The following is a 118284-nucleotide window of genomic DNA, read 5'->3' as shown; positions in this document are numbered from 1 at the left end:
GAGGTCCACTGTCCCTACAGGAAATTCTGTTGTCTGCCTGGGGTTTTGAGGTTTGAAAGCTGGATGGCAGAGTTGCTGATTCTGATAATAACTCAGATCTTCTCTTGTGATTGTGAGGCTGCCTAAGTACTCTTATTTCTGGTGTAGTGGATGTGCTCAGTAACAGCTGGTGTTTCTAAGAGTTACTATTTTATTGATTTGGTTTTGAGGATTGCTTACTCCATCTATATGGCCGGGAATTTGTCACAGGATTCAACGTTATGATCCCCACTGCAGCTATGATTTTCTCCCACATATGTACTTTCTCTGACTATATAACGACTCTTCAGCTTTAACAGAGTTTTATCAGGTAAGTCCAAGGTTGTGCAAGGAATGTTGGGAATTGGTAGGTTCTAGTGGACCAAAGTCCCACATCCTTTGCAGCAGTGTTTTAACTTCGGCAGCAAAGCTCTGAGCATGATAAAGATCTTCAACTCTGTGCCTGTGTGGCTTGCGGGTTGTTCAAGGGTGATTCCTGTGCTGAAACTGTGCCATATGACTGGTGAGGAGGCTGTTGGTACCTGGCCAAGTGAAGCAGAACCAGGAGGGGCTGCTGAGGCTGGTGTTTGCTGGAACTTGGATTCACTGTCAACGGACCCAAATGACTTCTGGATCTGACAGCTGGGAATAAGAGATTACTGTTATCTCCTGCTTGTATAATGCCCAGGATCACCTGCACCCTTCAGCTCTCTGTGGTATGTGCTGCGTACAGATGTTTGGGTATTAGCTTTTGCAGCTGTGGAAGTTGGCCTCCTGGCATGTGCATTCTGCCTCTGTTCATATATTTTCAAAAGCAGCTTCATCAAAAAAAACTGAAGGCTTTAAAGACAAAGTGCAAAAAAATGAAGTATAGGATTGACACTGTGACGTGATTGAGACATATTCTGCTGTTCTCATTCTTTTACCATCATGGCTCCTTTAAGATGTTGTACTGTGAATTTGTAACTGAGTCACATGTTATAAAGAGAGAAACTTTTCCCAGGTTTGGCATCTAGAAAAATGTGAAGAGTCTTTAGCAAGATGGCATGAGATTGTGAACAATGATGAGATTGTAATGATCATCTTTTTGTTTTGCATTTAAAATGATCCACACCTTTTGCAGGTATTGGGTTTTCAGGGTTTTTCCTTTCTGTGGTAGTGTATTTTGAATACCTTCTTCACTTCTGTCTTGATAAGTCATACTTATTTTAATCCCTTTGGTGCTTTTGACTTGTTAGTTTGTTTTTGGGAAGAGTTTCTGAAACTGCTCCTACAATACAGCTGGATACAACTGACATTTCACAGGTAGCTAAGTAGTAAAGCTGGTGGTGTTTGATGAAGAACCTGTTGCTACCTCATTCCAGGTATCATTTTGTTTCAGCAGTTTCTGCATGTGTAGGGTGAAAGAATTAATAAAAAACACACTTTGGCTACTATTCAAACATTATTCAAAACTTTTTTTTCCTCTCAGTAGAGTGGGTTAGCCTGTTGAAAGACACATTCTTTTCACTCCCTTGTGCCAGCCATCGGTGTTGGAAGGAGGGGAGATGAAGAGCTATCTCCATGAGACTTCAGCTTTTGGGAACTAGCATTTGGAATATAGGAACGGCTGCTGTAACATGGAGTGGTCCTTGCAGAAAGCCAAGAGCTTTCTGGGGAAACCTGTTCCTTGCAAATGCTGTACCATCCCTAGCTTTGGTTTCTAGGCATTTGTTTTGGTGTCTTCTGACCTGGCATGACTTGTTCCCTGTGATGACCTTGTTATCCTGCCTGTGGATGTAGGAATTTACCCCAGCTTTACTAAATTGGTGTAGGGCAAGAGTGATACCTCAAGTTTAATGACTGTACCAGGGTTTGACCTCCAGGCAGCATGGCCTGTCCTGTCACTACTCTTCTGAATCCCAACCTGGTTAATACTTTTAGCGTTGCCGCTCTTAAGCTGAGGTGCTTGTGATACAACTGTAGTGGATCACCTTGAGAGAGTCAGTTTTAACTTGTCAACATAATTGCAAGACAGTGAAGTTTGAGAGCCTTTTCCTAAGCTCCAGGTACTGCTCAATCCTCCTGCTCAGACCAGCAGAACATCAACTCTAAGAGCCGGACAGCCCGACCTGGCAGGAGGGGTAGGCTTAGCAAGTGGTCCCAGTTCTGCATACGGTACAGGACGCCTTCCAAGTTTATTTCCTACAGTTCCTACAGTCAAAGGGAAAGCATCAGGTAGCAGTGCCTCCGTCTAACCTAGAGCCTGTGCCTCAGGGGGCGGCCGAGGGGCAGCGGCGGCAGAGGGCTCGCCCCGACACCAGCCCCGGGGGCGGGGGAGGTGGAGGAACGGGGCGAGAAGTCCCAGCCCGGCTTCGCCGCTCAGGGAGGGCCCGGGAGGGCAGGGGAAGGTACGGGAGGGCAGGGCCGGTCCCCGGCGCGCTGAGGGGCCCCTCGCCTGTGGGTGGCCGCGGGGTCACGAGGCGCCGCCCCTTCCCGCTGACGGCAGAAGCAGAAGTGGAGCCCCGAGAGGAGCCGCGGGACCAGCGGGACCAGCGGCGGCACCGGCAGCCGCCGGCACGGCCCCGCCGCCGCACGGAGCTGCCGCCGCCGCGCAGGTGAGCGCGGCCCCGGGGGATGCCGCCGGAGGGGCGCTCCCCACCGCGCAGAGCGGCGGCCGCGGCCCCGACGGCAGCAGGTGCCGCGGGGCTGGGGCGGGGCGGCGAGCCCGGGCGTGAGGGAGGGTCTGGCGGGGGGAGGCGGAGGCGCTGCGAGCGAGTGCGGGCTCGGGGAGAGCGAGAGGCAGCCCGCGAGGGGTGAGGGAGGGACGTGCCGGGGGGAGAAGGGACAGGGAGGGTCGTCCCGCGGGGCGGAGGGTGCCTGGGCTGGAGGGGACGGGGCAGTGCGGGCGCTTCCTGAGGGGGCTCGGAGGGGACACTGCCTGGCGCCTCGCGTGTGGCCGCTCTCCGCCGCAGCCCAGCCCGGGGGAGAAGAAGGAAGGAAACCTTCAGAGTGTGGCGTGTCCCTGACAGCAGCCCAGCCATGCACAGCCCTGCCGGGGCGAGGGCCCAGCCGGGCCGGGGCAGGTGGGCACCGTCTTGCTGCGGTTCCCCTCCCCTGCTCATCGCCAGACCGCAGTTCTCCCAGGGCAGCAGCTGCATCGCAAGAGCAGCACGCTGATTATTATTAATTATCAGTGCTGTGGGACTGCACTGGTGTTGCTGGTGGATATCCATACTGGTAGTGTTGTCTGCTCAGGTTAGGAGGTGTCCTAAACGCATCCAAAGGTGGAGCTCGGATGCAACAACCCTTTTGCAGTTCCCAGAGCACATGGGAGAACTTAGGAATTGACCTGGAGTCAAACTTTGGATGACCTTGTGTGCCTGGAAAGCACCTGCTTTGTCATACTGGTGAAATTACAACAGAGTATGGATTCATTAATGCTTATCTGAGATGTTCTTTTCTAGCTTGTACATTTATAGTTTGCCTTTACTACAGTTATTCCTTGCTTTCTGTTATCATGAAGAAAGTTAGGAGCTGTAGACTAATCTTCAGATAAGAAGGGTTTATTTCTGAAATTCTGAAGTGCTGTAATGAAGTAAAACTAAATATACAGGGTTTTGGATAGATTAAGTAGTTTGTTTTTTTCATGTTCACTTGGTTACTTGCAGTGAGTCTTTTAGACTTTTTAGTCTTTTCAACTAAAAAGTGTCAAAACAGCTCTTACACAAACAATAACAAGTGGTCCCAGTTCTGCATATAGTACAGGACACCTTCAAAATTTAACTCCTGTAGGTCCTACGGTCAAAGGGAAAGAGTCATGGATTGGTGTCTGTGTCTAGAGCTTATGGCTTGGTTCTGTGATTATTAACTCACTTGTTGAATCCTGTAAGTGATGCTGGACCTTTCTACTTTAGGCTTCAGTAACTTTGCAGTAGAAGAGCAGTAAAGCTTCTGTTGCACACAGCATCTTGTAGTTCACACTCTGCTGGGCTAGAGGCATCCAGGTGATGAGGGTCATTATGAAATTCTGCTGCATGAATGGGTAGAAATATTGTTAATTCAAATAGTTGTGCAGTCATGGGTGTAGGGAGGTGAGGGGCACCTGTTGGTGAGTGTAAGACATGTTTTAAAGGTTAGGTCTAAAACCAAGGGCTTATGTTAGTTCCTTTACTCTTAGGCAGCACTCTGGGATGTTATCCTTAAACTGGAGCAGGTAACCAGAACAGTCTAGTAGTGGTCACTTAGGTTGGTCAAATATTGCAATATTCCTTCCATCTTTTCTGACAAAGTGGGTATCCTCAGCTACAATATTGTTTCACAGTAAGTTAAAAACTTGGCCTATGACTTAGGATTCAAGTTAGACTAAAACCACCGTTCTCTCTGGTTTTGGAAGAAAGAGCTACTTTAAAAGAGGAAGTCCAGTATATTCTATTCAGCGGAAACTGTTTAAGAAGCCACCTCGGAAAGGCAGTTCCTTTGTACTAAAGGACTTATCTCTCAAAAAACCTGCTGCATTGCCTTTTATTAAATAGTTGTACTTAGAAACTCCTTTTCTTATTGTTCTAAGTCATGTTTCGTTTTACAGCTACACCTTGTAGTGTAAAAGGCAGAGCTGATGTATATTTCTCTACAGTCTCCTAAAAAACTGTGCTGTGCTAAGTTAAAAGTTCAGGTATTTGTTATTGCATCGAAGTGTTGGTAAAATGGTTAAACCTTGTTCCAAATTGCAGCATATTTGTTTTATTACAATTCTTAATGAAAAGAGCAAAGTGAGAAGACGGATTTTCTTTTATTTGTCAGAAAAACAGACACTGTACAAAGATTTTAATTTAATTTTTTGTTTTCCCCTCCTTTCATTTCTTGTTAATACCGGTCATTGTAGCAAGACAAGATGACTACGGCTGTCTTGTTAGGTGCAAACCTGTGATAATTCAGATGATTCTCTGATTAGCTCCAGGGAGTCTGAAAGGATCAGTTACATTATGGCTAAACCAAAAAAATCTGCTGTTGCTTATTATACTTTATATTGTTCACTCCCTCTGAGTCGTAGGATTGGAGTATATATATATTTTCAGTATTATAAGGAAAGAATAGTCCATTTTTTTATTACCGTAACAACATTATTGATATAAAACCCCACATAATATGTATAATCTTTTGCAAAACATGGTGTGAGATGATTCCTTCTGTGGAACACTTCAGGTTCATGGTGGGCAGTGCAGAAGAGGTCGCCCGGCAGCTAAAAAGGGACCATTGTGGCTTCTCTCTTAGTTTACAAAAAAAAAAGAAAATATATATATATTTTTTTGAAGTGGTCGAATTTAAAAAGGGATTGGAAAGATTGCCCAGACAGCTTCGAAGTCAGATTGCACTGAAAGCAGCTGGTGACGCGATGTTGAAAGGCAGATTAGTGGCTTTAATGAGAGGGAGCAGAAAAGGGCGCTCCGTAGCGAGGGGCAGGTCAGGAGACAGTGCACGGGGTGAGGGGGAGGAGGGCTGGAAGAAGTTACGAAAGGGAAGCGAAAAGTGCCATGGTCGAATTAGCCATCAACACGGAAACTGAAACTGCCTGTGAGGGAGAGGAGTGGACTGAGGAGAGGGGGAGAGAACCGCAAGAGATGCTGTGCCTGGTGGCTGCATGTGCACAGAGCTCTTTAGACCTGCCCTGCTCAGGGGTGAGCTTAAGGAGGATGGCTGGGAACTGTGTGGCAGCAGCCCCTGCAACTTGTGTGAAAATGATATTTATGGATGAAAGAGCAAGTTCCAGAGCACCCTGTTTGTAAATAATCTCACTGAGGGGTAATCAGGCTTGTAATTAGCTGTTTGAGGCAATGATGTGAGGGAAACCAGAGCACAGAAACTTGGTAATATTTGCAAGAGCTGCTGTGTACACATCTGTCTTTTGGCTGTTTGGTGTCCCAAGTGTGTGCACACAAATATCACGTGAGTAAGAAAAAGAAGACTGTGTAGGAGAAACACAGCCATGAAGTTTTAGAAGTGCATAAACTGAGACTTTTCAGATGTAGCCAACATTTGTTTCAGTGTTGGTATTTACTCATGTTTTCCCCTCACTACAGCTCTCAAAAGGACAGTTACCTGGTTTAAATTCTCGTATAGCTCTCATACAGGTTTAAAATCTAATATAGTGCAAGAGTTTATGGTAGCTGATATAATTATTTCTTGTGCTGTCTTGTCATTGGATTGCCAGGCTTCAATCATCAGCACTTCCTTGCTCTTCCTGATGTAATATCAAGAAGACAGTAACACTGACAGCAGAACCTGTGAGGCTTCTCAGATTTTAAAGGTCTCTTTGGGCAGCAAACTGATGCAAGAAGAGCAAACCTGCTGCAGTTCACCTGGGGACAGCATTTTGGTTATTGGAAGATAGCACTGGGAATATAAAAAAAAGTAATCCTGGAAAAGTTGAAAGAGTATGATTCAAATCTGTTGAATGTATCTCCTTTTCTCATGTTAATATCTAGGTTGTCAATACGTAGGACAAGATGGATTTCCAGGTATTTCTTGCAGTAGTATCAGTTTCAAGAATGAGAAGTTTTAAATTCCACCCTGCATAGAACTAATGAGGTTTTTATGAAACATAATTCTACAAATGCCCTAAAACAATAAGGAAATTCCTATAGGAATGGTGATTTCTGTTAAGAGTTTCTTTTGTCTCTATGTCAATTAGAGAGTCTGTGAACAAAGGTATCTCACTGTATAGAACAAATAAAACAGATCTGATGCTTGGAAGGAGTTTGGTAGAATCAAAGTAGGATCAAAGAGCACATTTTTTTGATGTCTTCAGAAACTCTTGAAGTCATCAAATCAAGATAAATATAGTCAAGGTTGGAACTTTGTTTGAGGAAGTATCTCTTTGGACCTACCAGTGACACTTGCCATTTTCTGGGGAAAACCCAGTATTGCTACTTGAAGGCTTCAGAGGTGCATTCTTGCTGCTTAGTGCTTTGAGGGGGTAAAAGTACATTTGGACAGAATATGTGGTGTGTAATGCTTACATTTTTTATTTGATGTGCATGTATAATTTGTAAGTGATACATGGAAACCCTGCTAGGTATTATGAAAAAGGATTCTATTCATGCTTGCACTAGGTACTGTTTTTGCTTGTCTAATCAGGAGTTACTTGTATAACCATCCCAGAAAGTAATCCTTCCTTGGCCATCAGTCATACTGTCAAAAAAAAGTTGGAGGTTTGGTAAGTGAAATAAACTGCCATAGCAATTTGTGCAGCATAATTGTATTTACATTATTTTTTGGGTAGGAGAAGGTCTAGGAAATGTGGCAGAAAATGTTAGAGAAACCAAATGTTGCTCCTTTAAGAGAGGTTCTTAGCATAGTTCTGCTCTACTTTGAACAATTTTTTTTTCATGTTTCTGATGTGTTCTTTAGTTTTATTTAGGCTTTATTTGTTATAATCCAGGTACTGGTTTTTTTTCTTTTCAATAGTTTGTGTTCGTTGTGTTTTGTTTTTTGTTCATTTGTCCATAATACTTAGTTATTCATAAATTTGGTATTTCCTGCAGGTTTTCTTTCTTTTTCTTTGTTTGTTGGTTTGGTTTGGTTAGGGGTTTTTTGTTGTTGTTTTTGTTTTTCTGCTTTTTTCCTGTCCTGATGTGGAGACTTTAGAGATGTAAAGCTGTGTTAGTAGTGAGGGTTTGTACTTCCTTTCAGGAGAGAACAGCAAGGATGCTGTTAATGTTGGCCATGTACCTGTCTTGCATTTGCATGGGCAGGAGTCTCCATTAGGTATCTAACTTACACAAATGTGATTTTTAAAGAAATGAAAATGTTGTTTTAAATATTGAATTTTCTCCCTTTTTTTTTTTTCTTTTCAGGACACTGAAAACCATAAAAGTTTGATTAAAAAGAAAAAATGCCCAGAAAGAGTATAAACTATGGAGTGCTGCCGGAATATGAGAAAAGCCAGATCAAAAGGACTTTGGAGCTGGGAACTGTTATGACAATATTCAGTCTTAAAAAGAGTAGCCCAGAAAGAAGGACTATTCAAGTCATAATGGAAACCAGGCAGGTTGCATGGAGCAAGACAGCTGACAAGATTGAAGGTGTCTGTGAGTATTTGCAAAGTGTACCTGAACTTGGAGTTAATAGTGAATGGATGTTCTTGTCAAATATTAATTTAATGAGCCTGTGGTAGCATAATGAAGCTTTTGGCTGAAAAGAGTTTGGTAATTTGCTGAGAATATTCTGAATTGTTGCCAAGTAGATGAAGAATTTTCTGCAGCTCATTATTTAGGTATCTAACACTGCTTAAATATGATTAACATGCTTTTATCCTGAGCCTTGTTCTCAAAGTTTTCATCTTTGAATATGATGGTGCTTGTGTTCTCTGCATTAAGTTACTGAGTGACAACTGTTTTGGGTCATTATGTCTTATAAATTCAAGTGAGTAATTCTTTACCCCTTCTCACTCCAAAAAGAGAAAAACCACCTTGAAATACAAGGAAACTGAATTCATATTTCTATTTTCTCAGGCAATTTGCTGCTTCAGAATAGAAATCATTATTTAGGACCTTTTTTGGGAAAGTCAAGTGACTTCTTGGATGGCATTTCAGTTCTCCTGAGGTCAAGCTCACTCTTGAGCTTGTCCAAGCTAGTGAGACTTGCTGAAGGCAGTAGTTGCTGTTTGTAAGGAAACTCTGATCCTGTTGTACAATCTGCACTTTTTTTTGATTTAATGTGACTCTGCTGTTGTAAAATGTAATGCTTTGTAGGCCCAAAGAAAGTTTGAGTGACTGAGAGGTGTCTTCCTTTCTTGTTAGCCAACAAAGTTAGGAGAGACTGGCAAATGAGCACCTTTCAAGGAAAGTTAAATAAAATTTGCCCATGTTATCCATTTTATGAGTGTATCAAGTGATGAGAGGGAAAAGATTAGCGACAGAAAGAGGGGAGCTGCCTCTCCTGGAGTATTTTTTGGGTGTAGTGGAGGCCAGGAAAGTTTTTAGTGCTTCTGCTAAGACTCCAGAGCACCTCACCTGTACCTTTCCTACATTTTTGGTTCCAACACAACCCATCACCAAACCCGAATGGACAGGAGGGAGCAGTGCACCTTAGAAAAACGTTTTCATCGTGGGTGTTTGAAATGCAGGGTCTCAGCAGTGTATTAAAATGAATGCCAGCACCATGTGCTTCCTTAGGGAGGCCTGCAGAGAGCTATGCAAATAGCTGAAGGAAGCAGCTCTGAGCTAGATGTGCCTGTGCTCACCCATGCTTGGGCTTCTTTTAGTCATCTCGCTGTTGTTCTCTGCATGGAGACATTTTAGATGCCCTTGTAGCTCTTAAGGTCACTGAGGGAAATCCTGGTAGATGCTGGCTACAAAATGTCGGAGCGTTTTCTTCTGCCTTTTACTTATTAATGGCATTTCTTTGTGTCCTGCATTGTCCTTATTTTAAACTGTTAAAGATACCCTAAAGTTTACTATGGGATTGCTTGTGGAATCTCAGGACTGTTGATCCTAAGTTGCCTAAGTCATGAGCGCCAAAAGATTGGTTTAACTTCTGATGACAGATGTCTTTCCCTTGAGGAGCTGTGTGGGGTTTGTTTGTTGTTTTTAAAATTTTTTTTCCTATTGTTTTGTATGTTCTAGTGTGTTATTAATATTTTATAAGGTCACCTGTGCTTTGAAGCCATTGTGTTTTGGGTTTTTTTCCCTCATTTATATTTCTTGCTATGCACACTGACTCTGGTTTCAGTGGAGCCCCTGTCAGTGATTGCAGTAGGAGAAATTTTCTCTGTTTCTTGAATGAGAAGGAAGTTTTGGTGAGTGTTGCAAACACTCACTTGACCTGGTGAATGGTTCATGACTCTGATGCAGAGTGCACGGGGTCTTGGGGACTGAGGGTTATAAACAGGATTGGGATTTCTGTGTGTGAAATAAGTTTGAGGAGATGTTTTCACAGCCTACTATTAAGCAGTTAAATTCCAAGATTAGTCTCATCTGTCTGCCTAGATAGTCATTTGAGAGAATGAAAGGCTCCTCCAGAGGAAAGTTTAGTTCCTGCTCTGAATTACTGTCTGCTGGAGTCTCTTACCCTGGCCATTGAATGTATAAAAAGTGTGTGGATCACTTACCCACAGGTTTTATTGACCATTGCACGTTCATGGGTAAGCAATTGTAAGAATTACAGATCTTGCTAACGATATTAAAGCTGAACTAATTTTGACTTGAGAGAAGGAAAGTTTAGTTCCCTTGAACGGAGGGATTTGATTTGTTTGTTTAATGTGTAATGGGCCCTTTCCTTGCAGAAACTAATTGATGCACAGGATAGATGCCTGACCAGCAGGATCTATTGCAGTGGGTTGCTCAGCGTGTTGCTTCCTTGTGGTTCTGCTGGGTACTTTTATTGTGTGTTTAACATTTACAGCTGAGCGTGGGTCTGGGTGGGGGCCCTGAGGTCAGACACACCCTGGGTGGGTTGTCCCCATGTCAGGCTGTCCCAGGCTGACCACACAGTGGGGGTGTGTTCTACACCCCATAGTGTCTGGGGGTCACTTCTGCCTCCACGTCAGCTACTCTGCTGGGCTGTTTCTTTGCTTGGATACCAAATGTCCCACAAACAAGTGGGGACACGCTGTCACAGCGGGGATGGCAGTGGAGGGAACTGCTGGACAGCAGTGAAAGGCAAAGGGGAAGGAAAAGGTGGCCAAGGGTGAGAAGAGCTGGCCAGGACTCTGCTAAGAGTCTGTGTGACTGGCACCTGGGGCTTGGTGACCAGGAGGACATTCCAGTAGTACCAAATAAGGGCTCCCAAATTTCCTTGTGTCGTGGTATATGCATTTATATGGACGTGAATAAAGTAGGGCATAAGAGGTTACGGTATTTAAGCTTGTAGAGCAAATAGGTGACAAGGTATAAATCTCCAGGAAGCTGATCTGTAATGGATATTTCCTTCTTTATCAGATGCAAAGTGCTTTAAGGACAATTATTAAGGGAAAGTTCGTGGTGAGTAGAATTTGATTAGTCACTGGAAAATATGCGAGTTTCTGCATATTCTTCCATGAATCTATGAGTGAAGGGATGATTCACAGCCAGGAGAATTTATACTCTGAGAAATCTGTGGTGCCTTCCATGAACGGGCAAGTGTGTGATTTCTCTGCAATACAAGCACGCTCATTTCAAGGAAGATTCTGTTTGAGGACATAAGATGATTTCTCCTGTTTTGATGACCTAGGAATTTCTTTTTCTTTTTTCCCCCACACAAAGGGGAGACCTGCTTTTGTAAAATGATATAATAAATCATATTTTATTCCCTTAATATTTAGAAAAGAAAGATCACCTATTTTTTTATGTTCTTTATTTATTGCAAAAGACTCAAGAATAAAAATATCTAGTGACGATTTAGTTGTGCAAGCACAAAACAAGAAGTAGGTTTAAAGCATCGGAGGGCCATGTTTAGCAAAAGTTATATAATACATGAGCTGTTAAACTGCTTTTTCTGTATGTAGACCAAGTGTTCAGGTTACAGGTAATGTTGAAAGAGAAGAGGTAGGTTGGTAAGTGCACTTGAGATTTTCTTCCTGCTGAGAAGTGGAGATTGTACAGAATTTGTCCTCTAGAACATGATATTGAAAAAAACCTTATAAAACCGAATTGAATTTTCGTGTTTCACAGGTATGTTAAAAAAGAGAGTGAATGGAAGCAAAGAACTAACTTAGTAAATTCACATTATAAGTAGAATCAGTACCTGTGGGAGTTGCTCGTTTTTTTTCTCGATCTGCAAGATTGCCCCGTGTTTTCAGGTTGTGTTACATTGCCAACCAGAAATTGCTGGTTTCTGCCAAATGTTGCACCTGGATATTTAATGATCAAAGCTCATTATAGAAACAGTGCATCTATAGTATAATCATGTAAATAACAAGACCAGATCAGGCCACATTCAACTGACAGGGTGAGGTGAAATGCAGGGATCTATAATTACTGTAATAGCAGTCTTATGTATGTTGCCACAGGCAGTGCTGTTCTTCCTAACAAGAGTTGGATTTTTTTTAATCTTTGTTGTTGTGTTTTGTGTTTTATCCTGCAGCATCTTTTGCATGAAATTAAAGTTTGATAATTTTGCTTTTAAAATCTTTGCTAAAATGACCTGCCAAGGAGAGCAGGTTTTGGTTCCATGCATCCTTTTGGCTGTCAGATGCATTGGGAAACTTAAAAAACTAACGCCTAAGAGACTTTTGGCTTACATTCTCAAGCACAGATCTTTTTCCCCCATACATTAACAGCTAATCCTTTAATCAGTCAAATTGTTAATGCCAATTTAAATTTCCTCTGTGGTGGAAAACTGAATTTTTTCCCATTGGAGAAGATGGTATAAACATTTACAGGTCAGTACCTCTCTGGGAGAAGTGATGAGTACCTACGTATTCAGCTGAGGAGTGAGAAATGAGAGCTTCATTTGGCTTGAATATTAGACTTGATCTTGCTGCTTTCTAGTAGTGACTTTTGTTTTTCCTTACTGCTTCCAGAATTTCTGTCTGAATTTCCTTACTGTATCAGACTTAGAGTAATAAATTGAAAAACCTGAGTCTCTATTCTGTCATTTGCTTTCTGTCTTCTGAATACTATTAAAGAACAGTATGTCATTGGGAAAAGTGAATCCACTTCTTGCTCTTTGTGGAGTATCTTCACAAAGGAACGTTAAAATTCACCTTTTTCCCCCTGTTTTGAAATTGCTGTGTTTCAGTTGTTACCCAGGGAATCATTGTAAGTCTTCAGATGAATATTTACAGCTTGGTTTCTGTGGTCAAATGAAAAAATGAGTGTGTGTAGCTTGTAGCTCTTTTTCAAACAATTCGTTCCCTTTAGCAGTTCTGCAATGTCTAATGCTCACTTACAACAACCAGACTTCCTGTCATGGCCAACCAGCAAAATGGGGATGGAATGAACCTCACAGGCCTGACACCCCTGCAGTGGCTGGTCAAAGTGAGTGTGAGATGGAGGTACTCCAGTACACTTTCCCCAAAGTCAGGTTGACACAGCAGCAGTTTGGTTTGGTTTTGTTGCATAGAGCAGAATGTGAATTTTTATGGGCATATATGTAAATGGTACCTTATTCTTATGTCATTTGTGGAGGTGCCTTTTAATTTTCAATATGAAGCCACTAGCCATTTGAGATGTATGGCCTCTTGAATTCAGAGCTCAAACTGGGAAGGACTGTAACACATTGCTCTGCTGAGCAGTCCAGTGAGAAGTTATAAATTTAATGGTAATTTGTTGTTGCTGTACATGACAGCTCTGTGTGACCTGATTACATAAAACCCTGGGGGTTTAAAAGGTGCACTTCTCTAAAGCTAAATCCCCAGAGGACCCTTGGAAAGGTACTCACGGGTACTTTCTCAAGGTGCACCACACTGTTTCATCCTTGTGACTGTGTTTTCAGATCATTTTGTGGCTTATCTGTAATGACTTCTTGAGCCACTGAATGTCTCAGTAAACATCTCTGTTTGTATGAGCTGAATTACTTTCCCTATCACATCTATACTGCAGTGCTGCTTTCTGCTTTCTTGTGACTTTGTCCTCTGAGAGAAGCCTCACCTTGTTCCTCTAGAGCCACACAAGATTCGTGTTCTATTGCTGCTCTGAATAAAAGAGGCTGTTAAAACACACCTTGTGCAGTTAATATTTAATTCTGCAGAAGTGAGAGCAGAGCCATTGTCCTCACTAACCACCGTGAAGTACATTTGCCAAAGGATACCAGAGGCGTTTTTCATTCACTGGGTGCTCATTTGCACATAGCCTGTGTTGAAGAGGGCAGTTTCTGAAGTGAAATCTTCTTTGGAATATTTTGTAATGCAAATTGTTGGGAAAAAGAAAAGTATTCTGAAATCTGGTTCTTCAGTGTGGAATGTTGCTATGCATACATACACATGAAAATGCAAATATATTCATAGAGAGAAGGCCCATCCCATGTCTCAGTGCACAGCACCTCGGTGATCACAGTCCCTTATTTTCTTCTCTGAAACATTGCCAGTAATTTCTCTTTAGCCTTTTGAGACTTACTGAAATAATGGTCATAGAATGATTTCTGAGTCCATAAGCCTCCTCTGAATCTTTCTGTAGGCTTTTTCTTCTCCTTCATTAAGTGCATTACTCAGCTCTGATCCAAGCATCATTTGTGGCCACAGACACTGAAGGATTCCTGGAGAATTTAGGCTTTGAATCAGGAGTGTTATCTTAGAGGACTCTGTAGTCCATAATGGTAGACTTGGGTGAACTTCTACACTGTTAATCAAGACTTTGCTATCAAGGATACCTTGCTAGGTTGACAGTCTCTAAGGTTTTTTGACTTACTCGTTTATAAACAGTCTGCCTGTCTTTCCACCCTAAAATTATCCAACTCGACCAAAGGTGATCTGTGCAAATTTGCCTTCCTGCAGTGAATTTACACGGGCACTTGCAGCTCAGAGAAGGTGCTCTGCTGTTGGCACTGACTGGTTTTCAGCAGCGGCTGTTCCCTAATCTGGGTGCTGATCTGGTTGGTTCTCCCAACCAGAGGTGGGTAGTGGGTGACCACACAGCAGACAGAGGCAGAACTTCTCCCTTTAAACAGCAGTGCTGGTTTGTTCTCTCCATCTGGGATGAGCACAGTGTACAATAGCATAATGTTTTTTTCAGTTCTCCTCTTCACATGGTTTTCTGCCTGTGCTTACCTTATGTCTTGTCTTCTGCTCAGCTTGCACAGCACCTGCTGGAGTGAAATCCAAGTTGTGTTTTACCCTCTACCTCTAAGTGTGACTGAAGGAAATGTAACAGGAATTCCTACCTCCGAGCATGTGACTGAACGTGATCACTGCTGCCAGGTTATTGGAGTGGAGATCAGTGGAGATGTGGAAGATCAAAAGTTTATTGTGAAATTCATGGCAGTAAAAGAGCTCCAGCAGGTGCCCTGGAAGGCATTGAGCAATTAATCTGTGCAGTCTTTGGAAAGTAGCTATGTAGTAGGGTAATGATCCATTGAATTAACTGATTTGCCAAACAACACACAACAGCAGGAGCTGAAGTTCAGCAGCTTCAGGCTCTGAACTGTCAGGAATACTGGACATCCAGATCAGAGCCTGAGACAGGATGGTAATTGAAGGTGCCTTGGAGTCCAGTCTCATTAAAGAGCCGCTTGAGGGAGTTGTCAGAATAAATCGGTGACTGATGAGGCTGCCAAGGAGATCCTCTCACCTGGGGAAATAACCACATGAAGGAATGGATGAAATGTAAACTAGTGTTGTGGGTTTTAGAGTGGCACTAGACTTCTTCAAACTGTTTGGCTGGGGACTGAATATGTTGGGAGTGTCCATGTCTGACTGGGTGTGAGTCAACTTCTCCACAGGGCAAACTTTGGTTTGTGTTTCCTTGGGAAATGCATTCATCTTCTTTCACTTTTTTGTGGAAGTTGCACCTGCAAGTGTATCGGATTTGATCTGACACTGCAAACTGCATATGTTCAGGTCTATGCTTTTTTTGGGTGTATCAGGCCCCAGGAATATGTCTGTGAAGCCAGGCCAGGGTATGTCTGCAATTTGCACGTGGCATTGAGGAGGAGGAAGGCTCAGTGCTTGAAGGCAGCACAAGATAAGAGTGTCTGAAGTGCTGTGCTTGTAGTTCTGGCACAGGCATGAAGTTACATTTTACTTGTTCAGTGACAGATTGTGCTATAAAAAGTTCACAGTAAGTGTGTAACAGCTAAGTTGGTACAGTTGATTTACTAATCTGAGTCTGAAACATGTTGTAGCTTTTCCTGGCCCATTCCTTTCTCGGTTCAGTTGGGATCAGCCATTCTGGAGTTCATGGGCATCATGTGGAAGGGGCCAGGTAACTCCAGACTATCTGGGAAGACCACGGAGCTTAGTGTGAGACCAAAATTTATGCTTGATGTGCATGTTTCTCTTTTCTCTCTCTGGTTTTCTGCCTTGGCTTTTCTTTCAATAAGATAGAATAATACATGCTAAATGGCACTATAAAATGTAATTAAGGTTATACAGGTAGTTTCTATTCATTTTCTGCAAGTGTAATATGTATTATATCTTTGTTTCATTTATTATTTAAGCAAATGTAGTGCTATCTTGCCAGACTTTTGTAGGATGTATTTAATATGTTGCCAGAAAAGTAGAGGAATGTAAAATTTTGAATTTGAGTGGGTTTTATGTAAATATTTCTCTCTCCTCCTCTTCTCCTTGTTTTGTTCTCTTGCTGAACCGTTCCTCTACCTTCTGAATGTTTAGCAACTAGGGCATAGTGATCTCTTTTTCAGAGACCAGTTGGAGAAGCAATAATGTGCCTGTGCACACAAAAATCCTTGTGCCTCAACGTATATACACACACGTTCATGCAGGAGAATGGCATGGTAGGGTTGAAAGGCCTTAAGGCAAGGAGAACTGTAGTGAGTGTGTGTAACTGAGGGGAGGCATTGAGTAAGTTTTGTATTATTTCAGAGGTCAGTGTGAGGTAACAGCCCCTGGAAATGACAACAGCAGTGCAGGTTGTGAAATCTGCTTTATCGCTGCTCATAGTTCGTACTTCGAGGGGGGCTTTGTGGTGTGGTCTTCATGTGGGGGGGTTTATAGGAGTCTGAAAGGAGTCAATTTGAAGTTAAGTGTGTTCTCTGCTGATATTAATGTGAGTTGGTGGACTAAGATCAACTTTTTCAGATGGTGGCATTTAGGATGGTAATTTGGATACCTCACCAGGGGTCTAAGAGAGCCTCTGGATGGTACGGGGATCAGTCAGCGTTAGGAGCTTTTGGTTCTTGGTCATTTATAGCTGCAGCATGAATTTATTTTAGAAGTTTGCCTCTAAATTTAAGGCCGTTGGCCAATATGCAGATCTTAGGAGATGTTTACATGCTTTGAGACACAAAGGTTGAGACACTGAAAACTCTACCTTGAGGCTGAAGACGCTTGGAGAAAAGAGTTTAAGAAAGATGCTTGTGTCCTCTGATTAGTTCATGTTAACCTTTGAGATCTCATTTTCCCAACAGAAGTTGTTTAATGACTGAGAGAAAGGAGTATGGTGGAAAGTTTGGCCTGGGATACTTTGCTTCCAAGATGAGTTAATGTTTCATTATCAGGATTTTGTTGATGAATTTGCTTGCTTGTCTCTCCTTCCCATGTTGGCATCATAGAAACACAGCATTACAACAGGCTGAAGCTTTACCCATTGTTCAGCTCACCCTGTGTTGGCAGCAGTTGCTGTTTCATTGTGTTATTAAATGTCTTCTGTTACTGATGAGGTGCTCATTTAAAACAGGGTTTTTATACTGTGGTATTCTTAATTGCATGGACAGAAACCCTCAGCTGTTTTCCTTGGATCTTGCTAAGTCTGATAAACACATTTCAAGAGCAGCCATGAAATGTTTTTCTTCCCACTTCATCCTGTAGCTCATAAGACAAGACTGTCCACAAGTGGGAAGAGCTGTTTATTTGTCTGGTCCACAGGCAGAACAAAACCACTTCCTCAGTTTTCTAATAAGTAGCTTATCTTGAGAGTGCACATATTTCTATTTCAGTGCTGTCTTGCTCCTGTTGTGCAGGCCGTGTAACAAGGGTTTGACAAAAAGGGAGCTGACTTGGGAAAGTGTGTGCCTGTGCAGTGTTCCTGTTCTGCTGTGCTCTGATGTGTACCTGTTTCTCTAGAGAGCAGCAAGCTGAAAGTGATACAGCAGTTTATGTTAAATAACAGAGAGAGACCTCTTTGGAATTGACCATTAGAAAACTCACAAACTTTTTAATTATTAAGCTCAATTTTCTCTTTATGTTCCTACTTTAAATGTTTTTCTTACAAGTGCCAGTGACTGCTCTAGGTGACAAGGTTAGCTGACTGTTTAAGGTATGATTTGTAACTTTTAGGTGGGTAGATTAGAAGCTGTATCCTTTCTTCTTTGAACAGTTGTCATGGCAATTGGAAATGTCTTGCTTAGAGTTAATGCTGTTTGTGAAATCATATCTTCTGTAACCCAAAGGACCATATGTGTGTGCACATTGTCCATGGACAATCAGTGATAGTGAAATAATAAAAATATGACAAGTTATTTTTCTTCTTCTTCTAATCCTTCCCTACCATTGTCTATTAGTCAGTAATATATTTACTTGTGGATTCTTGGATTGCAAGCTGGTGCAATTTGCATTTCTTGTGCAATACAAACCTGTAAGTTTATACATATAGCTATTTTATATGTGTGGGCATGCTTTGAGTTATTCATCTTACTGTTTCAGGCTCTGCAGTTGTACTGACTGATTGTTGTTTCCTTTCAGTGGATCTGATGGAAATAAAAGAAATTCGCCCAGGGAAGAATTCAAAGGACTTTGAACGTTGCAGAGCAAGGCACAGAGAAGAACACTGCTTTACTATATTTTATGGCACCCAGTTTGTCCTCAACACCTTAAGTTTAGCAGGTACTTTTCTTTGTTTCTTCTTTAAAGCTACCACTGAACAAATCAAACACTTTGATGGAACAGTAATGCAAAGAATACTGTGGTTTTAACTTCAGGAGTTCAGGAGTGCAGCAGATGCTTAAAATCTGGAGACAGATCTTTTACTTGGCCCTCCTTGTCTGTGAACTGCTGCATTTTAATGTTTCACTTTCAAATAGTGCATTGTGCAAGTGTTACTTCTGATTTGCTCAATCATTTCTAGCAAGTAGACTTTTGCTGGTTAAATATCTCCAGTAAGGTTTTCTACACTGAAGAGCAGAGATAACATTGTCCTCTTCAAAGTCAGCTTGTCAGTGTAGCCAGAATATTGTCCTGGCATTTTAAGTCTGGCCAAAATGATTCTGGAAAAAATAGCCATAAAGGGTTAGACTACAGCTGTGTCACAGAAACTTTCCTATCACCTCTGGGCAATTGCAGATTAATCTGGGAAAATGGAGTTCTAGTTTAGGTTATGTGTGTGCATGTCACCTGATAATACTAAGCATTTTCTAAAGAACTGCTAGGGCACCATAAATAAATTTCTAAGGTGATAAATTGAAAAGGAAGAGATCTGTGTGAAACAGGGGGACGTTGTATCCTGTATCTGTGGAAAGGGTTGGGGCACTTCTTATTTCAGGTGAGATTATCCAGGGTCACAAAAACCAAAGACTTTGAAATGAAAAGGGATATGAATTCTTACAGTGCAGGCTGAATACAGTTTCTAACTAGCAGAGTTTGCCAAGAGATTTCTCTTCTAAAAAGTTTGTAATGGATCCTTGGGTTAGAATCATACAGACAATTTATTTGGAGTAGTAGCTCTCTCTGTCCTGAGCAAGAACACGCTTACTCATTTAAATCATTAAATTCATTGCAAAATCTTGATGTGAGGAAAGGGGAGTGCTTTGTAAGTGCTTTAATGCTGCCAGCTCTTTTTTTTTTTAATGGAATGAATTGCTTATAGATTGCAGTACTAGAAGACAAGTTTTTTGCAGTCTGGCACTCTCGAAATGAAAGATTGCTTGTGACTAATCCATTGTTAGAGGCTTTTAACTTTAAATAAGTTTTACTGTTGTTGACTGAAGTCTGTGAAAATTCTGAGTAAGTGGCTGTGCTTACGTGCAGCTGTGCCAGGTACTTAAGATTGATTTCCTCTAACAGCCCCCCCAGTCCCTCCTCCATGGCAGTTCCCAAAACAGGGCTCTGCCAAGACTTGGAAAACACTTGGTACCATGAGATATGTTGCTGTAAGGCTGAACTGCAGAACAACATGACATAACTTTCAATTAAGGGGGAAATCCTTTTCCTTGTTAAAGTCCTTTGTCGTGGTTTCTTAAAACAATATAAAATAACTGTTACTTAAAGGGAATGGTAGCTGTCATAAAGGGCAGAATTGTCTTGGGAGGAGAATTGCTTTGGCAGTGGTAGTGGGTGTTCTTTCCAAAATTGTAACTAATTGAAAAACATTTCCATGGGGAGCTGAGGCTGGGCTCTAGCTTCATCCTTGGGGGATAAAGCATTGTTTGAAAGTATGCTTAAATAAAATATAATCTTCATCTTTTGAGAAACTGGTTTGCTTTGAAGGCCATTAAAAGAATTTGCACAGATTACAGCTCCTGTGTGAAAATAAATTTTCAGAACTGGTTTAATTGAAGAAATTGAAGAAATTTCAGAGCCTGGATGCTAAATCAAATGGGCTTTGCCCAGCTGAGGGCTGTGATGTTCACATCTCATCCAAGGCCCAGAAAATTGGTTTCAGCTTAGCCAGTATTTTCTAGGGAAGGCTGTACCCAGCAGGCAGTTCATCATCTTGCTTCTGTTGGGTTGAAGAATTACCAAATGCAATCATGATGAACGATGTGGAGGACTCTTCTGGTTTGGGAAATGGAAAGGTGAACTAAATTTAAAACAAAACAAGACAGTGATATACTAATTTTCAGGGCTGGGAGGAAGATGTACTTGTCTTCTAGTATTAGGCCGTGTAAGGAATTTTAGACCTTTTTTTTAACTTGTATTAAAATATGTTCTAAATAAGCTACACCAGTTTTGTACATTGCTCCTGTTCTGTTCCTCTTGCCTAAATTTATTCTGGAATAATCTGTGTTTAGAGGCATGGTTAGGACAGACAGGAGGTGGTTATGTCCATCGAAAACCAGTATATTGCAATTTTGTTGAAAGTTGCTCGAAATATAAGCAGCTTTATGCTGTAGCACTGAGTTCTTTTGCCTGTGCACTTCAAGTTACTCTGATCTAGGTCCTGGGATTTTGCCCCTTTGGAGACAAAAGATAAGAAAATTAATTTTGATTGTGTTGCTACAGGATCTCAGCAGTAGTTTCATAGTGTTTCTGCTGAGATATTGAAACTTTCCTACTCTGATAAGCAGACTTCCAAAAGGAGGGAATTTTTGTCAGAGCTTCCTTACTCCCAAGTTTATGCTGTTTCTTATTAGTTTTATTATTGGAAACATTAAGCTATGCAATGAGATTTATCAAACAGAAAGGTTAGTCAGCAGCTTTGTATACTAGGGTTTATCTAAACATCACAAGTTATATCTTGGTTTTGTAACGATTTTGTTTTGATGTTTCTCATAGTGTATTACTTTTTTCAGCTGACTCTAAGGATGATACTGATAAATGGTTGTGTGGCTTGAATATCTTGTATCAAGAGGTCATGAGTGCTCCCACACCTGCGATCACAGAGAGGTATGTGGACATACTTTCACTTTGTGAGGCTGGATGCTGCTCTGGAATTGAAAGAAATTTTTAAGTGGTGCTTGGCTGTTACCCTGAGAACAGCTATTCTCCAGTTAGTGTGTGATACTGAAAGCTCATATGGAAATTCTCAGTGTTTGTTTTGCTACATACACGCTCTGGAATCGTGCTCTGCTTCATCCACTAATGCAAGGTTGCAGTTTACCTTCTTCTTCATATCCAAACCAAAATCTCTTCATGAGATCACAAGAACACCTGGTGTACGTGTCTGTTGGCTTCTTGGGAAATTCAAATGTCTTATGCAGCCACAGTAGGATTGTTCTAGTAGACGTCCATGTGTTCTGTGTCCTGGTAATTCCGAGGTACATTTTTGCAGTTTTTACTTTCTGCTGGGCCCATTGTGTTGTGTGGCAATGTGATCAGCTGACTTGGAGGCTCAGGCTGAAAATGAACATTTTTAAGAATTATTTCTTTAGCAGCCACGTGACGGTGAACCTGCGCCCTTAATCTTCTGAGGATGTTGCACATGAAACTGCTCATTCTCAGATTGTCAGTTCTGCTGACAAGCTTTCAGTGTTGTCTCCATACCTGATTACTTTTTGTCACTGCTGGCATTGTTGTTTGTGGTCACTTCTGTTACCTCTTTCAGGGTATGCTCTGCCCTCTCTTGCTCCCTGACCAAACTGTGGCCTTGACATTGATGTCAAACAAGTAATTCCTGTTGAGTCTGAGGATCACCTTAGCAGTGCATTTATCCTTTAGATCAAAATTGTGTGTGTGAATATATATTTATTGTTAATGCTGCTAACAGTATTTTACTGTGCACCTAAAACTGATATGCACTTATGCATCTAACAGATCTTTGAGCCAGAAGCCTCAGCTGGCATAAATCATTGATTTTATGGAGTTACTTCAGTTTTAGATTAGCTGAAGTTTTGGCTTGCTTTATCCACTTATGTTTTCACAGCTTCTGGTTGCTCATTCTTTTCAGTCCTGCCCACCCTTCCCCTTCCTGTGTTGTTTATATGACTTTTGTTGTTTTATTGACTTGAAAATGCAGTATTAAGCAGCAAAAAAAGCACATGTTTACAAATGCACTTATAAAACTGAATCTTTAGATGTATCTAAAGACTTTTAAGTATTTCTGTTGAGTTTTGTCTATGGATTTTAATATTTCATTGGCTGTATTTTCTTTATAATTAACCTGGGTTTTTTTCCATTTTTCCCCTCTTTTCCACAAGCTGGCTGAGAAAGCAGATCTATTCTGTGGATCAAACTAGAAGAAATAGGTAAGAAGCTCTGTCTTTGTTCAGTTGTTTTTAGTGAACTTCTGTTGCAGATTCTAACATGGAATAAAAATAAATAAATAATTCTTTGTCCAAGATGTGAAATACGAGGCCCCTGAAAATGGTATTTGCTCTTGATCTAACAACTTGAATTTTACCATTTGCTAAAAACAAATGTGTTTGTAGCACTCACTCATGTTCATGTACATGGTATAATGAAGAAACAAATGATGAAAAATAAGTAGATTAACTTTTAGCTTAGAATTACTCTGCCAGAATGAGGAAAAGTAGCTATCATCTTCCAGTCTTACTGCAGAGATTGAGCTCAGCAGTGCAGGTAGTTGGGTTGCCTGCTTTATAGAGGTCTTTGCCCCTTCATGGCCAAGTTGGAGCCCAGATGCTTGGACTGGATAACCTGCTGTGAGCTTTCCTGTGTAACTGTGCCACCAGGTCTTCCTTCGTTGCTGACCACGTTTGCATTGCAGTGACCAGGCTCTAACACAGACAGACCAAACCAGCAGCTGGCCTGGCAGCCTGGGCTTGTCTCTGCCACATATTTGAACAGACCAAAGCAGAAGAATCACCTCCAACCTGATGCTTCTCATGTGAAAGAAGTCTTGTGGGTTATAGTTCCCAGTGTGCTGTGTAGTGCATGTGTTTTAGTTTTAGTAGTTGACTTCAGGTCCATGTTGATGTGCCTTTGTAGCTTTTGCACAGCAAAGGAGACTTCTTTTTTTTTTTTAAATCAATTCAGGTGCAAACCTCTCCTCAAAGTTGCCAGAAATCATGTGACACTGAGAAGAATGTTAATCCTTCCTTCCCTGTGTGTTATTACTTTACCATGATTTTTCTCTTTGTCTGGAACATGCATTTTATTCTAAAGTGTAATTCAGTGTATAGAAAAGTATGTGCTTTTCCTCTCATTTACACCTTTTCCTACAAGCAAACTGCAGTGTGGTGTGTCATTGTGTGAATGAGGCTGAGGTACTGCAGGAAATCACACCCTCGTGCACACAGCCTGTGGCACCGGGCAGGGCGAGCTGAGAACCATTTCAGAGCCATGTTTCCTAAACTGGCCACAGTGGGGACGGGAACAGTACCATCCTTTACTGGATATCAACTTGTTCCTCCTGAGGTACTTTGAAAACTAACCTGCAATGGGAATGTGTTGTTGGGGACCGTGAAACACAAGCCAATGTTAGGATAGAGCAGCTCTGGCTGACAGTAGGTGTCTGCTGAAGAGGTTTCATTTGTTGCTTTAGGGTTGTTTCATCACTACAAGGCAGCTTGGTTGGGATCAAGGGGACTTGCTCTTTGGAGAGGGCAGTTTTTGTTCTCTTCCTAGATGATTCATGCTTTTATTAAAATTCAGGAAAGGAGTTTGGACTGAGTTCCATTGTGTTTAGAGCTGCAGTTTCTAGGGAGGTTAATTGTAAAGGTTAGGCTTCCAGGCAAGTCCTGTTTCACAGGTGGAGTTGTTTCCAGTGGTAATGAAGTCCCAGCTCTTTGTTTTCACTTGCACTTGTCTGGCCAGAGGAAATGGCTTGGTGTTTAGGGTACAAATGGAGTGCTCATTCTTGCTCCTAATAGTGGTTTTTTTCCAGAGGTCTGGCGACAAGGCGGAAAGCCAGGAATTTCCTGAGTTCTAATCTGGCTTCGGCATGGACTTTGACTAAGTTCCTTCTTGCTTTGCCTCTTTCCCTCACTACACAATGGAGATGAGAGGATCTCATGGGGTTGCTGCTTGTATGGACAGTGTAGAATAGAATGTTACTTTCATCTAAGTGCTAATTGTTTTTGTTGCTTTTCAAGCTACTCTGCTCTGACCCTGTGTTTGCAGGGAGTTAATGGCTTATGAATTGCACTGTAGGTCAAGGCAGGGGACCTCAGTCTTATTTTGTTGGGTACTCTTGGTAATGCATTAATGTTTTGTGGGCAGTAGGACCCACAGATCTTGTGCTTGTGTTCTCTTCACCTGCTGTCTTGCTGTCATCTAGAAAACTTGGGGTTTTAACTGCTGCTGATATATCACTGGACATTCTGAAGCTCTGTAAAAAGGGTCAGAGGCCTGTGTAAATGAAACTGGAAGGCAATTCTTTCTGGAAAGACTTGGTTGGGAAGGGAATATGAGGTCATGTTCAGATGTTGCAGAAGGGAAGAGCCTTGCTCTACAAATCATTGTTACCATCTAAGTGAATAACAGTTGTAGAAAATGGTACAAAAAACGGAAGCTTTTTATTTTCTGTTTCAACTCTGTTTGGTATATCCTTTGTGTGATGTTTTCTGTGTCTGTAATCCAGTTTCAGTGGGACTAGAACAGTGGAAGAAAGGCTGCAGTTCATTTGACCATGTACAAACATCTACATTTGAGCTGATCATCTAGATCTGATTAATTGTTGATGGAGAGAAATAGGTGTCTCTTCAGCATGGTTCTTTTCATCCTGTTATGGGTGTTCACATGAATTGAAGTGCCTGTTTCTCTGTGTCTAGCTTGTTTCCTTGTAGGTGTTACATTTATAGAACTTCACAGGTATGTGAGATGAGCCTAACCCAAAATGTTTCAATAGCCATATTTTTGTGTTGACAGAAAATGTATGAGTAGCTGATACAACTAGATGTAACAGAACTGTGGTGGTTTTACTGTCTTTTTTTTAACTCTTCTTTTTTTCCCCCCCAGTATCAGTCTTAGAGAGCTGAAAACTGTCCTCCCCCAAGTGAACTTCAAAGTGAGCAGCATGAAGTTCTTAAAGGATAAATTTGCGGTAATTACCTGATTACTTAAATCTATTTGGAATTATCTGATAGGTGTTGACACTTCTTTTTAGGACACCGTCTATATTTTTGATTCTTACCATGTACAGTTAAATAAATTATGTTGATTAATTTCTCAGCTTGGCTTTGCCTGTAGCTAAGGCTCTAAGAAAATATGACATACATGTTCCTTCCTACATAAATTGTATGGTTGACCAGAGCAAATATTGGATTTTGAGCTTCAGTACAGTGCAAGTGCATAGGAAATTATTTTATCTTTAAGATAAAGACTTTTTTTTTTTGCATTATGATCAATAATAACCTCTTTGCTCAAACTTATGCTAATATTCATAACTTTTGAAAGTTCTTTCCATTCCTACAGGAACTTTAAATATCCCCACCTCTTCCTGCTTTCCAACTCTCCACCCTTAAAGCAGACATTTGTGCTTCTGCTACTCTCAATGAGTAAATGCTCTCAATACTCTTGGTGCTTGCAACCATGAGTAAATGAGGCATTATTTATCTCTCAGTAGTGGGAATGGAGTTAGAGTGCAAAATGTAAGGCCAAAGATGGGTTCTAGGAGCACTATGTCATAAAGCAACATCTATTTACTTGTTTGCATTATTAAAAAAATAAATAAATTAAAAAATCCAATGTGGTTAAAACAAATGAAGTTGGAGTAGACCAGGATGTGTGAGAGGGCGGCAACCGGAGTAAGAGTAACTTGTTCACTGTGCAGGTGCAGTTCAGGAAATTCTAAATTCACTGTGTGCTGCTTTCCATTGTAGGAAATAGGTGCTCAAAAGGAAGAGCTTACTTTTGAACAATTTCATTTGTTCTACAAGAAAGTCATGTTTGAACAACAGAAATCGGTAAGCTTTTTCATAAATAATCTTCATAATGTTCAACGGCTTGATTGGAATAAAGGGTGAGAGCTGAGGATCTTTTTGTTTCTGTTTGTTACTGGTTTACTTTTCCCCTCATTCTTGTACCAGAAGAAGGGTGTTTTACTGTACTAGATGTGTAAATAGCAGTCACCATCAACAATTGGCATAAGAAGATGAATAAGTCATTCATGTTGCTTCTTATGTGTTGGTAGTAGAGGTGTGCACAGATAGAATGGGGGTTTTTGGAATAAATTTTCTTGTGAGTTTGTTCAGGATGTGCAGTGCCTTTTCATGAAGCTTGGCTGATCTTTTTATTGATAGAGGCAGTTCCATATTCCAGATTACCAGTGGTGAGTCCGTTACAGGACACACATCAGACAGTCCTTGGAAGGAATAAATGCAGTGGAGTTACATTTTAGCTAATTTAGGTGGGCAACTGCCTAACTACTGTTTCCATGCATTCACTGTACAGATTCTTGAGGCTGGTGTAAACTGCATACATTTAGTGACTCTGAAAGATAGGAACCCTTTTAAACTGTGTGAAAGCACATAATTTGAAATTACTTGCATGAATGTCTTTGACTACGTGCTTCTTGTCAATTCAACTTGCATATACTGAAATAGAAGCTTTGATAGTTGAAGTTAGTGCTAGTTTTTTGGCAGTAGAGCTTGTGCTGTTTAAAAGTGATGCTGAAATCATGGTGAAGTGATAAAGAACCTAAATTTACTGGCAGGGTTTTAGTTTTGGTCATGAAAGTCTTGTTAATTAGCTTAAGCAGAAAGCTGAAGAGTAAAATACACAGCAAGGAGACTCTCTGACTTCCTTAAGCTCTCGTTATTGCCCCTTGTGAATCATTTCAAAGAAACTTCTCAGTTTGCTTAACAAGTGCTTTGGATCAGTAGATAAGTTTCCTGCAATCTGTAACGATGCTGTGCCAAACTGGAAGCAATTTAGGGTTTATATTCACATGAATAAATGTGATGGATGACACTTAATTCCAGTTTTTCTGGGATATCAAACAATAAAAGCTCTCCAAAACCTTGACTGTGTGTTTTTTTTCTCATGCATTCAATTAAAAATGTGTCTTGCCAACTTGTATGCAACTTCTCTAGAGCAGACAGGCATTTATTTCCCCTTCTCAAACCAATGGACATTATTAGATGGACTTAGATAGAAAGTTGCATATTCTCTTATTATTTTTATTTTCCTCATTTTTTGTTTGTTTTGTTTTTTTGTTTGTTTGTGTTAAGATTCTTGATGAATTCAAAAAGGATTCCTCTGTGTTCATTCTTGGGTGAGACTCTTCATTTGTATTATTTTTCCACATTTCCATATGATTGTAATGCTGCAGGATTGCTTTTTAATTACATCACTGTTTTGTTGTTGTTGTTCTGATGCTTTAGTAAGTGAAAAGAAATTATACACATTTTTGCATTCAGAAAGGTGAACTTACATTGGAAGTAAGTCTTGAACATAATTTGATGGACGATTTTTAGTTTCTGACTACAAAAATGGCATGGACTTGAACAACTGAAGCTGCCTATTCTCTGATTTTATAAAGAGCTGAGCAGAACTATGGAAGGACCATTTGATGCAGAAATTTTAACTTCAGTCTGGAGAGTGGTGTGGTGCACAGGCTTTGCCTAGACTTGAGCAGAATGCTGATAGTAACAGCTTCTGCACCTTTCTCTTGAACTTGAACATTTAAGTAAGATGTGTACAGCATCAGAAATAGGTCACAGGCATTGCCAACCCTTTGACTGTGAACTACAACAGTTTATCCTGGTTTTGAATATTACACTAACAGATTAAGAAAGTAACTTAAGTTTGCTCTGAGTGTACCAAGTATTTCCTTAGCCCTTGGTTATGTCATATGAATTGAACTTTGTGAGACTGTTTAAATGCACAGATTTATCAAGGGTGGGTAGGTTATGATTACCTTATTGGTACCACATGCTGCTGCATTTGTGGCCTACAAAAGGGAAATCAGTTATATCACTTTTCCTTGGTGCAGCTTGGTGCCTCCTTTTTCAGAAGGTTTTGCTCTATCACAGTGGATCATCTAAACATTCCACAGAAGAAGTTATTTGTGGAAGTGTGGCTCTGTGATATTTTAAAAGAACAGTGTCCCCATTTGCCTCAACTGAACTTACCAACACCCCTGTCAAGTGAATGCTGCTCATTTGCTACATGGCAATGAGCACAGATTTTTACTTTTTCCCAGTGAATTACTGTTAAAATACATTCAGGAGTCCTGGAGGCTCAAAATGCAGTAACTGGATAATAGAATGCTATAAGCTTACTCTAAATTCCATTGAAATTATATAAAGTTTCTTGGTGGTGGCAGCACATTCATACTGTAAATCCAAGACACAAATCCATATCATCTTCTGCTGTAAAATCTGAACACACTTGCTTTCTTATTTCTTTAGCCTCACTTTCCCTTTCTTTTTTTAAAGAAACACTGACCGTCCAGATGCTTCAGCAGTTCACCTCCATGACTTTCAGAGATTCCTGCTACACGAGCAGCAGGTGGGAAGGTTGCAGGAATACTGAGTTCATTTTCCTTGAGATTGTCTCACAGAATTCTGGGCTATTAAAAAGAAATGTGATGTGTCCTAGAATATGATTGATTTCACTGTAATACTGGGCCTTGGAAAGATTTCTCATTTGTTGCCACTGAAGTTCACAAGAACTATTATTTTTCATCTATGTAAAGCCTCTGAAGGTGCACCAGAGGACAAGAAGGAGGACAAAGTAAATAAGGTTTTAACAGGCCTCCACTTAGTCATGTAGATAAACAGACAAGGTTAGAAATAAATGCTGGGTGTGTGTCAGAGGTGGTTGCCTGGCCTGGTTACAGCTGTCAGCAGAGGGGCACCGTGGTAATGCCTTGGCCATGGCCCCATTTTAGCAGCTCTCACAAAGCTGCCTGCCTGCATTCCACTCAAAGGAAATTTTCTATTGAATACAACCAGTTAGATATCCCGTGCCAGCAAAGCAGGTAAGGATGGAGGCAGGGACTGGAACTGTCTTCATGGTTTTTTATAATGTTACTTAGCGCAGACTCCATGGGAAAAAGTTGTGTGAGATTTGCTCAGCACTGCTGAGCTCCAGGTTTGCAAATATGGTTGAAAAGCGAGACTTGCACTTCCTGTATAAGCTTGCTACTTTCTTTTTCTCTCAATTGCACTGTGCTCAAAGGACATTCAGATTGCACTTAGAAATGAGAGAGATTATTGTGAAGCAATGTCCAAGGAGGCCAGCTTTTTTCTGTGTGTCAGTGCATATATGTACTTATGTAGTGTATATCTTCTGGACCTCCAGTCCGTAAATGTACTTACATGGAGATCTTATTTTTCCCCCCTTTGACATCATAAGGGAAACCCTTAAGATATGTGATTACAATAAAATATATTGACAGTAAATGAGGCAGATGAGAAAGAAGTAAATCACATCTGTAGGTCTCTCTGTTCCTTGTTTGATTTTTATGTTGAATAACATCACTTGTAAAGTTTCTTTTCTACTGTATTTTTATTATCTGAAGGAATCTTGGGCACAAGATCTCAGTAAAGTCCGAGAACGAATGACAAAGTTTATTGACGACACTATGAGAGAAACTGCTGAACCTTTCCTCTTTGTTGATGAGGTGAGATAATGGTACTTTGTAGTACTTCTCATGGACTTCTTCTCTTTCACAATATTTTCACTGGGTGGCAGGTCCTGTAGGCCTCTCTTGCTACATTGCTGGCCTTCTTTCAGTCTTGTATGGTATAAACATTTAAATTCTCTCTCTTTGTATTGTAGTTCCTTGCTTACCTTTTTGCAAAAGAAAACAGTATTTGGGATGAGAAATATGATTCAATAGATGTGCAGGATATGAATAATCCTTTGTCCCACTACTGGATTTCTTCCTCTCATAACACGTAAGTTACCAGAAGTCCCGCTGTCTATCCCTGTTCAAACAAGCCTAACATCTGTTAGGAGACAGTAAATTATGCCAGAAGTGTACAGTGTGGATGTGTGAAACCTTCCTAAAGTGTGATGTAAATGTGGTAAATAGAGTTTGTGGGACTCCTTTTTCCCCTTCTCAGAAGAGCTTTGAAGTTTCGAGATATAACTGAGCTCAGCTGCCAGAAAACCCAAACCCTGAATTCTGTTACAAAAATAAAAAAGTATTGAGTTGAAACTGTTCCAGCCTCTCTGCCTTCAGAAATTTAAGTTACTAAAGGAGCTTCCCTTTTTTTCCAAGCACCAACAGCCTTGCTAAGCTCCTGTCAGCATTAGTTGTACAAAGGATGTGATGATGAGTTTGAACTGTCTTCAGATGAAAGGGATTTGCTCATCTAGCAAAAATGAATAATCAAAAAAAAGAAGATGTAAAGAGAGAGAAGGGAGATGAACAAATAAAGTATTGCAGGGAATGCAATAAAGTGGATATGGATATAGCTTACAGGTGTATTTTGAAGTATGAGGTGTGGTATCACTCTAAATACCCTCCACATCCCTCCAACATGATCATACCTGAGCATGATGTGGTTGAGGTGTGATTCAAAGCTCGTGATTTGCTCTCTAGAAGCATGTCAGTTAGAACCGGTTGATGTTTATATTGAGGCTTTAATCTCCTAGAATTCTGTCCATTCAAAAATCTGATAACATCAGGTTCAGCAGAGTTTGGTTCTTCCATCACAATTTAAAAAAAAAAATTTAAAAAATCAACATATATTCTCCATTACAGGAGACAGAATATCACGCAGTGAGTGAGTGAGAACTGGGTGAAATGGACTCCCTGTCTTTTACTATTTCCATTTACTCCTTAGATACCTGACAGGAGACCAGCTTCGAAGTGAATCCTCCACAGAAGCCTACATCAGGTGTCTTAGAATGGGATGTCGATGTATTGAGTGTGAGTAAAGAGCTTGTGGAGTAGTTTGTCACATGCTGTCTGTACAAGTAATGTCCTCTGTTTACCAAGAAAGAAAAAAGAACTGAAATCAAGAACTAGTTTGTTTTCTGAATTTAAAGTTAGTCACATAAAGAACACTGATTCCCTGAATTGTTTTTCTTATGTCCCACTGTTGCCCCATTCACTTCCTCTGATTCTTGTTCCCTTGCAGTTTTCAGAAAGTCTTCCTAAATCTCCTCTCACTGTACACCAAAATTTCAATCTCGAATCTATATGAAAGCTTAGGATTTAAACTGGAGCACTTGTGTAGCATAGATACATAGTTTATTTGCCTTTACTGTAATACAGACAAGCCTAAGACACAGAGATTTTTGTGATTTGGTGCCATGTCATCCTGTTTAACTTGCTTGTAAATCAGTTGATGTCTTTTGTGCATTTGTTCTCCATCAATTGTGAATGCATCTTATCTGTGTGCTTGTGTTCCTTATTGAAAAGTTTAACTTTATTTCATGTTATTTCACCAGTTACTTCGTAAAACTAGGTGCTATTGCTTCTTCAATTTGGATGATGCAAAATGTATCTCAAAGTAGAGTTTCAGGGTTAAAATCAACAGAAGACATAAGCTCTCAACTTGCCACTTGTTGAAATTGTATTTTTCCTTGGAAAATTATTCTAACCTAGTAGACTGACACGTAGTTGCCAGAATTTCTTGTTCCAGATTCCCACATAATAATGCTTTGGGAAGATTTTATATTGTATCATATTTGTCTTGCTCTTACTTAAATGAGCTCAGTTTCCTCTGTGAGAGATATAAATTCATGTAATGGAATATTTTATTAGAACATTTAGGTCTACGAATCAGTATGTAGAACACTGAAGTTTTGGATGTATTCTTTCTACTAGAGTGATTTAAGGAACTGTTTGGTCTTTTCCTTCTTCCACTGTTTGTCTTCCCTAGTGGATTGCTGGGATGGTCCTGATGGGAAACCCATCATTTACCATGGATGGACACGGACAACAAAGATCAAGTTTGATGACGTAGTACAGGCAATCAAAGATCATGCCTTTGTTACATCTGAGTAAGCTTTGTTTGATTTTCCTTCAGCATTTTTTCATAGCCCTTTCTGAACTTATTTTCTCTGTAATCTAGAGCAAAAATGATATTCCAGTAGTCTTCATTATTGCCAAATGTGGGTCTTCCCAAAGAAGGGGTTTGGGCTAGATAGCTCCACAGGTCCCTTCTGACTTTAGTGATTCTGTGATTGCACATCTCTTATTATTTGTTGAGGTCTGTCTCTTCCTTTTGTCATCTTGTTTGCTTCAGATATTTTCTTTCATCTGGGGGGTGAGGGAGGGTGTTTTTTCTTGGCCTTGCCAGCTGTAATAATAAGAAATTGTCTTCATTCACCTTGTTTTTCTGCATCAAAGATACCCAGTCATTCTGTCAATCGAGGAGCACTGTAGTGTGGAGCAGCAGCGACACATGGCCAAAGTGTTCAAGGAGGTATTTGGGGATCATCTTTTAGTGAAGCCTGTTGAAGCCAGTGCAGATCAGCTCCCATCACCAACCCAGCTGAAAGAGAAAATCATCATCAAGGTAGGCTTGCTTTGTGTGCTGGGAGATAAAATAGGAAAACAAGAGCAGGAGCCAGAAATACTACTTCTCAGACTGAAACTGCAGTAGAACCTTTTTGAAAGGCAATATTAGGTAAATAATCTGAGGGCTGCTCATAATTTCTTTGGTAAAACAATAATCACTTTTGTCCATGCTTCAGTTTTCTGGCTAACAGTACTGTATCCTCTGTATTAAACTTCTGAACAGAAGAAATAAGGGTAGAAAGGTATAAGCATCCAGCTTATGTCAGTCTGGAAATAGTAGCACGCCATTATAAGGTGCAAAAATTCTGTGCTAAAGTTTTTGGGTTTTTTTTGTTCCCTCCAGACTGTTTGTTGTTACCTTGCAGAGCACAGAGGGGACTTGCACAGGCACATGATTAATAACATGACAAATCTGATTTAAAGGGAATTGCAAACTCCTATGAGTGTGCACAAGAGAACATCCATAACACTCAGTGCTGTCTAAAAGAGCACTGAAGAGTCTTTAAATAGATCAGCACCTGCCAGTGAGCTGGTTGTGTTGTTTGGCTTTTGTTTGGAAAATGTTGTCAGTAAACAGTCAGAGGCAACTCCTGCTTTACTGGCCTGTGAGGTTTTTCAGATAAGCCTGTCAAATTGAAATCTGCCAGCAGTAGACTATGCAGAACTGAATGTGGTTGAGAACCAGATATGAGACAATTAATCTCATCATTAACTGCAGTTAAGTAATTGATATTACCTGTGGCCCCCTGAGATCCTCAAGTAGAGCTTGACCCCTTTTTCTCGTGAAAGATTTCCCTTGTGCTCATTTTTCTTGTAAAAGAGTGAAATCCCCATTCATTTTAATTCCTTGTCTTTTCATTTTGTTTTGACTTTTTGTTCCTTATGTCCTGCTCTCTGCAGAAGGATTCTTGTTTTATCCTTATTTCTTGGTATGTGTCACTTCATGTTTTCTGTTCTCTAAAAAAATCTTATAAAACTAGTTGTTTCTTTATTGCTTGAATGATACCTCTACTAGTTTCTTAATCTTTGTTATGAGATCTGAATTTTAAAGAAAGAAGTTACATCCCTGGTGTTCCTTGTAGGACAGCTGCTGTTATGGTTATTACAGAAGATGGCTGTGCAATTACTTCCAGTAATACTGGAAAAAATTTTATGTGTGATTCTCTGCAAGTGTATGAATGTGGTGGGGCTTTTTGTTTTTCTATTTTTTAGCACAAAAAACTGGGACCAAAGGGAGACATTGATGTGAACCTGGAAGACAAGAAAGAAGAAAAGAAGCAGCAAGGAGAACTTTACATGTGGGACACAATAGAACAGGTATTATTTCTGACATTTGCTGGTTTGTTACTCAGTTCTGTAATACTAGAAATTTGCATGAATTTCCTTAATATTTGTGTAAGTAATATTGCCAGTTGAACAGGTGTGGATGAGGGGAAGAAGGTATTTTGTTTATTGTTACACCTTGTTTTGAGATTGTGGTTTCCCTCTTTCTTGTTAATGGTGTCAATGTCTCCCAACTTTCAGAAATGGACTCGTCACTACTGTGCTATTGCTGATGAAAAGCTTTCATTCAGTGATGATATAGAACAGAATGCTGATGAAGATTCATCAAAGGTGATGGCTGTGTTTTATTGCTTAAGCATGTTCTTTTTATTCTCTCAGATTGTTTCAGTGTCTGCACATGCAGATTTTTTTAACCCAATGTTGAAATTGTAGAGGAGCCATGTCAGAGAAAAAGTGTGGAGATAAAACATTTATAAAAGGGTCTTTGCCAAGGTTAACTCCAGTTAACCCTATTTCTAATAAAATAACTTTTTCCCTTAGTTAAATGAGAACTTTCAAAGATGAGTACAAAGACAATGAAATGCAATTTTGGTACTTATCTGCTAAGGATGATGTGTGCACTGACAAAGTCTTTGGAGTATTATTGCTATTCTCAAACTAAACAGCATGAACTAATGTTTGTTGTGTTACTAACCCAAGGGCTTCATTTCCCTTTTGCAAAGTGTTTGTCACAGTTGAGCACGTGGTGCTTGGTAAAGCAGGGTGACTATAAAGGTGATTGGCTGGAGAGCTCAGGCCTAGGAAGAGCTGAAATCCTGAAATAGGAAATTGTTTTGTCAAGAGCAAGTACTTTGTTTCAAAACCATAAAATTAGAAGCGTGTTATAAAAATTCTTATTTTTTGGTCTAGGAGGTGAAACGTACTGAGCTGCACTTAAAAGAGAAATGGTTCCATGGGAAAATGAAAGGGGGGAGAACAACTGCTGAGAAACTGCTCCAGGAATATTGTGCTGAAATGGGTGGCAAGGATGGGACATTCCTAGTTAGGGAAAGCGAAGCTTTCCCTGATGATTACACCTTGTCTTTCTGGTATGGTGATTGTTTGTTTTATGGCATTGCACAAAAATGTGTGTATTTTTAAAATATGCATTTATAGCTGAGAAGAAATAGGAATAATACTCAAATGTTATGGATGGGATTGTGAAAGACTACTTTCTAAATTAAGCTTGAGTGTAACAGCACATTTTGGCAGAGTAGGCTTTATTTGAAGCATTAGAGTTGTCAAGAGAGGACTGACTGGCTTGATTCTTCTCCCAACCCCCAACTTTTTTTGTGTTTCGGCAGGATGTAGGATTTGTTATTTCCTCAATGAGTGGGCCAAAATTAGATCTTTTAATTTAGAGATAAATTGCTTGTTTCTACACTGAAAAGGTAGTCTCATGAGTGTACCTTTGTTATCAGAGATTGATCTTTTCAATGTAAGGATCCTCTAGAGGGAAAATAATAAAGATTTTGAAGTTGGGTTTTTTTTGTTATTTGTTTGTTTTCATAGTCTGGGTTTTGTTGGTTTTTGGTTTTTTTTTTTTGTTCTTCTGGTTGGGACATTATGAGGAATAGTGTCAGATGAATTTCTGACTCAGAGAGCTGTCAGAGCAAATTTTGCAGAATAAGTTTATGACAGATTTTAAACAGTTGTCAGCTGAAAATTATTATTTTGGTCCTGTAGTCTCCCTTGTCAGCATTTTTGTTGGTTTTTTTTTTTTTTGGTTGTTTTAAGAGATGACACTTGCTTCTTCACAAGCTCACCAACTAGTTGACCAGGAATGGGTGGGGAAGGGCTTCAAAAGAAGAAAATCTGTTGTAAAGCCTGTATTTTCCTTTTGCTCCCCTTCACTTCTTCAGGAGGTCGGGGAGAGTCCAGCACTGCCGGATCCGTTCCACAGGTGATGGGGACACTGTGAAGTACTACCTGACAGACAACCTCACCTTTGACAGCATCTACGATCTCATCCAACACTACAAGGAGTCCCACCTGCGCTGTGCTGAGTTTGAGCTGCGCCTGACTGATGCTGTGCCTAATCCCAGCCCTCATGAGACTAAAGAGTACGTACAGCAGAAGGCAAGCACCGTCATTATGTCAGTGTCCTTTGCCTTGTTTTTAGCTGGTCTTGGATTTTTCCGTAGAAAATTCCCTGGATTCGGGAGCGCACTTTAAATATTGTTTGTCTCTTGGAAGTTGGAGGAATAAGCATCCCTGAAAGATCCCGAGTAACACCACTGACTTTGTGAGGACCTGGTATAACAAAGAGCAGTCACTGGGAAAGCAGTTTGCTAGCAGCAACTAGGAAAAGCAGTGAGAACTGTAATGCCGTGGAAACGTGCCAATTCCTTCTTTGTCTGCTCAGTGTTTTACAACACCCAGTGGGTTGGATTAGATATTTAGTAGTTGGCTGTGGTTTGGCAACTAAGTGGTCATGGTCTGTGCCATCTGGAAACTGTTAACTGGGGCAGTGAGCCCAAACAGTTAGGTTTTCCTAATCCTGTCCTCCACCTCACCCCTGTCAGAGTTGGTTAGGCTGACTTCACCCCCTGTGGTAGGAACTAGTACAGCTTGGTGTTTGTTTCCAGCTGGTGTTTGCCTGTCACAGATCCTGGGCAGAGCTTGCCCTTGTTTGCTGACAGAAAACTGTAATCGCTGCCCTTTGTTCTGTTGGGTTTCTTTTACAGTGAGAAAAGTAAATCTCTTTTGCATGTAAAATACTGATCTGTGACTAAAATTCTTTTTTTTTGCCCTGCTGGAATCTGGGAGTCACTGAGCACCCCCGTAGGTAACTTTGGAAACCAGTGAGAGGGGAAGGTAGAGTTTAAGGGTTAAACTTTCCTGCTTTTCTGCATAAGGTAGGGATATACTGCCAGTATAAGTGGCCACAGCTTCACTGAAGGCATGTTAGTGTCAAGATAGGTCCATCCCTACAGAGAAGATAAAATCAAGCACTAAAGAAAAGAATTCAAATGGCTGGTGTCTTTCTTTTGTCTGTGTTTGGGCTTTACCTTAAATCTGCTGTGTCAAAACTGAATCAACTCCTGAAAATGGAATGGCAGACTAAAAGCAGGATCCAGTGCCTTTGTTTCAGGAAGAAATGTAGATTTATGTTTTATGATTTGAGACAGACAAGGTGTACTGATATATTCTTTGCTTTCGTCCAAAATAAGCTTCCATGTTCCAATGTTTTGTAATAAACTGCTGTCATAGGCGGCAAGATGGGGAAAATCTAATTTTTCTTACAATGTCTGAAACTCTATTGTTAATAATGCTGTCTGTTATTCTCTCTGAATGACATTTGACAAGCCTTGTAATGCCTTGTCCATTTTGGTTTTTATCTGTTGTAGTTGGTACTACAGCAACTTGAGTCGGGGCGAGGCAGAAGACATGCTCATGCGAATTCCTCGAGATGGAGCCTTTCTGATTAGGAAGAGAGATGAACCTGACTCGTTTGCCATGACTTTCAGGTAAGAAAAGGACAGATAGGCCTTACCTAGTAGCCCAACAATGTTCTGGTTTTTCTTATTTAAAAAAGAATGGTCTTTTTAGAGTCATGGTATTCTTGCTTTCAAACTTTGAGTAATTAGCTTTTGAGGAATCGATTTGTGCAGCAGCTCCAAGAATGGGAATGTGTACAAGAGTTAATTTGTGACTGGCATAAACTTCTATGCTTTTATAAAGGCAGTTTGAGCACCAGCTGTCCCTTTCTTCCCGTGCAGAACTGTGCATAGCCCTTCTTCACTTCTTTGACACCCCTTGCTAGATGGTGTTAGTTTGAAGTTTCCTTTGGTGCAAGTTCATCAGTGATTCTATGTCCTTATCCCCTAGAAATTCTGACCTGTCATATAACTGAAATGTTGAAGTGAAATTGTTGGCTTTTCTCACCAGGGAAAACAGTTTTGAAATTGTGGCTCTTGTAAAAACATTAATAAAATGTATAGAATTGTGGTATTCTCCATCGTGCCTTCAGATCAAATTGCATTTCTCTGAAAATGGATAATTTAGCAACATACAAAATTGCTCATTTATATGCCTTATTGTGTATTGAAGATGTCCAAAATTCCCCAGTCTCCTACGTACTTTAGGTTGAAGCTTTCTGCTGTTACCAGGGTGGATATTGAAGTAACTGGAGCTGCAGCATCTCAATAAAAACATTTAACAGTGGGGAAAACAAGAAGTACCAAAACTTCAGCAGCTTGAAAAGGGGTCTTTGTGGGTGGGATGGTTTCAGAGGATGGTTTTACCCTTATCTATGCAAACACAAACCATCTTTTCTAGGTGGGATGGTTGTCAGTGGATTGTTTTGCTGTTATCAATGCAAACACAAACCTTGTGTTCAAGTAGAAGAGATTTCTTTTTTCTTTCAAAATTGATTTCTGTAGTTATCAAGATGATTATAAGGAAGAGACAGCTACTCATTTTGAGGGGAGTGTGTCTGGTGCTTAGGGACAGTGGCAGATCAGCAGCAGCAGGTTCCAGAGGGACTCTCAGTCTGATCAGAGATATTTGTGTTAGTATGAAGGTGACAAAACACCTCTCTGTAGGGGAAAAAATGCAGAAATGTAATCCAAGCAAAACCATGGATTTGTCGCAGGGCTCTGTACGTTGTAGAAAAGCAAGAATGGTTTTTTTATGAATTTAATCAGGCAACTGCAATTCGATTTGAATGGGAGAGGCTTTGTTAGGGGGAGAAATCATTTTACATGGTTGAGATGCACGAGGCAGCTTTGGTCCAGTGCACACACAGCCCTCACCACGAGCACCGACCCCTTTCACAGCACCTGCCCTTGTCCCACAGGGCGGAGGGGAAGGTGAAGCACTTCCGAATTCAGCAAGAAGGTCGTCACTTTGTGCTGGGAACCTCGGCCTACTTTGAGAGCTTGGTGGAGCTGGTGACATACTACGAGAAGCACCGGCTGTACAGGAAGATGAAGCTGCGGTACCCGGTGACGGAGGAGCTGCTGGAGCGCTACTGCATGGTACGGGAGGCTGGTACCAGGGGCCTGGGGGCTGAGGATCAGCCTGGCTGAGGTAGATCAGCTTGGGGGAGGTCTAGCAGGTAGTTTTCTGTGAAACTGAAATGGTTATATTGACTTCTCTCACAAAGTCTCCCCAAGAGATCTATCCATTGACTAAACCAGGAGTCTGAAAATTTAGCTGAGGATAAAGGTCTCCTTTCTGGATGGATGTGTTTCATTATGAGAAAGCTTTGCTGAGGCTTTTGGAAAACCTGAGGTGCTGTCTTCTGTTTTCAGATATATATCTGTGGGAAAAATGCATCTGGCACGTTTGAGGAAACCAAAACCTGGGGATTTTGTTTCCTCTGGGGAGACTGAAAGGGACTAAAAAGATTTTAGACCTCAGGATTTTTTATAATGTTGCCTGTAGCAAAGGTTTTGTGTCTTAAGTCCAGGTCCAAATGGAATCACAAGGACAGAATAAAATGAAAAAGATGACTGCGTATATTGTTTTAGAATTTTTATCTAATAGTGAAACCAATACTAGTACTAAAGTACTGTAGCACAGAAATCATGAGTGTAGGTATTTCTTTCCTGGTTGTACACAGAAGGGTACTCACAACCAAAAAACTATTTGACTGATTAAGAGATACCTTTGTGAGGTATTGCTATTTCATGGGGTTTTACTGTTCATTAAACTGAGGCACAGACAGATTAAATAGCAAACTCATGTTCAGGTATGTTCAACTATAGAAATGAGCAAAACATAGGTATTTGGCTTCCCTCCTCTTCTGTTTGCCTATGTATGGTCAAAAAGGTGGTTTCAGCAATGAATGTTAAGTACTTTAATATTATTATATAATATAATGTAATATAACATAATATTATATTATTATTAATTAATTAATGCTAAGCACTTTTATAATTTTTGATTTCTGAAACTTCTTTTTTTTTTTCTTCTTCTTGTTTTTAGGAAAAAGATATTAATTCCCTCTATGATGTCAAGATGTATGTGGAACCCAGTGAAATCACCCCCACAGTGGTATGCTTAAAGAAAGTTATTCACACTTACTATAGACTTCTTAAAGTTATGAGACTTGCTTGTTTCCTGTTAGCAGTGGTGAAAAGGAGAATTGAAAGCATCAGGCTGCTTGATCATGTGGGACTGGACAGCAGAAATTTAGAGGGTGTGACTTTTTTTTTTCTAGTCTCTAAAAGTTGTACCCACACATTTTCTTGTGTTCAAATCCTGTACTGATTCATTCACACTGGGAATTTGGGCACTTTTTGCTATTGAGTCTGTGGAGACAATTTGATTTGGCTTATGCAGGTATGTGTCCCCAAATTAAATACCTGTGAGAAGATTCAATTTGAGAAGGCCACATCTTTGTGGAAAGAAAGTACAACAAATAAACCCTATTTCTGTGCCTGTGGGTGTCTCTACACATTGTTACTTGTGTGCACAAAATCATTGCATTTCCACCATCAAACATGGCCTGAATGCACAAATAGTGCAGAGTGTATTCACGTGCTTTCTATATTAAAATGGTGCCTTTGGTTTATTAATGAGTTATTAAAGTTTGTCTTCTTTTGAGATATAGATACTGTTTTAAAAACAAATGGCACATCAAACATTACTTGTCTGTAATTCCTGCTAGGGCCTACCTAACTTGTAAATTCTCGTAAAAACCACCTGCTTGTAAATTTTGTCAATGTAATTCTTTTTAGTCTTTTTGGCCAATGAATTTGCATTGCTGCTGAAGAATTTGGGTAGTAGGAGTAAACTCAAGATAAAGGAATTGCTCATCCTGCTAAAACTGCCTGTCTAAAGGAAATGTGACCAGCAGGATAGCTGATGTGGTTTTGAAGTGAATGTTTTGTAGGCATCTGAGCCTACAAACTCCAAATGCTTATGAATACATGGGTTAAAAATAGAGGATTGATATTTCACTGTATGGGGTTTCTTATTTTTATTTTTATTGTGTTTTTTATGTTATTCTGTAATTATGTTTCAGCACCCATAAAAGAAAGATTCTTTGGTTTTTTGTTTTTTTTTTTCTTTTTTTCCTAAGCTGATTCTTGAAGAATAAAAAAGTAGCATCACTTGCTTCCACCAATAGATGTCACTCTGGAACTTCTGTATTTTGTTTTCTAAGCTTCATCACAACAAAAAAAATAATCCAATCCTCCTTTTTTTTTTTTAAGATTGGATTATAGATTATTTTATGACCTGTCCCCCTAGATGACCCCTTTGCTCTGTTTCTCTTAAAGCCCCAGAGAACAGTGAAAGCCTTGTATGACTACAGAGCCAAAAGGAGTGATGAACTGAGCTTCTCTCGAGGAGCTTTAATTCATAATGTCACAAAGGAAACTGGAGGCTGGTAAGGACAAAGATTCCTCATGAGAGAACTTCTGGTGACTTACTAGATGGAGGAAAAAAATGAGCTTTGAGTAGTAGTTTAAAAAAACTGCCAGTTGTCTGATTGCTGCTTATTAAGTGTGGCCTTATAAATCTTAATGCCAGTGTATTAAAAAAAACTCTCAAAACTCCCTCGTCCTCAAGTCTCCTTTCATGTCTTTTCCATTTTTCTATCCCACAGCAATAACCTCAGCCTGCAGAGCCTCCTTTGCCCAGTATATCCAGTATTTTTCCTTTACTACCTTCATCCTTCCCAAACATTTGTGTATTCTGGGGAGTCACTCACCCATTACCACTGTAATCGTTGCCCTGTTTCTGTCCTTGCTCTGCTAAGCACTTCTGAGGAATCAAACCCACCTTTTTTAGTTCTCTGTACAGTTTCCTTTCATAACAGGTTTTCTTTTCTAGCTGGCTTGTAAATTGCTTGGAAAGCTTGGGAATCTAATGTTTCCCTGTAGTTTCTACAGGGTAATCAACCACATAATAGTATTTTTAGTACTGGAGGGGGAAAAAGCCTCTTAAGTCATTAATTGCAGTTTACAGTAACTGTAATCCCTCTGAAATCATCTGTTACTACAGTTAATGATCACTTTGTTAGAGCTTTTAGCTACTTCATCATTTATATTTTGGTGATAGCCAGCTAGACAAGCTAGTATGGGGTATTAATGACCAATTTCTTGGGGATTATTGCTTCATTAATGGCCTATTGAAGTTCTCTAGCTATTTTTTTCTCTCTCTCTGCTTTTCTGTTTAAATTCAGGTGGAAGGGGGATTATGGAGAAAAAATTCAACATTATTTTCCATCTAATTATGTTGAAGACATGTCATCTGATAATTCTGCTGAGCTTGAGAGCCAGGTGAGGGTTATGGTTTGTCCACTACATTTCCTTGGCTACCTCCTGGAAATGGAATTCTGGTTTACAGACTCACAGCACTGCATGCTGTGTCTGAGAGAACACAGAACAGAGAGATGAATGTATTCTTCATTGTTCTCTGCTGCTGAATATTTTTGTCAGGACGTCTCTCATAGGAAACTATTTAAGGAGACGGCTGATTTGGTGAGGTTTCAGGAGATGATGATGATTTCCTGTTAATGAAAATCATACCACTTCAGATTTTTCAGGTAGTTTGGTTAAACAATAACATGCCTGAAACTTTTAACTAGTTTTCCTGTATAGTTACTGTCTTAATATTTGCAAATAAGAAAACTAAGTGTCCAAACAGATCTTACGAACCATTTTACTCTCCATTATTAAGTTTTTATGCATGACTAAACCTTAAGTGTTTGTCAAAAGTATCTAAAATATATGGGCCAGTGTCTTGGACAAAGAGCTCTTCAGCAAAAGAAAACAGAATTTCACAATAATCAGCTTTGACATTTTTGAGTTTTAAAAATAAAACACTGAATTCTTTTGTTGTTCTGAAGCACTTCCAATGATTTTCCAGGAGTCTTTGGAAGAAAACACAAGTATTAGATTTCCTCTCTCCAGGTCATTGTAACCTTAAGCAGACTTAACAAATGAGCAGTTATGTTAGGTCAGAAGCTGCACTCCCCCTTTTGACTGCTCTCACTGAAGAGATTTCGCATGTGTTTATCAAAACAAGAAGTTTTTGATACGGAAACAGGCTTTTAAAAACAGGCTTTTAAACTTCACAGTGGGCCTGCTTTCAGTGAAACTGAGGTTAGATTTAATGGTGCATGTTTATTATTTGTTAATGTCCTGTGTATGTTGTCTCAAGAGAATATTTAGGGTGAGAATCAACTCGTGTTTTTCAGATTATTGAGGACAACCCCTTAGGCGCTCTGTGCCGTGGCATTCTGGTGCTCAATACATACAACGTTGGTATGTATTTTCTGATGCTCACATGTGGACTCTCCTGAGCTTTCTGTGTTGAGTAGACTCTTTTATGTTTAGAAGGAAAGATTTAGAAAAAAACCCAAACAAAACTCCACCAGAAACCTGAGCCCTCTACTTGTATTAATTTAGCCATTGCAGTTCATACATTGAAACTTTATAACGTTAACTGTTGCCATAAATCAACAATGACAGCTTAGAAAAAGAATTGTTGGATTTCAGTATAAATTTCTTGCTGCTGTGTTGCCTAACAGTGAAAATGCCACAAGGGAAGCACAAAAAGCCTTTTGTCTTCATTCTGGAACCCAAGAATCCAGAAGATCCTTGTGTTGAGTTTGCAACCGATAAAGTAGAAGAACTCTTTGAATGGTACCAAAGTATCCGTGAAATCACTTGGAAAACTGCAGAAGAGGTATTGAGAAAAAATGATTCCTTGTTGTTTTTTATGATGTACTGCTATAAATTTCCAATAGTTTTTGTCTTTAGCTGCTCTATGCTGCTAAATGTTGCTAACACACGGTCCTTCATTCTCATGCACGTTGCTGTTTTCTGTACGTTCTATCGATGCTGTGACTCTTGTTCCATAAAATCTTTGGGGAATGGTGTGTGAATGAGCATTTTATGCAAATTTATGTTAACAGGAGGTTTTCAGCAGAGTACTGTCTGTGTTGCACCCTGCACCTCAGTGAAGGTGCTTAGTAGGCCAAAGTAGATACCATTACAATGTTACGTCTGGTTACACTGGTTCGTCCTGGTGTTAAGCAGCAGAAACTCAGATATCAGACTGTTCTGTTCAGAGTTGTGAATTCACTGGTGAGTATGTGTGAAATTTGAGCTGCCATTCCCTAAACTCTTTTTAATCCTCTTTACTTACTCTGCTTCCCAGTGAGTGCACTGATAGGGAATTGTTTGGCTAATTATTTATTTGTAACTAATAGGCACGTTCTGGATTTCCCAGTTCTTTAATAGTAATATTTTCAAATACTTGCCTACAAATTCAAGGATTCTGCCAAAGTTTAGCTTCTATGTTCCTCTACTAAAAAAGGCATTTTTCAGGACTTGCTTTTCCTGTTCTGATGCTCTAATTTACCTCCCTGTCGTGTTTTCTAGTATTTAAGAACTCTTTTACATGACCAAAAAGTCCTTAAAATGGCTATGCTTTACTATACTCTTTCCTTTGTTGCTTTTATTCACTTTTTATTGTTAAGTGGGTGATATGGCTGATGGAAAATGTGTTTCAGTATCATGTTGGCTCATGCTGTTTATCTGTCATATGGAGTGGTAATGCTCTGGGGGTCGTCCTAATCCTATTTATAGCTGGCAAGTTGATATCTCAAGCAGAGGGCTGCAAATTCAGCAAGGGGAGAAGCAACAGGCTGTTGACCTGTTGTTGGGGGAGGAGAGATAAGGTTCTTGTGCCAGGCTTTCATTTAGAAATAAAAACGAGAAAAAGAGAAACATGACCTACAAGAAGTGTCTCTAAATTGAATGTTTTTTATGGTACAACAATGGCTCTTCAGGAGCTTGGCAGCTTTTTCCCTCTCTGTACAGCTGGAGAAGTATTAAACACTCTATGTTCAAAGATGCTTCAAAATTCAATCTTGTCAGCTGGGAGGCTTCCCTCACAGCATGGCCTCTGGAAAGTTCACATGATAGACTGCTGCATGGGGAGGGGATAAGGATGAGGAAAGGCCCTTGTTGCCAGTACAGTTAACAGGCTGAATTTTGGGGAAGGAAAAGGCATCGTGAGTTAACACTATGCTGCAATGTGATACAGGTTTGGTTTTTTTCTAAATTAGTTTGGGTTTAGGCAGTGTCTGTTATACACATGAAATAAAACTAAGCTTCATGTATCTTGTCATCTCTGCTCAATACTGACCCTTGCCATGCTCCCAGGAGTGGTTGTTCATTGCCAGCACTCCTGATTGGTTATCACTAGAGGGTTATGTCTAGAGATGAGTAGAAGTGATCTTTGGCTATTTGGAGCTCTGATTACTGTTAAGCAACGTCTGGGAAACTGTGCTGGATCACTGAGTACAATGAGGTTTCTACAGCTTTTCCCCAAGGTTATTTCCAAGTCTAAATACTGTGTTCCTCTTTGCTTTTCTTAGACTTCAGTGCATAATCTCTGTTTCAGTGAAACACTCTGGAAACCCATGCCTGTCTAGTTCTGATTTTCATTCCTCTTATGTCTGTCCCGTTGAGGGAATTCTTTCAGAAGGCTTACTAATAGCTGCTGCTTCATCATCTCATGTGCCAAATCACTGTTCAGTATGGGACTCTTCTAACATGTTTTATCCTGTAGTAGCTTCTTATGTCTGAAAAACCTCCAGCCCAAATGTCTCCATTTGGGACATGTCTTGCTGCTTCCAGCAGACCCCAGTCTTTGCTGGCAGGGAACGTTGCTCAGCTTCCATAGAGCAGGTGCTTACAAACGTGGAAGTAGATAGTGGGTTTAGTACTGGTAATGTCAACAAGATTGCACATGATTTTCCACACAGAACGTTATTGGTTTGGTGCACAAATAGAAAACTACAGGAATGGTGCTCACAGGGTTTGAATTTAGCTGTTTGGGAGTTACTAGCAAGACTTAAGTTCTGCTCAGAATTTTAAATAAATACAGAGACACTTCACTACCCTTTGCATTTTTTCTGCATACATTTGCATTTATATGAGCTATAGAGTTAAGAACATAACTAAAAATAAGTTGAGTAGAGCCACATTAAAAGAAAAAAAAAATGTTGCCGGGATTCTGAGCAGGACTGATCAGGGAAGCATTGAAACCCTTGCTTAAAAAAATCCCAAACAACACCTTTCTGCTCCATAAAAAAAACCCCAAAGCACATCCCCAATTAAACCCCAAAACCACTTGGTTATTGCCTGTTCTCTGAGTTGGGTCTGAAAGTGCTTTACATCTATTGCAAGTGTCTAAAGTATCAGATAGAAATCTGGGCACCAAAGAATGCACATTAGAGTACACCCTGAAGTTACTGTATCATAATACTCAGCATATCTGTAATCTAAAACTTTGTTATGTTTTCCAGGAGAACAGGAGGAAATACTGGGAAAAGAATCAATTAATTGCCATTGAATTATCTGATCTGGTAATCTACTGCAAGCCAACGAGCAAAACCAAGGACAATTTAGGTATTGTCTTTAGTATTACAACTGAATTTTACTCTTTCTGGTATCTTTACAGATGTTAGTTGAGATTTTAGAACTGAAGATAAAATCTCTCCTACTGGAAAACGAAGTTCTGCCTCACCCATGCACTTTTCAGTGGCACTTTGAAATTGTTCACTAGGGAACTTGATGCTGTTCACCTATCACAAAAAAACTGTCACAAATTTCTAACTAGTTAACCAGAGACACCCTCCTGTAGGTGTATTCCATGGGGAAGCTCACTATTTATATGTCAATTGACTTTTTCGAGAATAAAACTCTGGCTGAACACTTGTGGTTTGTTTGTAAAAAACCTTCAAAGTGGGTTTACTGTGCATTATATGATTTTACTGTAAGAACCTGTTTGCCAGGTCTAGGCTTTTGGGATGTATATGGCTTCATAATGTAACTGGGGTCTGTGTAAGTGCAGGTGTGGAATCTGATACTAAAAGATGTACTTTTTATTCCATTCTTTTGTCATTGCTGCTGGTGAAGCCAGCAAATGTGCTCTTTTCTTTAAATTTCTTTGCAAATGTTTTTAATAAGCTGTCACTGCAGTTAAGACATTATAATTATAGTCATTGTTTGAGGCATTGGCTAACCCTGGCTCACCCTTTCTTCTCCCCATTTAAACCCAGGAAGACATGTCTCATTTAAATATGCGTTATAGTGGTCAGAAGTACATTATTAGCTATGATGAGATGAGGACATGACTATGGGCTCTTATCTGCCCTCCTGCAAAGCATGTGGCAGGCAGGCAATTTTAACTTTCAGACTTGATTCTCAACCAATTTGCCGTGTCTGCCTGAAAATGGTGCCAATTATTGCATTAAAGGACAAAGCAAAACAAAGTAAAACAAAGCGTTGGTAAAAACACAGCATAAATGTCAACTTATTTCTTCCTTTGGTAACTACTTTTCTTCCTCACCCTTGTGTAGACAATCCTGATTTCAAAGAAATCCGTTCTTTTGTGGAAACCAAGGCAGAGAGCATTGTGAAGCAAAAGCCAGTTGAGTTGTTGAAATACAACCTGAAGGGACTGACACGTGTCTATCCTAAAGGACAGAGGGTCGACTCATCCAACTACGACCCATTTCGCCTCTGGCTTTGTGGCTCCCAGATGGTGGCTCTTAACTTCCAAACTCCAGGTAATATTCCCTTTGAAGAAGGATCTAATCCACCTTCCATTTCACCATGAACGAACCCCTTTCTGGCCCTTCTGCCATTCTAGTCACTGTCCTATTTATTTGTACTTCCCTGCTGGAGGGGATGTGGAAGAATTGAAGTTTGCTTTTGAACGTGTGGATCGCCTTATAGAGCTGGGTCCCAAAAATGGGTTTCCAAAATCCCTGTCTCTGAGCCAAACTAGCCCTAAACTCTAAAAGATTTATTTCCCCTTGATCTCTCTGTGATAAACAAGCAAAGACATTTACAGTAAGTTTCAGGTGTAGGAATAGGTGTTCAGCCACAGGGAAGGCTGTCCTCCACTTTCTGGTGAGGGCCAGCTATCTTATGACACATTGCTAGGAAGCTAATTGTGGATGGAGATGGTGTTTTGGGGATTAAAATTGATGAAAAATAGCCTGTCAGTCTGAGTTACTGAAGAACCCGAGGCTTTGAACTTACCTTTCCAGCTCTTTCTGATAAAGTGGTGACCAGAAAGCACTGGTCTGGTATTTCCTTGGCTTTATTCCAATTGGGATCTTCTGTTATGACTGTTTAACTCTCTCCCTAGATAAATACATGCAATTGAACCATGCCTTGTTTTCACTTAATGGACGCACTGGCTACGTCCTGCAGCCAGAGAGCATGAGGAATGAGGAGTATGACCCAATGCCAAACGACTCGAAGAGGAAATTGCAGATGATTATGACAGTGAGGGTAAATCTCTTTTGTAAATTATGGTTTGTTACCAGCCATAAATATCTATAAAACTAAAAATAAAGCTATTATGTTTCAGAGCAAGATCTGACAGATTGTCAAAATACTGTTTTTAAATGTCAGTGTGTTTGAGAATAAAACTAGCTTTACTGGTTTCCTAAAAAGAAATATATATCTTTATCATGCTAATGAAGCACATGTTTTAGGACTGAAAACACAATCCTGGGGTGATTTTTTTATAATTGTTAATAAATACTCCAAATGAACTAACTTGCATTTCCAACCTAATAACTTCTCAAAAGAAGGGTCCTATTGGAGATTGTTTTGCAGCAAACTAACTAGTTAGGAGATTTTGAGTGTGGAAGAAAAATATTTATAACAAAATATAGAAACTAAACAGAAAAAATAATAAGCTGATCTTTCCTTCATCATATTTAATACACTATGACTTAATCTGAATTTCATTCTCATTTTTCTTCGAGAGATGGGTTTATCATTTGAAAATTTTGCCATGTTGACTTAGTGCCAAACAGGGATTGAACTTGTGTCTGTTCTCAGTTGCTATGCAGTAAGACATGTCCTCTAAAAGCATGTTTTCTGAGAAAGAAGAAACACAGTAACTGCTTTTCACTACAGCTTAAAGACGAGTTAAGCAGGGGCTGTGAATGCAAAGCAGAAATGTCTAGAAATAGGTATGTAATAAAGACTGAAGAAAGATAACAAAACTTATGCTACAGGCCTGGTCTGCAACTGCATATTGTGTGTAATGAATGTCAGCTGCAGTATCTTACAATGAAAATCACTGGGTTACCCAAACAATGGTTATTTGTTGCACAGATAGTATGTTTAATACATGCAAACATATTCAAGAAAGAGAGAGTGTGCTTTTCCACGTTCTTCTGGATTTTTTCCCCCCTCTAGTTCTGCAGGATGTCTTCTGTTCAGAAATAATGGTGCCAAGTTTCCTTTGGAGGTGGTTATAATTTAGAGTTGTTTTGCAGGTTTTGGGTGCTCGTCATCTCCCTAAACTCGGTAGAAGCATCGCTTGTCCCTTTGTAGAGGTTGAAATTTGTGGGGCTGAATATGATAACAGCAAATTCAAGACAACAGTTGTGAGTGAGTATCTGTGGCTTTCTGTGTTGTAAGGATGTGGTTATACTTCCAGTGTACTTAAATAAAGTGAGTAGGCAGGGGATGACTATGTATTTATGTTGTCTGTAATTGGCCAGCAACTTATACTATAGGGAGGAGTAGGTTAACTGTTGCTCTGCACTGATGTCATACAGTCTTATTCTCTTGCTTGCCTCAGGGCCAGTTAATTTGAGAAACTTCAATGTATATCAAGTTTTGAATAAATAGTACTGTTGCAGTTTGGAAAAAAAAGAAAAAGAAGTCCCATTCTGTTATGTTTTTGCCTATGCATAAGTTTGTGTATTTGCATATTTTAAAAAATTGCTGGCTTGAAAGTGCCTCCAACAGTGCTAGTCAGTTCCCAAAAGTCTGGCCCAAATAGAGAGTTACTACTGTGAGATCCAGACTATGTTTATTTAAACTCAGCTTCTAAGACTGGCATCCCCTTGGAGACAGCTTGGGTGTATAGGGCTGTAAAATAGTATAACTTGCAATGCAAGTTTGATCAAAGCTCACTCCTGGGAAGTTCTGGACAAGGGATATGTGTTTGTAAATGAGCTTCATTTAAGTGCCATGGGGCAATATCTCAACCACTTCATATTTTACCCTTTAATATTTCTGGATGCAGCAGTTTTCCTCTGGTAAATAACAGGCTTTGGTTCTGAGTATCCAACCAGTGATACCAGTGGGAAATAAACACAAAAGCAGGAGCAGGAATGTGCATTGTGGCTCTTTAGTACTTCAGAGAAGAGGATTATGGTTTAAAATTTTTGTAGGAAGTGACCAAGACTTAGAGAGCAAACTTCCTGGCTGTGTCACATATACCAAATGTTGGCATTCTGTACATGGCTACATGTACCCTGGGCCAGGGTACAGGTAGTGCTTTTCCTGGTTTTTTTTTCTCAGATATGGAATGTGAGGCTTATGAATATGAGCTATTAATTAGCTTTTTTTTTTAAAACAAATACATGTCCAAGGAGGTTTTATATGGTTAAATACAAATAATAGCTTTCCTTTTCATCCCTGCCTAGTTTCCTCCTATGTCCCCCACCAAGTAAACAAATACAAAACTTCTGAAGCAAGGTTACAACATGAGACAGATGGTAAATAGGAATTTTGGGCCTTTGTATCTTAGGAAATGTCCTGGGATACATACCCATATGTGAACGAGGTGAATTTACTGCTCTATACTGCAAATGTTTCCCTTTCCTTCCAGATGACAATGGCCTGAATCCAGTTTGGGCACCCTGTGCAGAGCAAGTGAAATTTGAGATTTACGATCCAAACCTGGCGTTTCTGCGCTTTGTCGTTTACGAGGAGGACATGTTCAGTGATCCCAATTTCTTAGCACATGCCACTTTTCCCATCAAAGGAATCAAATCAGGTAGGATCAGTGGTTACAATGAGGGGCTGTGTCAGAAAGGTGCTGTTCAGCATTGTTGTACTGTGACTTCCTCTGTGGTGCTGGACTCCCTCCTTCCTCTATGAACCCAACTTACTCTTGCTTTAGTTTTCAAAAGCATGTGAAGTCATGAGTTTCTCAGTTTTGCCATTCTTGCCTTTTGCTCCTCTCTAACTGCCATAGCAAAGCCTGCTCTCAGCAGTGGAGCATTTGAGCACTGAAAGAATCCCCTCAGGACTGTGTGCACCTCTTTTGTGGCTGCACATGACCCTTTGCCTTGGCTCTAATTGTCCTGTGTGTATGTTCCCCCCGCCCCAGGTTTCAGGGCAGTCCCTCTCAAGAATGGCTACAGTGAAGATATCGAGCTGGCCTCGCTTCTGGTTCACTGTGAAATGCAGCAAGTTCTGGTGAGAACCACTGGGGGTGTTTTCTTGTGCACTTAGCATGTATGTTATCAGTACTTTGTGGAAACCAGGAACTGAGGATTTAGTTTTCTGTTCTGTGTCTGATGTGTTATTGTCAGGCATTTCTTCTGCAGGTACTGGGGAAGACAAATAGCACAAATTGAGTTACTCTCCCTCTGGGTGGACAGATTACATGGTTGTTAAAAGAAATAATGCATAAACAAAGCATCATTACCTCCACTAGTTTTTGCTGTAACAGCATGGTCGTTGTCATTCCCTGTTAACTGAGTGATGCCATGCAAAGCTAGCTAAAATCAGCTTTGACTTCATAGAATAATCTTTTTTTTAAAGGTCCTACATAAAAAGAAATCACTTTAGCAAGAGAAGATAGTAATTTCTTCCAGTATTTTATGAAAATAAACAACCCATCAAGTGGAAGACATATCTGGTCCCTACAGAAGAGCTAATCTGCTTCTTTTAAGCCTCTCTAAAACACTTACTTGATGTACTTGTATTTTAAAACACATAGGGGAAGAATAATGATTCATCCTTGCTCATGAAGCCAGGCGTTAAAGTGGCTGATCTGTGAATGGTGTTTGTTGGTGTTCCAAAGGTGCTGTTGTATATCTTGATCTGAAGCAGGATTATTCTCAGACTCTTTCTCAATAATATTTTATGTAATTTAAATACACTTGCGTAGAGGCCATGTGATGAAAGTTTAAAGATTCTTCTGGGAAGTGGCTATTTCAGGGTGCTTTCCAGCACCCTTCAGATTCAGAGAAAAAAAAAATTCAACTTCTTATTTGTAACCTTTTGCAACCATCCAGGCCTACACTGCACTTCACACCAGTGTACATTGTTTTTCTGACTAAAACACCAAATTCTGGGAACTGTAGGTCATAATGTCTCTGAAGGGATTTGTACCTGCAGTTGCAAATGCTGAACTGGAAATGGCTGAGTTCAGTCACATTGTTCTTCCCAAAGGAGTGGCAGCCTTTTTCAAACATCCTTTGTGGAGGTTTTTACAAAGCTACCTTGTAACCCATGATGTAAAGTGACTGTGCAATGAGTGTTTGACAGCCATGGTAGGTTCTTTCTGTGGGTCCTGAGGGCAGGAGAGGGCTGGAAGCTGAGACAAGAGGGCTGTGTGTGTGTAAACAAGAGAGCTGTGTCCTTTAAAGATAATATTTAAATTGTTCATATTTCATGGACGCGAATCTGATAGAGGAGGCCTGGTAAACTGCTGGTTTTTGGCTTGCTGCCTTTGAGAAAACTGACAGCAATTCACCATTGCCTAATGCTGAGCATGGACATCACTTGTGGATACACTGGGAATCCCTCCTGCTGTGGTTTCTCTTCAGGAATTCAGATCACTATTTGCCTGGGGCAGGAGCAGCTCTAACAGTGATGTTCAGAACAGCAGTGTGTCTCCCAATCTGTCAGACTGGGCCCTTTGACCGTAGCACATTTCACACTCTAGAAGCCCCTTCTGCTTGTTAAGCCAAATGAAGATGCAGCTCAGCTTTGTATTTTACAATGTCTGATGTCTCTGGGTGGTAATGCAGTGGAAGGAGAACTTTCAGAAATTCTCCCTTTTGTTTGGCAGTCTGCAACAAACCCAGACTTGCTGTAGTTATCAACTCTAGAACTTCTGCCAGATCATTCAGGAAGCACCAGAAAAGATCAAGGCTGTCTCTGTTCTTCTGCCTCTTTTTAAAAAATGATGACCGTCCATAAAATGATACCATTTAATAACAGGCCTGTTTATATACAGAGCCCATCTGCATACACTTGGAGATGAAATACAAAATTATAAAGAGGAATTACAGATGGCTGTGGAATTTCTCAGGAACAGAGAAGCAAAAATATTGTAGATGTAAGCATGCACATTTGAGAGTTATTATGAGGGGCCTTATGCAGTTCCTGTAGAAGTTAAACAGTTTTCTTGATATTGTAGAAATACTGAGGTGGTTGTTGCATTTAGAAGCATGTATTATTTCCTTGAAAATTGATTTACTTCTGTCAGAAAGTGTGTGTATCTCTTCAATATTTTCTGATTACAATCTGCCTCAATGGTGCATATGTTTTTGACATAAAGATTGAAGTGGACATTCTGAAATGCAGTTTTAAGGTCTACCTTTGTGGATACATTTATTTACAAGAACTAATAGTAGTACATATGCATCTTGATGATTACACCTGCAAATTGGTAATTAGCAATCTGCATTTCCTTTGTGATTTGGGAATACAGAGTTTCCTACTGCTTTACAAACAAAAATTAAATAAATTACTTTTTAAATCTTAATCACTAGCATAGCACTGAGGCTGTTTCAGTTGCTTCAAACCATGCCTGTGTAGGAATGTGTTTCAGGAAGAAAAAGAGGGTTTAGGAAAGGATCTTGTTCTTGTAAGTGAAACTCCCTGGGTGTGTTGGTAAGCTATCAGTTTTCCTAGATCTGGACTGAATGCAGAAAGAGTCAGTCTTATTAGTATGCAGCCTTTGAAAATGTTTGGATTTATTACATTTATTGATTGCATGTCATTTCTTGTAGAATGAGTATCTTGTTTTGCTGCTGATGTGAAGATTAAGACTTCAGTCCTGCCAGTTCTATTCCCCACTAGTAACTCTATAAAGAGACAGCTTTTGCATCCAAAGTTTTGAAGTATTAAAATAATTTGAAGTCCTAAAGGGAATAATTATGATTGTTTTATGCTTGTGGAATATATTGAGACCTTCTACTGTGTGCCACATGCAACATAGAAACTCAGACATAGTCAGTTGTTCTGCATTGCCATAGATACAGAGAAATACAGGAGCTGTTCTCTCTTGACCATCTGGGTACTTGCTGCTATTAAGGGTCCTATTTACTAGTCAGGATTTTGACCTTTAGTCTAGATTTCAGTAGATAATCCCCAGGATTGACAGTTTGTTGCATAATACACAAATATGATGGAAGAGCCAAAAAATAAACTTTTAAAAAAGTATAGTTAATACTGTTATAATCTGATAACTCACCATGATACACTATTTTCTGTTCTTTCCTCAAGAGACTGACATACTTTATTAGGGAAAAACATTCCAACAGAAGTGTTTAGATGCACCCAAGTCGTGACCTGTGCTAGAATGTCCCTGACACCCCTGTTAGAGGGTAGGGCTGGTCATACTGTGGGGCTGATGGCTTTTTTCATTGCTTTCTAAGTTAGTTTATTTCCATAAACAATCATAAACATATCAAACCAATTTTATAAAACATTCTATACCATTATTAAATTGTGTTTAAGAAACAAAATAATCCCCAAACTATAAATATTTGGTGCCATTTTGGGTGTCTGTCTTACAAGTTACCTTGATTTCCAATATTCTTTTGAAGGAGAGTGAAGAAGAACTTTATTCCTCATGTCGGCAACTTCGGAAGCGCCAGGAGGAGCTTAACAACCAGCTGTTCCTTTATGACACCCACATGAATTTAAGGAATCCTAACAGAGATGCAATATTGAAGGAATTCAGTGTGAATGAGCACAAACTACAGATATATCAAGAGACGTGTAACCGCAGGTGGGTTGATAATCGTTCTCCTTTCCCAGGCAGCTCTATCTACACATGAGCTATGGTAAGGAAACCTCAGATGTACCAAAATGAGCACCTAAAGAATGGTGAGGGCAGAATGAGCTCATCTGAAGAGAGGAAGGGCTGCAGAGAAGCCAGGCTGGGCTGGAAGCCACTAGAGGCCAGCAGAAGCTGTGCAATGTCTGCTCAGTGGCATCTCAGTTTCAGTGATCACAGCGAGACGTGTAATCTGTGAGGTTTTATATTCCTCTCTTCTGCTTTCCAGGAGGAAAGTCTGGAAATATATACAGACAAATAAACCTACCCCTTCACTCTTTCCACACTATCAAAATTATGTCCCTGGAAATGTCCTGAGCATATTAGATGTGTAGGAACAGAGGATGCTTCCAGATACACAAACCACAAAAGATAAAACCAGTATTGAGTTGTAACAGCATTGCATTGTCAGTTCAGTACATTATCCAGAGCTTAGGGGAGGGTTCTTTCTCCTTTGCTGCCACCTTTGGGATGAGTGTGAAGGAGACAGAGAGAGGCTTCATGTACCAGGAGAAAGTCTTGAGTAGATCTCACGACTTGAAGTATTCTTGCCCTTTTTTATGTGTGCTGAACAGCTGCATGAATCACTGGTTTACTCCCATTTATTGAGGAAAAAAATTGCAATGCTTGTTGCTGATACATCACTAATTTTGGTATCTAGGTTGAATTTGGTAGACTGTTTTCCTCTGAGAAATTCTTAGTAGACTGAACATTTTCCTTTTCTTTTCCCTTAAGATTAAAGGAGAAGAAAGTCAGTAACAGCAAATTCTACTCTTAAAGCCCATCATTCTTTGAGGCTGCTTTATGGTGCGATTCAAGAAGAGATTAATTTATCCTGGTCATCCTACTCAATGATGGTCTCATCAGATGGAATGACTGGAAGAAGAGGAGGAAGAGGAACGATGGGTTTCCTTAAGAATTTCTTATTATAAGAAAAACTGTTTTAATTCCTAATAATTTATATTCTGTACAAAGCATATCCTCTGTGCAAGCCAGAGCTTCTGTGTATTCAAGATTTTTAAAACTTGAGGACATGTAGTTGGATAGACCTCACTTCTTATTATCAATACCTGAAGTACAACTCATCTCCTATATTTGTGTATGCAGGCTGTAGATAAGACATTAACAACCATTTTCATGCATGGAATCACACCACTTTAACAACCTGGCTCCTCAAGATTAACTAGTAGTGAGTTTTTAATTTATTAAATGCTGTAAAAGCACTTCTACACCAGCATTGTCACCTCATGTATGTTACAGTCCCTGGGGATTGTGCTTCTGATACTGTATAAAATATTTTGGGCAGCTGATAGCTTGTACCTTATTGTCTGTTATTAAAAGTTTTCTGTTACATTTTTGAGAACAAGATAATATGTTAATTTTGTTGAAAGCAAATACCCTTTTGTCACTGTAGTTGTGTTCTTCCTGGTGAACTCTCTGTAAAGGTTTATGAAAGGAGCAATGTGTGAACCTCTGTTCACAGCCCCTATGAACTTATGTCACAGCCTCAAGGCACCGGAAGGAAAAGTTTTAAGATATGCAGTAGGAGATATCTGTTTGTTTGCAGAAAGGGAAGGTATTTGAAATTCTGAGTAGCATTTACTTTGTATAGTATCATTTTTGCAAATCCTTTCAGCTGCTAATGTGCTTAGAAATGAATTTTTAAATGAACTGTCAATTTTTAATCTTGCAGTTCTACTTAGACGATAGTCAAATGATAGTGTTCTGTAAATGCAGACCATTTTCCCAAAATGTAACTAATCCAAGAATGATAGTGTGCACAAATATAGAGGTACATTGTTCTTGTGCCTTTAATCAAATCAAGAGCATGGAGCTACAGATGAGAAAACCTGTTAGATTAGCAAGTGTGTTTTCCTGCCAGAGCAGAACTAAAGTCCTTTGATGGAATATTTAACAGCAGTTGTCATAATTTGTGTATGTGTTGGTCCTTTGTGCTAGCACTGTTTTATTACTGTCAAATTTCTGGTTGCCTTATCTCCGCATGGGTGGAGTTTTGCTGTCTATGTTCCCGACTTCAGCTTTCAAATGTGTGCAGAGGAGTTTAGTTTTCTGCCTGAATGGCTGCCTGAGGCATCAAATGCTGCATACATAGTGCTGTATTTCTGATCACAGAGGACTTGCATGGATTTGGGATTCATGGCCTGATGCAGCTGCCTCAGCAATTTTTGGTTTCTCTTGCTCCCCACGCTGTGACTTCTGTTGTTTCAAGAGGCTCTTAATTGATGCCATTGTGCATTCACAGATGATGGTTTGAGGAACCCCCTTGAGGTTTTAGCTGTTCTGTAAAGACAGTCTTGTCTCAAAGTTGAAAGTACTATAATAGTGTATCCCACAATGGGGTGGCTTCTGTAAATTTTTTATTATAAAGAAATTAATTACTAATCACTCAGCTGAAAAACAGAGCAAAGTTAAAGGCAATTCTCTGCTTTTCATCCTCCTGCCTGAAATCTCTTCAGTACCCAGTTGTGATTGACCTGTTCAAGGACTGGATGGGTGCAAACCTCCCTCAGACAAAGCAAAAAATCACATCAACAGTGGATTTGGGAGGTAGAGCTGTAACCTAGGCTGCTGTATAAAGCTGGTCTTATCTGCAGTATCCAGGTGTAGTGAGGTGATCCAGTTGCTCTTCCTCAAGGTGGGCGGTCACCTTTGGTGTGCACGTATTCTGCAGCATGTTGCAGGATGTGCTTAATTTGTCATATGATCAGTTCCTGTGCTATATGTTTCACTCAACAGCCTCTGTGATTGCCATGTAATGCTGTGAGAACTCTGTGTTGTCAGTGTTGATCAGACAAGGTGGCCCAAAGCCTTGTCTGGAAGGCCCTGAGGTTGTTGCTGCTGTAGGATGAGATTCGTGGGCAGCCGACTACCAGCAAGGTTTGGAATGATCACAAAAACTAGACTACAAGATGCCAGAGCTTAGGAAACTCAGACCTAGAGATCAAGGCTGTTGCTGTGGTGAGGTTTTTGTTCTGTTTGTTTTAAAGCTCAATTCCAGAGCAGACACAAGCAAACTGTCCCTTTGTCCTGGCTTCCTCCGTTGGTATTCCTGACACAGGACAACTGTTGTGTGATGGACACAGGAGTTCCTTGTGCTGTTGTTGTGCAGATATTTAAGAATTAGCACATTTTGTAATCCTTTGAAAAGTCCTGTGCACATTCTCCACGCATATGTGATGTCAGAAGTTATGAAGCACTCCTTCAGTATTTATGAAAATGCATTTTGTTTTACAGTAAGACTTTTCCCCAGAGTATGATGTTACACTGTATGCAGAATGAAAATACTGCAGTGACTGTTTTGTTGACTTGCTAATGATGGGCAAGGCTGTATTCTAACTCTTCCTTGGTTTCTTGCATTCTGTTTTAATCCAAGATCTCACCTCTCAGTTCTTTGTCAGGGCAGACTCTGTAGCAACTTTTTCACAGTTGCAACTGTTTGAATATGAAAGTAAGTCTGAATGTGTGTGCTAATTTTTTAATCCAGGAGGAAAAACATTTATAAATTTTTGAAGTTAACAATTGTTAAATTGTTATATTCTTATCGGAACTGTTTTAAATCATTGAAATAACTTATTAAAATAAATAATTTTTGATATCTCAGCTGTGATGTGAATGATGCCAGATGCTCCTTTGTTTAAGTATTGCTCATTGAATTTCATGAATTTTGCCATCATTTGAAGCAGTGAGTGAGTTCTTACTGAAACGTGGTCTGCTGGTGTGTTATGGTATGTTCTGCTGGAGGTTGGAAGAAGGGCAGTTCTGTGTTTTTAAGATGAACTGACTTAATGATTGTTTCCATAGACATGGTTATTGTTGCACTTCCATCTGCCTGCAAACACACAGGGCAGAAGGAAAAGGTCAAGGATCATGTTTAACTTGTGACTCCTACCCGACCTTTTTCAGTGAGAGGAAGATATAAACTTCAGCCCCAGTGAGAATCAGATTTGTATGAACTTGAACAAAAAAGTCTGAAAGAGGCAGAGATTAAGTTGGTGGTAATTTGGAAGAACAGTAATCTTGATGTTTACCAAATCTTGATGTTTATGCTTTCTGCCCATTAGTTTGCGTGGGCAGAGGTGCTGCTGGGGCAATGAACACTCTCCTTATGTTGTGATTTTTTTTTAATTGTTGGGAGTCTTGGGAACAAAATTTTCTCAATCTTTTGATAAAAACTATATGCTTATGGAACATGAATCAGTATGAGATGTCTGCAGCCTACTTCTTCTAGGTCATTAGATAAGCTAAAGGGTCTTTATCACCTTTGAATTTGGGACTATTGGTACGCATGAGCTCTGCAGTCCAAAATATTGCTTTATTTAGGTGGTTTTTTGCCTGTATTCATGTTTTTCCCATCCCAATGCATCTTTATGTTTCTCTGTTGAAAGCACTTTGTTAGTTCTGCAGTTCTCTCGATGGTGAGATGGTGTGAGCCGTGTACCAGGCGCTATCTTTGAATTCTTCAAACCAGTTGTAAAAATCTGAATGTGGAGTGAAAGCTGAAGTGCAGTGTTTGTATTCTGCTACAGTCGTGTGTCAGTGTTTCCAAGTGCAGTCCAACTAGTTGGCTTGGTTCCAGACTGAAATTCCATTTATATCATTAGAAATAGAAGTTAAATATAATGAAAATTAACCTTCAGAATCAGTTCAGAGACAAATTTATCCTCTGACCCATAACAGTGTTTGCAAACATGCACAGCTATTAGTTTTAAAAGAATTTAAATTAAAATAAAAGCAGTTTAATTAATTGGTAGTCTACATTTTTAGCTTTACTCCAGTAAAACTGGGAACCATGAGCTTGACTAAAATAAAGCAGAAGTAGTTTCCTTAACACTTATATACTCCTGAATTGCATTTTATCCCCAGATCTTTTACAATATGTATAAATTATCAGTGTTCAGGACACTTTTCTCTGAAGATCACATCATGAATTATTAAATATGCCACTATATTTTGGAAAGTATGTGGAAATAAGTAATAAATAGAAATGAAGGAACATTAGGTCTCTTAGGAGAAGGCACTATAAAATCTGGTCTACTTTAAAGTTGATTAAAAATCCAAAATAAATATATTTAAATACACATTAGAAGTATAAGTTATTCATGTGTATATGGCAAATTTGTACCTTGATGTGCTGTGTCTGTGACATTAAGCAGCTGACTGAGGATTCTATTCACTTTAAACATCAGCATCATTCTTTATAGTAAGGCACCTATCAATTGTTCAGTAATTTTGAGGACTAGGAAAAATTGAATCTGTGCTATATTTTCATTCTGCTTTTTCAGTTTTTAGATGTGTTTCTGGTAATTCAGTTTCAGCAAAACAGGTAAAAAATTAAAATTTGAAAATAGATGCAACACTTGAATTAATTACCTTGATTTACTCTGCTGTTCATGCAAGAGGAGTAATAACCAAAAAAAAGACAGGAAGAAGGAGAGAGAATTCTCATTGTAAAATACTTAGAATAGAGCAGCTGTGACTGGCTTTACACAGATGTAATTTCTAAGCAATTTTAGAGTCTCTCCTTAAGCCACAAATTGCCTGTTTTCCTTTTGGAAAGAGGAGCAGTGTCCTTCACTTCCTCTGTAGCCAGGATGGTGCTTTTTTTTTACTAGATAAAGGTGACTGACAGGGAATTAATGGATTCCCCAGTGCACTGTTGATGGCTCTGGTCACCCCTGCCAAGCACTGCCCGTGTCTCCCCACAGGTACCTGATTTACTCCCGTGTGCTCCAGGACAGTCATGGGCCATTAGGACAAAAAAGTGCCTCCTGCCCTGTTAGCGGTGAGGACTTCTGTCCTTGACTCCAGATGGATGAAAAGGTTCATGCGTTGAGCTCAGCTGCTGCAGGACTTCTGGTATTTGTGGTTTTGTTGGGCTTTTTTTGGCTGCTCAGGAGCTTCCGCTGCTGTTGTACCTCAAAAGCTGCCCAGGGCTTGAGCCTCAGCTGGTATTGACAGCATGGATTTAGGGCTCATGGCCTAAGGAACCTTTCATAGATTTTTTTTGCAACCCCACTGTTGAGATAATTATAAATAGCAGTAGCTGAGTTTTGCTAAAAGATTGCAAACAGCAGAGGAAATTCCCCAGGGGCACGGGGATTAGGTTCCGTATCTTAAAAAGATTTTTTTCTTTTACAAGATGTAGCATGAAATACTGTTTCTCGTGCAATTTCTTGTACATTTTGGTTTTGTCTTCTGCTGGCATTAAAATTTCTTAATCTATTTCTGATAACATTGTGTCAAACCCAGAGAACTTAAAGGGGAAAACAAAGTGGTTTCCACTTGGAAGTAAAAAAAGGCTGTTGGAAAGAGAACAACGGCCCAGTGCTTTCATGAGGTCACGGCTGTCTTCTTTCTGTTTTATTAAAAAGAAGGTTTCTTCTTTCTGCAGATGATGGTGTATATTAATGACTTCTGGAGCGTGGCCCTTCTGCCATCAGTGCTCAGTTGGAGGCACATAAGCTCTTTATAACAGAGTGCAACACTCCTGCTACACAAACAGTTTATTTGCTATTAGAGAAAAAAAAAAAGTGAGTTCTCTCTTGAACTGTCCCTCAAGCTAAGTATTAAATTTAGCTTCTTTTATGGTGTACTTACTGGTAGGGGAATGAAGGAGAAAAGTTAGATTTCAAGCAAGACAATACAAAAAAGTTACCAATACCATGGGTTTATTTTTTTTCAAGGTAAACTTCTCTGGAAGGGAACTCAAAAATCAAAAAATAATGCTGTCTCCAGTTATTATTAACTACAAAACCCTCCATCTTCTAAGCAGGGGTGGCAGTGGACTTTTTAGTTTGGTTCCTCTATTTAGGCACTCTTGTTTTCTGAGAATCCTTTAACAGTGCAGCAGAACTACTGTCTGCCTCTTCCTCTTCACTTCCCCATTTCAATTGCAGCAGAGTGTAACAACTGAAGTAACTGGAAGTTACAATTAATTTAAGAGCAGTGTAGTTTCAGCTATTAAAATGGAAAGACTAAAGTTTGAAGAGGAGTGTGAAATTCTTGAGGGACTCTCCTTTTTATCAAGGGGTACAGAAACTGTAATGTTGATGGGTTAAGGGAAAACAACTGTATTTTAATATTTGAGGTGGTTTCTGTTTCTCTTCCTATATTAAACTGACAGAGGGAGTTGCTTGGGACAGCAGTGACCTGTACTTAACAAGGTCTTATCTTCTATTCTTAAAACTCCATAAAATTATGAGTTTCCTTGTAGCAAGTGTTTATCTTCCTACTACAAAGGTAAAGTTCTATTCAAATTGTGTCAGGTGTTAAAGAAATATTATTAAAGCTAAAAATGTTTTATAAATAGTGGAACGTGAGTGTAATCACTTACCAAATGTCTTTGATGGATTCTTTGTTTAACTATTCAATAATGCTGGGGAAAATCATAGGTTTTATTTATGAATGCACTTTAGGTAGCTCATTCATTTTAAACAGACATATTTTACTGTTAGAAAAATCTACAAATCTGTGGTGCTTCAAGCACTTTGCTGTAATTTAGATTAACCATGGTGCATTTTCCAGGAATGTCATTAGATATCAGAGAGTTAACTTAGAAAAGCATACCAGAATGTAAAGAAACCACATTTGTTTATTGTCTAGCAGTTTATCAGTTAATCTTGGTTAGGCATATATACAACCAAGCTGGAAAGCAGAACTGGGTTTTGGAATGTGATCAAAGAATAAGTTTATTCTCCTCTGGATCATGTAGCACAAACTCTTTAGGAATAAAGGGCAGGAATCAAGAGTATAATCCCATCAGGGAGGAAGAAGAGCCAGCCTAAGGACATTTGTTCCATTCACTGTAGTGTGCTGTTGTACCTGAGAATAAAATGCTGTTTGCAGTAATACTGAGCTTCATCTTGTTAGTGATCTGATCAGTTTTACTTTGAGGAGAAACAATATATAAAAATTACTTTACTCAATAGTTCCATTCCTTGGGGATAAAACTGTTTAAAGATATTTACCTGAATCACATAAATGTGTATTTTTAAAAAAAAATCTTTATTACCTGCCTGTCAAAACCAAGAGTACGCAGAGAACATAACTAAATTCTGTCCTCAGCATTTCATCTTTTAGAATGAAAATGTAACTGCAGATGGAAACCACGAGACCATCACAGCAATCAGCAGGAAAAGCAGTCCTCCATCCCTAACAAGCTGCATAATGGTATAATTTCTTGGCTTTCGTCCACATCCCTGGGATCTAAACCATTCCACCACTTCATTCAGGCTGTACTGCTGAGGCTCATACCCCAGCTCCTTCTTGGCCTTCTCCATACTAAAATAATGAGTGACACCAGTTTTGTAAACCTCTGTGCGAGTCAGGAGGGGCTGAAAATTATAAATGTGGCCTACAAGAAAATGAACTACTTCAGTAAGGAATGCAAAAAAATAGACAAGGGAGAGAGGAAGGCGACAGGTTGGGAACTTGTAACCCAAACCTTCCACTAAGGGTCGGAAAAATTCAAAGTTATTTACAGGCCTGCCATCTGAAATAAAATAAGCTTGGCCTGCAGCAATGTGCTGCTTGTTGGCTTTGAGGGCCTCAAAGGCAAGGATATGAGCCTGAACCAGGTTGTCTACATGTACAAATTCTACCAAACTAAGAGGATCTCCATAGACAAATTTAAACAGTCCCCTTTCAATATAACTGACTATCCTTGGAAGGTGTCTCTGTTCTCCAGGCCCGTAGATACCTGCTGGTCGCAGAGCACAAGTCCTTAATACACCTTTCCCATTTCCAAGCTCAGCACCATTTGCTTCCAGCACCTTCATTTCAGCTAAAGATTTGGTTCGGGAGTAGTGATCGGGGTGGAGGTGAAGAGGTAGGTAAGGCAGAGATTCGTCCCCATTTTCTATAATCTGCCCTCCAAATATCACGTTGTATGTGCTTGTATAAACCAGACTCGACACTCCTGTGCTCTTGCAGGCTTGGATGACATTTTCTGTTCCTTTCACATTAACATCTTCTATAAGTTTTCGGTTCAGCTGCTCCCTGCCAGACATTCCATAGGAAGCGATATGGAATACGCAGATTACATCTCTGAGAGCATCTTCCACTTCAGACAGGCAACAGATATCCCCCTGCATGAACTTTATTCCCTCTGGCACGGCTTGAAGTGGCTTCACGACATCAAAGAGAATCACATCAACTCCCTTTTGATATATGGCACAACCTAAACTGAAACATGAGAGAAACCATATGTTAGGATTCGTAGCACAACGGTGCATGAAACATTTCACCTGGAGGAAGAGAGGACTATTAACTATTTTAGTGCTGATCATTTTTCTGATGGGAGTCTTTTAAATATTCAGCCATCTACTACGGGGCAGATTCAGCTGTGATACTTGAGGTACTGAACTAATTTCTCACACTCCAGCAGTACTTCGGAGAAAAAAAAAGGCAGAATTGCTGTAAAAGATTCTGAACAGAAACAACTTAAGTGCCTTCAGCGGCCTTCTGGAAGAACACAGCTCTGGAAGAACCCTGTTTCTATCCCCTTTATATCAGCAACAGCAAACCTTTCAGATGGAAACCTCTAGCCAACTGCTAAAAAAAAAGTTTATTGGTTTTATCTTACTGCTTTTGTGCCATCCCAACTCTGGCAGAACAACAGGTTGGTCTTTGCCGTTGTGTTTGAAATTTGTAGAGAAGAGGAGTGAGATGCTACTCAGCTGGAATGAATTCCATGCCACATGACATATTTTACTCCAAGTTCCAGGTATAAACACAGGTATTGACACAAAGTATAACTCTGGTGTTTCTCCCCCGCCTTTCCTACAACTGTTGTATGTCTATAGTGCTTTAAGGAGAGACAGTGGAAGAAAAAGCCAAGCAGAAGTTGGATAGGGTTCTTCTGGGATTTCTTTTTTCCTTCCTCCCACTTGGCATTTACTTTTTGGTCCTGACTGTGGTCTCTCTCCCCTCTGTAAGCAGTTCTAACTGCAGATACTCAAGATAGTCTAGGGCTCAAAATAGGATTTTTTCATTGCAAGGCCTGCAGAGCCAGCTACAGTAAATGGACTTCACTGAAATATGTACCTTATTAACAACTCTAATCCTAAAACATTACTGCCCATGAAAATAAATATAATCTTAAGAGAGCAGCTGGAGCAGTTATTCTGCAGAGCTAAGCGGTGTGTAACTATTTGCAGGTCAACAGAAAGATGTGTGTACAAGAGGAGGCTTGTCCTTCGGAGCAGGCTGAAAGGTGGTGATCTGACCCCCATTACAGAGGTGACCAGACAGGTAATTGTCGGCGAGGCAGCCGGTGCCTGACGTTTGGAAACAGGATAACAGAGTTACTTACAACATCTGGAGACAGACTAACATGTTTGTTTAAAACCGAGAGCCCAGATGAACCAGAAGATGGACTGGACTGGATCAGGCATCTCAGGGACACAGTTTTCCGTTTTACAGATGTAATTTGTTGCCTCCCCGGCAGCAATCTCTTACATTTATTCCTGTATGTAATAACCATTTAATGCACTAACCGGAAGCCAAAATAACCCCCTCCGCCAGTAATGAGGACTCTTTCCTTGGCAGTGTTTCCTGGTTCCATCCTCTTTCCTTTGGCACTATATGGTGAAATGGACCTGCAAGTCACATTGCAAATACATTAAAACCAATCTGAGTTTTAATATCGCCGCACATTCGGTTATCCACCAATCTACTGCACGCTTTAATTGCAGCCCTTCATCTCACCACCGAGGCGGGGGAGGACGCTCAGCCGCGGGATTCCTCAGAGCGGAGGTTTTACGCGGAGGACAGAGAGGGCTGCGGGGAACAAGGCGAGTCTGGAGCCGCTCGTGACGAGCTCATTCGGTCTCCAACTCCCCTCCCCGGGCAGCGCGGGGGTCCCAGCCCGTACCTGCCGTGCCGGTCCCGTCCTTCCCGTCCCTGCGGAGCGGTGCCGGGCTCTGGGATCACGGGAAATGGAGCGGGCGGGGCGGGGGCCGCGCCGCGAGATGGCGGCGGGGCGGGCGGGCCCTGCCGGTCTGGGTTTGTGTCAGTTCCCTTGTCCCCTTCTCCAGCCCAGGGACGCTCGGTCACAGCAGGGCTCTCAGCCTGAGGCGCTTTGAAATGGGGGCTCTCGTGTTGTCTGTGGAACCGGAGCCTTTTCCAGCTGTGTCCCGTTCGGATGTTTGTGCCAAAGCCGGGTGCTGGTGCTGGGTCAGGGCAATCCCCGGGATCAATCCAGGCTGGGGATGAACAGATGGAGAGCAGCCCTGGGGGTGCTGGTGGGTGAGAGGCTGGACATGACCTCGCCCAGAAACCCCAAATCCTGGGCTGATCCCACAGCGTGGGCAGCAGGGGAGGGGGATTCTGCCCCTCTGCCTTTCTCAGGTGAGACCCCCCCCTGCAGCTCTGGAGTCCCCAGGACAGCAAGGACATGGAGCTGCTGGAGCGAGTCCAGAGGAGACACCAAGATGATCAAAGGGATAGAGCAGCTTTGCTATGGGGAAAGACTGAGAGAATTGGGATTGTTGACCCTGGAAGAGAGAAAGCTCAGGGGTGACCTAATTGTGGCCTTCCAGTACCTGGAGGGAACTTATGGGAAAGATGGGACAGGACTATTTACGAGGGCATGGAGTGACAGGACAAGGGGGAATGGCTTCAAACTGAAAGAGAGTAGGTTTAGATCATGTATTAGGAAAAAAATATTTTCTGTGAGGGTGGTGAGGCACTGGACAAGGTTTCCCAGGGAAGCTGTGCCTGCCCCATCCCTGGAAGTGTCCAAGGCCATGGGGCTCTGAGCCACCTGGTCTAGTGGAAGGTGTCCCTGCCCATGGCAGGGGGGTTGCAATGAGATGATCTTCAAGGTCCCTTCCAGCACAAACCATTCTGTGATTCCCTTGGGAGGCACCTGCAAGTGTCGCCTCAGGGGTGTGAGGCTCTGCAGAGGTCTGGGGCACCTAAGAGAGGCTGAGGAGCCCTTGAGCCCTGGGCAATTTAGGTGGACAGGGGAGTTTCAGATCTCACTGCTGAACATTTCTTGATGGAGATGGTTGTCAAGCATGGGAATAGGCTGCCTATGGAGTCACCATCACTGGAGATGTTCAAGAAACAACTGGACATGGCACTTAGTGCTGTAGTTTAGTTGACAAAGTGATGTTCAGTCAAAGGTTGGACTCAATGATCTTGGAGGTTTATTTCAACCTAAATAATTCTGTGATTCTGTGGTTGTCCTGCCATGTCAGGGAGAGCTGAGCCCTCACAGCATCTCCGTGGATGAAGGTGGCTGTCCCACATGCTACTGCATTTGTTGCGAGCCTGAACTACGTAACACACTCAGAGAGTTCTGCTGTGCCTCGTGCAGAGGTTGTTTTTGGCAGTGGGAAAACACTTCACAGCACTGACTGACTGCAGTAGAATTTCTCCCAAGTTAAGCACCAGCAATCCACTGCAAGCTGCCTGTGAGAGAGAGCTGTAACAGGAAAACAATTAAGAATTACACTATCAAAGTTTGTTTTGCGGTATATTCCATTTTTCTTTGGCAGAACTGAGTCACTTGGGGAATGTCAGAAAGTTGGTTACAGTGTCAAAACTGCTTAAAAACACACAAGTTTCTGTTTTGCAAAACCTTGACATAAGTAGACATAGTGTGCTGTGTTGTTTTGATTGATGGCTGGCAAGAATTAAAACTGAATAGATTCCAAGAGGAATTCTGTAAGTATTAAAACTTAATTTTTTTAGCTATAATTTCTTGCTGGTTAACCTCTGGGATTCTTAAATAGCAATTTCAAGATGGAGCTGGTGCTGTACCTGACTATGCAGAGCTGTCTGGCTTGGAGGGCATCCTTCAGTCATAGCTGATTTCCCTGTCTGCTGCCTGTATAGTAGGAGAGTGGGTTTGAGACAACCCTGAAAAATGCCATCCAGATGTATAATCGATGTTATGTTCACAGAAGTATGATAATTCTAGCTCACAAACACAATCTTGATGAAGATTTTGAGAATATTTTCCCAAGTGTGTAATCACCTGCAAAGTACCGAAAAGTCCTGAACTCTCCCTGAGATCTGCAGACACAATGTGTTTTGTCTTTGAGGAGTCTCCCTCAGATTATAACAGTTGGTGTCTGTCTTCTGATCAAGCAGATTGTGTTTGAATGGAATATTGCAGAATCACAGGATAGTTGGGGTTGGAAGGATATTGCCCATTGAACCCCCTGCACAAAGCAGGTTCACCCAGAGAGGTTACACAGGTTCCTGTAGGTATGGAATTTCTCCAAGAATAAATAATCCATATGTTCAGCCACTTTCTCCTTGTGGCTCACAGAGCTTTGTGCTGTCTGAATGGTGTCCCTGACCTTGCACTCCATGTTGTGTGTGTAAATCCTTCTGTTTGAACAGGCAGCTGTTAACCTCGGGATGACGTTTTGTCCTCTGGACTTTGTGATGTGTCCATGCAGGACAGTTTGCAGGATTGAGACCTCTCTCTGTACATTGTGCTTTTTCTTACTCTCTGCCTGGTATGTCACCTACAGTGAGTGAATTGTGTCAGACTATCTCATAATTAGAGTAAGTATTATTAATGTAATAAAGCTGTGTTAAGATACTGTAAAGATTTTGCTCTTAAACCACTATCAGTTTTATTTCTCATTATAGTGAACTGTCCTTTTTGGCTTCAAAGAATAGTAAGGAACATTCATTCCTTCAAAAAGGTGACATCCATGAAAGCTGTGGGTAAATACTGTCCTCGTTTTACATTTACAGATTTGATGTTAAGACTTGACACTCTCAGATCTCATTGTTCTCCACAACCCACGTGTTCATGCCCTTTCATTCCCTACGAGACTTCACTTTTCCTAAGACTTTATGGACTTCTTGAATGTATCATAAATTCTGGTTTGCCATCAAATAAATGGACTTCCAGTTTTACTTTATGTGTAAAAGAACATTTGTCCTGAGATTGTGTCTTCCTAATTTTCCCTTTAAAGAACCGGGCATTTTGGAGGATGCCTTGCATATATCCCAGCATGCAGAGAATCAGACCATGTTGCAGTCACTTGAAGAGAAGAGACCACACTAATGCCTGGAATTGCAAGTTAGGGCAGGATGTGTCAGGAAAGAAACATTTGCAGGATGGAGTGGGAGTTATCTCAGTACCACAACCTGAATTGCAATCAACCTGAAATAGGTTGCAAAGAAATCCTTAAATCAGCAACTAAACAGAGCTAAATAAGCAGTTGTTGTGAACAGTGCAACTTAGAAAGAAACAATGAAATCATTAATTATTCTTTCATAGTATGTTAGTCATCTGGTTCCCTTTTGCAATTTAAAATACTTAGCTAGTAAAATTATTTTTGTCATCAAAATACAAAGCATGCCAACAGTACTATTTCAGGAAGCAGGGCAATATTTCATCTGGGGAAATAAACCTTAGGTTACTGTTTTCATATTATTTGATTGATTTCTTTTTAGTATTACTTAACTGTGCCTTTTTTTTTTTCATTGTGCAATGGGATAACAGAAGAGAACAAGATTTAAAACTAGGTCAGAACCAACCACATTTATGGTCTTACTAAAACATATAAAACCAATTGGTTAAAATAGTACTGTAGAGGTGAAAACTGAATCTACGTTTAGAATGGAATTAGAATTACAGTGTTCAAAATTAAAATCAAACATTCAGTCTAGATTAGAATGGAGTATTTTCCAAGGAGGACAGGCTCATGGATAAAAATGCTAGTCTGAGTTTTAGTCTTGGCTCTGACAGAGGTTCCCTGAGTGACCTTCAGAAAATCGGTTTCTGCTCTGTGACAAAGGTGGTGTTTCACTTCCTCACTGCCCGAGCTTGTGGTCGTGCTGGTTTCATTTGTGTTTTTGATGCTCAAGTGGGAGCTGCTGTAAAAATATTAATAAAGCAGGAAATAAATTATGTGGGGCTTAAAGAGTTTAGGGAAGTATGCAAGTTATACCCTTTGAAAGTGTTAACACTGACTTCTTCTTAGGCTACCTGTTGATTGTGCAGTATTGCTTGTGGGAAGTGTCATACAATCTGGTTATGTGGAGATGACAATCCAAAGCACTTCTAGTTGCTTTTTTCTGTCAGTTCCAGTAATAGAAAAACTTAGCCCATCTCTTCCGGATTGAGAAAGGAAAAGGATTTCAGCATTAATTGTATTTACTGCTTAGTGAACACCATTCACTAAGGCTGATTAAAATTGTTCATCTGAACCATTGCTTTGTATCATTTTCCTAATTTAATTCTTTGTTCTCTCAGGAGATATGACTTTACAAATATTTCCAGTCCTGACTAGGAGGTGGTGCAGGGAGTAGTGAATTACTTATCAAAGTAGGAAATCGCAAAATGGAAGGTAGTCTCTACTCAACAGAGCTCTTGAAAAGGGTCTGTGTGTTTGCAGTATATTTTGAGACCCTTGAGTGAAGGAAGAAGTTTGGTATATGTTGCACTGAAGATATGTGGGCTTTGTTATATAATTCTTTCTATACTGTCAAAAAATTATTCTACTATTTTAGTTTTGGAATCATCTTGAATGAGGATGTGGATTTTGGGATGAATGGTAACCTGGGGCTAGGAACTTCCTTTTCATAGATGTCCACAAGCAAGATCCAATGAAGAGCCCATAGAGGCAGCAGGGTGTGATGTTGTCAGCAGCAGTGCAGGGCCCTGCTCACAGGTTTCTGTGCCTCCTTGTTTGCTGGAGGCAGCTCTGCCCAAGGCTGTGCAGGCAGGAGCTTTTCATCCCCTTCCCCGGGCAGTGGAGCAGCTCTGGCCTGGGTTGGTGGGTGTAGGAGGGTACAGTCAACTCTTCAGAAGGTACAAACCGCTCAGACTTTGGCTGTTTTCACCCCTCAAAAACCAGGTTGGGTGGAAACATCAGTTGCCAGTCAAACCAGCTACTTAAAGCGTCTGGACAATTCCTTCTTCAGTTCTGTATTCCTTGTGTGCCCTGAGAGAGGGTGCTGTTGTACCGTCGTGCTGAGGGACCACAGCTCTCTGACGTCACCGGTACCAGCGTTATATTTGATGTCAAGGCTTAGTTACCAAGGAGGTATTTCATGCAACATCTGTGCATTGTATCATGTAAACAACAGGATTACACAAGTCAGCTTTTATTCCAGATAGCTGTTCACAGATCAGAACAATTTAGGCTCAGTAGCCATGCCTTGGCTAACTTAGATTTTATGGGTGGGTGGACATCTTTAGTGTGTTAGTTATGAAAAACTGTTACTATAAAAGATGCTGAAAAGGCTTTGAAAATCTTTTTGCAAAGATTCTTAAAGAACAGACTTGATTCTGAGTTGTCTATTCAGCAATAGGAAGTTGTACATGCCTTCTGTGAAGTCATCAGAAATCAACTTCTGTAATGCTTCAAAAATGTAAATTATCATATTTTCAAAAGTAACAGTACTTTATCCTAAGGGGAAGGGAAGAAAGTCACGTATTTTGGGATAAGTGAATGGTTGAGCACCAGGCTGAGAATAACCCGTGTTCTCCCGTTTTACTGTGATAACAAATTGCTGTTTATGGTCTATGTGTCTCTTCGTGTACCCTGCAGAGCACATCAATAACCCAGTTTTCAGAACAAGTATATATTAATCTTCATGACCTCCATGGAGCTAAACAGAGTCTCGAGGGGCTCAGCCACTCCTAAGCATTTCAGTCCAAGTGTCTGAAGTAAGTGGTTGCTCCAGTGATATTGATCTTAAGCTCCCTTAAGCCTTTTGTGGTTTTTTAACTTGTAATTTGACCTGATGTGTTACCTGATGTTCTGAGGTGCTGATAGCTGTTTGCAAAATATGTTGCATAGATATTAGTACTTAACAGTATAAAACAATGCTATCCAATGAAATTGCAGCACTTTGGAAGTAAAAGCCAAATTTTAACCCGTCCTGTAACTCCCTCAGTAATTTCCATACTGCAGAGGAGGCACACAGGACTGCAAGGGCTCCAGGATTGGACCTCTTTGTACCTGAAAGGATTATATGCTTTAAAAGTTGGTACATTAAGAAATAGAAAAATATTATTGGAAATACTTTCACAGATGTTTTTGCAAGCGGGGGAGGACAGGTTTTGGAATGCAGTGCTGAACATCTTTGATTCTGTTACTTAAAGCAAGTCTTCTATATTTAAATAGGCAGCTATTTCAGAAATATACTTACACTTTATTAATTGTCTGATTCGGTTTCAAGTGTGATTGATGTGCGTCCAGCTGCCCTTATTTATCACACTGATAATAAGGAATGGCTTCCCTGTTGTAGTAATTTATAATTTAATTCAGTTATCCGTAGGTTTACAGAAATCTTTCCCTCTAGCAAAACCAAGATGAGGTCGGTCTGCTGCGAATCGTTGACACTAATAATTGAACATCCAGGTGATGGTTGGAGATGTACTACTTTGATCTCTTGGAAGGATCTAAGGGATCTTTCAGCTTCACAGGCAGCTAATCATGTGCTGTATATCCCATATGTAGAACAAACTCAAGGCAGAATGTCTTCATTAATCTGTATTTTGTACTGTGCTAATTTTCTGTCTGTGAATAAGAAGTCTGCAGTGTGGTGAGGATGAGATTTGTCAGCAAGAACACCAAAGCTTGAAGTTGTTGTAGCATTTCTGTGGATTACTCAGTGGAAACTGTGTTGGGAGGGAAAGGAAGGAAAGGAACATTGCTGAGGAAATGTTGCCCATCTTGGTACTTCTGGTGCTTTCATTTTCATGGTTCTGTGGTCAAGATCCAGGCAGTGTTCTCCCATCTTCAGACACTTAGAACTGCAAGAAAACAGAACAGACACTGGCTTAAAAGATGTTACTACCATTGAGTTCTATAATTACCTTGACAACATTGCAAAAAGTACATAATTTTGCAGAGGAAGGATTAGGTAAGAGTTTGAACATCCAAGTAGAGGAAAACAACCTCAAAAAAGACAAAATCACTTTCTCGCTTCAGCTGTGCTTAAATTAGATAACCCCCACAAGGCTTCCTTAATGGCATCTTTGTATTTACAAGAGCACCACATTCTTATGTATCTGTCATGCTGATTTATTCTGTTCCACCAAACAAATGATTGTAGAACTCAGAGTTCATAAGCATCACGAGCCCGAGTTTTCCCTTGAAAGGGATTTGTTCAGAACCAAATATTTTGAAGGTCAAAAAAAAAAATCAAATAGCTCTAAAATGGGGCAAAATTACTGAAGTTACAAAGATCAGATCATTATAACATGCATTTATCTTCTGTTCAAAAGCCTTATTTGGACATGTTTTATCCTGGAATGGTAACGCAAAGAAGGTGTTCAAAGTGGGAGCTATTCAACAGGGAGTGTGAGTGTGCTGTAAGTGCAAGTAATTTACTGCAGGTTGTTCTTGCTCCTAATTTTCATTCCACTAAGCAGAAGTTGTGGACGCAGCATCTGGTTATAACTAGTTTTGAATTTTTGCTGCTTTTGAGGCAGAAGTAAGATCTGATTAACCAGGGAATGGAAATATCTGATTTTTTGTTTGATTCTTGCAATGAAAGAATTCTGAATGAGCTTTGCATTTAAAGTGCTGCTTCATTATCTTTCAGAGAGTATCTAGCCCATAGAAACAGAATTTGTGCCAGTTGAAAACACTGGATTAATTCCAGGTCATACAGCAGCTTAATTCTTCATTCATCCTCGGAACATGGAAGAATCAAACATCAAACGCATTATGGACAAATTGTATAAGCTGAAATGTTCTTCTAAATGACTTAGAAGAACTACATGTTCTAGTAACTGGCTTTCTTGTATAATGAAGGCTTCTCAAGTCTAAGACGTAATCTTCAAGATAAAAAAAAAATAATATGTACCAAAAGACTTCTTTATACACCAGCTGAATAAAATTATATAGAGGAAAATTGCATGCTTAATCAATTTATAATTATTATTATTAGCACAAGAAGGCCTGTTTTAGCAGTTGTCATTTTAACACTTTCCAAGAGAAAGCACTATTTAGTACAATTCTTTCCCCAAGTCTCTCACTGACATTGCTTGAGCATCTTTACCCTTCTAAAAATTACTCTGGGAAAGTGGTTTGAGTGGCCAGGGAGAATCCCTTCAGTGCCATATTGTTAATTTTACTGTTAACAGATTTTACCATTTTACCATTTTATTGTTCATTTTACTATTAACAGATTTTACCATTTTACCAAATGGTAAAATTTTTGGTCCTGTCTCCTTTTTTTTGGTCCTGGCTCCTCTCCCTACTGTCATAAATAAAGGTAATCTCACCTAGGAACAGGCATCAGCTAAAGCAGGCAGTTAATCACACTTTAACAACACACACATTATCAGCTTACCAGGCAGAACCATCCCATCTCCCAGGGTGTTTTATCTGTTTATGAAGAAAATGCCTTCCATAATGGTAATTGAGAAATCAAAATGACTCAGGGTTTGTAGGTGTCAGTAAGAATATATTATCCAGCCAAACTCCCCTTGTCTCGTTTGCAAATGGGTCACGCTGCTTTTGCCTTTCCAGTAGGATTTTTGTCAGTGAGGGACTTCCCATCATGTCATGAAGTTTATTAACTTGAAGAGAATTTCAAAGCTGAGGTGACCCTTGTGAGAATAGACTACAATCATTCCTCCCATTTTGGTTGGAATTCTAGTCCCCTTATTATCTCTGGTACGAAATGAAGGAGTCCAACCAGGACTGAACAAGGATGCAGGGCTCCATCTCCTGTAGATTATACTTTAAAGAGGGATCTCAGTTAGCATCTGCTGCCACTAAATCTGGTTTTTATAGGTAATCTTGGTATACTATTACACCCTTAATGTGTTCCATAATTCAGACTTCTTAAAATTAGAATTATTAGATTATTTGGGTTACTGAATTTCTTTAACAAGTTGACTTCTTGGTGCTTCTGGCCATAATAGCTGAAGTAATTATCACAGACTGATATCTTGGGATGAAGGTGCTGTGGGTTACAAACTTTTAATTTACTTTGTTCTGTTATGGAATAAATAGAGGAATATTTAGTATGCAAACTCAGGCTAAACTAAACATCTGGATGTAAATACTGCAGAGTATACTTCATGTGTAGTGACTACATCTTGTTTGGTGCATCGTGCTGGAGGCTGCACAACAGCACTCTAAGAAAGGTTGTCAGAGTAATTTTTTTCCCTCTGGTACATGTGTTCAGTGGCTGCATTTGCAGCCTTTGAGTTATGGCTGTTGTATTTCAGCTGCACTTGCTGAAGCCTCTGGGTGATGGAGCTGTCCAATTTTGACTATTTTAGTAGTTGAACTGTACTCTTGCAGGTGAGGTGCCAAATATGAACCTTCAAGACCATTCAGCTGAGTCTTCGTGTTCCTTTACAGTAGGTACTGATTTTATAAAAGCTTTATGTGTTCTCTGGCATTTTAGAGATTTCAGAGATTACAAAAAGACTTATTTAGAACAGCACAACACCCAAGTGTGTGATGTCATTCCAAAGAATGGATGAAAATAATTGTTGCCACTTCTCACCTTTTCGTTAGAAGTCTTTGTATTTTCCTCTTAATATTCTGGCTTGTAAACTTGAACTTTCATTTTCAGGGATGATTTGTTGAATGTATCTCTGTTTGTGCAGGCATGTGCAATGCTGGATTGTGCTTCAGCCTCATGAGGTTGCAGTAGCTGTTTAACATGCTCACAAAGTTTCACAGAGTTCCAGTTTTACAGATTCCAGTGTTACTAAATTTCTGTCACGTATCCGATGATCCTAAGGGTCTTTTCCAACCTAAATGGTTCTATGATTCTTAGCCCTTAAAAATACTCATCTGAGACTCAGCTTTGTACTTTTTCTAACTGGACTTGGATTCAAGGAAGATGTGTGAGAGAAGGATAGAAAAGGTAAGAGTGGAGTGCAAAGAATCCCTGCCAGAATTGTGAAACTGAGGCAGTGCTCAGGACTGAACCTGTAGCAGTTCTGCAAAACAGCATCTTGTAAGGAACCTCACCTGGATTAGCATCTCACTGCTACTTTTCCCATAAATTTTAGCTGAATGTGTCTCTGCTGCAATGTAGGTACAGTTTGTGCCTCAGTGAAGATCTTGGATTGGACACTTGCTCTGATGGCAAGTTGGTTCAAGTTTGAACAATTCATGCCTTCAATAGAGGAGTAGGAAGAACCTCACATTCAGAATTTTTAAACTCCTGCCATTTTTAAATTTAATTTATTTATTTTGAGCAATTATGCTTGGATCTGTCAACACTGAAATTTTGTTTATGATAAAAGACATGAAGCAAGTGGAGATGATAACATCAGATAAACTAGACAGGAGAAGTATCTTGTGTGTAGGAAACACTCTGTGAATCACAACACTGAGGCCAGGTGTGTCATGGTTAGCAATTGGCCACAGGCAAAATCTTCATACAATAACATATTTTATTCAGGCTTTTGGCATAATCCCTGTGGATTAATAATATCTTTTTTCCCTGGCCCCTTGTGTAAAAGCAATTTTTTTCACCTGTGTCTGCTGATTTACATATGTGTGTGTGTAAACCTGTCTTACACCTCTCTCTGATTCAGCAGGAAGATGCTGACACCCTCTCTGATGAGCCCACCCACCCTTCCAGTCTCCACTGCCCACTTCTGATTTTCTCAGCTGGGCATCTTCCTACTTTTTCTCATGTTTTTCTCCATCTCCAGAGAAGTTCTGTGTAAGCATCTGCAGCATGATTCTCTGCTGACCTTTAAACTGTGTTATGATGTCTATAAAGCATTATTTGATGGTGTTTAGCTTCCCTGTGCTCCGGGAGCACTTCCTGTCAGGCTGGTATCTGCATATTTGAGCAGCAGGGGCCGGGACTGAGAGTCGTGGTACAGCAGTTCTCATCTGTGAGATTTTTGACTAATTAGAAGATGACCTCTCTGCTTCAGTTCATTTGTGTGTACTGTGGGAACAGTATTTCCATCATGCCTTTTACAGCATTTGTGATAGCTCAGTGCTTAAATATTCCTGAAGGAAAGCAGTGCCATTTAAAGAGGGATCATGCCAGCATAGTTTTGCTTCAAAATACCTCTTCTTTATTTTCTGCTGTAGAGTCCGATCTCTAGAGGTGCTTAATTCTTCCCCACTTCTCCAAATATAATTGGGTGTCTCATTTCCATTTGCCATTTTGAATATAACTGTGGGGATAGAAGACTGATGGGTGAACCAGTTATCAGCAAGTAAACATATGGAAGCGAAATAATACAAACATATTCCATCTAATTTTTTTTATTTAGTTTGAATTTGACCAGTGAAGTTTGGCCAATATCTACGGGTTACTGTCAGTGCTTCTGGTGGTCCAGTTTTAATGACTGCTTGGAAAACCCACTGCCTGTCTGTCTTCTAGAGTCATGGAATGGTTTTCTCTGGGGCAGTCTCTCCTTGTTTTGTACAGATCATTTCAAACTGCATTGTTTTATCAAATGCAATTGTAATAATTCTTCTTTGCAACCAGTTATAAAGGCAAGAACTTTTAAACTTTAAACTTTTAAATGACATTGAAATTCTAATTTTATCAGTGCAAAGCTATATTTGAGAAGAAATTTTACTTTATTTAAGAATAAAAACCCAGTTTAAAGGAAGCAAAAATTACTCTTAGGATGGTACTTTTAAATCCAAGTTTCGGTCCATAAATTTGATTGAAAGACTGGAATATTTAACCACTACCGTAAAGTCCTTAAGAGTTGGAGATGCTCTCTGCTTTAAAATGTTAGAACTGAGAAAAAGGGGAATCAAACCCACATATGAGCTCATTATTAATAGTAATCGAGGTCTAAAAGCCACCTTGGATACTTCTGTATATCCTTTTGAAGTTGATAGAAACTGTGTCATGTATCTGAGAACCCTCTTAAAAGCGGGTGTCTGGAATAGTTGTTGGGCATGAACTATTTAATGATATTCCAGCTTGTCAGAATGAAAATCCTATAGCTTGGAACATCTTTATGTTGTTTCAGAACACTGTCAATGTGTTTACAAAAACTTTTGCCCCTCAGTTACAAGTACAAATGTGGTTCAGCAGTGAATAAAAGTAGCTGCCTTCTGGTGGCCATTTGCATTCCCATATTTCAGTTCAGTTCAGGTCCTGGACATATTTGTTCATTGCAGAGGTGCTATCCTGACTTACATCCCTTACAGAGAGTGACAAAATGTACCATGTCATAGAGAATGGGTTAAGGGCTATAAAAAGCTATTAATTTTAATAATTGTGTCCTGAATCTCCCCATATGTGTATATATAAAAATATAGATAAATATAAAAAATTCCAGAAATCCCAAGGAGAAGACACAGAACTTGTCTGCCATCTGACATTTTGACAAGCTCTCCAGAATTAATCTGTCTAGGAGCTACTATGCTCTGCTTAATTATGGAAAGGCTGCATCTGTGTTCAAAGCTGTTGAGAGAGAAAGAAGAAAGTAAAAATGTCCGCTAGGTTTGATTAACTGCTTTCAGCCTGATGAATAAAGACAGATGGTTACTAGTTATTTTTCCTTAATGGATTTTGAAGCTCCATTTGGTGGATGAATTAAAGTTATAGGTCCCAAATCAGCCTTTGAAGATATGCCTGCATAACCCTTAGTGATTCTAGCAAAGTTTGCATGCCTCCAAGAGAGACGCTTGCCCTGAGGCTCTTGTACATGTTGTTGAAAAACAGTTTTGAAATAAAAAATGCAAGTTTAGAGTATTAATAAAATAAGTTACAAACTCTGCACAGCTCAGGCAGGAATCCCTTACAGGGGGTGATTATTTTGAAGAGCCTGTGCAGACTTATCCCCATAGAACCTGTGCCTGCTCAGGAATGGCCTCCACCTGGAGCTTGGCAATGTTTTAATACTGACTTTAAAACTTGGAGAAGTTCATTTTAAAGTTGCACTTGATAGTTGTATTACCTGGAAAGTGAAATAAATAGTTTTATGGTGCAGGTTCATTTGCATGGATCAATTAGCATATCTCAAATCCAGGTGGGGGAGGTCTTTAAGGCAGGCTCTAATTCTGCAGGTGTGCATGTTTAAAAACATGGCTCTGAGTATTTCTGTCCTTTACTTGCCCACGAATATCTGTGTTGACTTTTAAGAATGTACCTAATTGTCCGTGAGTTTGGGCTCTTGGGGAACATTTAAACCTAATGGGTCTCAGGATTGTCATTCAGCAACCTATTAAATCATCTGTTTAGTTTTATGTGTGGATAGTCATAGTGATTTTAATGGGATTAAATATGCTTACGTCTAAACAATTTTCGAGTCGGGGTTAAGGTTACTGCGCGATATAAAATGTCGAAGATGGACAATATAATAAGGGGAAGCAAAACAACAAAAAATGGCATTGAATATACAGCTTTTTCCGTAGTTGGTGGATTGCCTAAAGAAAAAAATATCATTAACTAAAATGCTACCTGCCACAGAACCATCAAAGCCCCCCACAGGTCCTGAAAGGGACCACGAGAGGTCATCTAGTTTGTCCCGCTGCTCCCTGGCAGGATCATCCGTCACTAAGTCACTCCTGACAGAGAGCTGGTCTTGCTGACAGCATTCAAACGCAATTGCAGCAGTTTACAAGCAGCACAAACATGGCTGGGAGGCGACAGGAACGGGAATGTCCTTCAGGCCGCAGTGAAGGAGAAATCAGGGACATCCGGTACGTAGCAAACACGCATTCCATCAAAATAATAACGCAAGTCATTGGTTACACACAGAGTGAGGGCACCATTCCTCAACAGGAAAAATACCCGGCTTCACCGTTTGGGAGCGAGGGGCTTGTCCTTCAAGTGACAGAAAGCAGAATGGGTTTAGGGCAGGTGACACTTTGTTGTGGTTGACTGCTTAATGCTTTTTGAATCATCGCTCGTTTTTCATCTCCTTCTGCTTTGGCTTTCATTTCAAAGACTCGCTGATGTAACTGCGAGGAAAATCTAAAAATAAGTGAATTCCATTTGTGAGAGGCAGCGATGCTTTTAAGAGTTTGCAGATGGGAGGGAAGGCACGTCGCAGATGTGCATAGCTAATAACCCACGTGATGGTGGGGACGTGCTGCCACCCGTTTTCCTTTGTCCCCTTTGCAGAGTCCATGCTCAAAGCTCAGAGACATGTTCTGGGGCTCTAAGTTGTCTGTGTTTTATTTTTAATGTTGTCACTATTACAGTGAGTGATAAGTTATGTTGGTGATGATGTAAATGCCCTCACTTTGAAGGGACTCTTTCCTGGGGTCGGTTTCTCAGTTTGTCAGCTTAATCAGACTTTTGATTATGGTGTATGTCTAATTTTCTATTTTACCTGTTTATTTACATGGATATTTATGAATTTAACTGCACCAAAAATTATGTGACTTTTGCATAGATAATGCCTAAATATTTTGTTGTCTAATATAAACACCTCTGGAAAAGGTTGGATGTAAACCAGACGTTTCTTCAACCTGTCAATATCTGGAGACACGCAGGAGAAAAAGTTACAGAAAGAAGATGCGGAAGTGTGGATTTTATCTGATGGAGATGCAGTTGATATGACTTGTGGTTAGGGGAACCCTTTTAGAGGTAAGGCAAGCAAAACTGCAGTTGCATTTCAGGAAGCACCTGCAAAGAAACAAGCAGTGGGGTAGAAAAATGTGGAAACCCTTTGTGTTCTGGGCACAGAGATGCTGCCATTAACTTCAGAGAGGCAAAGCTGTAGAAAAGGGAAGGCAATAGGGAGATATAATAGAAATCCAGTTGGAAAAACAAATCTTGCAGTTGAAAGTACAGCTTATATCTTTATTTCTCATTTATTGAGGTACCACTATGCTGTGCTCTGTTCTAGACAGGGCTGGAATTTTACTCTGAATATACCAGAGGGAATTTTAGGGAACAGTCTGTGCTCTCAGAGAAGTGGACTAAGATAAACTGATACCTTTTCTCCTCTAATACTGATGGTTCATGAAGCTGTTTCATGTTACAGGATGACAGAAAAAAGGCAGGCAAGTGTAATTTCTCACAAGGATAACCTAGGGATGATTCCTGGATAACTTCCTAAAGAATACCTAATTGCCTTTAGATTCTATCCTCTTCTTGGAAAATAGTGACAATTGGGTTGATAAAAATGACTTATTTTGAAAAGAGTGCAATCCCCTTTTAGCTCTTCCTGAAAGCCTAGAGATACATAGATGTCTGTAGAGTTCAAGAAGAAAACCTCCCTTGCAAATACAAAGGAGTGCTCATAATGTTAATGATTTCTCTGATTTAAGATGTTTTGTCTATTGCAGAAAATTTACAAAGGGTTATTAAAGTTCATATAAATACTGAGGCAGAACTTACAGGCCTTGACTTCATTTACAGATCCAGTTTGGCCATCAGTACAAACATTCTTCACTCTGAGGTTCTTTCTTACATTAGAGAAAGTGACAGGAGATTTAAATGAGGAAGTTGTTGTTGCTGTTATTCTTATTATTATTGCCCCTTGTTAGAATTGAATGTTGGAGAATGATGTGCTACAGTTTTGTCTTCACTGCCATGTGCAGATCTTCAGAAATTACTGTTAATCTCTGAATTTACAATATTTACCATTGCTATATTTCTAAAATCAAAATCTGCAGTAGCTTAGAGGTAAAAGATGTTTTTTACTTTTCTTTAATGGATGCACACTTTATTTGGCAGGAATTATTTTCCCTAAGGGTCTATTACATAAAGAGTTTGCAGACAAAGGAGGCGTTACACAGCCTTATTTTCACTTGCACATAATCTTTTTTTTGCCCTAATTCAGGTCCTGCCTGTGATTTCAGAGATCTTAATTCACCACAGTACTTAGCTGCATTCCTGGCTTTAGGCATGGTAATGGGGACAGTTGGGATAATTAGGACAAATCATATTTCAAGTTGAGTGCATGAAGAGAGAAATGGCCGAAGGCAGAGGATTATCTCAACCTTTGTACAGGAGTTCTGCAGTGAGAGGAAAGTCTATTTGCCCAAATGAGTTTTGTCTGCGAAAGTTCAACAGCTTCTGCATCCAGGACTAATAGCCTGGCAAGTTGTGTGGCCATGAAGTCCAACAAAATCCAAATGGATGAAGGTGTTTAGACACTCTCAGAAGCTGTAGTATACAAAGTAAATAATTTTATATTTTTTTCTGCTGCTATATGGATTTACTCATTAGAAGCGTGTTTCTGTCTTGGTTAATGACTCATTTGTTGAAACAGATTCCAACCTGTTTTATGCTGAAATTGTATTCCAGGAAAAGCCTTGTATACAAGAGCCTCCCTGCAGAACTTGAAATGCAGAACCTTTACCCAAGCCACAAAAGCACATGAAGCACATGGAGCAGGAGCTCTCATGAGCAACAGTCACTGCCTTGCACGGCTGAAAAAGCCTGAATCAGCAAACAAAATAGAAAACTGAAGAGTTCTGTGGGAAATTCTAACCTGAAATGAAAAACAAATCTGTGACTGGCAGACGAAGCTGAAACAGAGATTGGATGTGTAGAAAAATTGCTTCATGCTTCTAGACAATGTAATTCGTGTTGCAACTGGGAAAGAAGAATATCAACAGCCAGCAGCTATTGGATATGGCACATGTACTTCTGGATCAAGGGAAAGTGCTGAAAAGATGTTGATAGTAAATTATTGGAAAATGCAAAGAAAGCCCATGAGAAAAGTGGCCAAAGAAGTGAAAAATTATGCAGGGTGAGGCAATAGAGACATGCCTGAAAGCCTTGTGGTTGAACTGGAAGCTTCTACTATGCTGGAAACTTACAGAGGCTTTAGAAAATATAAACATCAGGAGAACTTCTGAACTGCAAGTGGAGCCATGAAGAGCAAAGACAGAGTGCTCATTACCAAGGCAGAACCAAAAAAGAGCTTGGTGGTGCATTTCAAAGAACTTGTGACCAGGCTCAGCTTTAGCACATTTCAAAGTAACTGGGGAACGTGAATATTTTGCCCTTTTTTTTTGTGGTGAGAACAGCAATGGAAAGCACAGGCTGAAGTGATCATGCTGAAAAACATAGAGCAAGCAAAGAGTGTCAGGAGAAAAGCCTCAAATAACGGGGAAGAAGTAAATTAATAAGTGTGAAGAATTGTTTGTACCTAAAGAATGAGAGCGTGGTCAATGAGTTTATGCCTATGGTAAAGATGCCACACATTGGAGAGGTGTCCTTGCTTTGTGCTGAGAAAAGTCTTCTACAGTGATATAACACAGGGTGAAAGATGCTGTGACTTTGGAATTTGAAGGAAAACAAAGCTGGCTTTGGATTGTGTAGAGACTGGCTGATCACACTGCAAATAACCACAGAGTGACTGTTCTCCATGAGAGGTGTCTTCTTTCACCATTGCTTTAACTGACCTCCAAAATTCATCACTTGGATGAAGACACTCCCACAGTGGGGCACGCTTGGGATCTGCAAAGTCCCAAGAAGAAACATCAGAAACATGCACAGAGTGCTCAGTGAGGGTAAGCAATGGCACAGCAGCCGGTTCAGCCTGGAGGCTGCTTGGAATTGTTTTGCTGCTGTTTGGTGTTGGCACGGACTGACTATGGAATTCAGGCTTTAGTATAGATTCTGTACATTGCCAGGGTATAAACGTACAGGGCACTAAGTTACTGTGAGACGGCTCTGATAAGCTGGAAAGGAAGACAAATGTCCTGGCAAAGGTAGATGGAGCTTAGCCCCACATCAGTTAACTTCAATCCATACTCCTCATAACACAGATGTCATGTTGATGCAACGTCCTGATAATCTTTTTTCTAGCAAAACTAACAAGAAGGAGGTGAGATAAGGATGTACATTCATAGCATGAGTAGGCATGGCATAGGGAAATAGGAAATAATGCAAACACAATTGCAATCCTGTGTTGCTGTACAGCTGGGACAGCTGGAAACGTCCCAAAGAGGTAGAGAGGAAAGTAGGTGCTTTTTCAAGATGAGTAGTTGGCACGAGATGATAAAATTCGTCTTGTTGCAAAATTCTGCTGAAAATTCCTCAAGCAGCAGTCACTGATGCTGTCAGAGAAAGTGCAGAGTCCTCATGAAGTGGGTACTCCACATTAGCATTTCTCAGCCAGTTTTAGATCATACCCTCCTTTCTGATAGCAATCTGTGTATGATCTCTGCACTTATATGCAATTCTATTCCCACAACAGAGTGAACACGTGGTCAGCTTCTCATTAAAAGAAGCCTTTGGTGGTTGTATTTTATATTAAAAATATCATTTCAACAATAATTCAGACAGGGATCTGTCCCCACCAGCCCTTCCCACAGCTGTTCTGCGTTGTGGGTGCAGACAGGTGTTGTGTCAGTGCACAGCAGCAGGTGGGTGTATAATTCATGCATATGGCATCCCCAACTTTCCACACACCCCCCACACTGAGAGTCAGTGTCTGAGGGAGGGGATGTGCACGTGCACATAAACATTTCAGTGGGGGACGTGGCAGGGGAGCAGAGAGCAGAGGGATGGAGCTTGGAGCTTGCTCTGCAGGGGCCAGACATGGTGGCCACCACAGCTTGGCCCCTCGCCCACTTCTGTCCCATCCCCACAGGCTGAGGGGAGGCAGGACAGACATAGGGCTGGAGATGATCACTTCTGCCCCTCATCCCACTATGGAAAAGCTCCATCTCGCTGTATCCCGAAGTGTGAGAGTGCATGCTTTAAATGCCAGCAATTTTGAGATCATCTAAATCATGCGATAGAGACCAATAATGGAGAGAGCAAAATTCCCCAAGAGAATATTTAAGGAGATGCCTTAAATGGAGAGCAAGGTATAACTGACCTCAAGACCAGTGTGCTACTAAGAGCAGAAGCAGCAGATGGCAAAGAGAAGTGAATACAGTTCACACTTTGTGCACTGGTGGGAGGATGGGTGGATGAGTGTTCACAGCAGTCATGGAGGATGAACAGACCTGGAGGGTAATTTTCCTTTAAGAAAATGACCTAATCTCTAATGTAAACTACCTATAGGGGTTTGTAAACATTTCCACTGGCTGGAAAAGTGTATATTCAACAGATTTGTAATCCCATAAAACCCCAAAGGCATGATGGAATGGAAATGTGGAAATGGGCTGTTTCATGTCAGGTTTGCACCACGCTTCAATCTTCAGTGTCTGAAATCAGAGAGGTCAGCACTACATTTTCTTTTGGAAAACCAACTGGGTCTGTTATAACTTAGGTTTGCCTCTCAAACCAATTAGCGGGGATTTTTAAACAAGATTAAATATGCTTAAGTTGTATTTCAATCCTTCTGGCTGGCTGGATTTTAAAATTTTCTTATTGTTTACAGTAGGTGTTAAATCTCTCAAGTATACTTAATTGGTTACTTTTTCCCCCCCAGCTTGCTGTGGGTATCAAGCCAGGGATTCCTGTCAAAACTGAGGTGAATGTCACCACTGGAGGTCAAGTGAAGATTCAACCTCAGGTGTGTTACATGTGTTCACCTAACAAAGTGCCCCTAATGGCAAACCAGCAGCCACCCCTTCCCAGCCTCCCAGACCCTCCTGAATGTCAACTAGCTGTAGGTATTTGCTGAATGTGGAGTAGGTAAATAGCCAAAGGTGGGCACTAAAGTGGGGGAAGTCATTTGAGGCTTTTTGTTGACAGAGGAGGGTGTTCCATGTGTGATAAAGCCAACAGTAACCACGCAGTTTGTACTGCAGAGGTTAAAAAACCCTGTCCTGACTCATTTTTGTCATTGCCCATTGAAAGCCAGTTCCACCAAAACTACACCCTAAGTTTTGAGGCAGGAAATTCCAACTATTTCTCATAAAGGAGACTGTTCTTTTTTTCACCGTCCAGGAAAATGTACTTTGAAGATATAAAAAATTTAGCAGTTAATTTTTTTCCTGGAGCCAGCGCTTGCTACATCACATCCATTCCCAGTGCTGTCAATCATTATCCAGCCAGCATATTGTTCAGAAGGTGGAGCTGTCAGGCAGAAGGAATGAAAGGTAAGAAAGGGAAGGCTTCTGCTTCTTGCTGATGCCAAGGGTAAGTGAGATTATGTCAAACCTTTAAACAGAGTCCCCTTTCTGTGCCCCACCCCCTGCTCCTATATAACACACACTGCATTTAGCAATACCTGCTTTCACCCAGCCAGTGGTGGGGTGTGAGTGCCTGCTCTCCACCCCTGCTGATGGATGCTCTGGCCAGCAGCCCCCTTGGGTGTCTCTGCGCAGGTGTCACCGCGCTTTTTGGGGTGACCGCGCTCTGCACGGCCGAGAGGAGCCCCATGGACAAAGCAAATGTGCTGGTCTGGAGCCTCCTGCCTGCTTTGCTGGGGCTGCTCTGTGTGGCCCTGCTGGGGGCTGGTGGGGGGCTGGTGGTTTTTTTGGCCATGTGCCTCATCTCCTCCATGTACCTGGGTGGCCAAATTCTGCTGCCTGTGGGTGACAAAGCTGTGCTCGTCACAGGTAAGGTGCTGCAGGAAACAAAAACTGGCTTTTCTCACAAGTGGGCTGGAAAACTTTGTGTTCCTGGGGTTAGGGATCTATAAAGTGCATGCTTGTAAGAGTTCTTTTATTTTATTTTTTTTTTGCTTGTTTTATTTGCTTTGGCAGAGATTTTTTTTTTTCTAGGTAAATAAATGTTCTGAAATTAAGCAGAAAAGCATCTTAATAGATGCTATTATTTTTTTAGTGTCTCATTTAATCTTTACAAGTAGCTTTTTAGGCATGCTTGTGAAATTAACTGGTGCAAAAAGCATAAGAATACTTAGGGTGGTTTAATTTTTTAGGAGAGACTTATTAATTTGTGGGAGCCCTCAGAACAGTACATTCATTCATTACTTTTGTTTACTTGAATGTATTGTGCTGATTATGGGTGTACAGTTAGTTATCTTTGGAGGGGTGTGTGTGTACACAGTGCACACTGTATATCATGCAAATGTTTCAAGACACTGGTTTGGTGCCATCTCTTTGAAACGATATGTGAAATCATTCATGAGGGATTAATTCCCTTCACTAGCAGTGAAAGTTCAGAGCTAATTAATTCAGTCTCTATTAACACTCTGATCTACTCAAAACACACTTTTATTTTGCAGGGATGGGCATTTTTCTAGTGTTATGGCTTTTCTCCTGTTTCTTGTAAAACTTTAGATGTTGTTTATTTAGATGTTTTTTGTTTGTGTTAATCAAACCTTTAAACTGGAGTGCCTGCCAACTGCTTCTTGCACTGTTAATTTGCTGGGGTTTGTTTTATTTTCTGGTTTGTTTTTTTTTTCCCCCCTCTGGAGAGCTGGATTAAGTAGTTTTGGTTTATATAGCAATTTCTTGCAGAATTTCATTTTGTTTTATAGGGACACCTGGAAATAATTTAGCTTTGCCTAGCAAGCTTTAATATGGGGATTAAATATAAAAGTTGAGAGGGGGCAAATTCTCCCCTTGCAGTTTATCTGCCAGCTGGGTTTCTCCCTGCAGGTGTATCAGATGAAGATGGGTATTGGCAGGGGGAAGTAGGGAGCAATCCTATCCCACCCCTGCAGGCTCAGGGGTTGTTCTTGCACTTGGGCATCTCCTTTCTCCCTGTAAGACTGCAAATCTTCAGGAAAAAGCACTCTCTGGGAGCTTACCTGCTCTGGAGATTCTGAATTAGGATGGTATAAGGGAGTAAAGAACATTTGGTTAAAGTCCAGTCAGTGAATGTGCTGCAACTGTCCTGAAGAAATCCAAGTCTGACCATCTCTGACAGCTGATTCGTTTGAGGAGGCTACTTTTTTTCTTTATTTGAATCCTGTGCAATCAATCAAGCCCTCTATCTACTGAAACAAAAGTTTTACTGAACATGTGTCTTGGTTATATTGTTCTGATTGTAGTATTCTTCCCCATACCTACTATAGGACGTGTGTCCATGTGCATCTGCAGGTGCAAGGTGCCTTTAAATAGATTTTGGTGTAATTTGCTCCAGTTTAGACAAGAGCTGAGGCAGGCACTTTGTGGAAAATTGTGATTTTTGATTCTTTTTTTTCCCCTCCCCCTTTCAGCCCCTCAGGGTTAAGGAATGTGGCTGTTTCTGGGCAGCTGCCACAGTTTCTGGCTGCCTTTGGCCAGAGGCTGGAGTAGTCTCTGCTTCTCTCCCTGGATTTTGTCCTATGTTGTTCTGGTCCTCTCTGGATGGAGGGAGGTGCTGCTGCTGCTGTGCATTATTTAATCCCACAGTTACTGGAGTACCAGGGTAAGGGAAGACTGTGCCCAGTTGTTAAAATGCTTTTCCACATGAATAATTATGGGCATGTGAGCAGGCTTAGACCTGTTGCTGGAACTCTTCTCTTGATCCTCTTGCTGGGAGTGAGTGCTACGGTGTCCTAGAACAGAAGCTCCTGGGCATGTGAACACTTTAGTGTAGTTTGGTAAACCCAATAACCACTTTCCCTAAAAATTAAATTACCACGAAGATCCAAAATAACAGGAATTGTGGAATTCTGTCCTCAGTTATGAGCAGTGGGATGAATTTCCCCAGTTAATTTGGTCTTTCCATTCTTGGTGTGTGATTTGGTGTTTTATGCTCAGCATGAATCAATCATAAATTCTCAGTAGTGATTCAGTTACAGTCAGTAGTGACTGCCTTGCTTATAATAAATCCTCTCATAATTCATAAATTGTTTTAGACAAGACTCTTGCAGGAGTGTGGTTGAGGGAGAGTTGTTTTTTTTTTCCCTATAGAGACCAAACTACTGTTTCAATTCTAGGAGTTGAAGTGTAAAGTTTCTCTGGACTTCAGTAACAGGTCTGAAACTCAAATCATACTTCCCCCCCCCCCCAAAAAGGCCAGGGACAAACCCAGCATCAGGCACAGATAAACACTACTGTTATTTCCTTCTCAGGATTGCTACCCCAGTCCCACATTCAAGCTGTACTCTGCCCATTCTCAAGTAAAAGCTGCATTGTAAAACTTAAGTAATATGTAGCTGTGGCTGTGTGCTTTCTGGGAAGGATGAAAGGCGAAGGATTTGACCCAAAAGTAGGGTTTTTCACTAAAAGGAAAAGAAGGAATGATGCTCCACCCCCAAACCTAGAAATCCGTCATGTCTCTGGGATATTTGCAGGCCTCTTCATGTCTCTTAAGGAAATTCCAAGAATGCAGGTTTGTTCTTTCAGGTCAGGACTGGAGAAGCTTAATGTGATACTTGTAGTACTCCAGTGCGTCTTCAACAAATTGCAGACTTCTAAAATACCTAAAAAACAGATGCATTTTCTTTTAAGGAATTAAATAGAGCATGAGTAATCCTTTTCTGCATCTTGCACTGATTGATCCAGGCATTTAGTACATGTTTCCTTCAAGCCACCTGGAATTAATTTTTTTTCACCTTTCAGAACTAAAGCCTCAGTTAAAAGACAGAATCCAGAAATTAAGATCTAACCTGATTACGATGAGTCTCTTTGGCAGCCAAATTCTATTGACTAGACTTTGAGTGTAGGAGTAGACCTGTGAATAACTGTGATTGTATCTGCCTTGGTGTGCTGAAATCACAGACTAACCCTTAGAAGTTTATGGTCGGGTTAAGTAAGGAGTATTGCAGCTCTTTCATAGACAGGAAAACAGTAAAAAAACTGGCAGGAGTTCCAGTCCTTTGTCCCACATTCAGGTTTCCAGAGTTTGGAAGCTGAGTGTTTATGTGGTAAATTGCTGTTGCAGGAGATAGTCAAGCCCTGGGGTAGCTCTGTGGATCCGTGCAGAGCAGCATCTCCAGGAGCTTTCTTTGCTGTGGTTACAGTGCAGGGTGTGGTGCAGAACAGGCTGATGTGTCTCTGCTTTACAGTGCAAAAACTGTATTAATGTCTTCAACTCCTCATTTTCCTCTTGATATCCTTTGCAAAACTCCTGATACACAGTCCCTATAAACTCCTTCCCCATCTCTAGCTGTGGGAGGGACTTTTGACAGAGGCAGGGAGAGACAGGACAAGGGGGAATGGCTTTAAACTGAAAGACAGTAGATTTAGATTGGGTATTAGGAAGAAATTCTCCACTATGAGGGTGGTGAGGCCCTGGCACAGGTTGCCCAGAGAAGCTGTGGATGCCCCATCCCTGGAATTGTTCCAGGCCATTTTGGATGGCACTTGGAGCAACCTGCTGTAGTGGAAGGTGTCCCTGCCCATGGCAGAGGGGTTGGAATGAGATATCTTTAAGGTCCTTTCCAACCCAAACCATTCTATGATTCTTTCAATAGCAGCAGCAAAATACTGGGTCAAAGGGAGAGACTTGTGAATCAATCAAATTATTTGTTAAATATTCATCATCTGTACCTGGTGGGAGGAATTGCACAACTGTGATCCCAAAGGCCATTGTGTGTTTGCTTCCTGCAGTTGGTAGGTCATTGCTTCATATAGACAAAATCTGGAAATAAGTTGGGAAGAGTATAAAGAGGATAAGAGAAATTCTGGTGCAAGTTCGAATGAATTAAATAGCTGACTTTAGCACAAAGATGCTACTCTGAAGCTTTCTTAGGGTTTGAAAGCATTGAACTCCTTTGCAGGTAAAGAAACAGTTGCTTAGCTTTGTCTTGGTTACAAACTGTAACAAAAAAGTGCTTATCAGAGGGATCTGGGTGGTAGATGTTTGAATAAAACAATGCTCCTTTTTTGAATTAAAAAATAGAACCCAAGAGTTTGAATGGAAAAATGCCCTACAATTCCTTTGTCCATCAGAGATTTCAAATTAAAACATTAGTGTGTTTTTTCTTTTTTTTTCTTAGATACTTTTGTTATCAGATTTGGAACTGAATATTTGATTAAAACCAATCTAGAGTTTTATTTTCTCTATATGTGTGAAGTAAGTCATAGAATCTGTCAGTGGAAGAGCACGAGATGGTGCCATCAGCTCTGAGCCAAGAGAACGTGGTCTGTCAATCTTTGTGGCACATTCAGAGGTCCAGCTCCTCCAACCTTCAGATCTGAACCTTTATTCCTACTGACATATGCATTTCAGGGACTTTGCCATAATCCAGTTGTTTACATTTGCATGGATTTCCAATGTGTGTATTTTTTTACTTTTTTTTTTTTTATGACAGTATAGGACAGACCCACTTTTCAAGTGTCTTTTGGATGCTTTCAGGAAGCGACACCGGGATTGGACACGCACTGGCTAAATACCTGGATAGCTTAGGTTTTGTTGTGTTTGCTGGAGTTTTGGATAAGGATGGACCTGGAGCTGAGGAACTGCAGCGGAGCTGCTCTGGGAGACTCTCTCTCCTGCAGCTGGATGTAACCAATGCCACTCAAGTCAAGGAAGCCTATCTGAAAGTCTCAGAGAAGGTGCAAAATACAGGTACAGCTTTTATTCCATTTTAATGGGAGCATTAGTGTAGCTGCTCACCAGGTGCATCTCTTAACTGTTGGCTACATCATGGCTTGTGTGTGTAGGTCATTTCCATGGCATGGCCTTGGGCAGTCAGGGTATTTACATGGATGACTCCTGCTTTCTGGGACATAGGAAAATGGTAATGACTGTTCATGGAGCGGGGAATGTGTATCTGCAGCTGCAGATCATCTCTGCTTCTGTCCAGAGGCACCGTCTGTCTCATCAGTGTAATCCTTATGCCGTGGATTTCCTGCTCTTTGGCTGTATATTTCCTGTGCTTTCTCCTCTTCCCAGGACTCTGGGGTGTTGTGAACAATGCAGGCATCCTGGGCTTCCCTGCTGATGGTGAGCTGCTCCCCATGAGCAACTACAGGCAGTGCATGGAGGTGAATTTCTTTGGGGCCGTGGAAGTGTCCAAGACCTTCTTACCGTTACTTCGGAAGTCACAGGGGAGGCTGGTTAACATGTCCAGCATGGCAGGTGAGCTGAGCTAAAGCACCAGATAAATCTCTGGAACAACAGAAAAAACTATGAACTTCCTGGGCAAAAATGCCGAGGAAGATGTCAGTCAGTCTTTCTTGTCTATACACCCAGGGAATTAATATTAAGGGAATGAGTTCAGTGTTTTTTTTTTTTTGTTTGGGAGACTATTTCCAGAAAACAGCTTTTAAAGGAGAGTTTAGTATGGCTAAAAGTATTCTGTGACAGAAAAGACAGTAAAATTCAGATCTTGTGTTCTAGATGCTATGAGTGATAACTTTGTGAGCTTCCATAAAGATGGGTGATACCTCACAGATATTTCTATAACATGTTCAGGTGGAAGTCTGTGACCACCTCAATGTGTGATATCTGCTGATAATCTGGGAGCTGAAGAGGTCGTGTTTATATTTCTTTAAAAATATTTTGGATATCTTCTTAGAAATCCTTAGGCCTAACTTATTAGCAAAGTGGTAAATTTTTATTTAAAAAACAAACAAACCCTAAACCTACAACCTTTTAAAAAATTACCCTATGCTTTCCAGTTTTTTCCCCTAAATTGTTCATGCTATATATATGTATAACATGTCCTGCTATTCTAGGAGGACAGCTGAGATGCCAATATGTAGGAAGTCATGTAATACATTATCTGGTAGCCAACAGCTGAGGAGTAAGAATGCTCCTTTGAAACTGAGATCTGCTAGAAACAGGATGTCATGCTGCTGGAAAGTATTTTGGTTTCAGAATTCTTAAGTCTTTACTGTATCATGTGCTTCCCAAATTTTCCTTTGCTCTATCTGCTTGGAACCTTCTGTACAATTGGAGTCCACTCAAATCCTGCTGTATTGCTGGGGTGACTTGTGAAGGTGTGACCTGGTGTTCACAGCCTACATGAGGATGTGGCTGCAGTCTGGCTCTGACACTGTCAACTGTATTCTCTTTATAATCTCAAAGGTGTTCTATATCTGCATGTTTACAGTGAGAACTTCTTTTTTCCTTCATGCACAATTTTAGAAATTATACAAGGATTTGCATAAGTGTAATTTCTCTGGTGACTGCTATAAAGAGTCCAGCCCACAGGAAGAGCCTGAGAGGAGAATTTTGAACTCAAAAGGAAGGTCCAGCTGTACTACTCTGGTACTAATCACACAGGGAGCTCTGTTTCAGAAGTTATCTTCTCCAACTCATGCAACTTCCCTTGCCTGGTTGGATGGGTGCTACAAGTGAAAATTAAATTAATTTACAAAAAAAAGGGGTTGGGGTGGGTGGTGAAGGAAGTATCTATAGGGAAACTATATGAAACTGAGAAAACAGACAAGGCAGGCTCAGGGTAAGAAAGTTCCAGGTAAAATGTAAGCAAGAAAAATGTTGCCTGTTTCAGTTACTGTTGAAGTTTTTCCATATTAAAACAATTGCCCCAAATAAAGCTGTCTTGAATCTTCCAGATCTAAAATGTATGGAGAGTTGTAATCTTGCTGTGAAAACACTTAACAAGGTCTTAAATATTTAAATATCTTAAATGATGATACAGAATAACTCCTGTGTTCTTCTCACAGTATCAGTGTAAACAGAGCAAACTATTTTATGCAACAGTTGCCTGTATGAGTCTGTGTTCATAGTTCATTGCTGACACTTAAAGAAATCAGGACAGAATTATCAGAAGGACCTTTTGGTGCTGCTTTGCCCACCAGCTCTTGCAAGCACAGAGGCTGAGGCCAGACCTCTGTTTCCTCTGGGTGTCCAGGTGAAGCCTGCACTGGTGTTTTGGGGCAGATGTCTCAATTCTTGGCATGAATCCCTGAGCTGCCTTGCAGGGATAAATGGAGAGCTTCCCTGTGCTGAGTAATTTGCCCTTACAGGAGTTGATAATGACCCTGCTTAAACTATAGCTGTCTGCAGAGATGTTCTTGCCCTCAGGCTGCTTTGGGTGAATAGCTTCTTCTTAATGCAGGGTCTGAGGGTCCTTTAGTAAAACATTAGTGGAAAAGTTAGTGAGGTCTCATTGTGCCGAACCTCTTCCTGTCTGTGTAGAGCTCATTTAACTGGACCCAGGTTAGCCTGACCTCAAAGGGAAAAGTATGTGATTCAATTGGCTCAAACCAATTGAAACTCCAGCTTATTCAGGTGCATAGAGAAGAATAATTAACATGTAATTGGCCTGACTTTTTTAAAGAAATGACTCTGTGTAAGAAGATGATACCCCGGTCTTTGCAGTGCTATACCCAATAGAAGGCACGGGTGGCTGACCTGAAAATTTCCCCTGTATCCAAGTATTTTCTTTTAAAGGACTGAAAACACATTGAGGTCAATGTGTAATACGTGAAACAGAGGCTGTATGGGAGGATGTGTCCAACTGGCCATGCAGGCAGGAGGAGGGATGTGCCTCAAGGAGAAGGGCTGTCCATTCCATCCCCTCCTCCCTGCTGCCAGCGCAGCCTGTGGTGGCTGTGATGACCCTAAACCTGGCAGAGATGCTCTGCGTGGTGTTAACACCAACCTTGTGGAGGAAGTGGGAGGGCTGAAGAAGGACAATATGCTTAAACCAAAGCATGAATTTTTCTAAAGCTGGATAAGGGACAATCTGCTGGTTTCCGGGACAGAGGAAATCTCTGAATTTGGAAAATTTTGTTTTCTGGAAGCTTGTTTTTGTAAACATAGTGATTTCTTTTAAATTCACCTAAAATATTGTCTGCTTTCTTATATTTTTCATGTGGACAAATGCTTCTGGGCTTGGAGCAGATGAGTTATAACTATAGGCTGGGAATCTGCTTCTATGATGGGTCTAGGGGAAGTTTTGTCACCTGCAGAGTGAGATTCCAGCTTTGATTTGTACACAGAGGTTTTCTGCACTGTTGTCTCTGGTCTTTCTGAAACTGTCTGGAAAGAAGAGGAAAATAATTTGGCTTTATAAAGCTGGAATTGAGATTACTTACCGTGTTCTAACTATGGTTTATTGTAGGAGCTTGAAATTCACGTTACAGCAATGAGAACAGGAGCATAAAACTACTGCTTCACTATTTATATGAACTAAAACATTATCTGTGTTTCTCAAACCAACAGTCATAACTTTCAGCAGTTTTTACCCTTAAATGCAATACAGTTTATTTTTCTACCCTACAAGGTGTCTTATCAGGTGTTACTGTGCATAACTGCCATAAGCAACTGTTAATTTACAACTTTCACTCTTTTTTAACCTCTAGCAAGAAATGATTCCCTCACTGACTTGTCTTTAACCTCAGTGAGAGATGCATAATTCTGGTTGTGCTATAATCTTCCTTCTAAATCATGAAAATAAAGGCTGGAAAGAGCCACCACTGAAGTTTATCATGTTTATATTGCTCCTGCAGGAGGCATTCCACTACCGAGGTATGCTGCGTACGGTGCATCAAAAGCAGCTCTGTCCATGTTTTCTGGAGTAATGAGGCAAGAGCTTTCCAAATGGGGAATTAAAGTTGCTGCAATTCATCCGTCAGGCTTCAGAACAGGTCGGTGTTTGACATTTTAGGTTGTTCTTTCTGCCTCTCCTCTTTCCCTGTAGTCCAGCATCCTCAAACAGAGCCCTGAGTGATGTTCAGGAGCCAGACTTTTTTGCCATTCTTCATGTTGGTTATGAAAATTAAGATCTGTGTTTTTTGTGAGACATACTCCCTCCAGTACAGCACACTGCCTGCCTCTGCCTCTCCTGGGCAGAGCTGTCTTTGCTGTGAGCTAGGGCAGGATTCAGGCAGTTGGTGCCTTTCCTTTGCTCCAGCTTGGTTGAAGCCGATGAACCAAGCATCACAGTGTTTGATTTGGGTGTTAGGACTTGCTTGTTCTGCATGAGAGCTCCAGATCCCCGTGTCAGTCCTGCCTTCCTCAGCATCAGAGCTCTCTTTATTGAGCTGCTCCATCTTGCATGGCAGTATCTGCAGCAATACCTGTCATCCTGCTTACCTGCTGTCGATATCACTCTATGTAGCCTCTGATCTTTCCTCTCCTTGCCTCTATTGTGCCCCTGCTGCTTTCTGTTCCAAATCCTTCTCCTCCTTCCACTGATCCAAGCACTCCTTGCAGAGCCTGTCTGGGTTCCAGACTCATCTCCTGCTGCACGTGCCCTCGCTGCACCCTGTGCCTGCCTGGTGTCACACAGTTCTGTGGGCATGCCTGGCAGCTGTCTGAGGACAACATCAAATCCCATTGCTCCCTACTCAGCAAGCCCTGGTGACTTCACAGAGACAATTTTTATGATGATTAAAAGCAAAGTGGTCTTTTTCATAAAATGTCCCTTCCCCTCATGCTTCCCCTCCTGGGGAGGGGCACTGGAGTCTGACAGCCCTGTGTGGTCAGTGGAACCTGCCTGAGGCTTTACCTTCAGGGCCCTGCTTAGCATTGGTCAGACTTATGGATCAAAATGAGTCCTGGGAATTGAGATTTAAATATTTATTTAAAGATTTTTCTTTATTTGCAATGCTTAATTCTTGATGTTAAGGCAATAATTGTATTGGAGAAGCCACTGCTTTCATTCCTACATGGTGCAGATGGGGTGGAAAAATAGATTTATTTATATTTTTAAATCTATCCTAACACAAGGCTCATCCTTCATGAAATTAGTTATTGAAATACTAATGTCACTTGTGAAAGGGGAGCTTAGCACTTGGCCAACCCAGCTGAATCCTGTTCATCTTAGTTTGCCTGCCTGTCCTCAGTTGCTGACATCTGTTAATAAATACTGATTGGAAACAACCACAAAATGAATAAGGACAGAATGGCAAAGGGCTGGAGGAGGGGAAAAGAATGCTGACTTGGCTGTGAGAGAGGCTTTTTAGGTAGAGTTGGTAACCAAATGATGCATGAACCTTATGCTTTTTGTGTAGTCTGTGCTTTCCCTTCTTTTCCAAGTCAAAGCCCTTGCAGTAACCAGCTGTGGAGTTTGTTCTTCACTGACACAGTTCAGAACAATTGTGAATCAGTGGTGATGGAAAACAACTTGTTAACTGTGAATTACAGATGATTTTTTTAATATTCAACCCCAAACCCACTTGCTATCCTGTGATGTTGCTACTGCAGGTATCCAAGGCACATCCGACCTGTGGGATAAGCAGGAAAAGGAGCTGATGGAGAACCTCCCAGCAGACACCAGGCAGGCCTATGGTGAGGACTATCTCTTGGGGCTGAGGAGCTACCTCCTCCACATGCCCACTTGCTGTGACCCCGACCTGTCCCCTGTGCTGGGCGATGTCCTGCACGCTCTGCTGGCCAGGAGACCCCACGGGCTGTACACTCCTGGCAAAGGGGCTTACCTGCTCCTCTGCATCTTCTGCTGCTTCCCTCTCTGGTGCTATGACTTCTTCATCAGTAAGATGCTGAGTGCTGAGCCTGTTCCGAGGGAGCAGAGACCATCAGAAGATGAAAGCAAAAACCTCTAAGGTGTCCATCAGCATTTGTCTCACTTGATGAGATAGCTGGGAAAAACTCTATAAGACACTGCTATTTATTGTACTGTCTTCGTTAAGTTGAATTTACACTGCCTTGCAGAGGTAAATCTTTGTGTTAAGAGTAATGTGGAAAAGCAGTGGATAAACAGAAATAGAAAACTATTCCCAGATGGGGCATTTTTTGAGGATATTCAGTGTTTTCCAGTCTTTATATCCTGGCCTCTTTAGCCTCTGGCGCGCTTGTAGCAAATGTGGGTAGAGTCCTTCCCACATCTTCGTTTGCAAAGCCTGGTCATGATGATGATGATATCCTGCCTTCTGTGTAAGGTATCTCATGAAATTATACAGTGCCTGTCTGCTTCACAAGGCATCACCAGCACACAGACAGATGCACAGCCTGTTTCTGAAAACAAAACAACCTTGAGAGTCAATAACCTTCTTAAATGTTACAAGGAGTTACATATATTGCTATCATTGGAAAGATTTAGAAATGTCTAATGAAAGTCTTTGCCAGTGCAGCTGCAGCCTAATATGTTTGAGGTTTGGTTTTTGGTTCTGTTGCTGTTGAACTTGTGAAATGATTGTATTTCCCCCCCCCCAAGTTTTGTGATGTATAGTTGTGAAGTTTAGAATGTGTTCTCTTTGCTGACTAGGCAACATAAATTAGTTGAGGGGGGGAATGAATAAAGACAGATCAATATCTTTATGAAGAAATAAACAATTTCCTTCCTACAGTGATAGTGAGTGTCATAGTAAGTGTATCAGCTGCTGATTTGATGTGACTGTCTGGGTCTTTCTGTGCATTGCCTGCATATGCCTGTGCATATCTAATTAGTAGTAAAGTTTCACCTCACTTCTGCTTTTTGGGCTATTCCTTATTCAGTTATGGGTTCACAAGAAGTCATGGTTTTGCCCATTTCTCCTGATACCTTCATATCTCCTTCTGCTTTGGGGGGAGTTTGTGCTCACTCAGTCTCTGTGTCGGCTTTACTGGAGTCCAGTGTCCATCTTCTGATTGACTGTGGTTGCTCCCTTTCCCTAAATCCATTCTAAGTGATGCATTTCTTTTCAAATGCTGAAAAATTAAAAGTGATCACATTCTGGGTTTTAAATGTAGATGAACACTTTTCCTTTCCTTTCTGAGCAACTTCTGTCATAATCCTAGTGGTGTGATATCCTCGTGCAGCCAACTGGACAAAATCACTATTTAATTTGCATCTATAGTGTTTATTCAGTCACCTTCCTGGGTCTTCTACATCAATACAAGTCTCCTGTAAACGCACAGAGGATGCTCAGAGGGCTTGGGCCATCTTTTTAATCTGTGCCCCAGTGGGGAAATCCTCCTGTCCTGTACATTTTGTCACAATTACTGCTTTTGCTGCTGAGGTTTATCACCAGGTGGCTTTATATCAGTCCCCTGATCACAGACTTTTGCTTTCCTTTGGGGAAGTGTGACAAAAAATATTTTAAACTCAGAAAATCTGGGACTATTTCTCTCTCTCTCTGCCAGTTTCTTCCTTTATCTATTTCCCTAATTTTTTATGTGTCAGCAGAAAGGCTTAATTTAAAAAAAAGTATTTAGTGACTGCATGGCTGTGACCCTTTCTGTCTTGCCTGACTCTTTGTGCTTTTTGGGAATCAGGGCTGCATTCCCTCCCTTCCTGGGCTGCCCTTGGTCCCAGAGCAGGAGAGCACTGAGGAGGAATGTGGTGGGAGCTTCTCCAGGGAAAAGAGCCAAGATGGCTGTTTTGGCAGGACACAATCTCAACTGGCACAGAGGCAGCTTGTGAGCTGGAAGGAGAGTGCCATAATGGGTGGCAACCTCTGAATTATGGCTGCCTTCAGGGTGAGGGAACTCGCTGCCAGTCAGCCTATCTCAGTCTCCATCCTGGATGGAGGTGGTTGTTTTTCTCTTCACACCCAATTTACGTGTAAATTCTGTGGGCTGGAATTTTGCCCTTAGGTGCATTTAACGTTATACAACCAAAATTCTCTTAGCAGTCAGTTAGCTGTTTTTCTTACCAATCTTCATAACAATCTTTAATTGTTGCTTTGTTATCTGGCTGCGGTTATAAAATGTAATTTTTTTTTCTCCCCTTGACTTTCTTAATGGGAATATTATCTTGCACGTTGCAGACATATTAAACTAGGCATTTACTTGGAAGTTTTGACTTCATTTTATTTTTTTTAACTTTTATTTCCCAGGAAATTTCTATCCTGAATAGTCATTTTATATCTCTTCACCTAACTACAAAGATATTTTAGCAAGCCTCAAACAATTGTGGTATCAAAGATTGCTATTGGTTTTTTTCCTACAGGGAATCTTACTTTGTGTTTTAAAGATAATTCTGTTGTAACATATTATTGAATTATGTGTCATTTAATGGGCCATAGCATTAGAAGTAGATTTCTTTTGCTGAGGGCTTGTATTGCAAACAATCCCAACTGTGAGACTGGGAGAACTGCAGAATAAATCACGTGTGTTTGTGGCCAACAAGACCCTGTGGATTTTAGTGCTTGTGCTCTCGAGGACAAATGTCTGGGTGTTATGCTCCTTCTCTTACCAGAAAGGCTGATCTAATACAAAGGTATTTTAGGGGTGGGAAGAGAGGATATTTAGTTCTGGCAGTGGAAACGGGTGTATTAAAAACCCCATGACAGACTAACTGCCACGGTTTGGGCCTATTTTCAAAGATAACATTTCTAGCAAAACGCATATGATGTGAAGAAAAGCACCTGAAAAATCAAAGAAATTGGCTGTGGCCCTAAAAAAGGACTAATAAATAATACTCTAAACCATCACTTAATGCCCCACACTAATCAAGTGTGTATATATTAAAAACACACACGTGTATAGTTTAAAAGGGGTTATAAACTGTGGAAATCACGATTAAAGAGCAGGTTTTATACACATCCCTCTGATCCAGCCTCTGGAATGCAGGTTTGACCAAGAAGTAAATGCTGTCAGATGCTTTTTACCCTGGCTGCTGTCCTGGGGCTCCCACTCTCCTACTCTGCATTCATTATTGTGCCTGACATAGGTTCTTACTTCATGTAAAGAATTGATTTTAAGACATGCAGCTTTGGTGAGACAGAAGGTGAGTTATAAAGCAATTTGGTTTTATAACTTTTTTTTTATTCTGGCTCTATTTGCCCTCTTTATGGGGCCCCTGATGACAGCCATGCCTAATGTGTGCTGCTAGCATTGCAAGCTGGGGAAGAGAGGTAAAATATTGTGCATTTTTGTGGTTGTGTCACTGGCTGGCCACGATGGGGAAGTTTTGGTGGTCACTTGCCCAGGGATCATCTCTGCATTTTGAGAAGTGCTAATGCGTGGGACTGTCCATGTGGCTGGAGGTAAGGAAAAGGGTTGAGGAAGTTTAAAGTGTGCTGAAATGAGAGCTCTGACAGGGGGGTTTGGGTTGGATAAAAGTGTTGATGCAGGGGAATGGAGAGCTCCAGGTCACTGAGGGTTATGGACTCATGCAGGGACAAGGATTAACCCTAAAAATGCTTTCAAGCTCTGTAGGAGGTTGGGCAGACCCATTTCTCACTAGCAGAGGCCAAAAACAGGGATGGGGAGAATGTGACTATTCCCTTTGTCTAATTTAATGAGCATGAACAGGAGTTTAGTTATTTCTAAACTAAAGTATTTCAGATTTTGCCAGTTTGAGTCTGTGCTGCCTTCAGAAGAGAGGGATTAACTTCCATGTTCCTCTGAGTGTGTGCCCTGGCACGTATGGGGTTTTTTTTTGTTTACAGTTGCATATGAAAAGCCATTATAATTTTTGTGTGTATTCTTTGTATCAAGAGGATGCTTCCAGGGAACTTTCAGATGTCAATGATGTCAAAACACGCTGCTCTTGCTGTAAATTTACCACTCTGGGCACAGCACTGCACAGGTACAACCAAAATGGGTCACATTGCGTTTGCTTGAATCCAAGAGTCCACATCTAGTCATCAGCACCCATCTGTGCACCAATGGTATTTGCAGCATGCTTGGGACAAATATGTGAGTTTGGACATCTTTCCTGAAGAGACTGGGCTTGGGAAATTTTTTTGGGGGGGCACAGAGTTGCCTGGTTTACCCCATTTATGTCTGTGGTTTGGAAGTCAGCTGGATTCCTAAAACGATGCAACAGCAAAGTGGATTGTGCGTCACGGAGTCATCCTATTTCTAGGAACTCTCAAAGAAATTCCTTTGAAATAAAATTCAGGCAAGCTTCAAAGGAAAAGCGTTCAAACAAAAGATCTTGGCACTTGCAGGGAATTTGGGCGGGGTATTTTTTCGCTTCTCAAAACTCCGAGGATACATAAATGGAAAGTGTTGCCACTGCCAGGAAACACCCTGCACAGTGGATCCTGGGATGCCTGAGGTACAATTGCTCCTGCAAAAACTTGTCAGCTGGTGCAGTGCTCCCTGCTATGCAGACACCATCACAGGCAGTATTTCAATAGCCAGTGCTTTTGTCACTCAAGCTGAACATCAGAGCTGATGCTGTTCAATTATAGATGTATTCTGGCAACCTTGAGGCAGTGGGCTCTTACCATAGTAAGAGAGGTAATTGCTTTTACTTTTAAAGCATGACCAGGCCATAAATCAAGAATCACTGACATCTCATGAAAGGAGGTGAGTTTTAAATCCCTTTAATAGCATAAATAGGTTTTAAGCATGTTGTATAGGTCATTGTAACCTAAGCTGATGAATCTGACTTTAACAACCTGTATGAAAGTAATTACAGTGATATAAACAGTCTGCACAGGTTTAATGCTTGGAATATGTAGGTTAAACAGTCCAAGTTTATGTCCCTGGTCATCTTGTTGCCTTTAGCTTTGGAAAGAGAACTGAGCAAGCTGGAAACTAAATCCATGAGGTAAGAATTTGGATCTTGCTGTCTGTCACGAGTGAGAAAAGCAAGCTCAGTGGTCAAAGGATGGCTCTCAAATCCTAGTGGGGCCAACTTGGCCTCTGCTACTAGTCTGATAAATCAGGATAGCTCTGGGAGGTGCAGAGTGTGTTGCTCTTTCTACAGAGCCTTTCAGAAGCGACCACTTGATTACACTTTACTTCTATGAGTTTTGTATTCTGGACATGTTTCCTCTATTTGGGACTTTCCTTTATGGTGTGAAAGGATGTTTCAAATTTCAAAACAAGAGCCGAAAGATGAAGCAAAGATCAAGGGGTGTGAGAATGAAAGATCTAAAGAAAACAAAATGACATGAGGATGATGCTCAGGAAATGGGTTTGGGCAGGTTCAGCTCTGTTGACATGTCCCACTCTGGGTCATGTTAATCTACCTACTACTTTCCACACCTCCTCCACCACCTCCCTCAACACTTGACTTTAAAAGGTGTTATTTAAGAGACTGTGAACTGATAATTACATTGAAGCCTTACTCATGTTACTTGGTCTTGTAGCATCCCATCCCATGAAACCCAGGGAGGGGATGTGTGACCTGTTCCAGCATGGGGTGTTGTTCTGAGGATGGGGGTGGATGCTCCAAGCTTGACCTACTTTCTGTGGCTTTGGGCGGTAATGGGAGACACAGATCTCATATTTCCACACCCCTGTGACTGGGGAGATGGTGGTGGTGAGGCTCTGCACATCAGTGCCCCCACACTAAGCCCACACAGGTCTGGCAGTGCTGACTTCTTTGCTCTTTTTCTCTGGGGGAAAGAATTACGCGGTGTACTTGGTTCCACAACGGAAAAAAGAAAATATTGGCCTTTGGCCATAGTGATTTACATATCAGCAATCTGTGAGAGTAGGCACTGTTGTCTGTCTGGGTGTCCTGTGGGCATGCACTGTCAGCAGCAAGCGCCGACACCGATCCCCTGGCGTGTGTGGAAATCTCTGATGTGTGGATGACACAGCGAACCAAGCACACAAGATGAAGGTGATGTGCATCTGAGAATGGCCTGAGGGTGATTTATTCCCCTGCTGTTTGGGTTGGAAGGGACCTTAAAGCTCATCTAGTTCCACGTTGCTGCCACGGGCAGGGACACCTTCCACTAGACCAGATTGCTCAGAGCCCAATCCAACCTGGCCCTGAATGCTTCCAGGGGTGGGGCATCCACAACTTCTCTGGAAAGCCTGTTCTATTCCCTGCCTGAAGGACAAAATGCTAAAGGACTAATTTAATTAAAAAGATGAGCAGGGGAAAGAAGAGCAAACAGTCCTTATGTTTTAATGTATATACGCTGATGTAATCCTGTTGCACGCTTGGCATGGATGAAATAAGAGAATAATAGGCTTTAAAACCAGCATTTTGGAAAATGTTTTATCAAGTAGAAATGTGTTAAAAGTTCGTGTTGGGAGCTGGCTGTTTCATACTGGGATTTGAACTGTGTCTTTGTGCAATAGTGGGGTTTATATCCCTTTACCCCAAATGTTGCCACTGTGGTTGCAAATATGTTGCTTTAGATGTTAGAGTGGGAAGCACTGCTCTTAAAGTTTGAAAAACCCCAAAGAACCAACCTACCAACCCATGAATACATCCCCAAAAATGGCTCCACTCGCCAGCAGTGCCCCAAAAACATGACTTTGGGCCGTGCCATTAGCATTTTTCAAGTGTTCTTAAGGACAGGAAAAGGCTGATAGTAATATTAAAAAAGGACTGATGTTAAAAACAAGAAGATAAATGATTCTGCTCAGCCTACTGGCGTAACATATGGTGTGCAGAAGCAAATGGGACGTGGTGACAGGCCCACGTGCGCCGTAATGGATGGTTGTGTTCCAGAGCAGTGGCACAGCTGCCCAGCCCCTGTGGTGTTGGCTGAATTTGAGCATCAGAGAGGAAAGGGTGCCTAAGCACGAACGAGGGCAACGTGATGGATGTGCCACGTACCAGGCAGAGCTTAAAGCTAAAATCTCTCAGGCTGGCTCTGTGCAGTGGAGACACAGGGAACTCCTTACCTGGGAGAGGTTGTGTCCTTGCTGGCGCTGAGGAGCTGCAGTGGGGAGTCCTGAATGGAGGGGCAGGGGCTGAATGAAGTGGATTTTTTGGGTTTGTTTGTTTCATTAATTAGCTTAAAGCCCCTTGAAAGCATTGCTAAGCATCAGAGTTTTCCTCTGGGAGGAGGGAAGGAATTATGGACTTTCGACCTAAAGTTGCCTGAGATTTTTAACTGTGGTATGTGACATTTTCACCCTACTGTCTGTCTTCTAGGAATTAATGGCTGAAGACGTGAATCTTTGTGACTATGAGGAAAAGCTTATGGGGATCTTTCCTGACTGTGTGATCTGAGAGACAGCTCTTGAGACATTTTGCCTATCTTACTCCAAAAAAATACCCAGTGCCACCAGAAAATAGTCAAGTCCCAACCATTTTGAGAGAATTGGCTTAGAAGTGCCAAATGCCTCTGGAAGAGTTAATCTTCCCCACAAAGTTTGCACAATCTCGTGGTATCCACTGCTTTTGTTTTTCTCTTCTTACTCCATAGTGTTTGCTCAGCTCGGAGGACACTCTGTTCTGGCAGTGAGCGTATCTGGGTAAGGAGGGAAAAATGGGGCTGATGAAAGAGGGTTTGCCTGTGGCTGCCCATCTAAGGTCTGATTGTCTCATACTCCTGAGGTCACAGATGTCACCATGGAAACTGGTTCCCCAGAGCTGCTGCTTGGTCTTGATTTGGGCTGGTCTTGAAAAATCCTCGCCCCTTTACTGCTTGGTGTGCAGCTGTACATCTGGGGGAAGCAGGATTGCCATGGCTAATGTGAAGGGACAAAAGCCACTGTGAGGCTGATCCTGGCTCCACCATAGCCTGTCAGGGTCCTACCTGGGTGTGTTACATACCTACACAGGCCTTTTTCTTCCCTGAGTGGCATTAATACTGTTTGCTCAAGCAGGACAACACTGGAACGTCAGAGCCGTGTTAGAGCTGCCTCCATCTGACAGCTCCCGAGTGTATTTATTGCTAGGAATGGAGTCACTGGGAATGGAGATACATGTTAGCTCTCCTTTGGGGAATGGGCAGTTGGATTATGTCCATCAGTATCACTAGCACACGTACAGCTCAGCAGGAATGCTGCCAGAGCACCAGTAATGCCTGCAGGGTCCCTGGGCACCTGCACCAGGATGGCCAGGGCAGCATCCAGTGCACTCTGCTCTTGCAGGAGCCTCTAGAGATAAAGCAAATGCTTCTTCAGAGAAATAGAAGCTCTTCAGGCTTGGTTTCCTTCACCTTTTGAAGCCCTGTTGTAGATTGGGTTGTTCCTGGTTCTTAATGGACGTTTCTACATCTAATAAATTCCTGGTGCCGTAATTAGTCTTTCAATAGTGAAGCATTTAAACGTCTTAATTTTTACACTAATGAACTGGGATTCCCCACGGGTTGTCACACAAGCTGTTTCAGCATCACAGAAATTCTCTGTGCCAAATACTGCTGGTGTCTTTTGGGAAGCAGTAGTGACAGCAGTTGTTTCTCCTGTGACCCCTCCATGCCACTGAGCTGGTTGCTCTCTGCCTTTGTCCAGGGTGACTTTGACAACCCAATTCCCTTTAGGCAGCAGAGCTGGTCACTGATTTTTTTCCAATGAGCAGCTTTCTACCAACTTCCAACCTAAACCAGCTGAAGCTCCTTTCTCCCTGACCTGGTTCATTCAGCAGCTGCAGTGTGATTTGGGACCAGCAATAAAAGTGGAAAGTAGGTGTTGCTGGGGCACAATCCATCTCTTGTGTGCACTGTGTGGAGGAATGTTGCTGACACCTCTGTGCCAGTGCTCACAGGGGCCGGGGGGCAGGATTCATTGGTAAAATCTCCCTTTCCCCAAAATCCAGAGAGCAGAACATGCCACTGCCTGCTTAGCTGCAACCACTCGGAAAACTGTTCAGGCAGCAATCAGAGTCTGCATCTCTCTGCCAGCATATTAACGAGAGATTTACCGCCCTTTGCTAAATATTTACAGCATATTTACACCTGAATTTTAGCAACAAATCCTCTCACACGCAGAGATGCTTTGGGCTGTGAGGAAAAAGGCAAAATACTGAAAAAATAATAATCCTAAGAATCCCTAAAATTCGCGCCAGTTTTACCCAGCAAAAACATCTCTTCTGCAATTGAGCTATGGTCTCTTTAACTCCAATAATGTAATTGTCATAAGATTTAACAGGAAGACAAGCAGATGGTTTAGGTGCTTTTCTGTGGTAGATGAAGAGGAAAATCAGGCTGCAGTGGAATGGAGGTAACACCTGGAAAATTTGAAGAAAAGCAGGGATTTCCATGGCTGAGCTGCATCTGGGGAGACTGCTGTTTTGAGGATGTCACACGTTTTGATGTGTGCTGCCAAGAGGGACAGGTGAAATGGATTCTCTGAATGCTAGAGCTGAAAATGATAAGAAGCAAGGCACTGTGTCCTGGTGTGTTGTGAGGTGGGAGCTAATGAGGCATCCCGAGCACCAGGCTCAGGAAATTCAGAGTCAGCTGCAGGACATCTCCCATCAAACCTGATGCTGCCTTTCCAAGGTGTCAGGAGATGGCCTCGGCCTCGTGAGCACAACCCAGATAGGCAGTGGAACACCAAAGGCTTAACCTGGTAATACTGAACTGCACCCAGCCCCGGAGCAGACTGGTTCTTGCAATAATCTTGCAGCTCTAGAAAGCAGAGGAAGGACTCTGGACTTGGCAGCTTCGAGGTAATCTTGTAGAAATATGTTTTTGCTTTTATAACAACATCGTTACCCTCACGTGCATTTTTGGGACTGGCCATGTGGCCAGTTACTGATATTATGGTGTTAGACCTGCAACATGTAGTTTTCACTGTCTGCTCGGGTCTATAGGAACCTGTTTGTAACGAGCAAGTCTGGGCTACTTTTTCTTATTTAAAAAAATGTTTGTGCACTTCATGAACATAAATCTGGTGATAAAAACAGTGGGAGCCAATCTGAATGTCCTAAGGAGGTGGATTGCAATGAGGAGCACAGTACATACTGTCCCAACTTAGAGACTTAATTACTTTGAACAGAAATTAACCGCAAATTTTCTTTCTGGGCTAAGGAGAGAAGTGCCAACCATTCAACCTCCTTGCAGACACAGTGTCCCCTCCTTTAACTCAATACACCAAACTGAGGCAACTGATATTCTCATTCTGAGTAAATGCTTACTGCCAGGAATACGTAGAGTGGGATTCACGGGACGTTCTCATTAAAATCTAGATCATTGTAAACACCAAAATCCAAGGGAGGGAAAAAAAAAACAAACCCAGGGCTTTAATTTACAAAGGAAATCATATTTCATGCATAATTGAGAAGAAGTTGTGAAATCTTCCCAGGCAGGGGAAGCACTGCAGTTTGATGAGGATGCAGCTGGCTGTCCAGAGCCTTGCCAGGGCTCCCCACTTGTTTATTCTAAACAAAAAGCATTTAAGGCAGGAGCAAAGCCCCAACACCAGAAATCTCTTTTCTTGTGGTCATCCATGTTCACCTGGGAAACACAAAATATTTGAAGCCCGTCAACCCCTCGCCAGGACTTCAGTCTTTGTTCATAATGTCTGAACAGGTAACGTAGGTAGGAATTAACCAAAACCAAACCAAAGCATGGAGAAATGAGAAAAATTGCCTCAGCTTACTGACACGAAGGGAGAGAGAGCTCTCTCCTCCTTCTCACCTAATCCTTTCCTGACAGCAGGCTCTTGATTTCTTTCTATATGCCCATGATACCCCTCAGGCTGTATCTGGGTAGAGGTCCCCATCAGACAGTATTAATTAAAGTGCAGCTCTCCCTCCAGAGCCCTTACACCCCTCTCTTGGGCCCATATAGACAGATTAAATTTTTTACCTTGAAACTTCCTTTGTTGCTTCTTTATCTATTTGACTGCCTGGCTGTGCTTCTTAATTAGATAACTGACTTATATACTTTCAAATCTTACCCAGAAATAAAATTTTATCAATTCTGCAGAGATTCGGAGAAATACGAATGACAGTCTTAATATTCTATGATTTCACAGCAGCTGCCACCAAGGGCTTGTAAGATGCAGAAGGGCTTGTAAGAAGGGCAAGTAGTGCTGCAGTTAAACAGGAGATGCTATGGTTGTGTCACAATCTGTCATGAAAATACAGCTGAAAAGGCAGAAGGAGTGGAATTTGCAACATGATTGCAGCTTTGCAGTGCCTGGTGTCCCCTTGTCCTGCAGAAATACCCCTTGGCTTCAGTGAGGTAAAGTTGTGGTTGGCCAGCAGTGCTGGATGTCTGTGAGGATGGGCACACGCTGGTTGACGATGGGTGTTGGCTCCCTGTGGGCTGATGAACCCTACAGGATCTTCCTGAAGTTAGTCCCCAGTGGCAGTGGGAGAGGCTCAGCCTCTCTGTGTCTGGCTGTGCATGATCCTGCCACGGATCAGATGGGCACAGTGTGAAGGGAAGGGAGAGCTGAAGAGAGCACCAGGATAATCCTGTCAGAGTTATTCCTGCAAAGCCAGCCCAGCCACTGCTTTGAGGAAGTGTCTCGGACTTCAGAGCAAAGTAATCTTTGCTTTGTCTCATGCAGAGACCCTCAGCTGGATCAGGGGTGTAAATTTTGGGTATCAACAGACACTTCTGAAACACATCCTTAGGAAATCCAGAAACAGGAAGGCTCCTAGAAGTCCTGGCAGAGCCAAGTTATGTTTCCTATCCTGGATGTGAGATTCAGAGAAATGGATATCAGCTCTGGCATTTCCCTCACAAGGTGCTGGGAATGGGGTTTCTTTTCTTTCTGGGACTTCCTGGGCAGCTGAAGGGGTGACCTGACCATGCTACACACATTTGCACTGGGGCACACATGGGCCCTTTGTACTTGATCTTCTGAAGTGGTCCTCTAATTAAATTTAAGATCCAATTAATTTAAAGGTCTGTGCATGCCAAAGTTTTGATATATGTTACAGTGAGAGCCTGCAATTCAGCACTTCAGCGTGGCAAATGCCCTCCATGAGCTCCTGCCCACGAGTCCCATGGGTGCTGATCTGCATCATCAGGGAAGTGGCTGCTGCTAAAAGTTGGTCTGTGCCAGATGTACCTGAGCTCACACAACACCCCTCTCATGGGAGCTGGAACTGGGTGTCTCTCTCCAAAGTCCTGTGCTAATGTCTCTGCCACCAGGCTGTTCTCACCTCCAGCACAGCAATAATGCTGTTGTTTTAGCAGTCAGACTCACCTGCGTTTTCCAGCATGGAGCCAGAAGGAAGCTGGGTAAGGCAATCAATTTAAATGGACTGGTTCACTTAGAAAATCCTCTGCTAACTCCTGCTGTTTTCCAAGCTGCTGGAAAATTTAAAAAGACAATAATGTATGCCTCTGTAGACAAGTAACATAGCACAATTAATTGCATTTTAAGTTTTTCAAATACTATTTTGTCTCACAAAACAGTGAGAAGGTTGAAAACTAGACGTAAGGATGTGAAAGAGAATAGTTAAGAGTAATGAGAGGTAGGATTTGCATCAGAACAGGTTTGCTGTGGGATTTCAGTTTTACAGTAGGATATATCAGACATCTGCATGTAGGAACATTTACTTTCTGCTTGTCTGGGATCAGCCCAAGCCTGTGTGGTCCCCCCTGAGCCTTCACCTCCAGGTACAGCACTGAGGCACAGTACCTGTGTTTTGTACAAGCCAGCTCCAGCTGGGATGTGCAGGGAGAAGGAAAATATTGTTTTACCTGGCGATGGTTTCCCCAGCAAATCTGTCTCCTCGATGTAACTGGAAATCTGATGATGCACTTCAATTATTCAGCTAATTGGGAGATGAGTTAATTTTTGTGTCAAGCTGTGCAAATGAGTCAATGAGCTTAGAATCCTTCCAGCCCAATAAGGCTGTTTGACATGCCTTTGATAGCTTTTTTCCTTCTCGTTCTTTCCTCTAGACTAAAAGGGAGGTTAACATTATTTATTCTTTCCAGAAAGAAAAAACAATATCAAGTGTTTTGAAAGCTGTGACCTGAAGGCTTTCTTTGTGCTGTGCAGTCAAGGGCAAGGCTTGTATTCAGAATTGCAGAGAGACAGACAACAACGTGGATCAACATAATAAAAGTTATTCAGCTGAAAGGGAAAAAAACCCCTGCACCAAAAACCCGGAGACCAAACATTTGCTGGTAAATGCAGTGAAACAGGTATAAAGAGGTGGTTGTGTTCAGAGATTTAAATGCCAAATTACCTTCCCAGCAAAAGGCCACTAAGTGAGGTTTCCATCCCACCTCCAGCTGCTTTCTGCTGAAGTCAGAGGCTTTTCTGTGAAATAATGGGGCAATTATGCCTTGTTGACCTCAGGAGTCGTTGTAGGAAACAAGAAGAGAAGCGCGAGTCGGTCAGGGCATACTGGCATGGCAGCAGAGCATCACCCAGCAGCAGGAGCTCCAGGTTGTCTCTGGGACAAGAAACTTGAGTTGTAGTGTAATTTTTTTCCTTGCAAATGATGCCTCCAGCTGCTCTGACTCTGCCTGTTGAAACATGCTCAGTCCCACACAATGGCTTTGACCCGTGCAAAATGAGCAAGCAGGTCCTCAGGCTGAGCTGGGCTGGTGGAGGCAGTTGTTATCCCTGTGCTGGGGAGCCAGGAGCTGCCAAATCTCCCTTTGCCAGCCTCGAAGGGCAGCCCAATGCAGGAGAGCTGCAGCAGCACAGATGGGCTGAGCTGCAGAAGGTAACAGAGCACTTCCCCAAATTTTCCCTCCAGTGCCTGAGCTTCTGAGGCTAATGAAGCTTTGAGGGATAATGTGAATTGCTGCATAAATTGATATCCTTTGCTAATTGCATCAGCATTTTGCTTTGATGAAAGCATAGTATAAGGTGCCAAGAAACTAATAACGTACAACATCAATAGCTATTTTACAAAAAACAAACGTGGATGATGGATTGAACGTCTGATGATTCACGGAGCCGTGAGTCAGGTCACCAGGAAATGTTTTTAAAGGTTCAGTGGAAGAGTATTTCAACATGGTGAAGGATCATCCCTTAGAAAAAAATCAAACCCCAAACACTGTCAGAACATCATTCAGGTACTGAGATGGAGGTCACCTTGTTGTGCTCACTGAGATGAGACTTATCACCACTCACAAGTTGCTTCAATCCTCTCTTGCTTTTTCCCCTCCTTCACCATCACCATCATCTCATCCCAGTCGCAGAAAATCAGGTGGCCAGAAGCACTGTTGAAGGTCTTCAGAGCCAAATTGCTCTCAGGACAGGGCTGCTGTGAATGCCTGACAAGCATTTTCATGGCCAAATTGGATTGAGGCAGATTGTCTCTTTTTAGCTTGGGCTCTGACAGAAGGAAAAGCCCTGGTATTCCTGCATGGCACTGCCAAGCACCTCTGTGTCAGATGGTTGGTAGCAAACAAATTGTTATAACCTGGCAGTTGGTTGGTTATAGAAACTCACTCACTCACTCACTCAAGTTTTCTAAGGACATAAAAAAGCTTGGTGAAGTGATGCCATTCCCAGAGAGCCGGGGCTGCATCCTGCACAGCCACGACCTCCCTTGCTGCTGGCTGCCCGCTTGTTTACCCCTATTCTGGACACTTCTAGCTTGACCTTGCTGCAACCTCCTGTTACTGCTGTGGTGTTGACAAATGCATTTCATATCTACAGCTTCTCTGCTCCAGTGAGATCCCTCACCATCACTGCTACACAAACCAGAGATGTTTGCAGGGTCACGTAGTGTTACAGTGGAGACGTGAAAGCCAAGAGCTGATTTTGCTTTCCCACTGAGGGGAAATGCAATAAGGATTCAACAATGCTGTTTTCTTAGGCCTAATTTGTTGAGGAAACTGTTGGTGATGGCTGTGAGGAAGGGTTTGGCTGTCCACCATGGGTGTTCACCCGGCCTGCAGTGCAGGGATAAAAACAAACACCCCAACAGACGCTGCCAACATGTAACTCCTGTAAACCACGGCCAGAAGTGGTGGTAGTGGAGTGTGAGACAGTTTGAATGAGCAGAGTAGGAATGAGCCCAAAGGTGCAGAGCCATAGGACAGAGTTTTGGGGATGTGCAAACACCCACCTTCTCACGGCAGCCAAAGGTTCAACACGTGTCAGTGCTCCAGAAAAATACACCCAAGTTGCATAAAAGCATTCCTTGTGTTTGAATGAAGAGAGAACTGAAGAATTCCATTGAAACCACCTAAGGAACCACAGAGTGACATCCACTGGGTTTCCTCACCCTTCAGCTCCACTGGTTCACCTGCATGACTTTTGTTCCCATGTATTCCCTTTTTCATTGGTGTGTTACTGGAAAGCCTTATTGAAAGATATATAAATGTCTACAGGAAAACACATTGCTAAAGAGATTTCTGAGAGCAAAATATTTCAAGCCAATCTAATTTATTTCGAAGATGGAGCTGCAGTATGCATTGATCTGCCTTGATCCTCACAGGACTTTTGTGACATTCCTTTAAACCAGTAGAGGAAATACAGGCTAAAAAAATTTACCCTGAAGTGGATGTATTGAAACAGAAAGATTATTTTACAAAGAGCAGCAAGAAAAGGTTCAATTACTGCAGTGATTTAGAGGCAAAGATGTGTTGAGTCTTTTTGTGCATCACGAGGGAGGGGGTGCACTGAGGGGGAGAAAGAACCCGGAGGAAAAATGACAAAAATAATTCAGACTTTCTAAAATAAATCCCTTATCAGAAACTGTGGCTAAAACAGGGTTTGTTTAGTCCATGAGGGAGACAGCTGAGGAAGGGCAGTGAACTTTTTGGCTGAGATGACTGGAGGTGAATGATGGGGAGCAGGAGGGAGCTGGCATGGCAGAACTGGGGCTGGATGGGTGGGAGGTGCAGGGGTGAGGCAGGTCACTGCCTCCTCCTGCCAAAACTGGGATTTGCTGTTGCAATGTGCAGGATTTCTTTAATTCTTCTCCTACACAGTGCCTGTGTGCTCTATTTGAGCCTGCCCCAGTGCAGGGGCTGGGAGCCCATCTGCACTTGCCATCCCGTATCCTGCATCCCTGCAACTCTCCTGATCTCAGCTCTTAATCCCTGAAAACTATCTGGGGAAAACTTATGGATGTTTTGTCCTGGTGCTCAGGCTGTGAATTGTACTGGAAAAAGTCAGTTCTCACTTGTATAAAGGATAGGCTGATTAAACTAAGTGTATTTGAAGTTTCTGTGGTCCTGGGCAGTAGTGTCTAAATCACACTGAGAAGTGCCATTAAGTCCTGCCAAAGTGAAGAATTTGCCCTTGTTAAACCTGACTCCACTTTTCACATTAATTTAGCTAAATAAATGCAAGTTGCAGTGTATTGAGAGAGTGGCTTATTTTAATTAATCTTAAACCAGTTCCAGGTCAAATGCAACAGCTAGGAAAAAGTCATGAAAACTGATATAAATGCGTCTATATAGGAATTTCCCTGATTAACTGAATGGGGTTTAAGTCATGCTCTTATTTAAAATGATGCAATTTTCACGTGCAAAGGTTTGGATCATTTAAGCAATCAAAAATTTAGCTCTAAAACCTTGCAAATTATTAAATAATCAGAGAAGCCAGCAGTAGAAGCATATGAGAGAGATACAGGTGTTTTCATTGTTCAGTTGGTTTAGCCATTGGTTTTTCCTGTCCCTGTCGGCCCTGCAAGCTGGGGCACTGTGGAGCTGCATGAGCTGGTTGTGAAGGAGCTGAAATCTGGTGTTCAGCTTCTCTTTTCCTCCACATTTCTGAAGCATAATGGATTTCTCTTGCTTTTCAAAGAGTGTGATGAAAGCAGTGCCATTGCATGCCCTTGGATGGTCTGGATTTGGTCCAGCTGGGAGGGATGAGACTGATGTAAGTATGGAACACTGATGTACCATTTATTGATACAGTGTGGGTGCTTTGTGCCACAGGGATGCAACTCCCAAACAAAATCCAGGCCTTGTTCCCCCAAGCTAATTATAGAGCTCTTATCCATTTTATGGTTTGTTGTTTCTTTTTAAACCAACCCAAAGGAAGTGTGTTTGTATGGCTGATAATTGCTAACAGCACCATTCATAACTCTTCCTCAGCTTTGTCGTCGTCTGGTTTATGCCTCAACACTTGATGTTACCCATTATGCAGAGATCAATGTGTCAAAATGAAGCAGATTTATAGTGAGGATAATTCTGCTTCTGAGTTTGAAAAAAAAGAGTGTGATATTTTCCCTGAGTTAATCAAAGGAATTCAAAGGGGTTTTAAATCTTCCAATTTCCTTTGGCTCGTGGAGAAGATGAAAAGTGTTTGACCTCCGGTAAACCAACAGAATTCATATGGTGGCTCTGTAGATAAATAAAATGTCCACCCAGACAGAATATTGATTACTTAGGTACTGTTTGCTGAATCACAAACAGGACCATCAAACGCAACAGCAAGAAAGTATCATAAAATACATCAGGGCATCCAAAGTGTTGGGCCTAATGCAAATGGACAAGTTAAATAAGTGGTATTAAACTAGCAAGGCTGAGAAGTGGCAAGGTGCATTGCTCTATAGTATCACTCATGGAAGCAGCAGGTCCTCTATACCAGCCACCTCCCCAGCACCCATCGCTCACTCTGGCACTTGCTTTAGGGGAGGGCAACTTGTTAAAGGGACTGGGGGTGTCATGGAAAATTTGGACTCTCCTGGCACTGAGACGCCAGGTTTTTGGCTTGGGGATTTACTAGAGAAGGAATGGCCCATCTGTGCCATTTGCAGTTGTATTTTTTTAAGTGTTGGCTGTGAATCAGAGCTCACAGACTGTGGTGACCATCTCCTGCTGACACTGGCAGTGCCATTGCCTGGGACAGAGTTTACCCCAGTGGTGGCCACTCTCACTGGTGGTGTCATCAGCGTATGGGGAGGATCCATCACCTCTTGCTAGATATGAGGAATAAAATGGCAGGTTTTTTTCACCTCTTAAGACACCATAGCCCTGGAAGGACACGCCTGCCTGGTTTAAACAAACAGAAGAAAAAAGAAAAAAAGAAAGGTAAATCTCAGTGCCCAAATCTGGAGATTTTGAGTGATGTCCGATTTCTGAGGAGAGACCCTGTGACTCTGATTCTTTGAGGGGTTATCACAGGTGGGAGCTGTGTCTCTGGGTGGGCAGAGGGGATAGGTTCACCTTCCCCACCTGTCTATGCTGGGCAGGGTGGTGGGGGAAGCAAGAAAAGAGGATTATGGGAAATAGGGCACGAAAGATAGAGAGGCACTTCTTTTTGTCTTCCTTATAGAAGTGAGCTCTGGCCAGTCCCACTGGGTATTACACAGGTTTTAGTATCATAACAAACCGAAGAGGTTTTGTCAAAGAAGGTAATTTGAAATTTAAATGAACTTCTTAATCCTAAAAGAGGGATACTTTCTTCTTTCTGAAGGAAAACTCTGAAATGAAAGATAACCTATATCAATTCCATAACCAGTAGCAGGGTACAAAGACACAAAATTACAGATATTCTTGCATAAAAGCATTAAAATAAGCAACTTTTGCTCCTTTTATATTTGTGCAAAAAGTCACCATTAAATGCATATTCTGTTCCACCTTCTTCTCTACAGAAAATACACAAACTGCAATTAATTGCAAGTATAGCAGCACTGCTGGAAGAAGTGATCATAAACCAAACCTCAGACTAATAACCTAAGTAGTAATACTTCTAAGTTGAGATAATTTTGGACTTGTCATCTTTGGCTGAAGGTCCAAACCACGCATATTTTCTTTTGTATTAAATATATTATGTGCCACGAGGCAAAAATTAAAATAACTCTGGACCTAATTTAAAAAGCTGTCTTCAGACAGAGCTGTAAAGTTTGTTTTGTTTGACTTTTCTTGGAAGACAGCAGACTTCAGATTGAAATAATATGTGCTGTAGGAGGGCTAGAATGATCCTTTAAGCAGATGTGTGCACCTCCAGTAATTATTGATGTGGGGTATAAACCTTCAGCTCTGAGCAGAGAAATGGGATGTATCTGGGGCTGATGGGGGGGTATGGATACTTTCATCTTGCTATGGAAATCTTGAAGGAAAAGTATTCAGGGAGACCCCTATTTACAGTAATTTGTGCCTTTCAGGGCTTATCCAAAGCCAGGCAGTCTCACAAGGGTCTGCTGAATTCCTGTGTGAACTGAGGTCGGTATCTCAGTTAATTTTGAAGAACTTTTATGTTGCTGGGCTTTGGGGTAAGTGAGGGGGATGGACTTGCACAAACATCTTGGACCCAAAGAAGAAAAACAACAGGACAAGGATGAGCTGGATGGAGAATTGAACAGCCAAAGAGGAACTGGCAGGCATTAGGGCTTGTGCTAGTATTTGGCATTATATACTGGCACAGGTGTGGAAATTGGGACACTGGATGAGGCTCCAGTGCCGGTGCTGGGCTGCCAAAATCCCACCTCTGCCTGGGGCTACCTTTCTGTGATTTTGTGCCTGTGAGGTGAGATAATGTGGATCCTCCTGGGGTTGCAAACACAGTATCTAATCTTTATCCCCCAGATAATGAATGGTGTGGTTACAGGTTAATAATTAACAGTGAAGGTTAATGGAGACAAATGTGTCAGCTGCACTGATCTTTTTTTTGAAACTGCCCTTTGTTTTCCTATGGCTTTACACATTTTGGAGACAGAGGAATTCCGAGAAGTGGCTTTGCTGATTTGTTTGTAGTTGGAACCATTTTGTCCACCTCATCCCCAAACATTCCCTCGTCCACTTCCCAGTTGATGCTATTAGCTGCATCTCTCCAGACAGGATTACCAAGTGGGGGAGGGATAACTTTGCAGATAGCAATGTTGGATAATTAAACAAGGGTCCCATAAATGCATTAACAAAAGTAACTTCTAGCCTGATGCCTAGCTGGAGAAACTCTATTTTTAATACCAAACTATCCTGCCATCAAGAGACAAAAGTCATATCCATGTGTGCAGGTGCTCTGTGTGAATCCTCTTAGAGATGGGACACACAGAAGCAGGAGTCTGGGTCCCTTCCCCCTTCTCCGAGCTCTGTGTTCATTGTAATAGGTGGATTTTTTTATTATTAATGATTACTTATTTACCTCTTATTTTCTTATGATCCCTGGCCGGGCATAGACTAGCAAGCAAGTAAAATCCTGGTGACATCTAGTGGCTGCTGGGAATCCACCGTGGCATTAGAGGTGAGAACGCCTTCCCTCTGCACGTTTAAGCCTGCTGTGCATGAAACAGAGATGGAAATATTGAGCCTTTCGAGACCAACAGACTTCCACAACCTGAATTTAGAGACCTCCCCATCTTGCTCAAGGACAATATTGCTGGAATTTTTTTGAATGGTGCAGCTGTCCAAGCAGTCCTGTCTCGTGTTCCTGTGATGCTTTGGAGACAACAAAAATAGGTGATGTCACCAAAGTGGCCTCTTGTACCCCAAACCCTTTAGAACAGCCTCCCACATCCCACTGCCTGGTTCTGCGTGGATGATGCACCCACAGTGTGCTGAAACCCATCACAGGAAGATTAGTTTGCAGATGTCTAGTGAGAGAAATTTAGGCCACTTGCAGAAATATTTTGAAAAGCCAAATTGCAAGGAACATAATATGGCACTATGTGTTAATTACCAAATCCAAAAGGAAATACTCTGTGAAGCTGGAAGATTTGGGGTGGGTGCTAGAACATGCTGATTTCATGCCAAGTAAAGCTGGTACTTAGACAAGGAACATTGATGTGATTTGAGTTTAGAGACACAGTTTGGGCAGCCTGCAAGAACAGGCTACTGCCAATGTGTGTCAGCAGTATGTAGCTAAGTATGGATGAAGAAAAGGTTTGAAAAAACAACTGCAGGAAGGAGGCAACACCTGTGTGTTGGAGGGCTTGTGGCAGCTGTTTCCCCCAGGGCAGGCTCAGGGGAGCACCCTCACCAAGGCTGAGCACAGATGCCACCTTGGTCTTTTCCCATTGCTCTATGCCTTGAACAGGGAAACACACTTTGATTTTTGTAGTGATGAGTGAGTGAAATCACATTTGAGCGAATCAGCAGTAATTTCAGAGTGACTGACCCACGGACAAGGCTGGCATGTGTGGCAGTGCTGTGTTTCTGCTGGTGTGCTCTCCATGCTCCAGCAGGAAACCACAGCCTGTTGTTAGCTGGGCACTGCCTCACCCAGCCAGGATTTCTCAGATTAAAACACACAATAAGCACACACACACAGAGAGACAAGCAGTACCAATGAAATGTGGAGGAATAAAGAGATACCAGAGGTGTATGTCCAGGCAGGTCATTCCCTCCCACGCACCATCTACCTCTGCAGTCCCACACCTCCGTGTGCTCCCGTGGGCATCCAGCTGGCTGGGCTGAGGGGCACTGGCAGCTGGGCAGCAGCTCACACGTGTCCTGCACTCGTGGTTTGCTGGGGCAGTTTGAAAGCGAGAACATTTGGGAAATTATAAGGGAAACTGAGGCTTGTGAGGACACTGTTGGCAGGTTTCAGCACAGCGTATGCTCCAGTTCTTAATGGGGGAGGCCCATTATGTATTATTCACAAGAAAATGAGAGCTGCAATTATTATGTGTTTGCACAGCAATATGCCTGTAATTACTGGATAT

The 118284-nt window shown here is 41.2% G+C and overlaps 3 protein-coding genes across 6 annotated transcripts; 2 read left to right on the top strand and 1 right to left on the bottom strand.

The window, feature by feature from the left end:
- The first annotated feature begins 233 nt into the window (after positions 1–233).
- On the top strand, positions 234–58337 carry PLCG2 (phospholipase C gamma 2). The gene is given in 35 exon segments (XM_027685071.1): positions 234–664; positions 666–734; positions 7854–7884; positions 7887–8087; positions 18275–18415; positions 21040–21133; positions 22384–22431; positions 25106–25190; positions 25969–26052; positions 27319–27362; positions 28528–28600; positions 29616–29717; positions 29876–29994; positions 30889–30974; positions 31933–32053; positions 32403–32571; positions 33786–33890; positions 34098–34187; positions 34767–34945; positions 35759–35959; positions 37247–37366; positions 38698–38878; positions 39831–39899; positions 41129–41238; positions 42037–42133; positions 43054–43120; positions 43387–43544; positions 46177–46279; positions 47233–47442; positions 48030–48175; positions 49177–49291; positions 50523–50690; positions 51027–51115; positions 54484–54668; positions 55452–58337. Coding segments are annotated over 35 exon segments (3927 nt in total). The 5' UTR covers positions 234–640; the 3' UTR covers positions 55495–58337.
- Positions 58338–62310: 3973 nt separating this feature from the next.
- Positions 62311–65715, bottom strand: SDR42E1 (short chain dehydrogenase/reductase family 42E, member 1). Of its 3 annotated transcripts, none has more exons than XM_027685193.1 (3): positions 65611–65715; positions 65234–65335; positions 62311–63920 (listed from the first exon to the last, which is right to left on the bottom strand). In XM_027685193.1, the coding sequence occupies exons 2-3, from the start codon at positions 65299–65301 to the stop codon at positions 62813–62815; spliced, it is 1176 nt and encodes a 391-aa protein (XP_027540994.1). In that variant the 5' UTR covers positions 65302–65335; positions 65611–65715; the 3' UTR covers positions 62311–62812. The 3 variants fall into 3 exon arrangements, with proteins under 3 accessions (XP_027540994.1, XP_027540996.1, XP_027540995.1); XM_027685195.1 differs by having other exon boundaries at positions 65234–65347; positions 65611–65709; XM_027685194.1 differs by lacking the exons at positions 65234–65335; positions 65611–65715 and adding an exon at positions 65050–65210.
- Positions 65716–75492: 9777 nt separating this feature from the next.
- HSD17B2 (hydroxysteroid 17-beta dehydrogenase 2) lies at positions 75493–98239 on the top strand. Of its 2 annotated transcripts, XM_027685224.1 has the most exons (9): positions 75493–75560; positions 79176–79333; positions 81894–83107; positions 84982–85065; positions 85443–85594; positions 90693–90905; positions 91233–91418; positions 94763–94900; positions 96462–98239. In XM_027685224.1, the coding sequence occupies exons 5-9, from the start codon at positions 85447–85449 to the stop codon at positions 96818–96820; spliced, it is 1044 nt and encodes a 347-aa protein (XP_027541025.1). In that variant the 5' UTR covers positions 75493–75560; positions 79176–79333; positions 81894–83107; positions 84982–85065; positions 85443–85446; the 3' UTR covers positions 96821–98239. The 2 variants fall into 2 exon arrangements, with proteins under 2 accessions (XP_027541025.1, XP_027541024.1); XM_027685223.1 differs by lacking the exons at positions 75493–75560; positions 79176–79333; positions 81894–83107; positions 84982–85065; positions 85443–85594 and adding an exon at positions 85780–86056.
- Positions 98240–118284: the final 20045 nt, after the last annotated feature.

This window comes from Neopelma chrysocephalum, unplaced genomic scaffold, assembly GCF_003984885.1.
Source record: "Neopelma chrysocephalum unplaced genomic scaffold, ASM398488v2 Primary Assembly neopelma1_68, whole genome shotgun sequence".
Taxonomy (NCBI): domain Eukaryota; kingdom Metazoa; phylum Chordata; class Aves; order Passeriformes; family Pipridae; genus Neopelma; species Neopelma chrysocephalum.
The sequence above is the reverse complement of the archived record's forward strand: the minus strand, read 5'-3'. Positions and strand labels throughout refer to the sequence as shown.

Excerpts from the sequence above, each read along its gene's own strand:
- SDR42E1 (XM_027685193.1), bottom strand. The coding sequence starts at position 65,301 with ATGGAACCAGGAAACACTGCCAAGGAAAGAGTCCTCATTACTGGCGGA. Across the intron at positions 63,921-65,233 it reads GGGGGTTATTTTGGCTTCCG|TTTAGGTTGTGCCATATATC; the intron begins GTTAGTGCATTA and ends CTCATGTTTCAG.
- HSD17B2 (XM_027685223.1), top strand. The coding sequence starts at position 85,780 with ATGGATGCTCTGGCCAGCAGCCCCCTTGGGTGTCTCTGCGCAGGTGTC. Across the intron at positions 86,057-90,692 it reads CAAAGCTGTGCTCGTCACAG|GAAGCGACACCGGGATTGGA; the intron begins GTAAGGTGCTGC and ends GGATGCTTTCAG. Across the intron at positions 94,901-96,461 it reads TCCGTCAGGCTTCAGAACAG|GTATCCAAGGCACATCCGAC; the intron begins GTCGGTGTTTGA and ends TTGCTACTGCAG.